The following is a 115,176-nucleotide window of genomic DNA, read 5'->3' on the forward strand; positions in this document are numbered from 1 at the left end:
TGGCAGATAGTGATGAGTGTTGTGAAGAAAGAGAGTGATGGGAATTCAGGAGACTGTAGAGGGTCAGAGAAACACTCTGGAATAAGGAGACCTTGAGCAGAGGCTGCCAAAAATGAGACTGATGTGTTTGAGCAGCAGCCAGGACCAGGGTGGCTGCAGCTGAGCGGGTAAAGGGAGGGGAGTGGAAGGGGATGAGGCAGAGAGGCCACGGGGGTAGGTCATGAGGAGCTTTGTAGGACTTTATAAGAATCCAAATTTGACTCTGAGAGAGCTGAGGAGTCACTGAGGGATTGGTCATGGGAGCCATGCAATAGGATTCAAGTTTTAAGAGGATCCCTGAGTCTGCAGAGTGGAGAGTGGCTCCTCGGAAATAAGAACAGAGACAAAGGCCCCTGGGCAGGCTGCCGCAGTGGTCCAGTGAGCCATGGTGGAGTGTGTACCTGTGTTGTTCCTTGAGTAGATCTCAGTTTTTTAGATCATAAATGACTTGCTTTGTTGAGGTTTCTGTGGAGACTTCATCACAAATCATTCAATCTTTAGGCATTTGTGATGGATTCGCCCTCCACCTCTCACCCCTCCCTGAGGTGTGGGGGCAGGGAAAGAGGAAAGGTGGAAATGAGAATTCCCACTCCCCCAATCAAGTGTTGATTACCCTGATAACACACTCCATCCTTGGTTTAGACTGAGTGTTTACTAGCCCCTTCCCTCACATGACAAAAGTCTCCTTGTTTCTCTCATCTCTCAGGAAACTCCAGCAGTGTTAGGAGCTCTGTGCCAAGAATAGGAATTGATATTTCTTTATAGTGACAGCATCAGTATTCCCTCAATATTCCATGATTCCAGTACTCATGCTGTAACCAGAGTGAACACACTGGAGGGTCACAGCCCAGGAGGACATCAGCTTCCCCAGCTAAGTTCCTGCCTGGACCAGTGTCTGATAGACAGTAAGTGTCCATCCAGTGCAGAAGCTGTGACAGTGGTTGCAGGAAGGTGGCCTGTGTCACACCTGTCATCTGTGCTAGGTGAGGGGGTCAGGGCATTGAGGTCCAGGTGAGATGACACCTGCAGGAGGCTGAAAGAAGGACCTGAGCTCACACACTGCTGTTCACTTATAGGTCCTGTGATTTGTCTCATCCACTCACTATCTATCACATGCCATGCACTGCTCTAGGTCCTGGGATGCTCCCTGAGTCAACATATTAGAATCACTATCTGTGTTTACAGGAGACCCACAGGTAGAGTCAAATCTGAGAAGTACTTTTACTGGACTTTAGGCCCCTGTAGAGAGAAGCCAGAGGCATAGTTTTGTAGGGAGATTACGCAATAAACAGGACTGACCCAGCTCCTCCCCTTGCCCACTCCCTTCCTCATCACCTGATCCCACCCCCCAGCCAGGATATTAAAGCTCAGTGCATCCCCAGCATCCTCAGGAGCCCTCCTGCAAGGCCACGAAGATGAACCGGCTCTGCCTCTCCGCAGCCCTTCTCTTCCTCCTGGTTATCCTGGTGGACAGCACCCTGGTGAACATACACCATATCCAGCATGAAGGTAGGTCCAGCCTCACCTCTCCTCTACAGACTGGAGGGAAATGATGGAAGTCTATGGAAGGGGGCAGGGCAGGTGTGGGGTGAGTACTGCCAACCCTTTCTGGATTTCTCCTGTCATGCTGGGCAGGATTTTTGTTTGGGTTTGCTGTGTTGGACTTACTGGCTATGCGATGACATTGTCTAGTAACCAGGGCTACTCTGGTTGCAGTGTATGGGCTTCTCATTGTGGCTTCTCTCATTGCAGAGCAGGGGCTTGAGGTATCTGGGCTCAGTAATTGTGGTTCACCTGCTTAGTTGCAATGAGGCACGTGGAATCTTCCCAAACCAGGGATCAATCCCTGTTCTCTGCATTGGCAGGTGGATTCTTAACTACTGGACCACCAGGGAAGGCTGAAGTTGTAAGCTTTCAACTCCACTGACATTATGACTCTCATGAGGAAATATATTAAATATATATATGTATATATGTGTGTATATATGTATATATGGGATATATATATCCCACCTAAATCTACCAGATTAGGAACCCCATTTGTGAGACTCTCTATTCCTGGTCCCTGCCTTGTCCCTGAACCTCACTATAGTGTAGTAATAAAAAGATCTATATTTGATCCTTCTCATGACATGGCCAAGGCCTCCTAAAACTCTTGGAATTTGCTGACTTTACAGGTTATGAGATGAGTCACTAAAGGTGACTCAAGGCACCTTCAAGATGAGGCTGGTCTCCAAGAAACCTCAAACACCCATTTAAAGGGTATAGTTTTCACCACCTCTCACTCCAGCACCCCTGAGGACAGGGGAGGGAACTGAGAGCGAGATCAATTACCAAAGGCAGATGATCCAACCAATATGCCTGTTTAGTGAGCTCTGGAAAGAAGTACTTAACTACTGGGCTCAGAGAGCTTGCAGGATGGTGGACACAGGGAGGTGCTGTGAGAGTGCTGTGCTCACTAGAGCACGGGGGCTGGGCACACGCCCACCCCCCTTCGCCCTGCACATCGCCTCCCTTGTGCTGCCTTGAGTTTTATTTTGTATATTAATCCGGGTATAGCAAGCAAGGGTTTTCCTAGGGTCAGCTGCCAGCTCTATTCAGTAGTTGAATTTGAAGGTGGGGTCATAGGGGCCCTGATTTTAGCCATTTGGTCACAAGCATGAGTGAGTGACTCAGGACCTCATGGCTGGCATCTGAACTGAGGAGAGTCTTGAGCACTCAACCTGAAGAATCTGCAGTAATTCCATGGATTTGAAACAGAAGTGAATTTCTTGGTGGGCACCCAGTGGCTGTTTGGGAATTGCTTGCTATTGGTAGAGGCACCACATATTTGGTGTCAGGGAAACCTAGACTCACTCTCCTCTATGATTTCGGGGCTCAAGCGATGCTCCAAAAGTGGGGAGTAACGAAAGTACACGTGGCACCCAGAAACTGTTCTCAGTTATCTTTATTTTCAGAGTTCCTGGCAGAATCAGGCAGTGTATCCAATGCGTTGTACATGATAGTATCTAGTCCTGGCCCTGCCGCCCACGTGCCATGTTTCCTGGGCAACTCATCTGCAATTTTCTCATCTGAACAGGGAACACAGGTTACATGGGTTTTTGAACAGATTTGTTGTTTTCCTTCAGTTGCTCAGTCATGTCCAACTCTTTGCAACCCCATGGACACCAGGTTTCCCTGTGCTTCACCATCTCCCGGAGCTTGCTCAAACTCATGTCCACTGAGTCAGTGATGCCATCCAACCATCTCATCTTCTGTCATCCCCTTCTCCTCCTGCCTTCAATCAATCTTTCCCAGCATCAGGGTCTTTTCCTGTGAATCAGTTCTTTGTATCAGGTGGCCACAGTATTGGAGCTTCAGCTTCAGCATTAGCCTTTTCTATGAATATTTAGGGTTGATTTCCTTTAGGATTGACTAGTTTGAACAGATTACCAGTCATGAATATAAACAGGTGAAACACATTTCAACTCTTTGCAAGTAGTGAACTTTGTGCATTTTTAACCAAGATATGTTAATTAATCTGAAAATAACTTGTCTACCTACTGGTCCTGGGCAAGAAAGAATATTTGGGTGTCAAATAATGAGTATTCTTTTATTTATGAAAAATAACCAGAAAGACCTGGGATGAATGAGCAGAGCCACTGCAGAGAAAACAAGAAACACAGCCCTGTGTGGTTGCCTTCTGGGACCAAGGTTGATACAGTATTAGTAAAGTCTCCAGGCCCTTTCCCTTGTCCCCTTTTGACTATTATTTTATTTTACATATTTGCTTCCTGCCTTGTCCACTGTTGACTATTCTTTTATTCTCCATATCTGATCCTTGCCTTGGTTCATGGCCCAGGTCTCCTGAAACTCTCTGAATTTACTGTCTTTCATAGGTCTGGAGACAAGTCATAGACGGGGACCTAAGAAGCATTCAACAAAAGATATGATTAAAAATATCATCCGTGGTGTGGCTACAGGTGCGAACTTTCTGCAACTCCGGGGAGAGGAGAGGGCACTGAGATTGAGAACAGGTGCCACTGGCCAATGATTCAATCAATACGCCTGTTTAGTGAAACCTCAATAAGAGTCCATAAATGTGGGCATTCAGAGAGTGTTTGGGGTGGTAACACACGGCGGTGATGTGAGGGTCCCCACACCTCCACTTCCACTTTTCCCTGCACCTCTCACTCACATTGCTGTGCCAAGATTTATCCTTTATGATAACATGAGATCTCTATGAGAGTGGTCTTCCTGAGTCTGGTCGTCAGATCTATTGCATTATTGAACACCAAGGTGGGGTAAGGGAACTTCCCAGTTTTAGACCCTTTGTCAAATCATGAGTGAATCGGGACAACACGCCTATCATCTGAGCTGAGAACAGTTTGAGCCCTCAACATGCAGAATCTGTACTAACTCCCCTCATTTCTTATCAGAATTAAATTGCCCTGTTGGACACCCAGTGGGTGTTTGGAGGAATTGCATGTTGTTTCTAGAGACACCACAGATGTGGTCTCAGGGAAAACCAGACTCAGTCTCCCTGTGCTTTGGGAGCTCGGGTGAGTCCTGGGGACAGGGGAGTAATGAAGGCAGGACACTGCACCCAGAAGCTGTTACCAGTTATCGGTACTCTCAGAGCTTCTGGGAGAATAGGATAGTACGTCAGATGGATTGTGACAGGGCAGTATCTTGTCCTGACCCTGCCACCCACATGCCATGTGTCCTGGGGGAAATCATCTGAACAGCAGACACCTGTTACATGGGTTCTTTGAACATATTACCAGTCATAAATACAAAGAGTTTATTCACACTTCGTGGCCAATTTTGCTCATTTTCCACCAGGATATGTTCATTTGAAAAGATATTTCTACCTACTGCTTTGGGGTGAGAAAGAATATTTATGTGTCAAATAATGATTATCCCTCTACTATAATAATAAATCCCAAAGACCTGGGACCACTGAGCAGAGCAATTGCAGGGAAAGCATGAAACACAGCCCTTGTGTGGCTGGCTCCTGGGACAAGGCTGATATAACATTAGCAAAGTCTCCAGGCCTTTTCCCTTGTCCACTTTGGACTATCATTTTATTATCCATATTTGAACCTTGTCCGGGTTCATGGTCTCAGACTCCTGAAAACTGTGGCATTTTTGTCTTTCCTAGGTGCCAAGATTGCCAACGCGGGATCCGGTTTCATACGTGAAGTGGTTAAAGCAATGCGTGAAGGGAATAAAGGTTTGAACTTTCTGCTCCTGTGGGGAAAGGGGAGGGCACTGAGATTGAGGTCAGTCACCACTGGCCAATGATTCCATCAGTGTGCCTATTTAGTGAAACCTCATTAAAAATCCAGAATACTGGCATTCAGAGAGCGTTTGGGACGGTGACAAAAGGAGGTTATATGAGGGTGCTCATCTAACCAGGGCATGGAGGCTTTGCACATCTCCACTCCCCTTCGCCCTACAGATCTCCTGCATTTCATTCCTTCTGAGTTTTATCCTGTACATCGATTGAGAACAGTAAGAGTGTTCCCGGGATCAGTACAGATCTCCTGCATTTCATTCTTTCTGAGTTTTACCCTGTACATCGATTGAGAACAGTAAGAGTGTTCCCGGGATCAGTACAGATCTCCTGCATTTCATTCTTTCTGAGTTTTACCCTGTACATTGATTGAGAACAGTAAGAGTATTCCCGAGATCAGTCACCAGTTCCCCTGATTATTGTGCGTGGAGGTGGGGTCACAGAAACTCTCATTTTTAGTCATTTGGTCAGAAGCATGAGTGACTTGAGACCACATGGCTGGCTTCTGAAGAGAGGACAATCTAGATCCCCCAACCTGTGGCATCGGCCCAAACTCCACAGATTTTGTGTCAGAAGTCAATTAACTGGTTCTCCCATCGGATCTTGGGAACCGGATGGTGTTAGTGCAGAAACCACGTATTTCGCTTCAGGAAAAAACACGGACTCACCTTCCCTTGTGATTTGAGGGCTCACATGAGGCTTGGGGAGAGGTGAGTAGGGAAAGTAGGACCCGGCTCCCAGAAACACTTACCAGTTATCGGTATTTTCAAGCTCCTAGCAGGATCAGGTAGTGTATCGATGGGTTGCGACCTCACGGTATCTTTTCCTGACCCTACTACCCACATGATTGTGTCCTGGGGCAAGCCATCTGCAGTTTCCTCATCTGAACAGGGGAAACACGTTACATGAGTTCTTTGAACAGATGACAAATCATGTAAATAAATAGTTTATTCACATTTCATGGCCAGATTTGTCCATTTTCCACTATGGTGTATTAAATCTGAAAAAAAATTCTCTGCCTACTTGCTTTGGACAAGTAAAAATATTTCTTTATCAAATAATGGTTATTCCTCTATTATTAAAACTAATCAAAAGATGTGGAACCACAGAGGAGAGCAAAGGCAGGGAGAGCAAGTAACAGCCCTCGTGTGGTAGGCTGTGGGACCAATGCTGATATGGTTGTTAAAGTCTCCAGGCCCTTTCCCTTGTCTTTTTTTTTGACTGTTATTATCTTATCCATGTTTGATCCTTATCCTGTTTCATGGACCAGGCCTCCTGAAACTCTTGAAATTTACTTTCCTTCATAGGTCATGTGAAGACTTCCGGAGCACAACTCAAGAACCACACAGTAGAGGAGTCCCCAACATTCAATACTCAGCAATTAATACTCAGTGAGAAGAATAAAGGTTTGTACTTTCTGTGCCTCTGGGGAGAGGAAAGGGCACTGAGACTGAGATCAGTCACCACCGGCCAATGGCCAGTGGCCAATGATTCAATCAATAAGCCTACTTCTTGAAACCTCAAAAAAATGTAAAAATATTAAAGTTCAGAGAGTTTCCTGGGTGGTGAACACAAGTACGTGATGTGAGGGTGCTGTGTTCACTGAGACATGGAGGCTCCACACACCTCCACTCCCCCTTTGCTCTACACGTCCCCTCCATTTCACTATTTGTGAACTTTTCATGTATATTCATCTGAGAACAGTAAGGGTTTTCCTAAGTTTTATCATCAGTTCCATTCAGTTGTTAAACTTGGAAGTGATGTCATGGAACCTCCACATTTTAACCGTTTGGTCACAAGTGTAAGTAACAAGGGAACACGTGACTGGCTCTATAAAGTGAGGACAGTCTTGAGCCCTCGTCCCGTGAGATCTGCATTAACTGCACAGATTTCACATCAGGCGTCAGTTGACTGGGGGATGCCCAGCAGGTATCTGGGGAATTGGTTGATGTTGGTAGAGACGCCACATATTCGCTGTCAGGGTTTAACCCAAGCTCACTCTGCCCTGTGAGGTGGGGGCTTAGATGAAGCTTGGGATGGGGAAGTAATAAAAGTAGGACACTGCATCCAGAAACTCTTACAAGTAAGCTGTATTTTCCGAACTCCTGGTGGAATCAGGTATTGTAATCGATGGGTTGTGACATCATAAGTTACCTGTCCTGACCCTACCACCCACATGCTTGTGTCCTGGGGCAAGTCATCTGCAGTTTCCTCAACAGGGGAAAATGTTACATGAGTTCTCTGAACAGTTTACCAGTCGTGAATATAAAGAATCTGTTCACATTTCATGACCAATTTTGCCCATTTTCCACCAACGCGTTAATCTGAAGAAGTTTATCCTTGCAAGAAAACATCCTGAGGGCTCAAATAATGATTATACCTCTATTATTAAAAATAAGCAGAAAGAGTGGGACCACTGAGCAGATCAACTTCAAGAGCGCAAAAACACAGCCCTTGTGTAGTTTGTCTCGTGGGACCTAGGCTGAGAAAATATGAGTAAAGTCTCCAGGCCCTTTCATTTGTCCTCTTTTGACTATTATTTTATTGTTCATATATTTGATCTATATTTGATCCTTGTCCTGGTTCATGGTCCAGGCATCCTGAAACTCTTGGAACTTACTTTCTTTGATAGACCATGAGACCACTCAGGGAAAGCAACCCAGGAAACTTCAGGTTCTGGGTTGTCTGCCAAAAAACTCAAACACCCATTCAGAGGTTGGAAATTTCACCAATTTCTTGCCAGCCCCTCTGGGGAGAGGGGCAGGCTCTGAGATCGAGATCAATGAGCAATGGCCACTAATTTAATCAAAGTGGCTCTCTATTGAAAACCTCCTTAAAAATCCATAAATATCTGGGTTCAGAGGCTTCAGGGTTAACGATTACCAGGACAGACTCTTTTATTATCCTCTCAGGAGACTGAATGTTAGAGGGAGATTGACCTTTGTGTTGATGTGCCCCATTATCAAGGTGATTTTGTACTAAAAGGAAATCAATTATACCCATTCTATTTGATGACCTTGCACTTGTGGAGAGAATGAAAATGGGAGTGAGTAAGTCCCTTTAAAGCACTGTTCTTGGGGATGGGGACACAGCTATCAAAAAAACATGGCAAAGTAATTTGCCTTCTTGGAGGATGACATAAAAATAGCAAAGGGGAGAAATCCTATGGTAGGTTATCAGTTTCTTGAAGATAGAGAGCAAGGCAGAGAAACAATGCTGTCCTTTTTCTCTACAGGGTCAAGGAAACCCTTTGTGATAAGGAGGCACTGAGCAGAGCTGCAGAAATAACGTGCCTGGTTGTGTCTGAGCAACAGAAGGGACCAGGGTAGCTGGATATGAGAGGGTTTATATGAGGGGAAACGAGTAGAAGGGGATGAGGCATCGAGGCCATGGGAGCAGGTAGAGAGAACGCTTGTAGGACTTTTTAAGAATCAGAATTTGACTCTCAGAGAAAAAGGGACTCACTGAGGGATTGGTCGTGATGGAGCCATGCGGAAGGACAGAATAATAACAGAATCCTTCAGGCTGCAGTTCAGAGAGTGGCCTCGAGGGGGTAAAGAGCAGAGACAAAGCCCCAGTGAGCAGTGTTATTCCCTGAGTGGATCCCAGGTCTCTTGAATAACATGAATGTCTTGCTCTGTTGAAGTTTCTATGGAGGCGTCATTACCTAGTCATGATGCATTAAATCATTAGCCATTGGAGGTCATTCAACAGACAGCTCCATTACCCTCCCTGAGGTTGAGCGAAGGAGAGGAGCAGTGGATAGAAGACCAGGGGAAGGGTGGAATGAAAGTGCCCACCCCCCCGGTAGGCAGACCTTTCCTGTGCAATCAGAGCCCATTCTGGGCTCATTAGAGTCTTTCCAAACTCAACCACTTCACATATCAAAGGACACTGTTATTGCTCTCATCACAAAAGAAATACCAAGATTTTTAGGATCAGCATCAGGAAAACAATGAAAAAACAAATATGTATATTTCTCCTTATATACACAATATATAGTATCAATATTCATTCATAGAATCCCCATGAAATAACTGAAGCAAACACAGTGTTATGTTTTCTTCATGCCTTTTTCCATTATAGCACGATTCCTTCACAATTTTTATTAATGATGGAAAGCTTTTACCACACACATAACACAGAGGATATTAATAGTATTATAAAACTCAGGTATCCAGACCCAGTAATTATTGACATATAGGGAATATTTTTTACCTTTGTCCTGTTGTTGTTGTACACTTGTGGAGGTTTTTGTTTTTTTGTTTTTCTTTTTTGAGCATTTATGTATTTATTTGGGTGGGCTGGTTATTAGTTGCGGGTCCCAGGCTCAGTAGTTATAGTCTGTCGACTTAGTGTCTACAGCATTTGGGACTTTAGTTCCCTGACAAGGGATTGAACCTTGGCCTCAGGCATTGCACGGTAGAGTCTTAACCACGGGATCACCAGGGAAGTCCTACAGAAGTTTTAAGGCTTTTCAAAGGCATTATGCCAGATTTTCTTAAAAGGCTTCATGAAGACACATATGTTTGCACATGATTACTACATCATGTCACCCCCAGTAACATTCATAATTCATCCAAAAAAGGAGGTTTTCAAATAGGCTTTTCAATTTGACCTCCACAACCCTAATATTCTCTATTCCAAACAAACTGATGGTTCTAGTTGTTGGCCTTGTACGGAGCAGTGATGACCGTCCACATAACTGACAACTGCCCTCTCATTCCAGCAGATTCTAGGCCTGCCTTCTGCCTGGAGCCCAAAGTGGTAGGTCACGGCACTACTAAGATGCCCAGGTACTTCTACAATGCCAAGACCGGTCACTGTGAGCCGTTCACATATGGCAGCCTCGGAGGGAACAAAAACAACTTCCTAACATTAGAGGACTGCATGGAGACCTGTGGTCAAGGGGCTGGTTCCCTGTGGTAAGACAGGGGCCAGGGCACAGGGGGAGGGAAGGGCTGGGGAAAGGGGCGGAGCTCAGGGGGCCACACACCATTCACCCTGCACAGTGTCTTCCTCCTCGCTGCTGCCAGGAGGAGAGGCTGCAGAGTCCTGTGAAACCACACTGAGCGAGTTCTCCAGGGAGAGGATGGCAGGAGGTCAACCCCGGAGGCCTCTTTGTGGTCATCTCAGCCTGATCACATGCTCTTCTTTCTTAGATGGGAACACTGCTTCAGCCACCCTCCAGGGCAGGTCTGCAGTGCTCCTGAGTGCCCCACCTAGGCTTGGAAAGTTCACTTCTTTCTTGTAGGCCATTTGGGTCATGAGGACTCTGCTTCTATATTTTTGGAAAATCTAGGATCTGTCAAGATGACCAGTGTCCAGGTCTGGGGCTGCAAATGATGGCACTTAGCAAGTTCCTTTCTTTTTGCAGAGGACACGCGAAGAGTGTCTCCCAGAAAATGTGAAGTCCGAGGAGGACCCCTGCAGAGCTAGGCCATGGCTGCTTCTAAACCATTAGGTCTCCTCGCAGTTCTTCTCTCCCCTACCCTCCACAGCAGAGCCAGCCTATTTCCTCTCTTCCACGGTCTACATGCCTTTTCTGTCTCATCCAGTTAGCTCTCAGCACCATGAGAACATGTCCTCCCTTTATCCCAAACACTTAGCACAGTTCCTGACACCAAAGAGACAGTTCTACTTGAGGAAGGAAGGAAGGGATGTAGGAGCACACTCCCCATGACCAGAGTGACTGCAGAGCCTGCGCTTTATCACAGGATTTTCATTTTCACCCCCATCCTCACGGCATCCTCACCTTCATCCCCCTGCCCACCATCACTGCTCTCCTCGTGGGTGGCCAAGGTGGTATTTCCAGCATCCAGTTCTCAGCATCCATACTGAGAGAAGAGTTTGGGATAAAGAAGCCCCTAAACCCCAGAATGATGCTGCATTTTCCTTTCTGTAACTTCAAACACTGTGGGTTATATTTAAATAAATGCATATTAAAATTAAACTGACTGGAGTGGAGCCTGTTGTTTGCAACTACAAACCTTAACCAATAAGGTCCATGGAAATAGTGGTCCTCCTCACTGTTCTGCAGAGCAGTGGGCACCTCCAAATTCCCTGTCCAGAGACTGTGCCCTACCAGGTACAAGAAGCAAACCTGTTATAGCCTCACTGACCTCTTAGTAGCCACACCAAGCTACACAGAAGCGTGCTAGACACACACCTCAACATGACAGCTTTTATTTCATGCTTCTAAGTTCAGTCAAGTTTGGGAGCAGGTTGTCCTCCTGAACTCGCAGAAGGAGAATGGGCATGAGGCTCAGTTGTCCACTTTTCTAAGAAATCCGATTCCCTGATGTCGCATGTGGGGAGGGGGCTTCTTAGTTCAGTTACAGAAAGACAACTACCTTTTAGTGCCTCAGGCTCTGTGTTAGCATTTTCCCTGCATTTTTCTATAATCTTCCTAAGAATCCTTCAAGGGAGGAAATGGAGGCATGGAGATGACACTTGGCTGCTGCATTCATTTCCTAACACAGCAACTTCCCAGCCTCCCAAGTAGATCCACTTTGACGGTGTTTTCCAGCTCTGCCTCTAAGATGTAGAATGGAGGCACTTTGGGAAAACAGAGTATCTGTTTCACGATGGATCAGTAAAGTGAGGCATGGGGACCACAGCAAGCACCGTAATGAAATAAATGAGAACACAGATGGTGCTGGTGCTGTTACTCACTTCCTCAGAGTCTTGGACAAATTTCTCAGCATCTCTGAGTTTTCCTTTATTCAGTTATAAAATAAGGATAACAATCTTACTTGTTAATACTTCTAGCCAGAGACCAGTAGAAACACCCCTGTTCCTAGATGAACTTCCATTCCTAGTTGAACTCATTGGGTTTATTGCTCACTGGAGCAAGGAATGGGAATCATCTTGGAAAACAATATGCTGTCTTATTAAGAAAATGTTAGAAAGAATTTATAGGATGTGGGTGGTATTAGGTGATTTGGTGGAGGGTTTCAGGAAGCTGCCTTTGCTCTGGATGAAGGCTGTGAAGCAGTGGGGTAGTTTTCTGATTGAGTATCGTAATCTTAAATCTAAGAAGGGAAGGCTTGATCGAGGCTCTGAGAGCAGTACTTGGTCAAGAAGTAGCAGCCATTCAAGATAGGAAGGTGCTTTGATCATATTGGTGCTTTCTGTAATTTAGCTCCTTTTGTCAATGCTCAAATATAATTATCCAGTGTATTATTTTTTTCTAGATCTTTCACAAACACAGAATGGCCTCATTTGATGTTGAAGTTCTGTAAAATGTTTATGTTGAGCAGAAAAACAGAAGGACCATTGTGTACCAGCTCAGGTCTTGGAACTCAGAAGTTGCTTTTCTTTTTCTCTATCAATCTCATAGAGTCATGATGAGAATAAAAGAGTTGTATTCGTTAAATGCTTGGTCTGTCCAAGTACTGACAGAGTAACCTTTTAATGAATGTTAGATAGATAAGAGTAATAGTAATACTGCAAATATAAAAGTTCTTTAACTTCTATCAATAATTATTAACTTATGGCAGTATTAAGTTAGAGATACCAAGGAAATATTTCATGCAATGATGGGTACAATAAAGGACAGAAATGGTATGGACCTAACAGAAGCAGAAGATATTAAGAAGAGGTGGCAAGAATACACAGAAGAACTATACAAAAAAAGATATTAATGATCAGATAATCACGATAGTGTGATCACTCACCTAGAGCCAGATATCCTGGAGCGTGAAGTCAGTATTGGCCCTTAGGAAGCATCACTACGAACAAAGCTAGTGGAGGTAATGGAATTCCAGGTGAGCTTTTTCAAATCCTAAAAGATGATGCTGTTAAAGTGTTGCACTCAATATGTTCCACAAATTTGGAAAATTCCAAATTTCAGCAATGGCCATAGGACTGGAAAAGGTCAGTTTTCATTCCAGTCCCAAAGAAGGGCAATACCAAAGAACATTCAAACTTTGCAGCCAACTTCATTCATTTCACATACTAGCAAGCTAATGCTCAAAATCCTTCAAGCCAGGCTTCAACAGTACATGAACCGAGAACTTCCAGATGTTCAAGCTGGATTTAGAAAGGCAGAGGAACCAGGGATCAAATTGCTAACATTCACTGGATCATAGAAAAAGCAAGAGAATTCCAGAGAAACATTTACTTCTGCTCCATTGATTACACTAAACCCTTTGACTATGTGGATTACAACAAACTGGAAAATTCTTAAAGAGATGGGAATACCAGACCACCTGACCTGCCTCCTGCAAAACCTATATGGAGGTCAAGAAGCAACAGTTAGAAGCAGACATGGAACAACAGACTGGTTCTGAATTGGGAAAGGAATACGTCAAGGCTGTATATTGTCACTCTGCTTATTTAACTTATATGCAGAGTTCATCATGAGAAATGCTGGGCTGGATGGAGCTCAAGCTGGAATCAAGATTGTTGGAAGAAATATCAATACCTCAGATATGCAGATGACACCACACTTATGGCAGAAAGTGAAGAGGAACTAAGGAGCCTCTTGATAAAAGTGAAAGAGGAGAGTGAAAAAGTTGGTTTAAAACTCAACATTCAGAAAACGAAGATCATCGCATCCAGTCCCATCACTTCATGGCAAATAGATGGGGAAACAATGGAAACAGTGACAGACTTTATTTTCTTGGGCTTCAAAATCACTGCAGATGGTGACTGCAGCCATGAAACTGAAAAACACTTGCTCCTTAGAAGAAAAACTACAACAAACCTAGACATCACGTTAAAAAGCAGAGACATTACTTTGCCAACAAAGGTCCAGCTAGTGAAAGCTATGGTTTTTCCAGTAGTCATGTATGGATGTGAGAGTTGGACGGTAAAGAAGGCTGGGTGCCAACAAATTGATGCTTTCAGACTGTGGTGTTGGAGAGGGTTCTTGAGAGGCCCTTGGACAGCAAGGAGATCAAATCAGTCAATCCTAAAGGAAATCAACCCTGAATATTCATTGGAAGGACTGATACTAAAGCTGAAGTTCCAATACTTTGGCCATTTGATGCAAAGAGCCAACTCACTGGAAAAGACCCTGATGCTGGGAAAGACTGAAGGCAGGAGGAAAAGAGGACGACAGAGGAAGAGATGGTTGGATGACATCACCGACTCTATGGATATGAGTTTGAGCAAGCTCCGGGAGCTGGTGATGGACAGGGAAACCTGGCTGCACTCCATGGGGTCGCAAAGAGTCCGACACGACTGAGCGACTCAACAACAGCAACCCAGCTGCCAACTGAACCTTCAGCCTCGTGCACTGCAGTTCACAGCTTTCTTCTGGCACACAGACAGCCCCCAAGCCAGAAGCTAGCAACAACAACTACAAACTTTAAAGACAGCTACCAAAAGACTTCAATGCTCCGGCCGAACACAACAACAACTACAAACTTTAAAGACAGCTACCAAAAGACTTCAATGCTCCGGCCGAACAGGGAGGAAGTGTGCGCAGCTTCAGGCGGAGATCGCACTTCCTCAGGCGGCCACCAGAGGGCCGTATAGAGCGGTTTCTGACGGCTGAGGAACAGGTTTGGGTGTTCGTGTTCAGTCGTGTCGGACTCTGCCACCCCTATAGACTATAGCCCTCCAGGCTCCTCTGTCCGTGGGATTCTCTAGGCAAGAATACTGGAGTGGGTTGTCATTTTCTTCTCCAGGGGATCTTCCCGACCCAGGAATTGACCCTAATCTGCATCTCGTGCACTGGCACACGGATTCATTACAACTGAGCCACATTGAAAGCCCCAAGGAACAGGCGACTTGATCCCAAAGAGAACCAAGAGAAATCCCCAAACCCACCTACATTTTTGAGACACCAGCAGATCAAATAAAGGGCAGCATGGAGTGGGCAAGGGACTCAAACTGAGGCCTGTCACGGAAGGAAAGGTGCTTTAGGTTACCTCTGAGGAAGAAAGGGACCATTTCATGAAACAGTGACACTTTGGATCGCGGGGAACTTTCTGAAGGGGATATGAAACATGACATCCCCCCCAAAATGCTTATTTGTCCCTTTTTAAAATGCATTGGACCACACATTTAAAAAACTGGGAACGAAGGAAACTAATACTCCATGTTCTTTTAAAAGTGTGTTGGTCTGAGGAGTTCGAAGAACTTTACACCAAAATCAATGTAACTCTCAAAAGAGCAGAGTCCTTGTTTTTCTTAAAACAGATACCAGCACCTTATTTTGCAAAAAAAGAAACTTTGGCTCAGAGAGGTGAAAGGACTTGCCCAAGATCACACAGCAACATCCAAACCTACTGAAAGCCAAACTCTTCTAATTAGTAATGAATCTGTAACATTAAACTGTTATAAATAATAGTTAGTATTTTTAATTATTACATATTAATTAATTAAACAAATTATTAGTAATAATTTGTACTTTATTTGCTCCGATTAATGTTATCCATGGAGAAGGCAATGGCACCCCACTCCAGTACTCTTGCCTGGGAAATCCCATGGACGGAGGAGCCTGGTAGGCTACAGTCCATGGGGTTGCTAAGAGTCGGATACGACTGAGCGACTTCACTTTCACTTTCATGCACTGGAGAAGAAAATGGCAACCCACTCCAGTATTGTTGCCTGAAGAATCCCAGGGACAGGAGCCTGGTGGGCTGCCGTCTATGGGGTCACACAGAGTCGGACACAACTGAAGTGACTTAGCAGCAATGTTATCAGACCAGTCTTTCATTGAGGGCTTAGTTTCAACACTTGTGCAAAGCATTTTACAAATATCATCATATCCTCTTACTTCTCATGATAATGCTCTGAGTTTCACAGAGAAAGAGAAACGCAACCTCTGATTCCAGGAGCAGCCCTGGCACCACCGCTGGCCTTTAGTTCTCCTGCTGAATGTAAATATTTCACAAAACATCAACATCAAATAAGGGTATTCTGTGATCATGATATGTCGTGACAAAAATAGGGTACTCTACACTCATGTTTAAACACAAATGGCTAAATTATAAAAGCCACCAAAAATGACCAAAAGTCCCCCTCTCCTGCTCCATGTGAATGACAGATGCTGACTTACCAAGTACAACTCTAAACTCCATCTAGTCTTCCCTTCTTAAGATTAAGATACCCAATCAGAGAACTGCCCTGTTCCTAACACCATCCATCCAGAGCAGAGCTAGCTTCCGGGAACTCTCCCCAAAATCACCTAACACAAGCCCACATCCTGTAAGTTCTAACATTCTCTTAATGAGAGATCATATTGCTTTCCAAGATGACTCCTGTTCCTTCCTGCTGTGAATAATAAACCCAACTAGTTCAACTAGGAATAGAAGTGGTTCTAGTGGTCTCTGGCTAGAAACATTAACAAGCAGAAGCATTGTCCTTACTTTATAACTAAAGACATTAATGCTCTGAGATGTTGAGAAATTTGCCCAAGTCTACAAGGAAGTGAGTACCAGTACCGGCATCATCAGTGCTCTTGTCTATTGAAATACTGTGCTTGCTGTGGTCCCCAGGCCTCACTTTACTCATCTGTCATGAAACAGATACTCTCTGACCTCCAAAGTTGTCTCCATCCTACATCTTCCCAGAGGCAGGAGCAAAAAGCATCATCAAAGTCCCTCTGCTTGGGGCAGTGGAGACTGGCGATGTTAGGAAGCAAATACAGCAGCTAAGAGCCATCTCCCTGCCTCCATTTCCTCCCTTGAAGGATTCCTAGGATGATGAAAACAATAATGCAGGCAAAATGCTAGGGCAGAGCCTGGGACACAAAAAAGGTAATTGCCTTTCTTTACCTGAAGTAAGAATCCCCATCCCCACGCATGCCCTCTGGAGAGGGAGTCCTCAGAAAAGTGGACAACTGAGCCTCATGTCTTTACTCCTTCTGAGAGTCCAGGAGGACACCTTGCACCCAAATGTGACCTAGCCCAAGAAGTGAAGAATGAAAGCCTTCATGTAGATTTGTCTGTCTCCCGAGTTTTTGTGTAGTGTGCATGGTGCTATGATGGATTGCCTTTCTGTACCTGGCAGGGTCTTGCCTGAGGACAAGAAAACGGGGGAGGTGCGCGCTGCTCTGCAGAACAGTGAGAAGGACCACCATTTCCATGGAACCTGTTGGTTACGGTTTTTGGTTGCAAACAACCAGACTCCACTCCAGTTAGTTTAATTTGCATATGAATTTATTAAAATATGTTAGTTTGAAAATACAGAAAAGAAAATGCAACATCATTGTGGGGGATGATGGCTTCTTTTCTGAAAAGGTCTATCCCAACACTTACGCCAAGAACCAGATACCAGAGATTCTACCCTGGCCATCCACAGGGAGAGAAGTGACGGTGGGGAGGGGGATGAGGTGAGGATGGAGTGAGAATGGGGGTAAAGACAAAAATCCTGGCAAAAACCGTAGGCTCTACAGTTCTCAGGTTTGAATGATGTGTTCCTGCATTCATCCCTTCCTTCCTCAAATAATTATGAACAGTCTTCTTTGTGCCAGGAACTGTGCTAAGGGCTAGGATAAAGTGAAGACTTGCTCTCATGGAGCTTGGAGCAAAGTGAATGAGAAAGAACCAAGGTATATAGTCCCACAGGTGGAAGGAAAGAGGCAAAGTTCTGCTGAGGAGTGTAGCCTTGAGTTCGTTAGACTTGGAGGAGACTGACTGTTTCAGAAGCAGCCACAGTCCAGCTCTGCATGGATCCTTGTCAGAGAGAGCACAGATCACACGTCCTCTGCCAAAAGAATGGAACTTGTTGATGGACACCACTGAAGCCCCAGACCTGGACACCTGTCATCGTGACCGATCCTAAACTTTCCCGGAAATGTGCATGTGCAGTCTTCCTGGGGCCGGGATGACCAACAAGAAGGAAGTGAGTTTTCCAAGCCTAGGTTGGGTGCACAGAAGCACTACAGACAGGCTTCCTAGAGTAGCTGACTCAGTGTTCCCATCTTAGAAAGGGGGAGCATGTGAGAAGGCTCCAGTTATCATGATGGACAGTCCAGCGGATAACCTTCTGCCAGGCTGGCCCCTGAAGGACACGCTCAGTGTGTGGTTTCACAGGACAATTCAGCCACTTCTCCTGGGACACAGCAAGGAGGAAAGACACCATGTAGGTGTGAATGGTGTGTGGTGCCCTGAGCTCCGCCTGCTTCCCCAGCCCTTCCCCTCAAACTGCCCTGTCGTTTCCCTCACCTCTGGGACCCGGACACATGTCAGCGGGACTTCACACAGTCCTGTGATGTGTGGAAGTTGTTCTGATTCCCCAAACAGCCACCATATATAAAGGTCTCCAGTGTCCAGCCTTGGCATTGCAGAAATACCCAATCTTCCAGTCCTTGCAGGGACTCGTGACAGAAGACCACCCGAGAAGCCTCTGGAATGGCAGAGGCAGTGGGTCAGATACGAGGATGGTCATCACATCTCGGTCTACAAGGTCAACTGAAACCACCAGTTGGTTTGCAGTAGAGAATGTTAGGGTGGTGGGGCTGGTCAAATTAAAAAGCCACTTGACAATCTGCCTCCTGGGACCTTATTTTCATATTGCTAGTTGTGACCATGATATGGCAATCATGTACAAATTTACATCTCCTTCACGAAGTATTTTAAGATTAATTGGTATGATTCCTTTGATTAGTTTCAAAACACTCTGCCTAAAAACACACAATACGACACAGGTAAAAAACATTCACCATGTGTCAGTAGTTATTCAGCTGGGTACACTATATTGATACTGTGATTTATAATAAGAAATACTGTATTTGTTTTTCATCCTTTTCCTGGAAGAGTTCCTAAACCTTGGTACTTCTTTCATATACATATTTTTTTTCTGGTAAAATCCCAATAGTGAGATATTTAAAAAATAAAAGTACACAGCACAATAAAATTTTCATCTTGCTAATGAAACCTTTTGACTCTGTAGATTGAACAATCACCAATAGCTAATGATTGAATGCATTGTTAGTGGGTAAAGACACTTCCATAAAAACCTCAAAGAGAAGACATTCATGTCTCCAAAGAACTGACATCGATCCAGAAAACAACATAGGGTCAGGCTCCATCACAACTCACCTGGACCACAGCAGCCTGCTCACTGGACGTCTGTCTCTCTCCTTCGCCCTCTAGAGGGCAGTCTCTGAACTCCAGTCTCGAAGATCCCAGTTGTATCCCATGGCTCCCTTTACCAAATCCTCATGAATCCCCATCGTTCTGAGTCAAATTCTGACTCATAAAGTCTCACAAGCATAACTTATTACCATGGCCTCTCTGCCTCATTCCCTTCCACTCCCCTCCATTCCACTCACTCAGCTTCAACAGCCATGATCCTGGCTGCTATTCAAACACACCAGGCACTTGGACCAAAGCCTCTACTCAAACCTCTCCTTATCACAAAGAGTTTCTCTGACCCTTACAGAAAGAGCACAACATCCTTTCTCCCCATCACTCTCTACCTTAAAAAAACTCATAACTTACCATAGGGTTTCCGCCCTTCTTTGCTATTATCTGTCTCCCTCAAAGAAGGCGAGATTTTTGCCATATTTTGGCTACTGAGAACACTGTTTTGCAGGGATTTAATAAATGCAAATAGATTAAGGGATTAAATAAACACAATAAATGCAAATAGATTCAAGGGATTAGATCTGATAGAGTACCTGAAGAAATATGGACAGAGGTTTGTGATATTATACAGGAGGCAGTGATCAAGACCATCCCCAAGAAAAAGAAATGCAAAAAGGCAAAATGGTTGTCTGAGGAGACCTTACAAATAGCTGAGAAAAGAAGAGAAGCTAAAGGCAAAGGAGAAAAGGAAAGCTATAATCATTTGAATGCAGGGTTTCAAAGAATAGCAAAGAGAGATAAGAAAGCCTTCCTCAGTGATCAATGCAAAGAAATAGAGGAAAACAATAGAATGGAAAAGACTAGAGGTCTCTTCAAGAAAATTAGAGATACCAAGGGAACATTTCATGCAAAGATGGGCACAATAAAGGACAGAAATGGTATTAACCTGACAGAAGCAGAAGATATTAAGAAGAGGTGGCAAGAATATACAGAAGAACTGTACAAAAAAGATCTTCATGACCCAGATTACAATAATGGGGTGATCACTCACCTAGAGCCAGACATTCTGGAGTGTGAAGTCAAGTGGGCCTTAGGAAGCATCACTATGAACAAAGCTAGTGGAGGTGATGGAATTCTAGTTGAGCTATTTCAAATCCTAAATGGTGATGCTGTTAAAGTGCTGCACGCAATATGCCAGCAAATTTGGAAAACTCAGCAGTGGCCGCAGGACTGGAAAAGGTCAGTTTTCATTCCAATACAAAAGAAAGGTAATACAAAAGAATGTTCAAACTACCACACAATTGCACTCATCTCACATGCTAGCAAAGTAATGCTCAAAATCATAGACTTCAACAGTACATGAACTGTGAACTTCCAGATGTTCAAGTTGGATTTTAAAAAGGCAGAGAAACCAGAGATCAAATTGCTAACATCTGTTGGATCATCAAAAAATCAAGAGAGCTCCAGAAAAACATCTATTTCTGCTTTATTGACTATGCCAAATCCTTTGACTGTGTGGATCACAACAGACTGGAAAATTCTGAAAGAGATGGGAATACCAGAGCACCTCACCTGCCTCTTTAGAGATCTGTATGCAGGTCAAGAAGCAACAGTTAGAACTGGACATGGAACAACAGACTGGTTCCAAATTGGGAAAGGAATAAGTCAAGGCTATATATTGTCACCCTGCTTATTTAACTTATATGCAGAGTACCTCATGTGAAATGCTGGGCTGGATGAAGTACAAACTGGAATCAAGATTGCCGGGAGAAATATCAATAACCTCAGATATGCAGATCACACCACCCTTATGGCAGAAAGTGAAGAAGAACTAAAGAACCTCTTGATGAAAGTGAAAGAGGAGAGTGAAAAACTGGCTTAAAGCTCAACATTCAGAAAATGAAGATGATGGCATCTGGTCCCATCACTTCATGGGAAATAGATATGGCAACAGTGACAGACTTTATTTTGGGGGCCTCCAAAATCACTGCAGATGATGACTGCAGCCATGAAGTTAAGAGACATTTGCTCCTTGAAAGAAAAGCTATGACCAACCTAGACAGCATATTAAAATAGTAAAAAATAGTCAAAGTAATAGAGACATTACTTTGCCAACAAAGGTCCATTTAGTGAAAGCTATGATTTTTCAAGTAGTCACATATGAATGTGAGAGTTGGACTATAAAGAAAGCTGAGCGCCAAAGAAGTGATGCTTTTGAACTGTGGTGTTGGAGAAGACTCTTGAGAATCCCTTGGACAGCAAGGAGATCTAACCAGTTCATCCTAAAGGAAATCAGTCCTGGATATTCATTGGAAGGACTGATGCTGAAGCTGAAACTCCAATACTTTGGCCACCTAATGTGAAGAACTGACTCACTGGAAAAGACCTTGATGCTGGGAGGGATTGGGGGCAGGAGAAGAAGGGGATGACAGAGGAAGAGATGGTTGGATGGCATCACCAACTCAATGGACATGAGTTTGAGTAAACTCCGGGAGTTGGTGATGGACAGGGAAGCCTGGCATGCTGCAGTCTATGGATAGCAAAGAGTCAGACACAACTGAGCAACTGAACTGAAAATTCCCAAAAGTATCCCAACACCCACAAGAAGGAAAGTTATGGTGGGGAGGAGGGTGAAGGTAAGGATGCAGTGAGGATGAGGGGTAGGAGTAGATACTTGCTTCTATCTCATCAGCATTTCTCTTTCGTGCCTCAGATATTGATGGACTGCCTGCTTCGTGCCAGGAACTATGCTAAGTGCTAGGCACACAATGAAGACTAGCTCTCCTGGTCCTTAGAGCTGCTGGAGGAGACAGAACCAAAGCAAGTAGAGCTATGGGAGGAAGCAAAGAGATGGATTTCTGCTGAGGAGGGCAGGGTTGAGAAGGAAGAGGAGAAGGCCGAATTGCTTCAGAAGCAGCCAGAACCCAGCCCTGTGTGGGTCCTCCTTGGACGTCAGCATCTCAGCAGAGCACAGTTCACAGGTTCTCTGCAAAAAAGAAAGGAACTTGCTGATTGACAATTCTGAAGCCCCAGACCTGGACACCGTTCATCTCGACATGTCCTCGACCACCCCAGAGATGAGCAATCCCTAGGACCGGGGTGACCAACAAGAAGAAAGTGAGTTTTCCAAGCCTAGCTGGAAAAGCCTAGCACTGCAGACCTGCTCCATGAGGTGCTGACTCAGTGTTCCTATCTGAGAAAGGGGAGCATGTGAGTAGGCTCAGATTATCATGATGGGGTTTGTAGCAGTGACCCTCTGCCAAGCTGGCCCCTGGAAGTCGTGCTCAGTATACGGTTTCACCAGACACTGCAGCCACTTCTCCTGGGTGGCGGCGAGGGAAAAAGTCACTGTGAGGTTCTGAGGTTCTGTGTTCACCCCCGAGCCCTTACCCCAGCCCTTCCCTCCCCCTGCCTGCCCCTGTCTTACCTCAGTGGCCAAGAGAGCCACCGCAGGTCCTCCTGAGGTCCGCTGCCCTCAGGAGGTTGTTCTCTTTGGCGTCACACCCACCATATACAAAGGGCTCCCAGAACGTGGAGCTGGCGTTGAAGAAGTACCTGACGTTCACACTCTTGCAGGGACCCCTGTATGGAGGCTCCAGGCCGAAGTGAGGCTGCAGGACTGCAAGGATGGCACGGGCCCCGGGTCCATTATGCAGATACTCATTATAGCTTGAATACAAGGTCAACTGCAACAATCAGCTTGTCTGCAGTACAGTGGTGGGGCGTGGGTGGTAAAGAATTAAAAGGCCATTCACGTTACTGTTAATGTTGTGTCGTGACCGTGATATGGTAATCTGTAAAAAATTATATCTCCTTCATGAAGTATATATGGATCGATGGGCATGATGCCTCAGATTAGTTTCAAAACAATTCATGAAAAATAAGAGGACCTACATCAATAATATTCTCCTCATGTCAGTAACTGTTTAAGCTGAATGATGAACAAATGGATTTTATAATACTATTCTCTGTACTTAAGTGAAAGGTTGAAAGTTTCCACTGTTAAAAAAAAAATGTGTGAAGGGGCTTCCCTGATGGCCCCCTGGTTAGGGGGGCACAGGTTCAATCCCTGATTGGGGAACTAAAATCACACACATACACACACACACTCACAAAAGCATGTATGTGTCATGTATTTGTACTTGTACATCTCTGTGTGTGCAGCCAAAAAAGAAGGTGTGAAGGCACCAGTCAGAATGGCCATCATCAAAAAGTCTACAAACAATAAATGCTGGAGGAGATGTGGAGAGAAGGGAATGCTCTTGCACCGTTGGTGGGGATGTGAATTGATACAGCCACTACAGAGGACAATATCCAGATTCCTTAAAAAACGAAGAATAAAACCATATGACCCAGCAATCCCACTCCTAGGCATATACTCTGAGAAAACCAAAACTGGAAAAGATGCATGTATCCCATTGCTCATTGCAGCACTATTTACAGTAGCTAGAACATGGAAGCAACCTAGACGTCCATTGACAGACGCATGGATGAAGAAGTTGTGGTACAGATACACAATGGAATATTACTCAGCCATAAAAAGGAATGCATTTGAGTCTGTTCTAATGAGGGAGATGAACCTAGAGCCTATTATACAGAGTGAAGTAAGTCAAAAAGAGAAAGATAAATATCATGTACTAAACATATATATGGAATCTATAAAAATGGTACTGAAGAATTTATTTGCAGGGCAGCAGTGGAGAAACAGACATAGAGACTAGACTTATGGACACGGGGAGAGGGGAGGAGAGGGTGAGATGTACGGAAAGAGTAACATGGAAACTTACATTACCATATGTAAAATAGATAGCCAACGGGAATTTGCTCTATGGCTCAGGAAACTCAAACAGGGGCTCTGATTCAACCCAGAGGGGTAGGATGGGGAGGAAAATGGGATGGAGGTTCAAGAGGGAGGGGATATTTGTATCCCTATGGCTGATTCATGTTGAGGTTTGACAGAAAACAACAAAATTATGCACAGCAATTATCCTTCAACTAAAAAATAAATAAATTAAAAAGAAAAAATAAATGGAAAGAAATAATGCAGAAGTAACCAAAAAAAGAAGAAGAAGGTGTGAAGGAATCATGCTGCGAAATCATGGAAGAAAATAAACCAGTGTATTAACAGGGATCACCTCCTAGAGACTGGAATAATGGAATATTGGCATTGCAGTTTATGATAAAGAAATATTTGTTCTTTGTGCCATTCCTGGCAAAGAGCTCCTAAAACCCTGAAATTCTAAAGCTGTCTTTTGTTATGGGAAGGGGAGTAACTACTGGAGAACCCCTAGGTGACCCAGGATTGGGTACTGCCTGACCAAAGAGAGGGTTGAACTTTCATTGCTCCCCTCCTCCTTGACCTCCCCCGGCCCAGCTTAGGGAGGGGAGAGGAGCTGTCTGTTGAACAATCTCCAATGGCTAATGATTCAATGCATCATGACTAGGTAATGAAGCTTCCATCAAACCCTCAACAGAGCAAGTCATTCATGTCCTTCGAGAGAACTGAGATGGACCCAGCAAACAATACAGGTACCTGCTCCATCACTGCTCACCTGGGCCACTACAGCATCTTGCTCCCCAGACCTCTGTCTCTGCCCTTCATCTCCTAGAGGCACTCTCTGCTCTGCAGCCTCAGGGATCCTCTTAAAACTTGAGTCCTATTGCATGGCTCCCATGACCAATCCCTCAGTGACTCCTCAGCTCTTTCAGAGTCAAATTTGGATTCTTATAAAGTCCTACAAGGCTCCTCACGACCTGCCCCCGTGGCCTCTCTGCCTCATCCCCTTCCACTCCCCTCCCCTCACCCCCTCAGCTCCAGTCACCCTGGTCCTGGCTGCTGCGCAAACACACCAAGCTCATTTTTGGCAGCCTCTGCCTCCTTATAACAGAGGGCTTCCCTGACCCTCTATAGAATTAGTACAGCCTCCTTTATCCCCTTCACTCTTTTTCTTCACATCACTCATTGCCACCTGGCAGAGGACTTTTCCCTTTCTCTATGATCTGTCTCCCTCCAAGGAGGCAAGTTGGGCTTCCCTTGTGGCTTAGCTGGTAAAGAATCTGCCTGCAATGCAGGAGACCTGGGTTGGGAAGATGCCCTGGAGAAGGGAAAAGGTACCCATTCCAGTATTCTGGCCTGGAGAATTCCATGGACTGTATAGTCCATGGGGTTACAAATAGTCTGACATGACTGAGCAACTTTCACTTTCAAGAAGGGAAGTTATTTTGCTATTTTGTGTACAGCTGTTTCCCTACATCAAGAACAATGCTTTTAGGGACTTAAGAGGTATTTATTAAAGGAATCAACTTCCCACTCCATGTTCAAGCCAAGAACACAGCTGTTGAATAGAATGGATATCATTCAATCGCTGTTTGATGATGAGGCAAGTCAACATAACTATGAATCCAGCACTACCATTCTATATCTTGAGAAGATAATAAAATAATAGACATAGGGGACAAAAGGAAGGGCCTTGAGTTTTGACTAACATTGCTCCAGTCTGGAAAAAATAGCCTTGGCCCCACGAGCGAACCTGGCTCTCCCTGCAGTTGTCTCAGGCAGAGCAGAAACTCAGCTGCCTGCCTCCACCCCTGCCTTTCTAATTAATTTTAATGATATAGAAATAATCATTATTTGATACCAAGATATTTGGAGCAGGGAAGGGAAAGGTAGGCAGAGTAAGTCTTCCAGATCTTCCAGATGAAGACATGTTGATGGAAAATGTACCTCACTGGTTATGAAATGTAATTGTGCGTGCTAAGTCGCTTCAGTCATGTCCGACTCTTGACAAACCCATGGACTGTAGCCTGGCAGGCTCCTCTGTCCATAGGTTTCTCCAGACAAGAATACTGGAGTGGGTTGCTGTACCCTCCTCCAAGGGATCTTCCTAACCCAGGGATCAAACCCACATCTCCAATGTTTCCTGGATTGGCAGGTGGGTTCTTTACCACTCACACTACTTGGAAAGCCCATGAAATGTGATTAAACTCTCAATATTCATGACTGGTCATCCCTTAAAAGAACCTGTGTAACAGGTAATCCCGCCCCTCATTCAAGTGAGGAAACCGGAGATGACTTGCCCCGGGACACACAGCATGTAACTACTAAAGTCACTACAATATAATCATGTCACATCCCATTTGATAGAGGACCTGATTCTGCTGAGGAATTCTTATAAAGTAGATAATTGATAATCACTGCTGGGAGCACAGACCCACACTAATTACACCCCTGGCTCCTGAGCCACAGTCATCCAATCACAGGGAAGAGCAAGTCTGGGTTATGTCCCTGACAGCAAATACTTGCTGTCCCTATCTATACCAACCAGTTCTGAAATGCCCACCAGGCATCCCACAAGTCAGTTCACTTGAATTGCGGTGTTAGGCAATTGTACTGAGGCTTCAATAGGTAGGCAAATTGATTGAATCATTGATCATTGGTGATTGAACTCAGTCTCAGTACCTCCCCTCCCCTCTCCCCAGAAGTACTAGGGGCTTAGAGTTCTAATTCTCTGATCACCTGATGAGATTTTTTTGGAGACAAGCCCCATCCTGAAACTACTCTGGGTCCCTTTCTTTGACTCATCACATTACCTTACAAAAGACGGTCAATCCCAAACAGGATGTCTGCACCAGGAACCAGAACAAGGATCAAGTACTGATCTTTTCATTACACTACAGTGAGATTTGAGGACAAGGCAGAGACTAGGAACAGAGAGTCTCAGAGATCAGGTCCCTGATGTCATATAGTTGGGCAGGAAACTTTTTTTATGCTGGAAACATGATGATTTCTTTCTGAGAGTCAGCAAACATCCCTGGAGTTAAAACTGCCCAATTTCTCAGGAGAAATCCGGAGAGGGTTGGCAGTGTCCACCCCACCCCTGTTCCCCAGCCCCTTTCATGGACTCCCCTTATCATCCCACTCCCAATCTGTAGAGGAGAGGTGAGCCAGGACTTACCATTGTCCTTGCAGCTGGTGTCACCACTGGGATGCTGGTCATCAGGGTGCCCAGGAGAAGGAGAAGGGCTGCAGAGAGGCAGAGCCGGCTCATCTTCGTGGCCTTCAGGAGGGCTCCTGAGGATGCTGGGGATGGACTGGGCTTTCTATATCCTGGCTGAGGGGTGGGATCAGGTGATGAGGAAGGGAAGTGGGCAAGGGGAGGAGTTGGGTCAGTCCTGTTTATTGCTTAATCTCCCCACCTAACCAGGGTTCCCATTTCTGCATGCAGGGGCCAAATGCCCAACAACAGCACTTCTCAGACATGATGATACCTGTGGGTCTCATGGAAACAAGGATTGTGATCAGACAGGTGGAACTGTGTCCAATATGGTCACTCAAGAAGCACCCCAGCACCTAGAGCAGTGCCTGGCATTGATGGATGTCTGTGAGTGGATGAGAGCCAATCAAAGGACAGATAAGTGATCAGCAGTGTGTGAGCTCCAGTCCTCCATTTCAGCCTGCTGCAGGTGTTATCACATCTGGGCATCAATGCCCTTCCCCCGCCCTCCCACCTCACCTACCTCAGGAGGCAGCTGTGACAAAGGCACCTTCCTGCAACCATTGTGGTAACATCTCAAGCTAATGGAAATTGCAGTTTACCTGCAGAGGCCCAGGCAGTAGCTGAGCTGGGGGAAGGCAATGTTTTCCTAGGGGGCCTGGTGCGGGGGGCAAAGATCCTCATTTTCTGGGGACAGAAAAGAGTAAGGGGAGGGGGCAGAGGGGAAGAGGGAGCCGAACATGTCTCTGCAGCATGATCACCTGCCATCCCTCACCTGGTTTTAGCCACAGGAAATCTGTCTGTCTGAGTGGACCTCAGGACAGGCTGGAGTGGATTTGTGGGGGGCTTGGAAGACTGCCTGCAGCCATCTCTTCTCTCTACTCTCTCCTCAGTGGTTTTGCAATCAGAGCACCTCAGTCTGAATCCTGGCTCTGCCTCCTTCTTACTTTGTGACCTGGGGCCAGAAATCTCCCAGAGCCCCGTGTCTTCAGGTGTCAGAAGAGTCATGCCCTCATCACGAGGTTGCTGTGGAAGCAATGGGGGCAACAGACAGACATTCCTTCTCCCAGAAAAGTCAAAGTCCTTTGTAATAATAACTATAATGAGTAATGACAGCAATTAACATTTAGCTCCTTCTGTGTGCAGTCATCATTCTATGCATTTGATGTACATTATCTCATCTAATCCTCAGGATAATCCTAAAAGAAACAGTGAGGAAATCTTCATATTTTCTAACAATACAGATGAGAAATTTGAGGCAATAAGAAATTTGTCATTTGACTAAGGTCATACTGGGTAGACAGGATTTGAACCCAAGAAACTGGCTGCATCCAGTCTGTGCACCATGCACTCTGCTGCTTTGTAAGGAATGAAGTGTGGTGCACAGGTGAGGGTTTACACACCCTCCCCCTCCACTCCTCCCATCTATTCACTCCCCATTATAGCTGTGTGCAACAAGGCTCTCCCATACACGCTTACTCATCCACACACAGACAAGCATCTTCCCACTGACACACACATACACACTAACAGCGACCAGTGCCAAGATGTTACACAATTCCCTTTGTGGAAAACTTTATCCCCTTTAATGCTCACATCAAATCTCTCCTCTCTAGGGGATATTTCCACCTTGCCACCTATCACAGAGGCAGAAAAAATGAAGCACAGAGAGGTGAAGGCATCACCCAACACCAAACTGCTGATCAGCAGTAAAAACAAGACCACGGTAAAAATAAAACAAAGATAGAGCCCAATCTTCTAGGCAATTACACACACACACACACACACACACACTCACACACCATGCTCCACTTTCAGGGTCAAGGAGAAGGAAGCCAGGCTCACTGTCTAGAAGCTCCAAGAACATGCCCAGACAAATGTCAGGCAGGCTCAGAGCAGGGAGATGAGCTGAGAGGACAGGGAGGGTTGGTGGCCGGCCTTTGAAGTGGGGCAGTCTTGTGGGACCTCATCTTCCACCTGTGAGGTCTGCTCTAACTCTGGAGATTTTGTCAGAATGGAACTGACTGGGAGATGGCCAGTTGGTGTCGGAGAATTGGCTGGTGTTGGTAGGAACACCAAGAATTTGGTGTCTGGGAAAAACCCAGGGCCACTCATCTCTGGGCTTCAGTGGCTGAGATGAGGCTTAGGAACAGGAGAGTGATGAGTGTGGGGCCGTGCATCCAGAAACTATTACCCAATATCTGCATTTAAACAGTTCTTGCAGATGTCAGGCACTCTATCCAGTGGATTTTGACAGAATAATATCTTAACTTGAACTTACCACTCACTACTAAGTGACTGAGGGCCACTCACTAATCTGCAGTTTTCCCGTGTGGAAACAGGTGACGTCTACCATGCAGGTTCTGGGAAGGGATTACCTATCATCATAGAAAGAGTTTATTTACACATTTTATGGCCAAGATATCCGTTTCCACCAAGATATTGTTACCAAGTCTGCTGCTGCTGCTGCTAAGTCACTTCAGTCTTGTTTGACTCTGTGTGACCCCATAGACGGCAGCCCACCAGGCTCCCATGTCCCCGGGATTCTCCAGGCAAGAACACTGGAGTGGGTTGCCATTTCCTTCTCCAATGCATGAAAGTGAAAGTGAAGTAGCTCAGTTGTGTCCGAACTCTTCATGACCCCATAGACTGCAGCCTACCAGGCTCCTCCGCCCATGGGATTTTCCAGGCAAGAGTACTGGAGTGGGGTGCCATTGCCATCTTTGTTACCAAGTCTAAGCTCGCTCTATTCGCTGCACAACAGGTCAATAAATCAGAAGATGAGGTGTGGAGAAATCGGGCAGACCAAGAAGAAGACGGCAGGCTATTGTCTCAAATTAACCATCTTATGGCATCTGGATGCCAGGATCTTTATTACAAAGGAGAATGGGAGGTGGTAAGGAAGTAAAGTAAAAAGACCGTAAGTCTTACAAGTATCTCCTGGAGTGACCAGCCTCAGGGAGGGAATGTGTTCATTACTTTTTTCTTGGGGCTATTCATAGGTGGACAGGGTCAGGTGTTCAGTGCCCCAAACAAAGGCACTTTGGTTTAACGTTCAGACAGAGGGGCAGGGTTCCCCAAGGCAGGCCATTATGTACAGACAGTATCCTTTTAGTGAACAGAAGCAATGAGAAACAAGGGTGAAAGTAAAAGAAACAGACCCAGCATGTAGTCAGGGGTTCTATTCTACCCTGTAACAATCATTCTCCTAGTAAAAATATTTGTCTGTCAAAGACTGATGTTATTTCTACATCATTAAAGTTAATCAGAAAGTCCTGGAACAGCTGAGCAGAGCTTCTGCTCTGCCTAACGGAGCTACAGCCAGAGACCAAGACATGCACAGACAGCTTCACGGGAGAAGGGCGGAAAAGCAAGTCCCAGGGAAGGGAGGATGAGTTCAGTTTGGTCAAAGTTGAGTCCAAGGTGCCTGGAGAGCATTTATGGGAAGATGTTGAGGAGACATTGATTCATCCATTCACACGTTTAGGAAACGCTGATCACAGATAGAATGAGGGCTTCCCTAGTAGTTCAGACTGTAAAGAATCCCCCTGCCAATGCAAGAGACCTGGATTCAAAGCCTGGATTGGGAAGATCCCCTGGAGAAGGAAATGGCAATATACTCCAGTATTCTTGCCTAGAGAACTCCATGGACAGACCAAGGGGTCTCAAAGAGTGAGACACAGCTGAGCGACTAACAATGGAGGAGATGTGTAGAGTGAGGGGCTTTTCGGGGTACAGAGTACCATCCCCTCTCAGGAAATGCCACCCTTACAGCACCTCAATGTGTTCACTTCCCCGGAAGCTCTCCAAAACCCCAGTATTTAGGGGCTTTTATTGGCGATGGCACCCCACTCCAGTACTCTTGCCTGGAAAATCCCATGGACGGAGGAGCCTGGAGGGCTGCGGTCCATGGGGTCGCTAAGAGTCAGACACTACTGAGCGACTTCACTTTCACTTTCATTCATTGGAGAAGGAAATGGCAACCCACTCCAGTGTTCTTGCCTGGAGAATCCCAGGGATGGGGGAGCCTGGTGGGCTGCCGTCTATGGGGTCGCATAGAGTTGGACACGACTGAAGCGACTTAGCAGCAGCAGCAGCAGCATTGAGGTTTCACTGGGTCCTGAAATTGAATTATCAGTCATGGTGACTGAATTCCATCTCAGCGCCTTTCCCTCTCCCCAGAGGTCGGCAGAGTTGAATATTCTAAACTTATAATCAACTGATTTCAGTGTGATCCTGAAGCTATGTACAGACTTCTCTTATAGTCATCTCATTGCCATGTAAAAGTAAATTTCAAGAGCTTCCAGAAGCTGTTCCATGAATCAGGACAACAGTCAAAAACTGATCTTTTGATTCCACTATAGTGCAGTTCAAGAATAAGGCAGTGACCAAGAACAGTCTCAAAAATGGGATCCCTGGTCTGGTAGAATGAGATGGGATTTTTTTTAATATAAATTTATTTATTTTAATTGGAGGCTAATTACAATATTGTATTGGCTAAACACATAATGACCCACTCCAGTGTTCTTGCCTGGAGAATCCCATGGACAGAGAAGCCTGGTAGGCTGCAGTCCATGGGGTCGCACAGAGTCGGACATGACTGAAGCGACTTGGCAGGCAGGCAGCAAACATATAATGATTCCTTTTGAAAGTTAAGAAACATCCCTGAGTTAAAACTGCCCAACTATCCAAAAAATCCAGAGATGGTTAGTAGCACCCAACCCATCCCTACTCCCCAGTCCCTTCCATGATGAGAAATGGAATCAATTCAGTCTCTCAGTTGTGTCTGACTCTTTGTGACCCCATGGACTGCAGCATGCCAGGATTCCCTGTCTATCACCAATTCCCAGAGTTTACTCAAACGCATGTCCATCAAGTCAGTGATGCCATCCAACCATCTCATCCTCTGTCTCCCCTGTCTCCTCCTGCCTTCACTCTTTCCCAGTATCATGGACTATTTCCAGCCAGATCAGTAAACAAAGGGTATCGCAGTCATCAGCAATTGGAGCCATCAGGTAATGTGAGCTGGTGAGCCCTGAGCAAACTCAGAACGTGAAAATGGCCCAGACAGCTGAGGTGCATACCACAGGAATGATTTCAATGAGCCCAGACTCTTCCATCTCCCCATAAATAGAAAAGTGCTAAATTCTTTAATTTGGGATATCTGGTTTTCTTCAATTTTCAATAATCTTTTGACATTCAGATTACCTGCCATTTGTTGCCAAACTTCTGTATAACCTGGCTCCCTCTCCCCAACCCACTTGCCTCCTCAGAGCAGTTCTCTCGGGGTTAACTGAGATGGTGTCTCCCAGGCTTGAAGTCCTAAAAATTTCCGCCAAATGAAACAAGTCTCAACTTCGAGGTTGCATCTTTTTTTCCCCAGCAGACAAGTGATCCCTTCATTTCCCCCACCCACCAACACCCCCCCCCCCGCCCCTGCCTGTAGAGGAGAGGTGAACTGGGACTTATCCTGGGCCTGGTTGCTGGTTGCACCCCCCTGGGTGTGGGCCACTGGGGTACCCATGATGACAACGAGAAGGGCTGCAGAAAGGCAGAGCTGGTTCATCCCTGTGGTCGCAGGAGGGCTTCTGCAGATGCGGGGGGCTGACAGAGCTTCTCACACCCCTACTGAGAGGTGGGTACAGGTGACAGGGATGGGAGTAAGGAAGGGGAGGATCTGGGGTCAGGCTTGTCCAGTGGGAAATCTTCCCACACAACCAGAATTCCTGCTTATGTCCGCTGGGGAAAATGCCCAGTAACAGCGCTTCTCAAACTTGACTCCGCCTGTCGGTCTTGTGGAAATAAAAACACATTCTGACTCCCCAGGTCTGGGTGAGGCCTGAGAAGCAACATTCCTAACAGACTCCCTGTTACAGGTGTGTCCCAGTCCATTTCCTCTCCTATTAAATGATCCATAAAACCATGCTTTGAAAGCAAGCCTGGAGGAGCCCTCACTGGGCTGGAGGAGAAACCGTCATCTGTAATCACTTTTAATGTGGGTATTGCCTCTTCACCTCTGGGGTCTAAGGCAGAGAAAAGCTGCCTCCCCCACACACCTTGGGAAAGTGAAAGAGGAGCCAAGATCAGGAAGAGCTGACTCAGGAAACCCCACATTCTCTCCCACTAACTTGCACCTCTTCCTAATTCTCCACCTTTACCTTACTTCTTTGGAATGGTCACATGCTATATGATAAGTGCATATCACAAGTACAAGTCACTGAACTTCCTTTGCAAAAATAAAGGGTCTTCTTCCATCCCTCAAGGATGAAATGACTGATGAGACCCCCATTCTCTTCTCCTTCACTCAGGATGGCATATAAGCCTCAATTGCCAGACAGTTTCCAGGTCTCATGTCTTTGGTGACGCTGTACAGATGAAACTTGTTTTTCTCCTGTTTATCTGTCTTATGCTGATTTTATTACCAAATCAGCCAAGGAATCTAGAAGGGAAATAGGGAAATATTTCCTCCCCTACAACAGTAGGAGGACCTGGGTTTGCAAATTACTTAGTGTTCCGGGGCCTCAGTGCCTTCATCTGTAAAGTGAGACTGTTTATAAAAATCAACCTCATTTATTCAGGATGCTGTGAACACATGTGACCAATGAAGAGAGAATGCTCAGCTCTGTGCCCCTGGGTGGTAAATGCTCCAAGATTTCAGGGCTCCTCTTAAAATCATCAGTGTGACACCCAACTCCCAGTAAGAATGTCTGGATCAGATCCCAGGCCTGTGTTGAAATACATATCCAAACCCAAGATGTCTGGGGGGCTGTGTTAGCAACCTTAAACTTTATTCTGTGTTCTTATAAATGGTCCACAGTCCTTTGGAGCCTTGGGGGTGGACACTGCCCACTTCATGGAGTGTTAAGTAAAGTTTGTGTCCCCTAAATTGTCATCTTTAGTCATTTTTAATGTGGGTATTGCCTCTTTACCTCTGGGGTCTAAGGCATCTCTAACTGAGGTCAGCAGTGCAGAAAGTATATGCCCACGTGCCTGACCACAGTAAAAACCCAAGACTCCCAGACAGGGGTGAGCTTCCCTAGTTGGCAACACCCTGGACATGTTGGGTTGAGGGAACCAAGCAGAGGCTTGTGCCTGTGTTTCTCCAGCTTGATCACATGCATTTCCTCCCTCTGTTGGTTCTACTCTGCATGTATTTGCTATAAACTTAAGTATAACTTTGTGTCCCATGAGTCCTTTTATGAATTAAACCTGAATGTTGAGTAATGGAATATTTTCTGCCATATCAGTTAAAAACAGATAGGACAGTCACAATTGCAGCCACCATGGAATGTAAGCTGGTGAGCCCTGAGGGAACTCAGATAGGAAAGAACACCTGTTATCTAGCAGCCATCAGACTGCAGCCACTCCCCACGATGAGCCCCAAGGGAACTCAGGTGTGAAAATACAGGACACTGGTCCCAGACAGCTGAGGTGCGTATCATAGGAATGATTTCAGCAAGCTGCTGACTTAAAAACAACACACAATGTGAGCGCTGCCAGTTAAGTTTTACTGGGGGCAAAATGAGGATCACAGCCCAGAAGACGCATCTCGCATAACTCTGAGGAACTCCTCCAAAGACATAGGGCAGGACAGTATATATGTGATTTTGGTAAAGGGAGAGCACATGCAATCAAGCACATATTTTTTGTAGAAAGTTTCTTCTAGTCTCATGAAGCTTCTGCTGGTCTTGAGAAACAGTTGTCACCATGAAGGTTTTAATGCTTTTCTAGATATGAGGAGATACAGAATTGGACTCATAAAATCAGCTCCTGAAATATCTAACCTGGATACCTGCTCTGCCACCTTTTTCCTGAGCACAGAGTGCCTCATTTCTGCTCTCCATTCACTGAACATTCAATGAACTCCTTCAGGGAATGTTGAACGTCAGCAGCTACCACAGCACATGATTTAATCCTTATAGAGGTAGTTCGCAAGCCCCCATGGCAACTGCCAATTTGTAGCTGACAACGCCCCCTCATGGTCATGCTGTTCAGTGGTTAAGTGACATCTGACTCTGTGACCCTGTGGACTGCAGCACACCAGGCTTCCCTGTCCTTCCCCGTCTCCTGGAGTTGGCTCAAACTCATGTCCATTGAGTCAGTGATGCCATCCAACCATCTCATCCTCTGTCGCCCCCTTCTCTTCCTGCCCTCAATCTTTCCCAGCGTCAGGGTCTTTCCCAATGAGTCAGCTCTTCGCATCAGGTGGCCAAAATGTTGGAGCTTCAGCTTCAGCATCAGTCCTTCCAATGGACATTCAGGACTGATTTTCTTTGGGATTGACTGGTTTGAACTCCTTGCAGTCCAAGGGACTCTCGAGAGTCTTCTCAAGCACCACAATCCAAAATCATCAGTTCTTCAGCATTCAGCTTTTTTTATGGTCCAACTCTCACATCCATACCAGACTACTGGAAAAACCATAGCTTTGACTATATCGACCTTTGTCGGCAAAGTGATATCTCTGCTTTTTAATATTTTGTTGGGGCTTCCCCTATAGCTCAGTCTGTAAAGAATCTGCCTGCAGTGCAGGAAACCGGGGTTTGATCCCTGGATCAGGAAGATCCCCTGGAAAAGGAAATGGCAACCCACTCCAGTATCCTTGCCTGGAAAATCTCATGGACAGAGGAGCCTGGTGGGCTGCAGTCCATGGGGTTGCAAAGAGCTGGGCAAGACTGTGCAACTAACACTTACACTAGGTTTGTCATAGCTTTTCTTCCAAGGAGCAAGCATCTTTTAATTTCATCTCATGATGATCATAAGTTCAGCCATAATTTGGGAGCCATTTCATGACCATTTTGTCCCACATTGCTAGAAAGGCTCATTCCTAGTTCTCGTGAAGATTTCTGATAGGCCACTCAGTGTGCTATTACTGGACTAGGTCTTATCAACATTGAAAGGGCTCTGGACTAACCTGTCTTACTTAAACTATTATAGTCCAGGAAAAATTCCCTCTTGTTGTATCTTCCCATATCTAGAGTTATACTATTATAATCATTGACCACAAAGAGAATTATATATTTGCTCAACTGATTCAAGTCCCCTAGTCATCATTTTCATTGGAGATTCAGTCACACATTTGGTAATGCAAGAAACAGCAATCTTGTAAAACAAAGTACCAATAACATAACTAGTAGCATTATTAAAGTCATAAGTAAGAATTAAGCCAAGAACTTCTGTTAGGTATAGCCCTGTATATTCTTAGGCTGTCTGACTTAGTCTATTCTATACCAATCTTTATTGTTGGGGTGGGAGAAAAATTATATATTGGCACTGCCGTAAAGGCTCCCAGCCCAATTTCCTAGTGTTACTAGGCTGGTTATCCTTAGTATAACTTAATTGTTCCCAAGATAAAGGGGGGCCTTAAATCTTAAATGACCATAGTCTGGTGTTAACCATATAACCCATAATCCATGTGAGAGGTCTTATTGCTTGGTTGAATTTTTGCTTGTTGCTCTGATTGAGCTTGAGTAGTTTAGAGGAAAATTCATATTATGGCCACAGTCAGAGGTATTATTAATTGGTCAGGTGAGAAGATTCCACCTAGTAATGTCAAGTGTAACCTGGACAGGACTGAACTTTCTTTCTTCTAAAATAAAACTATTTAAAGATCACCCAATTAGAGCCTTGAAGTAGAGAAATCCACCAAGGCAATCTAGAAGTACTTGACACAGATAATTACCACAACCCAACTGGATTGATTTTTAAAACTAGCATAGGTTCGTGTCCATGATAGAAAAACAATTGATTTAATTGCAAAGGTCTAATAAGTCAAGAAAACATTGTAAGTGGTCATATGAATCAGGTCCAGCATCTTGGATACGCTGTCTACTTATATCATCTTCTTCTCATCCTGGTGGGGTGTAGTTTCCTCTGTTTGATCATCATTTCAAGGTGAGTTTGAGGTCAGCAGTCTTCTCTATAGACCAGTCCAGCAGAGGGGCCTTTAGAAGTGGGAATTAATCCAAGAGCTAATTTTCCTTCACTGTGCATGAGCTAATTAAGAGTACCTGATAAAAAGTCCTTCCATCCAGACTGGAGATAGCCCTTTAAACTATGTCTTTTCCAATACACATAATACCATTTTCAGGTCATGGGGCATCTGATCTTCATCCAAAGATTACTGAGATAAGCTTCAGAAACAAAACTTAGAGTGTTCTTTTAATAATTCAATTAACTTTAATATAGCATAACAGCAAGGAACTATCTGGGAAGTGAGTCATGGAGAATTCCATGGAGAGAGGAGCCTGGCGGGCTACAGTCCATGGGTTCACAAAGAGTCGGACACAACTGAGCGACTAACACGGTAAATACAGACCTCCATTAACATAACTGTGAATCAACATACTCTTTTTCTCTCCAAAATTTCCCTCATTTCTACCAAATGTATCCAAATTAAGACTAATTTGTTGCAAAACATGTCTGATCTCAAAAAAACCCTGGTCTGGTAATTTATATAACAATAATTGATCATATAGGCTTTTGCTTTTCTGAAATTTTTTATAAGAAGTCTCAGACTGAACGTTAAAAAAGAGAAAAGAAAAACTCTCAGGATTAGAAAGGTCACACCAAGGGCTTATCACATGTTTCACTTACAGATCTAGGTGAATTTCTCCCTTTACAAAGTCCCCAAAATACCTTGAAATTTCTGTATCTGCTGGTGAGGTTGCTTTCCTAATGTATCTGATAAAGCTTCTGAAAACCTAAGAGTTCACAATCTCTCAAGGAAGATTTATACAAAAGTATCATTTACCAAATTACTGTAAATCATAATTAGACTGAGAATCTGTGTTTTACACCTGTAAAACATAGATCCAACCAGTAACTTTTCAGACAGAAACCATAAAAATTATAACCATTTTAACCAGTTTACTCAGTCTTTTTGTTAATTAATTCTTTTGTTAACAGTGTATGAAGCCATCAGTTTTCTCACTGTGTGCTTGCTCAGTTGCTTCAGTCGTGTCCAACTCTTTATGACCCCATGGACTGGAGCCTACTAGGCTCCTCTGTCCATGGATTCTCCAGGCAAGAATATTGCAGTGGGTTGCCATGTCCTCCTCCAGGGGATCTTCCTGACCCAGGGATCGAATCCACAACTCCTGCATCCCCTCCCTGCATTGCAGGTGGATTCTTTGCCACTGATTCACCGGGAAAGCCCCTAGGTTTCTCATTAGGATTCTTTCATTTCTTACCCAGCTTGGCATTAATGACCTGAAAGTCAGAAACATATTTATACAAAAGTTCTTTCTGTTAATCTTTTTGAAGAGGAAGCATTTTTGCAAAGTCATCAGAAGAAAACCATAACTGTTTATAATGACAAAAGAAGTCACGTTTAAAATCTGATAATCCAATTGATAAAGTAACTTGGCTATGCTGTGACATACAATACTTGCAGATAATAAGTATAATTACGACTGACAACATTTGACTGGGACATGTCAGAATTTTAGGAACTCCATATAAATTTTAGAATGTCTATATTAGTAATAATTATCATACAGTATAACCTGAAAAGATTAATTACTCATTTGACAATACTTCCCATGTACTTTAACATACAAAATGAACCTAATTAGTTTAATATTAGTGATGTTTCAGGGGCCCTTTGAAGCATCCCAAATAGATAAAGGTCAAAAGGACTTCCTTAGAATTTCATTTAGGAAGTTTTGTCAAAGAATATCAAAAGGGTTTAGAACACTCAGATAGGATCATAGATCACTGTGAAACAATAGTTATTCACTTAACCAAAATAACCATAAAAGAATTCAAAAGGGAGGGGAAATATGCATACCTATGGCTGACTCACGTTAAGGTTTGACAGAAAACAACAAAAGTCTGTAAAGCAATTATCCTCCAATTGAAAAATAAATAATTTGGGGGAAAATAAAAGATTTCAAAGGCAAATACAGAGCAGATCACTTAAAAGTAAAGAACTCAAAATCTGTTATCAAAGGCAGTTCAACATTTTAAAAAAACTTGTACAATGCACAGAATTCTTTCCTCAAGGCCTGTTTCCCACAAAGCTTTCTGTAGCCATCACTTAATTTGCCCATCCAAAAAGAGTTACCCGTAAGTCAAGACCTACTTTTTCTTTTTTTTTATTATTTATATTTATTTATTTTTTGTTCTGCTGGGTCTTCACTGCTGCGCCAGCTTTTCTCTAGTTGTGGCGGCGGCGGCGGCTCTCCAGCTGCGGTGCACAGGTTTCTCACTGTGGCGGCTTCTCTTGTGGAGCACGGCCGTAGGGCACGCAGGCCTCAGTAGGTGCGGTTTCTGGGCTCTAGAGCACAGGCTGAATGGTTGTGGCCCGTGAGCTTAGCCGCTCCTCAGCAAGTGGGATCTTCCCAGATCAGGGATAGAACCCATGTCTCCTGCACTGGAAGGTGGATTCTTTACCACTGAGCCACCAAAGAAGCCCCACTTTTTGTTAATAAGTTCAATTCCATTCCTCATGCTTTCTTTACTGAATACACACACCCTACTTTCCTTAAGCAACCATGAATCGACTTTTATATTAGCAATCTGTAGATTGGTGAGCATAAATACCAGGGATAATTTCTAAAAACATTTCCTTTCTCACAGAGAACATCTCAGGATGGCACCAAACATACTCATTAGTAGTCCAAAATATCATGAGTTTCTCTGTAAGAGGAAGCCAGTGTTCCATAATTAATGTTTCAGTGTTTGATTTTATTTGAGAGTGACCTAGCTAGCTGTTCAATAAACTTAAATCATTTAATTTAGCACCACCCTAGAAATTCAATTCACCAAAATCTAGAGAGACTAAAACAGACATTTCCAAAGCATAATCATTCTTAAAAGAGTTTATCTAAAGTTCTTATCTCACTTAAATTTTCTCTCCTTAAAAGCTTCTTCACATTGAGTCACTTTCCTTGCTGAAAAATCCGCAACAGATATAATAAGATCTTAAAATTCTGAAAGAGATGGGAATACCAGACCACCTGACCTGCCTCTTGAGAAACATGCAGGTCAGGAAGCAATAGTTAGAACTGGACATGGAACAACAGACTGGTTCCAAACAGGAAAAGGAGTATGTCAAGGCTGTATATTGTCACCCTGCTTATTTAACTTTTATGCAGAGTACATCATGAGAAACGCTGGGCTAGAAGAAGCACAAGCTGGAATCAAGATTGCCGGGAGAAATATCAATAACCTCAGATATGCAGATGACACCACCCTTATGGCAGAAAGTGAAGAGGAACTAAAAAGCCTCTTGATGAAAGTGAAAGAGGAGAGTGAAAAAGTTGGCTTAAAGCTCAACATTCAGAAAACGAAGATCATGGTATCCGGGCCCATCACTTCATGAGAAATAGATGGGGAAACAGTGGAAACAGTGTCAGACTTTATTTTTTTGGGCTCCTAAATTACTGCAGATGATGATTGCAGCCATGAAATTAAAAGACGCTTACTCCTTGGAAGGAAAGTTATGACCAACCTAGATAGCATATTAAAAAGCAGAGATATTACCTTGCCAACATAGGTCCGTCTAGTCAAGGCTATGGTTTTTCCAGTAGTCATGTATGGATGTGAGAGTTGGACTGTGAAGAAAGCTGAGCACTGAAGAATTGATGCTTTTGAACTGTGGTGTTGGAGAAAACTCTTGAGAGTCCCTTGGACTGCAAGGAGATCCAACCAATTCATCCTAAAGGAGATGGGTCCTGGGTGTTCTTTGGAAGGACTGATGCTAAAGCTGAAGCTCCAATACTTTGGCCACCTCATGTGAAGAGCTGACTCATTGGATAAGACCCTGATGCTGGGAGGGATTGGGAGCAGGAGGAGAAGGGGACAACAGAGGATGAGATGACTGGATGGCATCACCGACTCAATGGACATGAGTTTGAGTGAACTCTGGGAGTTGGTGATGGACAGGGAGGCCTGGCATGCTGCGCAATTCATGGGGTTGCAAAGAGTCGGACATGACTGAGCGACTAAACTGAACTGAAACCTAGGCACAAAGAAAGCATTATACTGATTGTTCTACTGATGACTCTAAGACATATCTATATTAATTAGATCGACAAATTTAAACATTAATACCAGGTATTAATTTAATATTGAATATTTCCCAATTCATATGAACTTGAAATCCATCTAGTTTAGTGTCTCATATTTGGAGTTGTTTGGTTTGTAAGTGCTTGCTTTTGTTTGCTGCTAAGTCACTTCAGTCATGTCCGACTCTGTGTGACCCCATAGACGGCAGCCCACCAGGCCCCCCCGTCCCTGGGATTCTCCAGGCAAGAACACTGGAGTGGGTTGCCATTTCCTTCTCCAATCCATGAAAGTGAAAAGTGAAAGTGAAGTCGCTCAGTCGTGTCCGACTCTTAGCGACCCCATGGACTGCAGCCTACCAGGCTCCTGTCCATGGGATTTTCCAGGCAAGAGTCCTGGAGTGGGGTGCGACTGCCTTCTCCGTTGCTTTTGTTTAGGCCAACTAAATTAGAGCTCATTTATAAGCTAACCTCAGCAATACTATCCAAAGACAGAGAAAGACACAAACTGAGACGTACATATACTCAGACATGACAAGAGATCTAGCTTCATTTTCTAAACGTAGTCATGAATTAGATATCTCAATATAAAACTCACTATTTGATACGAAAGATGTCAAAAGGTTTCAGAACCCAAACTTTGCATCTTCTCATACATAGAAAAGTACTCAACTCTTTAACTTGGAATATCTGGCTTTCTTTTTTTTTAATTCATAAAACCTTTATATTTTAAGAAATATCTTTTTTTTTTCTGTGTACTGCTTGAAACAATAATTGAATAACTCCTCACCGTGATCCTGAGATGCTCATAAAAAATGAGGGGTGGTATAATCATTTTATAATACATACCTATGTCAAATCATTACATACACCTTAAACTAATACAATGTTGACAGCAACTGTATCTCAATAAGTGGATAAAAATGAGGGTAGAGTGATTAGTTGCTTGACCCTGTTTCTCTGTCAACTTCAGAGAATGATAGGCCCACCACTAAACCAGAATTTTTGAATATGCTCCTCTAAGGGATCATTCGGAGAAGGCAATGGCACCCCACTCCAGCACTCTTGCCTGGAAAATCCCATGGACGGAGGAGCCTGGTAGGCTGCAGTCCATGGGGTCGCTAGGAGTTGGACACAACTGAGTGACTTCACTTTCACTTTTTACCTTCATGGATTGGAGAAGGAAATGGCAACCCACTCCAGTGTTGTTGCCTGGAGAATCCCAGGAACGGTGGAGCCTGGTGGGCTGCCGTCTCTAGGGTCGCACATGACTGAAGCGACTTAGCAGCAGCAGCAGCAACAAGGGATCATTGTCACAGGCCTCTTGAATGTTTCTATTTTTTTAATTTTTAATTGGAGGGTGATTGCTTTACAATATTGTGTTGATTTTTATCATATATTAACATGAATCCGCCATATCTGACTTTCTTTAATTAACAATAATCTTTTGACATTCAGACTGCATGCATGTATGCATGCGTGCTCAGTTGCTTCAGTCGTGTCCATCTCTTTGCAACCCTATGGACTATACAGCCCACCAGGCTCTTCTGTTCAAGGGATTCTCCGGGCAAAAATCCTGGAGTGGGTTGCCATGCCCTACTCCAGGGGATCTTCTCAACCCAAGGATCACACCCAGGTCTCCTGCACTGCAGGCAGATTCTTTACCACTGAGCCACCAGGGAAGCCCAACGTTCATACTACCTGCCCTTTGTTGCAGGAAAATTATACTTCTATATAACCTGGCTGCGCCCTTGCCTCCTCGCAGCAGTTATCTCAGGGTTACTTGAGAGGCTGCCTTGGGATTGAGTCCTAAAAATTCCCACTGAAGAACTTAACTCTCAACTCTTAGACTGTGAATATTTTTTAAGCCTACAGTGTGGCCTTCAGGACTCCAAACACAAGTAGCTGTGCTGCAGCAGAAACTAATCGACGTCCCCACATTGTGTTAGCCCCTATTCAGTCGTTACTCCTTCCACTCATTCAACAGGGCTCCTACAGATGGCTTTTACCTCCCGCCCTCTCTTTCTTGCTTAATTGCATGCTGAAAATGACTGCCTTCTAGCTAAGGTTATACTAGGCACCTGATGTTTACTTCTCCAGGACAACACCCCCTAGCACTCCTCCCCTTTGTGAGCATTCTCCATCCAGAAAGAAGGTCTCAGAGTGATAACCTTGAGCACAACCAGAACCTGTTTCAGAACCACCTGAGGCCAGCCTTAACAATCTCCATGTCTCCAGGAGGGAGGAAGAACGCAAGACTACCTCAGCTCCATCCTTATCTACAGCCCCATTTTCTAGCCTGAAACTGTATGACCCCTTCCTAACTTCCAGGAAGTGAGGCACAATCTTGCAAGCGTTAACCTACTGTGGTACCCTTTGCCTGGCAAGGTAATAAAGCCACTCCTTTCTACTCTTGCAAAGCTCTGCATTTTCTGTTTGGTACAGGTGAACAGAAGCCGGGTTTTCAGCAACAGTATCTATATTATTATCCCCAAGTAGAAAGTACATCCACAGAAGGTAGATAACTTGTCTGAGGTCACACAGATAGGGAATAGCAAAAGGAAAGTGAAGTCACTCAGTCGTGTCCAACTCTGCAACCCCATGGACTGTAGCATACAAGGCTCCTCCATCCATGGGATTTTCCAGGCAAGGGTACAGGAGTGGGTTGCCATTTCCTTCTCCAGTAAGCTGGAATTTAAATTCCTCTATCTCCAGTGATGAGGCTTTTAACAACTACTGAAGCACAAGTAAAGATAATCTAACACCACTGATGTCTCCCACAGAAAACTCAACAAATGGAAAAGAAAATTTATTTCATCATAATATTGGATTGGCCAGAAAGTTCATTCGGGTTTTTCCACATTATGTTATGGAGAAAGCCGAACAAACTTTCAGGCCAATCCACTTCAAGAAAATTTCCCTTTAAAAATATGTAAATTAAAAAGCATTTCATGTTCCATCTAAAGGATAAACAAAGAGGTCTTCAGGCTTTCAGGTAGGAAGTAAAGTCATCTCTAAGGCAGGAAAACATTCAGGACACTTAAACGGGGACACTCCATGGCAGAATTCCGTGGAACCAGCTCTACAGTTGTTCTTGGGAGAGAAAGTCTGATCCAGAGTTTTTTATCCCATGAAATTGTCCTTGAAGTTAAAGGCAATACGCAAGAACTCCAGGGAAATAAAACGTGTAAGCCCCTTATTTTTGTAGAATTATCTATCCAACAAAATGTTTATGAGGATACCTTGTAAAGACATTTACTTCACATGGTGGAATTTCAGTGTCCACTACGCTAGCCATCAGCCACGTCCGACTACCGAGCACAGGAAGTACGACTCTGCCTTAAGTGAGATCCCAAAGACAGTACGAAGAAAAGTAAACTATCATATTACTCTTTACTACCTGTTGATTATATGTTGAAATTATACTATTTTGGATCTATTGAGTCAAATAAACTATTAATAAAACTAGTTTTACTTCTTTTTCCTCTTTAAAAAATGCTGCTACTAAAAAAAAAAAAAAATTCTGGGAATTTCCTGGCAGTCCAATGATTAAGACTCTTGGTGCTTTCACTGCTAGGAGGGACCCAGTTTCCATCACTGGATGAGGAACTAAGATTTCATGTGCCCCATAGCAAAAAAAAAAAAAAAATGCAATTACTAGAAAATTTTTAAAGTCTCTTTGTGGTTTGCATTATATTTCTACTTCATAACACTAGGGTAGAATTTGGGGGAAGTGATTTTGCCTTTTGTTTATGCTATTAACTATAGCTTGATCTTTAAAAAGAAGTATGATGATTTATATGAAACAATAAACTCATTATCCCAAAACTCAATAAAAGAGCTAATGAACAAAGAGCTGTGTTCTCTCTCCTGGAATGCTGAGACACTAGCTGGGAGGCTCTGGATGGGAACCAATAATAATAGAATGGAGAAGAGCTGTGCTGGGCTTTCAGAGACCACATGGTCCAGCCCACCTGTTTTACAGATAGGGAAATGGAGGTCCCCAGAGGTTCCTTCTCAGTCCAAGGTCACAGGAACTCAAGTCTGCAGTAGTTGGGGCTGAGACTACAATCCAGACGCTAGAGAAGCACCATCTTAGGGGACTTGCCCAAAGGCCTTGAAGAACTCATCCAAGGCCAATTGGCAGGGCCTCCAGTTCTTGCAGCCCACACCCCTGGCCCAAGGTGCTTCCTATTCCAAGTAACGAGAATCAGGATACTTCCTTCAGCCCTGGGGAATAGGACCCCTTCTCCCTCAGGTGCAGCTGTAAGTTCCAGCCTCCCGACCTCAGCTCAGAACTCACAGCTCCTCACACCATGAAGCTCAGCTGCCTACTTGCCCTCTGCCTCACCCCCTGCCTGGTGGGCTTGGCGAGCTCAGGAGAGACCTCAGGTGAGCTCAGGGGCTGGGAACAGGGGCCCTGAGATCGTCACCTATGGGGAGGGGGGATGATGGATCCAGCACGCCATCTGGTCACTTCCACCTCAGGAGGAAACAAGGACCTAGGCACAGGAAGAGGTTCCCTGTGGTAAGCATCCAGGCTCAGGAAAATCTGGGGCCAGAACTCCCAAGTGTCTCTTTGATATCGTCATCAAATTTTAATTTTTCTTAAAAAGTAATACATATATTTGTTTTAAAAAGACAAACTATATGTAAACCTGTGAAGTTTAAAAAACTGGCCCCCTATTTCACACAGCCCCAATAATCCGGCTCTCCAGATTCCCACTGCCTAGAATTCTTAAGCAAGAAAAGAAACGTTGACAGTACTTTGAACAGGAGGCCAGATTTTCAAACTTGGCTGCACACGGAATTCCTGAGGTCACTCTGGTTCTCACACTCAGAAATTCTGATTTAATGGATCTGGGACGAAGCCTGGGCATCGGGACTTTTTTTTTTTCTAAGTTCCCCAAGAGGTTCTAATATTCTAACCAAGATTGAGAATTTGCTGCCCAAATAGAAGGTCTCAAATTTCTTCCTAGAATGGCCTCTTTCCTATTCTCGGTTTAAGCTTCTCCCAGTAAATCCAACAGTCAAGGTCACACACATTGAGGATTTACATAAGGGTTCCGTGGAGCTGAGTTGACTCATGTGCTTATTTGTTTGAGGGATGCTGTCCTTATTAGGGAAAGTGTCATTCTCAAAGTGCTGCTGCTGCTGCTAAGTCGCTTCAGTCGTGTCCGGCTCTGTGCGACCCGAGACGGCAGGCCACCAGGCTCCCCCGTCCCTGGGATTCTCCAGGCAAGAACAATGGAGTAGGTCTCAAAGTGCTACATCCCATAAAAAGAGACACTGAGGTCCTGAATGTCCGAGGCAAACGGCTGAGGGAGGGTGTGTGTGTGTGAGTGTGTGTGTGTGCATGTTTGATAAATTATTTTGTGTGATATCCAGAGCCAGATGCGAAAGGAGGTAAAATAACAAGTGTTTCAGTAAAAGAGGCCAGTTTCTTTATTTGCTGATTACCCATGGATATTAAACATTACTCAATGTAAATATCTAAATATCTTTTTCCTAGATATAAAAAATATGATACTTGTTCATTGGCACTCAAATGATACTAAAAAGGATTTTCAGGAAAAAAATCACCTGAAATTCCACCACCCAGAGATAACTGCTCAAACATACGGAAGAATAACCTTCATGTCATCATTCTATGGGCTTATATGTATATATAATATCCACAGAATCACACCAGACCTCCTATTTTGGAATTTCATTTTATATTCAGCACAAGTTATGAGCCTCTCTTCATGTTGATATATATCATCAACACTCTGCTGTAGTGTTGGCCCACTGACCCCCTGCTGATGAACGTTTACATTTTTTCCAAATTATACTTTTTTGCCTTCATAAACAAAGCTCCAGCCAACATCTTCATGTCAAGTTATGAGAGGCTGTAAGATTCAGCACTTGGGATTTGAAATTGGATTTGGGTTTAAATCCCAAGCCTCTCTCAACTTACAGGCTTTAAGATTTTGAGAAAATTAGCACTCTTCTCCAAGCCTCAGTTTCTCCATTTGTGAAGTGGGCACAGTTACACTCTTCCCATTTGATTGATTTAAGTAACGGCAAGAACAGTGAACACCTAGGAGGGCGCTTGGTGTAGAGAGGTGCTGGGAAAAAATCAGTTCATTAAGAGGACACATCAGTGACCATTCTGTTCTTTCTTCCTTTGCAGACAATCTCAAACAAGAGGCTTCCCAGGACTTGTTCCAAACGCCCCCTGACCTGTGCCAGCTCCCCCAAGCAAGGGGCCCCTGCAAAGCTGCTTTGCTCCGATACTTCTATAACTCTACATCCAATGCTTGTGAGCCCTTTACCTATGGCGGTTGTCAGGGCAATGACAACAATTTTGAAACCACAGAGATGTGTTTGAGGATCTGCCAACCCCCTGGTGAGTCCTCTGATAGACCCAGGAAGAGGAACGGAGGTGACAGGATGCTGGGTGTGAAGGGACAGGGTGTTGGTGAGGATGCTGGCGGTGATGCAGGTGACGATGTTAATATGGAAGTTAGTGATGATGAGAATAAGGGGAATGAGATACCTGGTCACTGATGCCTGGGAGGGGCGGCAATGAGGGCACTGGCAGTGTAGACAGCAAGGCAGCGGTGGATGGTGGCACTGATAATAAAGATGAAAGGTGGGCTGATCACTGTAGCAAGCCCTTGTAAAATACCTGATGGTTGCAGGGGGCGAGGTGTCTTCCCTGGTGGTCCAGTGGCTAAGACTCCACCCTCCCAATTCAGGGGCCTGGAGTGTGATCCCTGGTCAGGGAACTAGATCCCACATGCCACAAGTGAAAGCTCTCCTGGGGCACACCTAAGATCCAGTGCCGTCAAATAAATAAATAAAGCACACGGTAGCGCTGGCAGAGGTGAAGACAGCACTGTGACCTTGCAGGGTGATCCTGCTGACAGAGCTGAGGAACGCGGTTGTGGCAGTGATCTTGGTGGGAGGTGGTAGATATGAGGAGGTCCCCGGGCTGGTGGATGCTGAAGGGGTTGGGTAAGGAGTCCAGTTTGATGGCTCTGGCTCTAGGGTGCCAACGGGCCAGCCAAGGAGGGAGCTGACCGTCATCTCCATCACAGAGACCGAGGACAAGAGCTGACAGTGACACCTGCACGTTCCCAGGCTCTGACCAAAAGCTACCTCGGCTGCCCTTCCCGCTTGGAGGCCCTGTTCTGAGCCCATCCTGTATCCCTCCAGGACTGGGTCAATAAAGTGTTCAAAGTTGACGTGGCCTGAAGCCTTCCTACAAGGGCCCTGGGCTTGTCCTCAAAAATTGCTCACAGTCACAGGAGTGATCAAACCTGCATCGCCCCACGCCCAGCCGTCCTGGCCCTCACTGTCCTGTGTTCCCAGAATGAAGACAGGACAAAGGACAAAAGTTCCCCTTTCACCAGGGAGTCCTCAAGGAAGCCAGACTGAATGGAAATTTGGGGACCTTGGATGTCTGTCCCTGGATCCTGGCCTGCTGCTCTTTCTTACCCAGGGCTGCATGATGAGCCAGAATGTTCTTCCTGTCCAGCAGGAACCATGGCCTGGAGGAGTATGAAGGGGGTAGAAATTCAGGGAATCTTGGCCAACTAGGGTGACTGCCCTCTCTCTCCACCAGGAGGAATACTGGAAAAAGATTTTTACAAATTTTTTTAATTGTGGTAAAATATATACAACATGCAATTTACCATTTTAACCATTTCTAAATGTGCTATTTAGTGGTATTACATATACATACGTTGTTGTATGTATACATACAGCATGATCACCTCCCACCTCCTGAACTTTTCCATCTTCCCAAACTGAAACTTTGTACCATTAAAAATTAACTCCTTTTTCTCCCTGCCCTGGGCACCACTACTCTAACTTCTGTCTCTAAGAATTTAACTACTTCAGGAACCTCATAAGAGTAGAATCATACAGTATTTTTCCTTTCATAACTGGTTTGTTTCACTTAGTGCCACGTCCTCAAGGTTTATCCATGTTGTAGCCTGTATTTCCATCCGTTTTGTTTGTTTGTTTTGGCTGCTCTGGGATCTTAGTTCCCTGACCAGGGATCAAACCTGTGCCCCCGTGCAAAGGAAGCTCGGGGTCCTAGCCACTGGACCACCAGGGAAGTCCCAAAATCTCCTTCCTTTTAAAGACTAAATAATACACCTGCCTGCCACTCCCAATAACTCTCTCCTCATGTCCTGCATCTGATCTAACCACTTCCTCTTGCTGGAAGGGAAACTGCTGGCCCAAAGTCAAGCAGCAATACTAGAAGCCAGAACCTGGGGTTCCCAAACCAGGTCCCTGTCCTGGCGATGTCATGGGGACAACGGTGTGCCCTTCCCACCCCACCCCTTTCACATGTCCTATTGCCTGGGAGCCAACCTAGGCCGTGTGATATCACATCAGCAAGGACACACTGGGAAGCCAGCCTGGCCTGAGGCTCCAGGTGGGGACCCAAAGCCGAATGGACCCTTGGGCTTTATCCAAGGCCAAAAATGCTTCATCATACATGAATAAGTATGTGTTTGAGAGAAAGAGCATTTTTTTCTTTTTTTTTTTTGGCCCACCACATGGCATGGAATGGAACCTGCGCCCCCTGCAGGGGAATCACAGAGTCTTAACCACACAGCGGGGAAGTCTCTACTCCCTTTCGTGTTCTGAACAGCTACTCGGAGACTGAGCTCTGGAAGACAGTGAGGGTCGCCTTAACCGGGCACTGTTCCAGACACTGCAGCTACAAAATTCTGGTCCATATGGATCTTAATTATTAATGAGCAGGATATGGAAGCTACACAGTACATTACATGGTGGTGAGGGCTACCAAGAAAAACAAGGCAGGCAAGTGGTGAGCTGGAAGCTGGAGAAGCAATTTATAACCAGGGTAGCCAGGGAGACCTCTTGATAACTTGATGGTGAAGGTGGTGAAGAAGAGTTGGATTCTTCAGTTAGGTTGAAGGTAGAACAAACAGCTTTTCTGACAGAACATACTAGAGAATAAGGAGAAGGATCAAAATTGAGTCCAAGGTTTTGGGCCTGGGCAGCTGGGGAGATGAGAGCCGTCATTTGCAGAGATGAGCTGATGATGGGTGAGTATGTTTAGGGTCAGGGTGGAGATGATCAGAAGTTTGGGAGATAACTGAATTTGAGATGCCTTTAACATCAAAGTGGAGATGGCAAGTATGCAGCTGGGTAAATGACTATGGAATTCAGGGAGGAGGAGACCTAAGATATGGGGTGTCATCTTTATGTAAATTATACAAGACACGGCCGTAGACGGCATTCTAGGTGCTGACTTGGCTGCAGGTATAAACTCTACTGTTCTGACTTGGCAAACACCCCACTACATGCAGGCTGCCAGGACCACTTAGCTTCAGATAAGCTACCCACCTTTTTTTAATATTTATTTTTATTTATTTGACTGCACAAGGCCTTAGGTGCAGTACATGGGATCGTCATTCTTCACTGCAGCCTGCAGGACCGCTGGTTCCAGCATGCGGGGTCTAGTTGCCTAACCAGGGATCGTATCTGAGCCCCCTGCATTGAGAGCCTGGAGTCTTAGCCACTGGACCACCAGGGAAATCCCATACTCAGCTGCACTCTTATGTCACACCCGGTGTGTTTACTGCTTGAAGTAAACTTGAGTAAAAGCATCTTGACCCAGTTGCTTTTGCCCATGGTCTGGACTAGCTCATTCACGCCACCTCTTGTCCTACACACGCAGACACATTGCTTATACATTCTAGAAGCTCTGGGAAAACCTTCAGAGGGAACCTAAACAGCCCCGTCTCTGTTAGCTGTACACCTGTCACATGTACTACATTAAAGACCCTGCACTCACACTGGTGGGGTTTCTAGAGAGCCCCTCACCTTACCCATCCCTACCTCTAGCCTCCAGACCCCAAGCCACAGTAGCCCACACCCATTCATACAATCCCGTTTGTCGACTGAGCACTGACAACTTGTCCTGAGTGCAGACGCATTCAAGTGGAGGACAGCCCTGTGCCTCTAAGCTCCTAGTCTACTGGAAGTTAAAGGACAGTAACAACCAGGGAGATAAGGAATATGAAAGCTGTCCAGGGAGGGCACCCACAGCAGCTCAGTGTGTCAGGGAAGACTTCCTGGAGGAAACAACATCTCACCTGGTTTTGTCAGAGTGAACCTGGCAATTGAGGGGGACACAGTGGTTAGCAGAGCAGGGTATTCTGTTTGACGGGCAATCGACCAAAAGACGGATGGGAGAACTGGGAGAGGGAGGGGCAGACCAGTAATGTATACACTTGACAAATGCGTCAGAGGAAGAGAACGAAGGTGGGGGCAGGGCAGACACTTGCCAGAGGACTTGTTTCACAGGAATCTGGGGTTACACAGCCAGGACGTGGGCAGGGGCAGGCTTCAACCCAAGGGCTTCAAAGCCTGTGGGTGGTCTGAGGACCACCCAGAACACAAACTCCTGAGGAGCCAGATAAAAACTGAAAGGCTGGGCTCCACCCAAACTGACTGAATTCACGGGTCTGGATCCCAGGAACCTGCATTATTTCACAAGAGCCCCAAGTGGCTGCAACACACAGTCTGGTTGGAAAATGGGCACCCAAAGCTCTTGTGTGTCTCCAGCGGCTCTCCAGCGCGATCCCTGGTGGTAGGGGGCTGGCTCTCAGGGCTCCTAAAAGGCACAGGATGATTCACTTTCATGGCTGTGGAGATGCTGACATAAACACTCCCCGTCAAACCCAGGGAGTTCTGGGAACCAGTCAGAAGAGGATGCCAGGGGCGGAGGGAAGCAGGAGATGAGAAGGAATTTCTGGCAGGGGTGGGAGGAGGCAGGGGCCTTTGGTTGGTTGGTTGGTTGGTTGTTTTTTTGGCTGGGGAGGGGATCGGACAGGAGATCCAGTTCCGGTACCTGCCAAACACTCTCTGGCCCCAGCTGTCCCCAGGCCTCAAGGACAGGAGATAACCAACCAAGGAACCAGACACTTTTTATTCCACAACCAGTAATCTCCACCTACCACACAGTGGTACGAATATTTGAGCACATCCTATTATCCAGGCGGGCACCATCCAACAGAACTTTCTGCAGTGGCGGGAACATTTGTCCCCATGATGTCCGGTACAGCAGCCACTAATCACCTCTGGTTACTGAGCACTTGAAATGCACTCAGTATGGATAAGGAAATGCATTTTCAATTTAAATTAAATTCAAAAGCCACATTTAACTCATGGCTACTGTCCTAAACATTGAAGCTCTAGGCCCTGGCCCAATCCAAGAGACAGTTTGGTTCAAAAGCCTCCTCGGGGGAGGGCAAGTGGCAGGAAGAGCCTTGGGGGCATGGGGAGGGGGGGGGTCAGCCACCACACCCCTCTCAAGAGAAACTGCAGCCCAACTGTGAGCGGGACTCGCCTCAGAGTGGGGGGACACCTCGGGCACGCCGGATGAGGTTGGCCAGCCGCTTCACCAGGCCGCCCTTCCTGGGCTCCTCGATCTGGAAGGTGCGGGTGAGGAGGTTGTAGAAGGAGCCGTAGCACACGGCCACCACGGTGCACGTGAGGCAGACGACGTTGTAGGGCATACTGAAGTCCGGCGTGGGGAGGCTCACCAGCAGTGGCTCCGTGTAGAGCCGCACAAAGTAGCTAGAGCTGTCAGAGACTGGGAAGCTGGGGGTCGGGAGCGAGCAGTGAGGCAGGGCTGGCTGCTTCCCCACGTCTCACCCCACCCAACCCATCCCCTCTCTCTGGCCACTTGGGCCAACGTCAGTGCGAAGCATTTTCAAAGCTTTCTTAGCCTCATAGCCTTTTAAAGCTCAATACAGATTATCTGATCAAAGGAGAGCTACGATGAGGGAGAGGAAAGGGACCCTGCCTTCACTGGGCTGCCTCTTCCTGAGCCATCTGGTCTCGGCCTACAGGTCATCTCCCCCAGGCAGCCTTCCTGGATTACCCAACACATTACTCCCCAGCAGTTCCTCTCTAGACTGTGCCCATGAGCAGGGAGGGGCAAGTCCATTTTGTCCAGTGCTGTCCACGTGGAGCTCTCTGAAGTACCCAGCATCTGATAAGTGCTCAGTTCCATATTTGTAAGAGAACCGATGAGTAAACGTCCTGCACTTCTCACCTTCTGATCTCCTAGCAGCTCTCTAGGATCATTTCATAAAGACTATACTAACAGTACAGACCACTGGGGTTTGAATTAGGACAGGGCCAATCTACTTATTACTTTGCAAACACAACCTCTAGCCCCAGGCCAGCCCGCAGGAGCCTGAACCCTGTGCAGGTGCCACCTGGACGCCAGCGGCCGGGCTCACACTTACAGGCTGTTGAAGAGGGGGCTCTCTTCCCAGTCCCCGGGTTTGGCTGCCACCACACTGGGCACGAGGGCGCTGAGGACAGATGGGCTGCAGAGAAGCAGACAGATACTCCGTGAGCTGTGTTCCTCACACTCCTCCACCAGGGAGAGTGGTGGAAAGGGTGGGCCAGGAGGGCGGGGGCGGCAGGTGAGGGGAGCCCACCTGACATAGAAGCCATGGTTGGGGTCTGGGGTGTACTCGGTCCACTTAAGCAGTGCCCGCTCAAACTGGATGGAGACCTTGGTGATGGAGCTGGCCGGCAGCTGAATCAGCATCTCCAGGAGGTGGGGCTGCATCCGGTCCTGGGCAGGCTGATAGTGGATGTAACCTGGGGACCGACAGGGCACCCAGAGCTCTCTCCAGGGCTCAGCCCGCCTGCACCACTTGTCCCTACCTGTCCAGGCCTTGGGGCTGGGACTGGGGAGCCGAGGAGGGGGAATCTGGATCACAAAGTCAGCCAGGCCCCCGGAAGGGAGGAGGAGGGCAGGGAAGGGAAAAGGTGTTTCCAGGGCAGCTGTTCCAGGATATGCTCAACCTCTTCCATCTTCACATCATGAAAACTGGGCCACCAGACGTCCAGTGCCTCCCATGATGCAACAGAGAGTCCACAGAACCACCTGGGAAGGTTTCTTGCCAAAAATATGAGACCTGAATCTAATCAAGTTTCTAAAACTAACCACTGATACTCAAGAATACACAGAGGATCGAGGAACATGTTAAACATGGGCCAACCAGAATGTAGAACATCCTATCCAACAAATGACCCAGTTTTGCCAACAAGTCAATTTTTAAAAAACCACTGGGAACTGTTTTACAGATTAAAAGAGATGTAAGAGGACCACACCAATCAAGGCGGGAATAACGGGAAATGGGGGTGAAGGGAAGTGTATATGGGAACCCCGTACTTTCTGCTCAACTTTTCTGTAAACTTAAAACTGCTCTTTAAAAAGTAAGTCTATTAATCTAAAAAGAGAAAGAGAGAAATTTAGGAGCTTATCAAGCAAATATAATGTGAGCACCTTATTTTTACCCAATTCAAATCAATTATAAAGTTATTTTCAAGACCACTGGGGGAAATAGGAGTGATAAGAATAGGTTATACATATTTTTAAGCCCCTTACCTGTTAGAGATGTTTAAAGGTGAATCGATATGATATGTAGGATTTGTTTTAAGATACTCCAGCAAAAAAAGTAACCAAACCAAATAAATAAAGGGAAAGATGAAACAAAAATGATGGGAAGCTGTGGAATAGAACAGAGCCTAGAAATGAACCCATACTTATATGGGCAATTAATCTATATCAAAGGAGACAAGAATACACAATGAGGAAAAGAGAGCCCTTTCAATAAATGGTGTTACAAGACAGCTATATGCAAAAGAATCAAATTGGATTATTTTCTTATACCAAATACAAAAATAAACTCAAAACGGATTAAAGACTTAAATGTAAAACCTGAAATGATGAAACTTCCAGGAGAAAATACAGGCAGTGTGCCTTTTGACCTAGCAATGTTTTGTTGCATATGTCTCCTCGGGCAAGAAAAACAAAAGTAAAAATAAACAAATGGGGTTACATCAAACTAAAAAGCTTTTGCACAGTGAAAGAAACGACCAGAAAAATGAAAAGACAGACTACTGAAAGGGAGAAGGTACTTGCAAATGATATCAATAAGGGGTTAATACGCAAAATATACATAATATTTATACAACTCAATGTCAAAAAAGAAAGAATTGTTTAAAAAAATGGGCAGAGGATCTGAATAGACATTTTTCTAGAGAAGACATACAGATTGGCCAACAGGCAGATGAAAAAATAGTTCAACATCACTAATCGTCACAAAGGCAAATCAAAACCACAATAAGATATCACCTCACACGTCTCGGGATCATCAAAAAGACAACAAATAACAAGTGTTGGTGAGTACATGGAGAGAAGGGAGCCCTTGTGCACTGCGTTGGGAGTGTAAATTGGCGCAGCCACTATCAACACCTGCAGGGAGATTCCTCAGAATTTAAAAGCAGAACTACCATTCAATCCAGCAATTCCACTCCTGGGTATTTATTCAAAGAAAACAAAAACATTAATTTGAAAAGATACTGGCACCCCAATGTTCACTGAAGCATTGTTTACAACAGCTAAGAAAACGACCTAAGCGCCCATCGATGGATGAGCAGATAAAGAAGACGTGGAATATCACTCAGCTACAAAAAAGAAGGAAATTTTGACATCTGCAACAACATGGATGAGCTAGAAAATATTAGGCTAACTGAGATAAGTCAAAGACAAATACTGTATGATATCACTTATACTGGGAATCAAAAAAAAAAAAAAAAGAATGAACATAACCAAACAGAAGTAGTCATAGACATAAAGAATAAGCAGGTGACTGCCCGAGGAGAGAGGGGTGGAAGGAGGAGAGAAATAGATGAGGGAGGGCAAGAGGAACAAACTTTCAGTTGCAAAATAAATGAGTCACAGGTACGAAATGTACAGTGTGGGGAATACAGTCAACAGCTATGCCTTATATTTGCATGGTGACAGATGGTAACTAGACTTATCATGATGATCATTTTGGAAAGTACAGAAACACTGAATCACTTTGCTATTACCAGGAACTAGCATAGTGTTACAGGTCAATTATACTTCAAAAATAAACAAACTCTTAGAAAAAGAGATCACATTTGTTGTTACTAGAGGTAAGGGGTAGGGGAAAGGGAATTGGATGAAGGCAGTCAAAAGGTACAATCTTCCAATTCTAAGACAAGATTCGGAAATGTAATGTAGAACATGATAAATATGTTAATGTTGTACATTACACATGAAAGCTGTTAAGAGAGTAAATCCTTAAGAGTTCTCATCACAAGGGAAAAAACTTTTTACTATTTCTTTAACTTTGTATCTGTATGAGATGATGGATGTTCATTAAACTTACTGCAGTCATTTCATGATAGATGTAAGTCAAATGAGCATGCTGAACACCTTGAACTTATCTTGTGCTGTATGTCAATTGTATCTCAACGAAACTAGAAAAAAAATCAACAACAAACAAAAAACGGAATATGAAGCTGGAGACTGCTGAGGCTGGGTAATGCATACACGGGAGTTCATTACTCTGTTCCATTTGGGTATGTATTTCAAATCTGCCAAAGCAAAGATAAAACAGGAACTTCCCTGGTGGTCCAGTGGTTAAGAATCCACCTGGCAATATAGGGGACACAGGTTCAATCTGGCCTGGGAAGATCCCACATGCTACAGAACAACTAAGCCTGTGTGCCAGAACTACTTAGCCTGAGCGCTCGAGAGCCCATGCCCCACAGCCGCTGAAGCCCACACGCTGCAACCACTGAGCCCTCGCGCCTAGCGCTTGTGCTCTGCGCCAGGGAAGCCACAACACGGAGCCCAAGCACCTCAAGATGAGCCCCCGTTCACCACACTAAAGAAAGCCTGGGCTCAGCAACGATGACTCAGTGCAGCCAAAAATAAAAATAAATAAAAAACAAAACAAAAACACCATGAAATATACAGGTGGGAGGTTTGAAATAGAGATTTTCAAGGGGGTACAGATAGTGGGGCTGAAAATAAGTAAAACTAGTAACCATAGGCTAGAAAATATGGGAAACCACAAAGAGCTTTAGAGAAGATTGTAAGTCTACCTGTTGGGGTTGTGCTGTAACGTCTTCCTAAGGAGTCTCCTGTGTTCCTTAGTCTCCCTCCACTCCGAAGGAAAACAAGTGCTTTTGTGCTATGCCTGGCATCTCATAGAAAGCACTCAGAAAATATTAACTCCTCCTCAGAAAAATAATAGAAAAAACAAACAAATTTTTAAAACTGCACCTCTTTACCCACCTAAGGAAGCAAAAACACCTACTCCAGCACCTTCTTTGTATCCAATACTCAGTTTTTCTGGCTAGCCCTTTCTCCACCTGAGTCTATGAATCATCCGAAACAAAATAGAGCTCCAGGAAAGAGGAGGAAGCAAGTGAGAAAGATAAGGAAATTCCTGCCTTGATCACGTCCTAGGAAGAGTCACCAGGATTATGTGGTTTAACTGCTTTGACTTTATAAACACTTGCAGATCTGGCATTGTTGAGGTCACTCTATGTCTCAAACTACTCCTGATGCCTGTGCAGACTGCAAGGTATTTCTGGAATTATCCTGAGAACTGAGGGGTTAGAGGACGTGGAGGGAGAGGGGGAGGGGTGGGGGGAGGGGCTGGCTGGGGACTCGGTGCTCACTTGGTTTGTTCTCCTTGCCCTTGGACGTGATGGTGAGCGTGTGCACGTACAGCCGCAGGTACCAGGGCACAGTGTCCAGCAGCAGCACAGGGAAGGCCCGGTATGGGTGGGTGTTGTACAGCAGCGTGCTCAGCTGCCCGCTCTGCAGCCCGTAGCCGCTCACATACCGCTGGGCGTACAGGAAGGGCACCGGGGGGGCCTCTGCTGAGAAAAGCCAACAGTTAACCACTCCTTTAAAGAAAAACAAAAAGGGGGGAGGGGTCACTCCCCAAATCCACTCCCTGGGCCAGGTTCAGAGTCTCAAAGCCAGAAGGCGATGTGGAGATGCTTTGCCAGAACTGGGAAATCTGCATTCTGGAACCATCCCTGTCTTCCCCAACTCACAGCAATGACAACAGAACTACTGTTATTTAGTGAGTACTAACAAGGCCTGAGCTTTCTGCCAGTTCCAACCCAAACCAAGTGCTCTCACAATATTTCACACTTTTCCTTGGTAACACTGAACATGATTGTAACTAATTGTTTGAGGCCTGCTTCAACTATTGTATGTTAATGTTTCTCGAAATCGGGGTATTTGTGTCTTCAAAAAAAAATTTTTGTTAATTAAATGAACAAATGCACGAATGACTTCCATGTTTTCTGTTAATTATCTCATCTAACCTGTTAGGTGTACTATCCCTGTTTTCAGCATGAGACAGTGAAGTTAGGAACGTTCAAGGTCATAGAGCTTAGAAGAGATGGTGTTAGAACCAGGACGTCTGACTCCAGTTATCTGGATCTAAACACAAGCCTGTTGTCTCCTGAAGAGATGGGGCTGTGAGTCTTCCCTACAAGATGAACCTGCTGTAGCCCGTGGTGGCCGTGGCAGCCCACCCTCCACCCACCATTCTCTGGGGGCCTCTTCCACTTCAGCTGGATGTTGAGGCTGCGTGAGTTGCTGACCACAGCTGCATCCAGCAGGTCGTAGACCGCATAGGTCTTCCGGGTGCCCAGGATGACGTCTTGGTATGTGGTAAGGGGGGGCGGGTACACCTCCAATGTCTCGTTGTCCTGGGGACACAAGGACAGGGCTGAGAAGCGAGCAGAGGGGCAGGCTGGCCTTGGAGGGAAGGGGCTGACATGTGTGGCTGGAGACCTCAGTACCTGGCCGTAGCTGGTAACGTCCACATAGACTCGGCTCTCCGAAGCCAAGGGGCAGGGCTCGGTGAGAGTTCGGGAGAACATCCGGAAGAGGGACCAGTCTGGGGAGGAGAGGGTGGGGATGAGCTGGGGCAGGACTAGGCCTGCTCCACACAGACGGGGCGGGGCTGGCGATGGGTGGGTGGAGATGCCAGAGCAAGGGAGCTTACCCTTCTTCCCCTGTCCAGTGACGAAGGCATCAAATACAACAGAAAGGGTCTGCCTCAGCTCCCAGGAGACGCTGGTACAGCGTGCATTCTACAAGGGCCAGACAGCAGCAGTGACGACCTACCTCCCCGCCAACCTCACAGCTCCAGGGACTGCAACCTGGACGCAATCCCTCCTCTATTCCGTATCTCCCTGTCCATCAATTTGCTACCACTCCATACTGAGCACTTGACCCTGTGCCAGCAGCATCCTGCGCATCAGTGGGATGAACCGTTGCCAACAACTGGATGAACTGATACTACAATTATTCTCATTTAACGGATGAGAAAACCAGGGAGATAAAGTGACCCACTCAAGGTCAAGTCAGCTAGAAAGTGGCTGAGCTAGCAGATGTACCCACACAGCTATGGCTCATAACCACCAGGCTCCACGACAAAGATTAAGTGACAGCTTGACAGGCAACCACTAGGTTTCCTCGGTGTGTGACCAAATCCCTGGACTGTCATCATCACATCTCCCACTGACCACTGGCTCAGCCCTCGACAGACACTGGGCGATGTGCTTTACCTGCACCTTCTCTCACAGCCCCGGGATGGCCCCTGTCTCCTGTTCCCCAAGACTTACTCTGCAAACAGGGCGGATATGCACTGCCTGGGAGTGGTAGCTCGTGTGGAACAGGCGATCAGCCTTCAGCAGCACCGAGAGGCCTGCCTGGAAGAGGTGGCGTGAGAGGAAAGGTCAGTGCCCTGCACAGTGATGCGCCTGGGTGTGGGGCCGAGGTTATCTGTCGAGCAGGGAGGGGGCATCAGCCCACGCCATCCACTCTCTGGGGCTCCCACCCACATTCAGGTCCCTTGGGCCTCACCTTGGAGCTGCAGGGCAAGAGCTTCTTCCATGGGGTGAGGTTCTCGGTGCAGACGACCTCTCGTGGCAGCACCGCGTAGCGCAGGAAGGAGTGGTCCGTGCCTGAGGGAGACAGGAGCCTGGCTGGGGGGAGCCTTGGGGCCCTGCTCCTCAGGACCTGCACACACTCTCCAGCACCACCGCTCTCACAGTCTATGCTGGGGGAGGAGTGTGGAACAGCCTCGTCCCTTCGTCCCTTGTCCCTTCGGGAGAAAGCAACGCAGAGACGTCTTCCTGGGGGGTGGGGGGAGGGCCTGCCCACCCTGGAGATTTATGACCTGGCCCCGCAGAGGGAGGAGCAAGCAGAGAGGAAAGGAGGCAAAGGAGTGAGAGGGCACAGGAAGAAGGAGGGGGCCGTGGGGCAGTCTCACCATTGGCCAGCCCCAGGGGTTTGAAGGAGGCGGTGGGCGTGACCGTGTTGGTGGAGTCGATGAAGTTGAGAGAGGCGCAGAAGATCCCCGATAGGACGTTACTGAGCTCCTTCCAGGACTCATCCACACTGGATGGAGACACAAACCCGCTCACTGTCCCGGGGCTGCGCCTGCCCCCTCGCTCAGAGCCTGCAGCTGGCTGCCAAACCGTGAGGCCGGCCAGCTGCTGGAGCCGCAACCGCCCCCGCTGGGCCTGCAGCCCAGGTCTCCCCTATCAGCCCCTTCCTCCTCCCTCTCCTCTGAACATCCCTGCATCCCCGCCGGCCCCTGCTTAGGTGGCTCCTCTTCGCACCTCGTAGTGCCTTATGCTCCCCTTCCAGGGTGTTCCCTCCTCCAGGCAGCGTTCCCGCCCTCCTCAACCACAGCTTCCTGCCGCACTGTTGCCATTCTGACCGTCCCTGCCTTTCACGGGCCCTTCAGGGAAATGGCTGGGTGGCAACAGAACCTTGTCGTAAGCATCTTTTCTCCTCGACTAGGCTGAGAGCAACCTGAGGGCAGGGAGCAAGGCTGGGTCACCCACGTACACCCCACGCTATACAAAGTGCCCCACACCCCGGGGGCCGAGATCAGCTCACTGATCCACCCTGAGTTGTGCTCCACTGGGCAAAACAACCTACTTTCCTGTGAACACCCTGGTGAGTCCTGGTTCTACCCTCAGGATGGGAAGTCTTACATCTACAAAGGCTCATGGAACAAGAGAAAATAAGCATCCTAGGACCCCAGAGAAACATCGAATTAAATTAGGTGTTTTTTTTTTCTTTAAAGAAACAGCAAAACAGATTTGCTCTTTATAGAAATAATAGAATAAAAGTAGATTTGTGAACATCACCTCCACACTACAGGCAATTATGAGGGGAGACAGTGACAGCAGAGCAGTTGGGATAAAAGGCAAGGAAGCCTGAGTTCAGGCAAGAGAGGAAGCCCTGGCCAGTGTAGGGGTTTGCTCTTCATTTGATACCACTGTAGAGCTAGCCTGGGGTTTTTCAACAGTCCTGGATTCAGAGCTTTCCAACTGCTCCAATCCTTATGCCTCAAATAAAGACTGCAAACTGGAAGCCTGAAAATGCTATGCAAACCATAGCCATGTTCCATTTGCTGTGCACAACATTAACCCATAGGCATTTCTTAAATTTTTAAGTCACTTGCTGATACTTAAGCTTACCAATTTTCACATTAAAATCCAGATTTCTGGAAAAAATGAGAGTATTTGACAACAGTAAGTCTCTGTTCCCACATGACAACAATCCATCGAGGCTGAGTGGCAGCTGTCCTCCCAAGCTCTCCAGCCTGCCACAGTCCCCACCACTCTCAGGTAAGGCCCTAAATTTTTTTTTTAAGTTTTGTTTGTTTTTTTTTAATATGGACCACTTTTAAAGTCTTTATTGAATTTGTTACAGTATTGCTTCTCTTTTATGTTTTGGTTTTTTTTAGCCATGAGGCATGTGGGTTCTTAGCTCCCCGACTAGGGATGGAACCCATACCCCTTGCATTGGAAGATGAAGTCTTACCCACTGGACCACCAGGGAAGTCCCCCCCAAATTTTTTAAATTATACATACGTGCTGATTTCCCATAGTGAGATTAAGAGAATTTGGGCTTCCCAGGTGGGGCAATGGTAAAGAATCCACCTGCCAATTCAGGAGATGCAAGAGATGCAGGTTCCATCCCTGGGTCAGGAAGATCTCCTGCAGTAGGAAATGATAACCCATTCCAGTATTCTTGCCTGGAAAATCCCTTGGGCAGAGGAGCCTGGCAGGCTACAGTCCATGGGGTTGCAAAGAGTCCGATACAACTGAGTGACTGAGCACACAGGCACCTGGTCCAGTCACAGTACCTAACCCGTCCATCCCCTGCTGCTGCTGCTGCTGCTGCTGCTAAGTCACTTCAGTCGTGTCTGACTCTGTGTGACCCCATAGACGGCAGCCCACCAGGCTCCCTGTCCCTGGGATTCTCCAGGCAAGAACACTGGAGTGGGTTGCCATTTCCTTCTCCAATGCATGAAAGTGAAAAGTGAAAGTGAAGTCGCTCAGTCGTGTCCAACTCTTCGAGACCCCATGGACTGCAGCCTACCAGGCTCCTCCGTCCATGGGATTTTTCAGGCAAGAGTACTGGAGTGGGGTGCCATTGCCTTCTCCTAAAAAACAGTAATTTCTCGAATACAGAGATATGATGTCTTGCAGGCCAATTCTAGCCCACATATATTTTATTTGGCTCTTGTGGCATTTTATCATTATGTGAATGAATGTCTTTAAAAGGTTGTCTGGTTTGCCACAGCTTTCCAGTGCCTTACATCCAAGTAGGCTGCAGATAACTGTTATCTATCTCCGTAGATACATGCAACCACAGGTCTGGATGTATCAGGGGAAGGAAACATATTAAGCAAAGTGAAGAATGCCACTAGGCCATAATACTTCTTACTTCCAGTGCAGCTTTACCCCCATGGAACTGCTTCCCCCAAAGGGCAGTGGTAAGATGACAACACTTGCCATGCCACGTTCCCGCCACAGCCTGCCACAGGCCTCAAGGTGGGCACTCACTCGGTGACGGTGTCTTGGAACCAAGCCCACAGCTCTGCCCCTGATGGGGCCTGCAAGAAGGGTGTCCCCCAGTATCGAGTCCTCCAGAAGCCTTGGGTTAAGGACAGGTGTAGTTCCCGGAGAGAATACTTGGAGATCAACTGCCCCAAGGCTTTGGGGAAGAGCCTATAGTGAGACACTGGAGAAGAGACAGCAGGTGAGTGACGATCCTGGAGGGAGGGCTCTCAGCCACCCCAAAGAAACAATAAATACACCCCAGCTCTGGGGTCAGAGGAATCTAAATTCCTGACCAGTCAGTCACTGACTAAGCAATGTGATCTTGGACCGGTGCCTTTATCTCTCTATATCTCCAATTTCTTCCCTGTAACCGTTCACTCAACTCAGCACCATGCCCAGCACGCAGGATAAACGGTAATTGTCAACAGCATCCTTATCAATGCTGTCCACGGAAGGTGCTAACTAAAGGTTTAGAGCGGTAGCATGGCGCTGCGGAGAGACCACCGCAAAGTCAGCCCTCCCGGGGCCCCAGTTTCATCACTGGTACAATGTGATTCCTCAAAAACTGCCCCACCCTTCCACCAAGGACCCACGCCCCGGGATCAGAACTTCACCGTGGGGTCAGTGCCTGGCCCCAAGGCTGGCCTCCACCCCACTCCCAGCAGGTGCCACAGGGTTCTACCGTCAGTATCCTCTCCTCACCTCCTTCCCGCTGCAGCTCCGAATCCCAGCGCGTGCGGAACTGGAATGTGGCGGCTACGTCCCCTGAAGGCAGCGGGGTGATGACTAGCTCCTCTCGCAGGCTGTCGCGTGGGGGCTCCGCCCGGCCCCAGCCGCCCGGTCCCAGAAGCAGCAGCACCAGCAGGAAAATCCTCACGGGCGCCGCCATGCCTGCGGCTGCTTCCACCTCCCAGTGGCCCCACCCCTGCGAAAGGGCGGCCTCCAATAGGAAGAGCGGAAGATAAGTGACTTCCGGTGCTATCCCGGAAGTCGGGGTGCAGCTATCACAACGACAACCTGGATATGCCCTTCAAGACAGTGTGTGTGTAAAGCGGAGCTGACGGGGCACAACCGATTGGGGTCTGGATTGTGGACCCCTTTCCCTACGATAAAGTGCTTAGCCACGGCTGCTATTGTGCCTCCGTGAGAGTTGAAGAAGCAGACTGAAAATGGTTATTTCTTCTGCGAGGTCCCACAGCCGGGCCCCTGCCTCCAGTAGCTTCTTGTCTCTATTTGCTCGGTCCTAAGCCTAGCCAGCCCTTATGGTGCAAAACTTCCCCGCAAAACCCTCAAATAACCCTCCCGTTTATTATGAAAAATTTCAAACACACAACAAAGATGAAAGGATGAATACCTGTTAACAATGAACACCTGTTTCCCCATCACCTAGAAGCCACCATTATCATTTTACTATACTTCTCTTATTATCAGTCTAACTCCCACAATTCATCCTATGTTTTGATGCATTTCAAAGAGATTTCAGACATAAGGACACTTCTCTTTAAATAGTTTAGCATGCACATGATTAACTAGAGTTCAATACCTGTTAACATTTTTCTTTTGATGTAAAATTTACAAACACGAATGTTCAACTCCGAAGTGCACATCCATTGAATCCAATGGATACACATATCCTATCCAGATACGCTCGTAAAACCCCTGAAAGTTGGCTAATGCCCCTTGCTAGTCGACCCCTGTGCCCCTGACTTCCAGGTGCAACCACTGTTTTGATTTTTCTCCACAAAATGGATTAATCTGTTCTAGAGCTCTGTATAAATGAAATCATCATATACTATGTACAGTTTTTTGTAAAAGACTTCTTTCATGGGAATAATGTTCTGTCGAATCATTCATAGTCTTGCATGTATCAGCAGTTTGTTTCTTTCATTGCTGTATATCATTCATACATTGACTGAATATACCATAGTTTATCTGTTCTGTCCATGTACACCTGAGCTCTTTCAAGTTTTTAGTTCTTATGAGCTAGGCTGCTATACACGTTACTTTGTAGAAATAAGCTTAACATTTCTTTTGGATAAATATTTACGAATGGTGAAAGAGAACATATGTTTAATTTTATAAGAAACTGCTAGATCTTTCTCCAGAAGGTATCATTTCATACTTGTATCAACAATGTATGAGAATTCCTATTGCTCCACATCCCAGTGAACATTTAACTTGGGGGTCTTTTTAGTTTTTACCACGAAGGTGTGTGTGTAGTGGTATCTCACTGTGGTTTTAATTTGCATTTCCTTAGTACTTAGTAATGTTGAACATCTTTTCATGTATTTGTTGGTCATTTGTATATTTTCTTTTGCAAAGGATCTGTTAAAATCTTTTTCTACCTCTCCCCTTCTGTGCTGGCTTAAGTTGGAGGAGTTCCAAACAATTCTTGCTTTGGTTTTTCCACCTGCCTAATCAGGTGCACATTCATGATGGGCTTTGTAGTCTCTTGGTAAAACTCACAACCATTTTGGATCTGAAGAGCCAAATTTGGTGTCCACCAGGTCTAGATATACCCTTGAGCAACCAGAGAGGAAGAGTCAAAAAGATGTCTTCATCTCAGTATACCCTCATTCTACCTACATCCAGTGCTCCTGACCCACTAGACATGGAACAGAAGGAAGACTTTGAGCTTAGATGTGGTACAGACATGGGTTCAAATCCCCACCCCCAGCCTTTAGTCCATATGAGCATGAGCAATCTGAGTGCCACACTTCCTGCTCTGTAAATGGATGAACCTACTTTCAGGGTTATTGTAAGGATCAGAAATTAGGTGCATGTAGAATCTGGAATGGAGTAAGTGCTTAGTAACTTCTGCAAACCTTTACTCAAAGAAACTCTATGAGGTGCATACCTCTGAGTGCGTGCTAAGTCACTTCAGTCATGTCTGACTCTTTGCAACCCTATGGACTATAACCTGCCAGGCTCCTCTGTCCATGGGATTCTCCAGGCAAAAACACTGGAGTGGGTTGCCATGCCCTCCTCCAGGGGATCTTCCTGACCCAGGGACTGAACCTGCATCTCCTGCAGTTCCTGCATTGTAGGCAGATTCTCTACCCCTGAGCTACCGAGGAAGCCCACTCTATGAAGAAGGTACTATTATCTCCATGTTACAGATGAGTAAACTGAGGTACATAAACCGAGATAACTGCCTAAGATCACAATGAATCAGAACTCGAGTCCACACCACCAACTTCAAAGAAAATGTTAAGGTAGTTGCAATTATGATAATGATTACTTTGTACTTCTATGCTTTGTTTTCTTTTGAAATTGCCTGTCCCCATCACTCAAGATCCAGCCACCCCCAGAGAAGGCTTACCTTCTCCCTCTGGTGCTTTATATTTCCATTATCTGTGACATTGTCCCTTCCTGGAAGAACTCTTGGCCACATTAGTATTTCTGTCGCCTAAGCAAGGAAGCTAGCACAGAGTAGGGGCTCAGTAATGTCCAGATGAACAAACAAACTTGACAACATCATAACATCATTCCACGTTGTCCCCATACTGCTGTGCTGTTCACAGTATCAAGTCTTGTGCACTCCTGGGGACGGCTGCAGTGTGAGCCGTCCAGGGAATCTTCCACTGAGATGTGGCCCCTCCACAGCACAGGATTCTATAGGAGGAGGCTGTCTTCTTCCCTCTGCTTCAGGGTCTATGACAAGCCTGTGCCACAGACAGAAGATGCCACACTGTGGTTTAGAGGCTGAAAGCTGGGCTGCTTGCCTCGGAGTTGGCACCAAGTCATCACCCCCATCTCTAAGGGCCTTCTGTGGCCACAAAAAAACAGTCGGCTGGAGATGCTGGCTCTGAGGGCCAGCCAAGGCCCTGTGGTTTGGCAGAAGAAGAGATCATTGTCCAAACAGGAAGTGGTCCTGGGGTCTCAGCTGACCCTAGATTTTCCCAGGCAGGGCTGGGGCTCATAGCAGCTGAACCGAAGGCTCCCCGTAGGCTCACTAACAATTCCACCTCTCCAGAATGCTGTAGCTCTCTCTCCCCAGCCAGGCTCCCTGCCCCCATTAGCACCGTATGCCCAGGGTTGTTGACATGTTGACAGCAAACAGGCCAGGCTAGCTTCCCACCATTCACCCTGGATGGGGAGTTGGGGGATCCCAGGAACTGAAAACCCTGCAGAGCTGAGCTGCAGATATCATGCAGTACAGCCCAGGAGAAGGCTCAGCCGCTGAAGTCAGGAGGTTGAGAAGACCGTGTCTTCTGTGTACAGTGAAGTCATTGGCAACACAGAAAAACCACAAAATTTAACATGAGGCTCGGCCCTGGCCCAGCTTAGTGGATGATCTCAACTTGGACACAGACTTTTAGACAAAAGAGGCACAGAACTCCCACCAGTTTTTCAGCAGTGCTAGGAAAAGCACTTAAGAACTGTCACTTACAACGGCCCCCTGCAGGGATGGAAGCAAAATGGAGCTATTGGGAAGCCTGCAGCCCTGTCACTCAGCCTGAACTGCACAGAGAGCTTTGAGATTTAGGCTGAAGGTCACTGATCCCATGGGTGGTTTGATGTATGAAGGGAGGTGGGATGATTTATTTTTCCTAATATGAAAAATGACTTAATGTTCCTTAAGGCTAGGTCCTATAACCCTCCTTTCATCCATCTTTCCCTGGGTAAGTTCCCTGGCACCCATAGCATGCTCATCACCTATACACTGATAACTCATGTACTGATCTTCCAATCTAATCGTTTCTTCTAAATCCCACACTCACAGGTCCAAATGCTTACTCAAAATGTCCTCTTGGTCTTCAAAGCACCTCAAACTCAACATGTCCAAAACCCAATTTATGACCAACTTCCCAAATCTGGCCCTCTCCTAAATTCTCCATGTGGATGAAGAACCCTCCGAAGCATCCTGCTGCACAAGGCAGAAGCAATGGTGACGCCTTTCAGCCAGTCTTCTCTCACACCCGCCTATCTATAAATATTTTGAATTTTGCCTCCCCAACATCTCTTCATTCCTTCCACTTTTCTACACCCCCCACCTCCACCCTATCCCATTTTTATCTGGATAGTTGCAACCATCTCCTGGTTTCCAGACATCCACTCCAGTCCCCTCCAATCAATGCATCTCTACAAGGAGTCCTTCCAGCCATTCTTCCCCTAAACTACTCCTACTCCGCCTTCAGATCTCAGCTCAGAACCACTTCCTCCAGGCAAATACCTTGTGACCTTTCTTAACAGGATATTAACTCCTTCCTCAAGTCCTAGTTGCAGTCTTACCTTTGGGCCCCAGGAGAGCCCGAACTCCCTAAGAGCAAGACTGGGTCTTTTGTGTGTGTGTCTGTGTGTGCTACTACCGCACCCCCAAGACCAAACTCTGTGTCTTACACATGTTAAACGCTGACATTTAATACTTATTGAATGAATGTCACTTGTTTATACTCAGCCTCAACCCAGTGAAACTAATCATTACCACTATCTTTTGGGCCACTGTTATCGCTTGCATGGATTATTGTGTTATGTCTGTCTGTCTGTCTGGAGCACACCCTCTTCCAGTGTGTTTTCTACACTGCAGCCAGAATTATCTTTTTAACAGGAAATTTCAATCATTTGTAATCCTTCATTACTCCCAGTAAAGTTCAAATTTGTAACGTGTAAACTACTAGTTATCTACCCAATGACTGTAGTCCTCTTGTTTCTTAGTAACATAACCCTGATTTTATGAAGACAGCAGAGGGCCCTACTAAAGGGGGCTTCTGAGAGGTTTGACAGGAAGGACAGAAATCAGACACATTGGTAATTAAAACTTGAAGGGTTATTATCTTTCCAAAGGCCAGGATTTCCTTTCTTCTAATGCTGTGTCCCTATAAAATACCTGTAAATGAAATATTACTCATGTTACCAAGTTCTGCCAATGAGATGAAAATGGACACTACTGGTTAGAACTTCCAAAAAAGGTTCTCAAAGTGGGAACAGACAGCGACCCATGCCTCTTTTGCCCATTCCTAATTCCTTCTCCTGCTCTCCACCAGTTTCAAGGACCAGAGACTCAACAGCCATTCTAGACAGGAGGTATCAGTGAGAATTCCAGCCATGCGCCTTAGATGGCTGAGTAAAAAGAGCCAAAAAGGATCTTGGTGTCCAATAACTGTAGAACTTTGGACTTCTTTTATGTGAGGAAACAAATTTATATCTTAAGTCACTGATATTTTACAAGCAATTAAACTGAAGCTTGATACAGGCTTTAAAGTATTTCCTCATCGGACCTTTGTCGATCTTAATCCTCCCTAATCTCCTGCTCAAATTCAACAATTCAGCTATGCTGAATGGTTTTCAGTTCCTCAAGACTATTTCTCTCCATTTAAAGTTCTTCCAAGCTGCTCTTTCTGCCTGGAGTACAGCGCCCCCCCCCCCCCGCCCCCGCACCACACACCCCCCCTCCAGCTAACTCCTTCTTATCCTTTGGATCCCAGCCTGAAAACCAGCTCTCCAGTGACCACATGAGCTAGACTAAGATGCCCCTCTTTTCTGGTAACAGAAGAGCTCCTCATCATGCTACTCATTACGCTCAGAACTGTGGTATTTTCTTGATTTTCTCCTCCCTGAAGGCAGGAAGCCTATCGTGTTTGAAACTGTATTCCAAATGTCCAGCTAATTCCAAATAACTCCTGGAATAAACAAAGCAAGTGAATGATGGGAATATGGGCTTCCCTGGTGGCTCAGTCGGTAAAGAATCTGCCTGCCAGTGCAGGGGACCCAGTTCAATCCCTGGGTGGGGAAGGTCCTCTGGAGAAGGGAATGGCAACCCACTCCTGTATTCTGGCCTGGAAAGTCCCATGGACAGGGGAGCCTGGTGGGCTACAGTCCATGGGGTCACAAAGAGTCAGACAAGACTTAGCGACTACACCACTACCAGAGAGCTAAAGAAATATATTGGTTTGGTATCTGTCCGATGTGAAAGATGAATGGGAATGATTGGTATGTCGTTATCTGTTTATTATTCACGCCGTGCCCTGTTCCAGAAAGGACGGAAGGAAGCAGGATGGCTGCAGGGCCATCTCCCTGGGAGGGTTAAGGAGTTTAGGAGACTCAGGAAGTCTGGAGGAGGGAAGCGCGCTAAGAAAAGCAGTGGCGTCTCGTCCTAGCTCATCTTCCATCTCCTCACTCGTGGGCCCCACTTCAGCAGTAAGCCAAAACCATGGTATTTTCTTGATTTTTTCTCCCCCTTGAAAGCAGGGCACCTATCTTGTTCAAAACTATATTCCAAATGCCCAGCTAATTCCAAATATTCTAACGAATAGCAGAAGGATGCAGCAGGGGAAGGTTAGCAGTAAAGCAGGAGCAGGTTAATTCCCAGGAAGGCACACCATCCCACCCTCCTTTCCTCCCCTTGGTGCCTACTGCACTAAAGAGTCTGGTCTTCTCCAAAGGGCTCTGGCCAGGCCTGGGGTCTCCAGTGGAGACGAGGCAGCTCACACAGTCTGTAGGTGGGGGCCCGCTGCTAGCTGCAGGCTCCGGGCTCTGCCCCGCCATCATGGCCTCCATCCTCCTCCTCGTCAGACTGTGCCAGGGGCGTGTCTGCTCCGCCGTCACTGGCATCGGCGCTGTGTGGGTTGGTGGAGGAGTTGGAGGACAAGGAGGAAGTACGAGACGTCGTCCTGTCTGGCGTGGGCACTGGCAGGCTCGGCTCCTCGGGACGCTCGTCCACCCCTGCCCAGAGAGAAGAGCCGGTCATGGCCACACACAGGGGTTCAGAGGACTCTTGGAGAGGATGTGGCTGGGAGACACTGAGGCCCAGGGACTTGGCCAGTCACCCTGCCAGTCTCCTGGCTCCCAGTACCCCTCACTTCACTAAGCTCTAGAGTCGAATCAATCAAGTTGCAAGTTCAAGTTCTAGCTACGTCACTTCACTTCCTTGCTACTGAGGAGCTTTGGGCAAGTCACCTCCCCCTCTCAAGGACTCTGCTCCTCTTCTGTAAAAAGGGGGTACTGACATTCCAGAGGGGTTCTCAAGACAAAATCTGAGAATGTTTATAAAATGTCTGGCACATAATATGCCATCAATAATAGCAGCACTTTTAAAGTAAGATAGTATCCATTAATCAGAGAAGGCAATGGCACCCCACTCCAGTACTCTTGCCTGGAAAATCCCATGGACGGAGGAGCCTGGTGGGCTGCAGTCCATGGGGTCACCAGGAGTCGGACCCGACTGAGCGACTTCACTTTCACTTCTCACTTTCATGCATTGGAGAAGGAAATGGCAACCCACTCCAGTGTTCTTGCCTGGAGAATCCCAGGGACGGGGGAGCCTGGTGGGCTGCCGGCTATGGGGTCGCACACAGTCAGACACGACTAAAGCGACTTAGCAGCAGCAGTATCCATTAATATCTTATAGGTTAAGCATGTGGACTTTGGAGTCAAGACAGCCATGGTTTGAATTCAGCTTTTCCACTTTTCGTCTCTGTGACTATATATATATATATATGTATATATATAGTATGACATGCGAGATCTTAGTTCCCCAACCAGGGTTCAAACCCATTCCCCCTGCAGTGGAACACACAGAATCTTAACCACTGGATCACCAGGGAAGTCCCTCTAATGTCTTTCCTTATAAGGTGGGAATAACCCCACCTGCCCTAATAGGACATAGTAAGGATTGAGATAATACATGTAGAATTCTTAAGCATGGTATTAGAAACCTAATAAAGTGCTAAATAAATATTAAATGACTAAAACTGCTTCAGTTGTCTAATCTAAAGATCATATTTTTACATTATTTATTATGTTAACTAATTACATTGATTTCAAAAATAAAAAATTGAAGAAGACTAAGGCAGTTGGGCCTTCTGAGAGGTTTGGATTAGGAATCCGTAACCCAGCTTCCCCCAAGGTCAACTTCCCTAAAATCAGGACAAGCAGGTGCTTCGTGGGTGGAAAAGCTCATGCCCAGCCCCTCCGTGCAGACTTCCCCAGCCCAGCTTTGACATCCAGCTCTGACCGACCAGTGCCCATGGGCCCAAAGCAGAGGGACATACCAGACGTCTGGGGAGTTGGTGGAGGGTCTTCACAAGGCAAGAACACATCTGCTCCATCTTGATCCCCCAGGTCGATAAGCTCCACTTGCTCAAGTGTGTCCACATTCACCTCCATGGATGAGATACTACCTATGGGGGCTGCATATCAAGAAGGGGGCAAGTCGGGAGGAGCCAGGCCAGCACTGATTGGATGGTCAGAGACATCTGTCAGGTAAGGAGATAGATGTTTAAAGGGCCAAGAAAACCAGCGGGGAGGGACCAAGGTCCAGGACTATGGGACTTCTTCCTCCCTGCCCTGCCCCAGTGCCTCTTCCCAGGACTCAGAACTCACGTCTGTGCGACTCAGGATGCAGGTGGGACAGGGGGAAGACAAACTCCGTCTCAGGCTGTAAAATGTCCTCGAAGAATTTCTGCCGCTCCCGAAGCCGGAGCTGCTGGCGCTCCAAGGCTGCCCGAGGATTTGGGTCCATATCAGCTCCTGGAAGAGCAAGGAGAGCTGTGAATTGGAGAGGGGACTGTTGGGGGCCTGGTCTTGGGGAGCCCCCCTGCAGCCAGGATCCCAGCAGTGGGGCCTCTGGCTGCAGCCTGGACACTCCTGGACTCGACTCCCTCTTTCCCTTCCCTGAAACAAAGTCCCACTACCACAAAGTTCAAGTCTCACGCAGAGGCAGGGCTGACCCTAGCTCCACAAAGGGGATGTTAGTTCCAGGCACAGCAAGAGAGGCTCCTCTGTATTCAGGGAACACAGCCAATGGCCACATCTCAGGATCATGCCCTTCAGAGAGGGGCTGGAGAGGCTGGCTCAGCTCAAATGGGGGAGGTATTTTTTCCACTTAATGAACCCAGCCTCTCCTCCAAAGGCGGGGGAAGAGGACAGAATAGAGATCTCAGAAGGAAGGTCCCTTCCTCCACTGCTGCAACTCCGGTCCCCGCCCCGGCCATCCTTTAAAACCCAGACAAAAGCTAAAGCACCCGCCTCCTACTCTCTCTCTATACATACACACACTATCACCGGCATCCCCTCCAAACCCTGCTCTTAAGTCACAGACTTGACTTCTAGACTTGGCTCTGTCCCTAAGGAAGACATCTTTCTAGCCTCAGTCTCCGCATGTGAAAATGGCATCGTCTTCCTACCTGCCTCTAAACACAAGGCACAGCTCCTGAGGGTGTTCTGTAAAAAAGGAAGGCTGCGGTCCCCGAGCTATTTAGAGGACATCATCTCTTCTCTGCCTCCCACAGCTCTTTATTTGAGCTCCTCTCCTTTGACACATCTCACTGGCCGATCTCCCCACTAGTCAGCAAGTAGCAACTGGAAGCGTGCGATTCAGCCCAGGCCCTCTGGCCCCCCGTGCTGAGAGCTTTCCAGAACCCCCTTCACTCCGATTCGCTCCGCATCCCTTCCTGAGCCCATCACCGGAGGCAAGGCAGTATCTAGCTGGAGGACCAGTTCGTCATCCTCCGCAGATTGCCTTCCCCGCCTCATCTGGACTCGGCATATCCGAGACCCTGGCCAGTCCACCGGGCGCTGAGGGTGGGCCACGAGCGATCCTAATCCCCAGAGGAGCCAGGCAGGGCCAAGGAAGTGTGGGGAGACCATGTGGCCAGAGGGGGCAGCGGAGGAGGGAGACGCTGACGTTGATTCCTGGGAAAGGCTCTTAGTGCTGCCGCCCAGGTCACAGCGCTAAAAATACCCAGGGCCCCTGGGGCTGTCTGCTCCCGCGAGGTGGGGGGTGGGGGGTGGGGGGCGGCGAGGGCGGGGAAGGGCCAGCAAGAGGGTTGGGGAGCTGGAGGGGACCACAGGCTCCGGGGCGCCCCCTCTGTTTCCCCCTAGCCCCCTCAATCTCCGGAGACTGGCGGGGGCTGCCCGCCCGGGGCGCAGTGGAGCTAAGCGCCGGAGTAGGAAAGGGGGTTGTTTACGTAACTGAAGGTGCAGGGAAGAGGGGTGGAGGGAGCTGAAAAGGTTTGGGCTGCGGGGGGGGGGGGGGTCGGAGGCGGCCAGGGGCCCGGCCCGTGGTGCAGAGAGCTCCCTCTCGGTCCTGCCCCACCCGCAGTGGAGTCAGTGCGAGCGAAAGAATTCCCTAAAAGGGGACACGCCGCGACCCTGGAGCAAGCGGGGAAGACGGAGGGGGGCTCCGGGGGCTGCACTCGCGCTCGCCTCCCTCTACCCGGCCCCCCGGCCTCTCGCGGCACCTGCGCCCGCCCCGCGGAGCCCCTACCTGCCGCGCCCGGCGCCCCCGCTGACTCAGGCTGTCCGCTCCGGCGCGGCGGCGGGGGCGTGGGAGCGGGCCGCGCCGACCGGGGTGGGGCTGCGCCGCCGGGTCTCCCCCGGGACGGACGGGCCCCGGGAGCCGGGAACGAGGAAGCGCCGGCGGGCGGAAGTGGGGGAAGGGCGGCGGCGGGCACACGCGCTCCTTGCTGGGCGCCGGGCGGCCGCCGGGAACCCCCGCGGGCGCGGGCGCTTGTAGTTCCAGCGCGGACAAAAAGTTCCCGGCACGCGTCCCGCCGCCCCGCCACCCGCCGGACCCCCTGGACGCTCCGCCCGACTCCGCGCGATCCCGGACACTTGCTGCGCCCCGCCGGTCCGCGGGGACACGGCCCCCCACAACCCCTGCTCCCCGACTCCCCCGGGAGTCCCCGACGCAACCTCCGCGCGCGGCACCCGGACTGACTCCCCGGCACCCTCGGCCACGCTCCGCACTTTGAGGCGCGCACCTCTCGAGAAGGCGCTCACGCGGGAAAAGGGTCTGGCGACCCGCGGCCGCGCATCAAGGCAGGTGCACAGCGGCGGGGGCTCCCTGCCCCTGGGACTCACCCCTGCAGCCCACGGTTCCTGGCTCCGGGACGATCAGAGCCGCCGCCCAGCTTTCCAGAGCACTGGGCGGGGTGGGCGCCGGGACAGGGCGGGTCGGGGGTGGAGGGGTGGGCCGCTGCGCCGCGCCCCCAGACGCCGGCGGGGAGCCAAGTCCTCCAGAGTGCCGAGAGGGGCGCTGCGCGTCCCGCCCGGCGCGGGTGGAGGAGTGAGGCGGAAACCGTGGGCCCAGAAGGGAAAGGCTTGCCCCTCTCGCGGTGCCTCCTGGCTCACACCAGGGCCAGAAGCTCCTCCTGGACCGAGGCTCTGTGCTCATTCTCATTCTCCTCCTCCCTTCCACCCGGCGCCGGCATGTAGATCCAGAAACCTCCCGGTTCGGGGCGGGGTGGGGGGCGTCGGTCAGAGATGCTTCTGCCGTGGGGTTACTCGATCCTTCATTCAACAAACATCCACGAGCAGACCAGAAACTAGGAGTCATCCCTGCCTTCTCCCTGTCCTTCGCTGCCCACATTAAAATACATCTCCATTAACTGTTGATTCTCTCTCCCAAATAATCTTTGCAATCCACCTTTCGTCTCCGTTTCCACCACCGACCCTCGCTCGGCTCCATTCTCTCTGGTTTTCTGGTCCTCTGGTCCTGCTACGCTCCATCCCCCACACCAGTCAGTCATCACTGTAGAGTCCAGAGCGCTAATCAATGACCCACATGGTCATTTCAACATGCAGGTCTGAGAGAGGTGGAATGGGGAGGGAAGAGGGAGGGGGGAGTCAAGCGGGAGGGGATACATGTATACCTATGGCTGATCATGTTAAAGTGTTTGACGGAAACCAACACAATATTGTAAAGCAATTATCCTTCAATTTAAAATAAATAAATGTTTAAGAAACACACAGGTCTGCTGTGCCACCCTTTGTTAGAATGAAATCCCGGTGCTGATATCTAAGCTTAAATCCCTCCTTTGTTAGAACGAAATGCAGGTGCTGGTATCTGAGCTGAGTCTTAAATGAGTTCAACAGGCGGAGAAGAGGGGGAAGGGCATACAGGAGGCAGAAGTGGGGCGGTGGGGGTGGTGGGGGTTGTGAAGAGTTGTGACCCATTCAGGCTTCTCTGTCAGGGGACCAGCACTCTGTACAAATACCTAAAGTTCTGCCTCTCCTATTGTACTGAGATATCCAAACCATCCTGAGAAATAAGTACAGCAAGCAACTTTCCCATTATTTTACAAGCAAGGAAACTAGTTTGTGGCCAGCAACAAGTGCAGTAGTTAGGAGCACAGGCCTGGGAACCAGGCCCTCTTGGGTTGTAAACCTAGCTCTGGTGTCTAGCCAGCTGTGTAAACAATTTCTCTGATCCTTGCTTTCTTTGCCTATTAGGTAGGAATAATTAATCCCTACCTCCTGTGAGATAATACATAAAAAATGCTAAGTGCAGGGCTCGGGCACTCTGGAGATGCTCAGCAAACATTAGCTGTTTAGATTGCAATTGCTCCTGAGAAACACAGGCAACTGCTTTCTTCCACAAATTTCTAAAATTATAGAAGTACGCTCTAATCTTCCATAGAGCTTATTATGTGCCTGTCACTGTTCTAAGTGCTTTGCATGTATTAACTCTTTTAATCCTCGAAATAATCCTGTGAAGAAATGCTGTTTTCACATCCATTTTACAGGTACAGAAACTGAGACATAGAAAGGTGAAGGGACTTGTCCAACTAAGTGATGGAGCAAGAATTTAAAGCCAGGGTGGCTCAGCAGTAAAGAATCCGTCTGCAGTGAAGGAGACCCAAGAGACATGAGTTCTAAATCCCTGGGGGAAGATCCCATGGAGCAGGAAATGGTCACCTGCTCCAGTATCCTTGCCTGGGAAATCCCATGGACAGAGGAGCCTGGTGGGCTACAGTACAAGGGGTCGCAACGAGTCAGACACGACTGAGCACAGCACAGGGCTCCATAGCCTGTGCTTAAAACCACAACTCCCAGTCTGTTCCCCTTTTATCCTGTTGCAGTTTTCATCTTCCTAGAAATATTTTGGTCAGTTTCATTCTTATTCCTCATTAATGGATGGAGTAGATACTTGGTCCCAGTTTCGAGCACAGAGGAATGAGGCCAATCTGAAGTACAGTGGCTAAGAGATCAGCTCCCCCTTTTCAGGCCTATCCTTGGGAACAGGAATGCACGGATTATTTTGAGCTGTCCGAAGCATGGTAACAGATCAGGAACCTCTCTTGTCACTTCTCTTTGTCAGGTATCTGCCACATAAAAGGGTGGGGGGGAGGGTGGGAACATCCAGGTTAGAAATAATTCAGGAGCTAAGCTGGAACGGCCTTTGCCAACAAAGGTCCGTCAGGTCCGACTAGTCAAAGCTATGGTTTTACCAGTAGTCATGTATGGATGTGAGAGTTGGACTATAAAGAAAGCTGAGCACCGAAGAATTGATGCTTTTGAACTGTGGTGTTAGAGAAGACTCTTGAGAGTCCCTTGGACTGCAAGGAGATCCAACCAGTCCATCCCAAAGGAAATCAGTCCTGAATATTCATTGGAAGGACTGATGCTGAAGCTGAAACTCCAATACTTTGGCCACCTGATGTGAAGAATTGACTCATTTGAAAAGACCCTGATGCTGGGAAAGATTGAAGGCGGGAGGAGAAGGGGACAACAGAGGATGAGATGGTTGGATGGCATCACCAGCTCAATGGACATGAGTTTGAGTAAACTCTGGGAGTTGGTGATGGACAAAGAGGCCTGGCATGCTGCAGTTCATGGGGTTGCAAAGAGTCAGACACGACTGAGCAACTGAACTGAAGCTGGAAGGGTTTCAGCCGAGAGGAAGGCCCAGGCAGCAGACCTAAGGGTGGACAGCAGGAGTTGAAAGGAGCAGTGAGAGAGTAGATGGCTTAGACTTCTGGCTTCCATCTAGGATGCTGAAAGCTGGGAAGAGCATCCTACCACACTAAAAACAATTTTTTTAACTGTTAAGTAATTTGTAAAATTGTTGATTTTGTTGACCCCATCAGTGAGCTGAGGTTGCCCAGCAACTGATTAACCTGCATTCCAAAGAAGGGCAGTCGCCTCCAAGAAGCAGGATATAGGCACTGGCACACCCATGAAGTTGGAGAAAGGCAATGTCTCCATGCAAACAGGTAAGATGAGTTCAGCTACAAGTTTTATTGCTAAAGGCCCGGCGTGGCTACGAGAGGATATGAGAGGATAGAATCCGTGGGAGTCACAAACACTAAAAGTAATCAGAAACAAAACAAACCAAAACCAAAGTTTGTTCAACTCCTGACAAGATTGACTCAATTCTCTACACTAACAGCCTAAGAAGAAGAGAGAGAGATTTCCAAGCAAAAATATTACTGAGCTCAGTCTTTACTGTTCTACACATTATGTCCAGAAATTTAAAAAGTTACAACACACACATAAAAAGGAACATAACAAAAACAAAAAAAAACCTATTTGTCAAGAGACAAAGCAATCAACAGAACCAGATTCCAGACTTGATAACTCTCTGGAGTTATCTGCCAGAACATTTAAAACAACCATAACAGTATGTGAAAGACTGTGTTGAAAAATATGGACAGCGTACAAAAAACAGAAAGGGACTGTTAGCAGAGAGAAGAGGACTATAAAAAGGAGTCATATGGAAAAGTCTAGAAATTTTTAAAACATGTAAGAGAGACGAAGAATGCCTTGGCAGCCTTATCAGTAAAATCAACACAGCTGAGGAAAGAATCAGTACACTTTACGATCGGTCAAGGGAGACTACCCAAATGGAAACAGAAAAAAGTGAAACCAAACAAAGAAACCCAAGAGGGACGTCCCATGTGGCCCAGTGGCTAAGGCCCTGCACTCCCAATGTAGGGGGCCTGGATTCAGTGCCTGGTCTGGGAACTAGACCCCACTTGCTGCAACTAAGAGTTTGAATGCTGCAACTAAAGATCTCGAGTGCCACAGTGAAGATCAAAGATCCTGAGTGCCACAAGTAAGACTGGTGCAGGCAAATAAACATTTTTAAAAGCCTAAAAGATCCAAAGCTAACATCTGCATAATTTGACTCCGAGATAGAGATACACACACACACACACACACTATTAGTAGAAATAATGGTCAATAATTTTCCAAAAATAATGAAAGGACCACAGAGCCAAGAAATGTACAGAATCCAAAAAAACATTAAATACCAGTGGCTAGGACTTCCCTGGTGGTGCAGTGGGTAGGAATCCACCTGCTAATGCAGGGGACACTAAAAGTGTCGATCCCTGGTCTGGGAAGATTGCGCATGCTGCAGAGCACCTAAGTCCATGTGCCAGAACTGCTGAGCCACGTGTTGCAACTACTGAAGCCCACGTGCCTAGAGCCTGTGCTCCGAAGCAAGAGAAACCGCTGCAATGAGAAGCCTGCACACTGCAACTAGAGAAAGCCCGCTTGCAGCAACTAAAACCCAGCACAGCCCAAAATAGTACATAAATAAATAACAATTCTTAAAAGTAGACTTCAAAAGAAGGATTGTCACCAGGGATGAAGAGGAACATTTCCTAATGATAAAAGGTTGTTCATTTCAGCAAGAAGACTTGGCAATCATAAATGTGTATGTGTACATCTAGTAACAGAGCTTCAAAAACATGAGCTAAAAATAGACCTAAAATAAAAAAGGCAAATCCATAATACTGTTAGCGGATTCAAAGCTTCTCTCTCAGTAATCAATGAAACAAGTAGACAGAAAGAAAAAGTAAAAATACAGAAATCCAGAACCCTATTAACTAGCTGTTCTGATTGACATTTTTATAGCACTTTACCAGCAGAGTAAACATTCTTTTCAACTGCGCAAAAACATTCACCAAGATACATCATCTTCTGGGCCATAAAACAAACCTCAATTTAAAAGAATTTAAATCATAAAAAACATATTTTGTGACTATAAAAGAATGAAAATATAAATAACAACAGAAAGAGATCTGGGAAACACCCCAATACTTGAAATAAAACACAAGACTTCCAAATAACCCACGAGTCAAAGATAAAGTCCAAAAGGAAATTAGAAAAATATCTTGACTGAATAAAATTGAAATGTTGCAACCAGCCACCAAAAAAGCTCCCACTGTTCCTTGCCTCTGTTATTCATACTTTCGTATAGTTTTCTTCTGCACTCTATCAAAGTTATTCTGTGTGACCAATAAAACATGGCAGATGGTACATCATGTCCATAAAAATTTTAAAAGACCACAACTTCCATCACGGGTGTGTATTCTCCCTGTTGTTTGGATCACTCACTCTGGGGGAAGCCAACTATTATGTTTTCAACAGCCCTATAGAGAGGCCCACATGGCAAGGAACTGAAGTTCCAGCCAACAGCCAATGAACAACAGAGGCCAGCCAGCAATCCCATGAGTGATCATGGAAACTGACTTACTGGCCCCAGTAGAGCCTTAAGATGACTGGAACCTTGGCCAGTAGCTTGGCTGCAGCTTCAGCAGTGACTGAGGCAGAACCACCCAGCTGGAACAGTCCTGGATTCCTGATGCCAGAACCTTTGAGATGGTAAACATTTCTCGTTTTAAACTGCTAAATTAGCACGTGTAGGGGTTTGAGTGTGGGTAGGCTGCAGTGTAACAGCACTTTGAAGTGTGGGAGTGGCAGTGGACTGACCTAGACTGGGAAGTGCACCAGAAGCTCAAAATGCTTTGAAAAAGCTGTGAATAGAAGCCTCGAACCTGGGCCTCCTGCACTGGGAGGGCGAAGTCTTACCCACTGGACCATCAGGGAAGTCCCTGCCCAGCATTTTTTTTAATTAATTTATTTTAATTGGAGGCTAATTACTTTACAATATTGTCGTGGTTTTTGCCATACGTTGACGTAAATCAGCCATGGGTGTACATGTGTCCTCCATCCTGAACCCCCCTCCCACCTCCCTCCCCACCCCATCCCTCAGGGTCATCCCAGTGCACCAGCCTTGATCACCCTGTCTCATGCATCGAACCTGGACTGGCGATCTGTTTCAGATATGATAATACACGTTTCAATGCTATTCTGTCAAATCATCCCACTCTCGCCTTCTCCCACAGAGTCCAAAAGACTGTTCTTTACATCTGTGTCTCTTTTGCTGTCTCACATATAGCCTGCCCAGCATTTTAAACTGCATTTAGTAAGAGAGGTGGGGCTTCCCTAGTGGCTCAGTAGTAAAGAATCCACCTGCCAATGCAGGAGACCTGGGTTCCATCCCTGGGTCAGGAAGATCCCCTGGAGTAGGAAATGGCAACCCACTCCTGGATGCTTGCCTGGAGAATCCAAGGACACAGGAGCCTGGCAGGCTACAGTCCATGGGGTTTCACGACAGCATGCGCACACTCAATGAGGGGGTGGGGTAGAGAGGAATGCATCTACTCCATCTTGTTCAGAACCAGAAATCCTTATTTTATGTTCTCTTTAACCCTGTGAGTCCAAGTGGGAATACTTCTGGATATAGAATCCTTTTAAGATCTTGTGGGTCACTCTGAGTCTTATTCAGGTCCACGCTATTAGACAAAAGCTATTGCCGGGAGAAATATCAATAACCTCGGATATGCAGATGACACCACCCTTATGGCAGAAAGTGAAGAGGAACTAAAGAGCCTCTTGATGAAAGTGAAAGAGAAGAGTGAAAAAGTTGGCTTAAAGCTCAACATTCAGAAAACGAAGATCATGGCATCTGGTCCCATCACTTCATGAGAAATAGATGGGGAAACAGTGGAAACAGTGTCAGACTTTATTTTTGGGGGCTCCAAAATCACTGCAGATGGTGATTGCAGCCATGAAATTAAAAGACGCTTACTCCTTGGAAGGAAAGTTATGACCAACCTAGATAGCATATTCAAAAGCAGAGACATTACCTTGCCAACAAAGGTCCGTCTAGTCAAGGCTATGGTTTCTCCTGTGGTCATGTATGGATGTGAGAGTTGGACTGTGAAGAAGGCTGAGCACTGAAGAATTGATGCTTTTGAACTGTGGTGTTGGAGAAGACTCTTGAGAGTCCCTTGGACTGCAAGGAAATCCAACCAGTCCATTCTGAAGGAGATCAGCCCTGGGTGTTCTTCAGAAAGAATGATGCTAAAGCTGAAACTCCAGTACTTTGGCCACCTCATGCGAAAAGTTGACTCACTGACCCTGATTCTGGGAGGGATTGGGGGCAGGAGGAGAAGGGGACAACAGAGGATGAGATGGCATCACCGACTGGATGGACATGAGTTTGAGTGAACTCCTGGGAGTTGGTGATGGACAGGGAGGCCTGGCGTGCAATTCATGGGGTCGCAAAGAGTCAGACACGACTGATTGACTGAACTGAACTGAACTGAAGCCTTTCTCTTAAGCTTCTGCTGAACTGGCTAACAGTCAACACCCTTGAGCTTTCTGGGATTCCTCTTGCTTGATTCAGAGGATCTGTGAGGCACACCCATCATTTCTTTTGAGGTCTTTTATCTGACTGAAGACTACTCTGCTGCATTGTCTGAAATCTTCCTGAGATGCACACAAAAGATTTGATAGTTACATTCTCACTTTCCTTTGGACCATGTTTTTCTGGTGCTGCTCTAGATTTGAGCTTTGCTGGGAAACCACTCTTTAACTTTACTATCATTTGCCAGGTAGAGGGGCTGAGAATTTTCAACCACAAAGTCCTGGCTCCTTCATATTTAACAGTTCTCCCTTTTAGCTCAGGATTTCTCAACCTCAGCACTATTGACATCTCAAGCAGGATAATTCTTTTTATTTATTTATTGGTTGCATGGGGTCTTCATTGCTTCATGCAGGCTTTCTCTAATTGCAGTGAGTAGGGGATACTCTCTAGTTACAGTGCACGAGCTTCTCCTTGCCATGGCTTCTCTTGTTTTGGAGCATGAACTCTAGACGTGTGGGCTTCGGTAGCTGCAGCACACTGGCTCAGTAGCTGCGGCTCCCTGGCTCTAGAATTCGGGCTCAGTAGTTGTGGTCCATGGGCTTAGTTGCTTCATGCAGAATCTTCCCAGACCAGGGATGGAACTCATGTCCCCTGCATTGGTGGTGCAGTCTTGTCCCTTGTACCACTAGGGAAGTCCCAGGAGGGAGGAGGTGGTGTTGAGAGGGGTTTTTCCATTACAGAACATTCAGCAGCCTCCCCAGCCCCTACTAACTAGATGCCAGTGGCAACCTCTCCAGGTCTGACAACCAGAAATGTCTCCAGACATTGGCAAAGGTCTCTCCAGGAGGCAACATCACGTGCTCACTTGAGAACTGCTGCCATTTCCCTACCACCTCGTGTGTTTAAATAGCAAGAAGACACCGAGTTGCACCTTTAACACATGATTTGGAAATATCCTTAGCCAGATCCCAGCTCATTAAGCACATTTTCTGCCTTCCACTTTACCCTGCATGCGGCCAATAAAAGACCCCCTGTGCCTCAATGGAGAGCCAGCACAGTCAAATAAATACAAGAAAGCAGATCAATCTTAAGAGTTCTCATCACAAGGGGAAAAAAGGTTTTTTTTTTTTTTTTTTTTTTAAGGTAAACAGATGTGGGAAGAAAATATCTGCAAATCACACATCTTACAAAGGGACTCATCTAGTCTGTATAAGAATGCTCAAAACTCAACAGTGAAAAAACAAACAATCCAGTTGAAAATGAGCAGATGTGAACATACATTTCACCACAGAGCATACAGAGATGGCAAATAAACACATTAAAGTATGCTCCTCATCAATAGCCAGTAGGGAAATGTAAGTTAAAAGCACCGTGCATCCATTTTATGCCAGCTAATTAAAAGTTAGTGACCATACTAGAAGCAGGTCAGGATGCAGAGAAGCTAGACCCTTCAAACCTTGCTGATGGGAATGTAAAATGATACAGTCCCTCTGGAAAATAGATTGGCGGTTCCTTAGAAAAACTAAACACATACTTACCATATGATCTAGCAATCATCCTCCTTGACATTTATTACAGAGACATTAAACTATGTCCCTGTAAAACCTGTACATGAGTGCTCCTGCCAGCCTTATTTGTAACAGCCCTACATGAGAAACAACCCAAATGTTCTTCAGTGGGTGAATGGTTAAACAAATCACGGCACATCCATACCATGGAATAATACTCAGCCAAAAAGGAACAAATTATTGATACCCACAACAACTGGATGGGTATCAAAGCATTCTTTTGAGTGAGTGGGGGGAAGCACCAGGTTTGAAATGGTACATATTGTATGATTCCATTTATACAGTATAACACTGTTGAAATAACAAAAATATATAAATGGAGATGGGTTGCCAGGGGTTAGGGGTCAGAGGAAAGAGGGTGTGGGCATGGCTATAAACAGCATTTGCGAGCCTGGGATGATGGAACACTTCTGTATCTTGATCGTGGTTACATGGATCTACAAGTGGTTCTGACATTGGAATATAGTTATGCAAGATGTTACCCTTCGGGGGCAGGGACTGAGAGAACGAGATACAGGACCTCTATTACATTTTTTTGGAATTTTCTGTGAATCTGTAATAATTTTTAATTTATAAAAGGAACTGTTACACCTGCAACAACTTGGATGGATCTCCACAGCATTATCCTGAATGAAAAAAAGTCCATCTCGAAAGGTTACATACTGTGGGGTCCTTACTCACATAACATTCTTGAAACAATAAAACTGCAGAAGTGGAGAATGATCTGTGATTTTCTAGGGATTAGGGATGGGACTGTGGGGAGAGGGGCAGATAACACGAGAGATGATCACGGTGATGGAACACACAAACACAAATGAGTGCAGGAAGAGCTGAGCAAGCCTGGGTTAGGTCTGTCTACTGCATTTACATCAATTTCCTGGCTGTGATAGTGCACTGATATACCCAACATGTGTCAATCGCAAATGCATTGTGTTAAGTGAATGAATTCTATTCAAAAGTCTATAAGCTATAGGACTCCATTTATATAATGTTCTGGAAAAGGTAAAGCTATAGGGACTGAAAATACATCCGCTGCTTCCAGGGTTGTGGGTGGGACAAGGAGTTAACTACAAATAGATTACACGAGAGAACTTAGGGAGGTTATGAAACCATTCTACACGTTGACTGTGGTGTTTGTACAATAACATGCACTTACCATAGAACTGCACACTAAAAAGGGTGCATTTCACCATATATAGGTACTTCCCTGGTGTCTCAGACAGTAAAGAATCTGCCTGCAATGCAGGAGATCTGGGTGGGGAAGATTCCCTGGAGAAGGGAATGGCTACCCACTCCAGTATTCTTGCCTGGAAGATTCCATGGACAGAGGAGCCTGGCAGGTTACAGTCCGTGAGGTCACAAAGAGTCGGATACAACTGAGTGACTCACACACATTGTGAAACAAAACCACCACAAAAGAGAGGAGATCCACAACCACTGGTACAGCTATTGTAGAAAGAAAGGAGGAGAGAAGGAAAGAGAGGGAGGGAGGGAGGGAGGAAGAAAAGGAAGGAAGAATGAAAAATAACAACTGTGGGTGAGGATGTGGTGAGACTGAAATGTCGGTGGGAATGTAAAATAGCGCAGCCACGATAGAAAACGGTATGGTGGGGCCTCAAGAAATTAAAATTAGAATTACCATATGGTCCATCAATTCTACTTGTGAGTTTATACTCGTTCATAGCAGCATTATTCACGGAAGCCGAAAAGGTGGACGCAACCCACGTGCCCACCAATGGGTGAGCAGATAAAATACGGTCGATACTTACAAGAGGACAGTGTCCAGCCCTAAGGGAAGGGAATTCTGGCACAAGCTGAACCTTGAGGACATTGTGCTGAATGCAATAAACCATCACAGCAAGACACAGAGTGTGTGATTCCATTCACATGAGGTACCTGGAGCAGTCAAATTCACAGAGACAGAAAGTAGAATGGTGGTTGCTGGGGTTGAGGGGGCTGGGGAATGGGGAGCTGTCGTTTAACGGGTATTGAGTTTCCATTTGGGAGGATGAAAAGAGTTTGGGAGACGGATGGTGGTGATGTTGCATAATAATGTGAAAGTACGGGACACTACTGAACTGCCCACTTAAAATGATCAATGGTCAATGTTATGTGTATTTTACCACAACTAAGAGAAAAAAGAGAGTGGTGGTTTCTCACTCAAGTGCCTTGGATGTGATCCAGAAGGCTGACCAGCTGCGTGTCCTTGGGTATCGCTCTGCCCATAAATGGTTTTTACCGTGCTAATGGAAGAGATGAACAAGACTGAATAGGGGGTTGCTGCTTTAGGAGCCGTTGTTGGGGTACGACGTCTGGTCACAGAGAAAAACTCCTGCCCCCCTGGGGATGCATCCAAGCTTCTGAAGGGAGGAAAGGGAGTGACGGTGTGAAAAGAACCGGCTGGAACAGAATGCGGAGGCGGCCGGGCCAGCCGCCAGGGCCCACTCAAGCCCCGTCGCCTGGGAACACTCCCAAGGCCCTGACCCTCAGGACCAGCTCCAAGCCTCTCAGCCTGTGATGGAGCCTGTCTGGCTCACTCCCCCGGGTTTGGCCACCGTCACTCTGGGTTCCTACCTTCTATTCCAGCACATACCCCACTTCATAGTTCTCTCCCACACCTGTAATTTGAAAATCCAGGAGCCCCACAGCCTTTTGCCTGGCAACCCTATTCTTCCTTTGTCATCTGTCACCATCTCTACGAAGACTTCCCTGCCCTCCCCACGCTGCTCCTTAGGGTTCCAGCAGTCTGCTCACCATCACCCTTATCATAGAGAACGCTGTTTATTTTCATTTTTTCACAAAATACTTAGTGGGTACCTCTTGTCAGCCAGGCACTCTTCTAAGGCTCTGGGGGGTTAGCAATAGAGAACAGCCCCAAATCCCTACCCTTGAGGAGCCCATGTTCTGGAGGGACCACACCCCGGGCTCAGAGGACAGTGCACAGCAGGGCCCCAGCTGTTGTGCCGAGGTGGCAGGTGCAGATGATCCTGATGCAGCCCAGCAGAGCCCAGCAGAGTCCAGGAAGAGCTGAGATCATGCTGACAGGGAGAGGGAAGCCCGAGCAGGCGGAGGAGCCGGGAGAGGACTGAGGCAGACAGAGGGAGAGGTGGGGTGTTCGCCTTGCCTTCTCTCCAAAGTCACCTCCTTGTGTCTTTTCTGGCCCACAGCACCCTTTTTTGTTTTTACCACCCACTCATCTCCGCTCTAATGAGAAAGGGCATGGACATATACGAAGCTGTGCAGCTTTCAGCTCAGAGGAGGCAAAGGCGCAACTTTCTTCAATCGTCCCAAATCCGGGTTCACCAGCTGCCTTCACCATGCCGCCAACGTTTGACCTCAACGAGATCAAAGTCGTGTACCTTTTGCACTGGTGCACCAGTGGGAAAGTCAGTGCCGTGTCTGCCCTGGCCCCCAAGATTGGCTCCCTGGGTCTGTCTCCAAAAACGGTGATGTCATCACCAAGGCAACTGGTGATTGGAAGGGTCCGAGTATTACAGTGAAACTGACCATTCAGAACAGACAGGCCCAGATTAAGGTGGTACCTTCTGCTTCTGTCCTGATCATCAAAGCCCTCAAGGAACCACCAAGAGACAGAAAGAAGCAGCAAAACATTAAGCACAGTGGAACCATCACTTTTGATGAGATCGTCAACACTGCCCAGCAGATGCAGCATCAGTCTCTAGCTAGAGAACTCTCTGGAACCATTAAAGAGATCACCCAGCCTGTGGGCTGCAATGTTGATGGCCGCCACCCTCATGACATCATAGATGGCATCAACAGTGGTGCTGTGGAGTGCCCAGCTAGTTAAGAACTGCAAAGAAAAAGAAAAATAAAAGATTATTTGACAACCAAAAAAAAAAAAACAAGAAGCTGTGCAGTAGTGTGGTCTTGATCCACCTCCCCTAAAAGGCAGAGGTGAGCACCCCACATGAATGCACACCCCTCCATCTGGGTGTGGTGTGGATTTGGTTCCCACACTTGCTGGGTATCAAACTGGCCGACTAAGTGGGTGGTGAGGGAGAAGCTGTACGTCACAAGCTTTTCCGATTATTCAGACACAGCCAGGTGGGCAGATTACTCAGAGCAGCCTGAGTTGTTCCAATCTCCCACGATCTGGCCCAGCCCCTCACCAGGACTTTCTCTGTCCTCACCTTCTGCCACTACCTCTCCCCACTTCCCTCACCTCCTCCGGGTCTCTCCTCACATCTCATCTTGTCAGTGAAAGGGTCCTATTCCATTCTTCTTTAAAAGGCTTTTTATTTTATATTGCAGTATAGACGATTAACAATGCTGTGATAGTTTCAGGTGGACAGCGAAGGGACTCAGCCATACATACACATGTACCCATTCTCCTCCGAACTTCCTCCCATCCAGGCTGCCACGGAACACTGAGCAGAGTTCCCTGGGCTGTGCAGCACTGTTGGTCATCCATTTCAAATACAGCAGTGTTCATCCTTTCCGTTGCTTTGGGTCTTCGTTGCTGCACCGGCATTTCTCTAGTGGCGGTGAGTTTTCTACTTGCGGTGCGCAAGCTTCTCATTGCAGTGGCTTCTCTTGGGAAGCATGGGCTCCAGGGCACGCAGGCTTCAGTAGTTGTGGCTCACAGGCTCTAGAGCACAGGCAAAGTAGTTGCGCTGCATGGGCTTAAATACTCTGAGGCACGTGGGATCTTCCCAGGTCAGGGATCGAACCCATGTCGCCTGCATTGGCTGGCAGATGCTTCACCACTGAGCCACCAGCGAAGCCCCATCCCTTTTAATACAGCAAACTTTCCACCTTTGTTCTCCATTTCCCGTCCACCTTGTTTACTTCTCTCCACACACTTCTTTCCATCTAACGTTAACAGGAGCAGGCTGTTAACAGAGGCATATGACATTTTGAGGAACTCAACTGGCTGGTCGTTATGCAACATGATCATTAAAACTTAAACCATACCAACTTCATTGAGTTAATGATATTAAAAACAAAGGTGGAAAGTGCTCAAACTCAACACTTCCTAATTTCTTACTACCTTTTGCTACTATCTATGATCTTGGGAATCTTTACAACTGTAGAAATACGGTAGAAATATGTAATATATAACAGAGGTGACTGCCTTTCTGTTCAAATCTGCATTCAGTGACATCATGCTGGCAGGCTGAAGTATTTACACCACAGAAATAAGGAAATGTGACAAGTCAGGCTTTGGTTTATTGTCCTGCTGATTGTCTAGGCCAGGAGATGGTCCTGGACCAAATCCAGCCCACTATTGTTGTAAATAAATTTTACTGCAACACAGTCAGGCCCACTCTTTTCCTTATCTGTGGCTGCTTTCACATTCCAAGAGCAGTTGAGCACTTGCAACTACATGGCCTGCAAAATTTAACGTATTCACTATCTTGCTTCTTAAAGAAGAAATTGCCAACCTCTGGTCTAGCCTTAACAACACCATCAAGGAAATGTTCATTGGTGGCATTCAGTCACTAAGTTATGTCAGACTCTTTGCGACCCCATGGACTGCAGCACGCCAGGCTTCCCTGTCCTTCGCTATCTCCCTGAGTTTGCTCAAACTCATGTCCACTGAGTTGGTGATGCCACCCAACCATCTCTTTCTCTGTCACCTCCTTCTCCTCCTGCCTTCAATCTTTTCCCAGCATCAGGGTCATTTCCAATGAGTTGACTTTGTACATCAGGTGGCCAAAGCACATGGAGGAAATGTTAATAATGTAAATGTGTCCTGTCTATAGCTGTTACAGACAGATCTCATGTTATTTCACTTTACTGCACTTCACAGAGAGTGAGGTTTTTACAAACTGAAGGTTTGTGGAAACCCTGTGTTCAGCAAGTCTGTCAGCGCCATTTTTCCAACGGCATTTGCTCACTTCATGTCTCTGTGTCTCATTTTGGTAATTTTTGCAATATTCCAAACCTTTTCACTACCCTACTTGTTATGATGACTTGCGATCTTTGATGTTACTCTTACAACTCACTGAAGGCTCAGATGATGATAAGGGTTTTTTATGAATTAAGTATTTTTAAATTAAGGTATGCACATTTTTTAGACATAATGCTATTATTGCACATTTAATAGACTACAGTATAGTGTAACTTTTATATACACTGGGAAACCAAAAGACTCTGGTAATTCACTTTATTGCAGTGGTCTGGAATTGAACCCTCCGTATCTCTGAGGTACGCCTATACATTGTAAATAGCCACACACACCCAAAAAATGCTGAACAAATATACTCTCAGTATTTGAAAACAGTGACAGTAAGTAAGTCGATCAGATCACTGAGAAATGAATTCCAACATCTTTGTTCCTCCACTTTTTCACTTTCTTCTTACTCTTTAATATGAATGAAAACATCAACATTCATGTTGGAATGACACCTGTTCATCAATTACAACCATAGGTTGACTATGGATGCAAGAGTTAGGCAAAATTTGAGAAAAGTATACTGCAAGAGCAAACCGGCCCTACGGGATTCACAACAGAGTATTTGTAGAATTTTATTATTTTAGATTTCTTTCAGTAAAATTCATGATAAACACACATTCACACACACATATACATACTTTGTTTCAGACAGCCCATTACTGAATCTTTACAAGAACACATATTGTCTCTTCTCCACTAGAATGTAAGTTCCTTGATGGCAGAATTTTTTTTTTTTATTCCAGCACTTAGAACACACCAGACACACAGCAGATGCACACGAACAAACATGTATGACGTGAATGAACAGATGAGCACAGTTGGGAACCAGGTTTCATGGGCTGATTGTCAGACCTTATGTTTCCAGCTCTACCATTCTCCAGCTATGTTGGCCTTGAGTAAATTATTTATTTGAACCCTGGTTTTTTCATTAAAAAATGTGTGTGGGGGACTCTTCCTACCTTGCAGGGAAATAGTGACAGTGTAGTCTCTGCCTGGCGCCTCCTAGGCACCTGCACAGCAGGAGTCACCTTCTCACCCTCCACCCCTGCCACACGCACACTCCTTGGAGACCTGCCACTGTCACACATTTCAGTGATGTCACAGCCCCCCTCCCTGGGAGCACCAGCACAAGCATCCTGATGCCCAGCCTGAGTGTGGGGGCGGACAGGGCGCAGGCAGGGCCAGGTACCAGTCTTGCGCCATCTGTCCAATATGTGCCACAGCTCCAGCGTGCGTCCACCGACAAAGAAGAGGCCCAAGAATAAGGTGGTTTCCAAGGTTGGATTTAGGACTGGATCTAGTGGAGGTCTCAACAAAGCATCCAACCACGCCCAGGGTGGGGGTCTTTCCATCTAGGGGGAGGGAGAGAGGTAAAGGGGGGTCAAGAGAGTTAGAACAGACTCCCCATTTCCACCCCCAAACCAAGGTGACAAAAATCACAGTCTGGGGTTTATCAACCCAAGCCCAGTGGAGAGGCATTACCGGGCGTTCAGGGGGCTCATCCTGTGTTAGCATTTCCCCCCACCCTGCTCCTTCCCTCTCTCTGTCAGATGCAAGCTAAGGAACCAGAGGACAAGATACATCAGCCTGTCAGCAAAGTAATCGCGCGGAACCGACTTAAAATGGTGAGATGCCACATTTGGGTGCCCACTAAAGAGAGCCTGAGCCCCCACACTGTGCTGCTCGGGGCTGTCACGGGTGACCCGGAAGGAGTCAACCGGCCTCACCATGAGCTGAGCTGAGCCAAACTCCAGGTGGGGGTTGGGAGGCTATCCCAAGAAAGCTGAAGCTTCCTTTTTTTTTTTTTTTTTTCCTGTCTCTTCATCCCTGGCAGGTATTAAAACACTTGTCACTCTTGAAGCTGCTCAAAAGCTCAAACCCTCGGATCCAAGAACTGTATAACCTGGCCAGAAGGTGTTGGAATTCACTGCTCAGGGTTCCAAAGATCCTGGGGATCTCCTCTGGGTGAGCTTGGCCCACCCATGGCCCCCATCATGGGCCCAATAGCTGTCTTTACTAGGAACAGGCGCTGTGCTAAAGAGTTTAGAAACCCGCATTTTGACAAGGCTCTGGGAGAAAGGGAGCCATTTAGTAGCCCTATTTTAGTGATGGAGAGTTGGGGCTCAAGATATGCTGTAACTTGTTCCATTAACTGAACTGCTAAGTGGCAGAGCTAGGATTTGAAGCTGTTCCCAGCTGAAATCAGAGCTGTTGTCATAAGCATGGTCATAATCATCCAGTCATGGGACTAACTACCATCTGGGGCTCTGAGCAAGCGGGCCCCCTTCCCGCCCCTCCCAATTCATCACCACCCACAGATTCACCCACAGACTAGTCATCCTGCTGAGGCCAAGCTCTCTCCCACTTGACAGCGATGCTAAGAAAGCTGACATTTTTAAGGCACCTGCTAAGGGCTCCCCTGATAGCTCAGTTGGTAAAGAATCTGCCTGCAAGCAGGAGACCTGGGTTCAATCCCTGGGTTGGGAAGATCCCCTGGAGAAGGGAAAGGCTACTCACTCCAGTATTCTGGCCTGGAGAATTCCATGGACTGAATAGACCATGGGGTCACAAAGAGTCGGACATGACTGAGCGACTTTCACTTTCACTCTTCAAGGGCCAGGTACCCTGCCGAGCATTTTCCCACCTAATCTTCCCCATAAAAACCCTATTAGGTAGACAGAATTATCTCAGTTTTCAGATGAGGGAACTAAGGCTCTGACAGGACACCTTTCTTGCCCCAAATGACACAGACGGTAAGAGGCAGAAGCAAGCCTGAACCCCAGTGTCTCCCCAAAGCCTGTGTTCTCCAAGCCGCCTTCGGCCTTGCAGGACTGTGCTGAGGGTCCTGGGCCTGACACCTGGTGGCCCCCGGCCAGCGGGAGCCGTGACTATCTTCAGTGTTGTCTAACCCTGAGCGTGAGGCCTCTCCCTCCCCACACGTGCTCAGCTAGGACGGGGTGGCCACGTTGCAGGGGACTTCAGTCTGTGACAGATACCCTTTTGGAAAATCTAACACCTCTGGCAAACTCCACCCCTCTGGTTCCCTCCCTCTAAGTTGACCTCCTCGATACAGGAGATCAGGAAACACTGAGCCCAAAGGGTCAGGACCATCTAGTCCCAGAGTTTTCCAATCCTTTTTAAAGCAGCCAGCCCTAACTGGCCCCAAGCCCCAACTGTGTTGTTGAGAGGAAGCCATGCTGCCCCTTCAGAAGTGAGGTGGGATCGGGGCGGAGGGGGGTCATTGGAGCTACTTTCTAAGATGTCTTGGAACAAGAAAACAATTAAAAAGAAAAAAAAAAAACTGGACCAGTCCACTCTGTCAACTGAAATCCAGAGAGACAGAGCCCTAACCTAGTGGCCGATGCAGGTAATACACGTTTCTAGTGTCCTAACTACTAGCCATTGCCATAGCTTTTCTAGCCTCTCACATCCCTTTTGCCAGTGCTTGTCACCGCATCCCCTGCCCCCAGGCGCAAGGTCTCTGAGTGGTGGAGAAGCTTCTTTCCGGGCTCTCTGTGGCTTTCCTGACTGGCCCCCTGAGCCAGTGGCAGCGCAGCTGTCTCGGAACTAGTGGAGGATCAGAGCCTCGGTCCTATGCTGCTGACCACTGTTCGTCTCCCTGCCAGGCACGATAACGTCTGGGATGAAGTGGAACAAAATAACAAAGAGCTCCAGGAGGAGGCTGGGTGTTCCTACCAGAAACTGGACTCCGAGAAATTAAAGCCCACAGGGGAGCCTGAGGAGTGTGAGGAGTCGGGGCCCAGGGCACAGGAGGCTATGCCACTGAAAGAGGAGCAGATGGAGCCTGAGGCCCCGACGACATCGAGGGTTCACAGCCTGACCACCAGTCCCAGAGCCCAAGCACAGGAGCCACCCACTGGGGACCCCCGAGTCGTCTTCCGGAAGACCCACCAGGACAGAACTCCCATGAAGGATGTGAAGCAGCCGGAAAGAGCGAACCAGCGGGTCTGGTTTGAAGGGCTGCCCACACGAGTCCACCTCCCAGGGCCCCGGGTGATGTGCAGATCCTCCGCCTTGCGCTGGGTCAAGCGCTGCTGCACCCGCTTCTGCTCGGCGTCCCTGGAGACGCCGATGGTCCATCTGTACAAGGTGTGACACCACCGCCACCAGGCCAGGGTGAGACGCGGGCCCCGAGCTGGGCCCAGAGCCAGGGGACGTAGGGTCCAGAGTCTTGGGGGCTATGGCTGGCGGTGCTGGGAGGCCCGACCTTCCGCCCAGAGAGGGAAGCCCAGAGAGGCAGAAGCCATTGACCAAGGCCATGCAGCAGGTCAGTGGACCTCTCAGGACCCAAGTAGGGGCTCTGGGGAATGAGGACACTGGGAAACGTGGTCCTGAGGCAGGGCATCCATTGCCTAGAGGCCTAGGAGGGACCAAACTGCTGCGGTTCAGAATCTCATTGGGAAATGAGTCCTGGGATTTCCAAATGTCGGGGGAAGAGGGGAGAGGTCAAGTAGGGCTCTGCTGAATCCCATCCCCTCTTCGATCTACACTCTATTTTATTTACTCATGCCTTGAGTAAGACTTGGACTTCCCTGGTGGCTCGACAGTAAAGAATCCCCTGCCAATGCAGGAGACCTGGGTTCGATCCCTGGGTCGGGAGGATCCCCTGGAGGAGGAAATGGCAACCCACTCCAGTATTCTTGCCTGGGAAACACACATAGACAGAGGAGCCTGGTGGGCTATGGTCCATGAGGTCGTAAAGAGTCAGACACCACGTAGGGACTAAACTACCACCAGCACCACCACCAGCCACAAAGAGGATTTACTCTGAACAAAAAGTTCCTTAACAAAAGAAATACTTCAGCCCCTTTGCTGAGTTTCCAAGAAAGGAAGAGGGTGAGGGGCCTGGGGGTCCAGCTGAAACGAGGCTGCCCCATCAGCAAAGCCGGCATCTCCAATGGGCCGGGCGGCACAGCGCCCCGGGTCCCCGAGCCCTCTCCCTGGCCTGCAGCGCCCCCTGGGGGTGGTCTTAACTGCCGACTGATGCTGAGGTCTCCGTTCGCAGGTGTGACCTTGGATGGGAGCCCGAGGTGTGCAGAGCGCGAGCGGGAGATGGCACGATCATGGACCGGGAGGGAAGGGCGGGAGAATTCCTAAGTCTACAAATAAAATCTCCCATATGCCACTGGCTCTGCCTGTCTTCCTGGGGCTGGACAGGATGGAGGAAAGAGTCTCTCCAACAAGGTAAGGACTGGGGGTGGGGGCGTGAATCACTACTTCAGGGTCATTTCAGTCTGTCCCCAGGTCCCTGACGTCAGTGTAGAACCCGGAACAAAGAAGCCAGTGGGCTGTTCCCCTCCCCCACTCTGCAAGCTGGCCTCCTGAGAGGGGCACTTCATGAAGTCACAGAAGGGGAACGTTTGTTGTGTGCTTCCTGGCTGCCGGGTGCCTCACAATGGCCCTGTGAGGCTAGGAGAGGAGGAAACCACTGCGGCTCCGAGATGGGATGGTCCTGGGAAGTGGCACGGTAAGAGCTCTAAACCAGGTCTTCTGGCTGTTCCTCATTCCACCTCCCGAAGGGGAAAAGGTGCAATACCGCCTCCAGCCCATCAAACACGTGCACGGCGCCTGATGTCAGTCGATGTCAGCTGGAAATGTGAACCGTGACCCAGGAGGCCGGGAATTGGTTTTTTGTCTCACTGCTCACATGTGACAGACACAGAACGTCCATCCTCCAACCCCACATCCGGTCGGGTCACCCCCGCTGTTGGTAGGAGCCACAGGGCCGTTAGGGAGAGGAAAACCAAGGGGGCCCAGGCTTTCTCTGAACGAAGACTGTCATCCTCTATCTTCCCCTGGATGCAAGCAGGCGCCCTCTGGGAAGCAGCAGGGCCACGGAGGGGCACAGAGCCTCCAACCCCACCCCCAGGGAGTCAGGGCAGTGATGGAGACCCTCAGATTGGGAGGGAGGAGGAAGGACAGGAGAGGCTCCCGCTGAATCCACAGGTTTACATCCCTCCTCCCCACTGGGGCCCAGCACTGTGACTGAGTATCCCTGGGGTGGGCATCAGCGGAAACCAGGCTGCCACAGACAGCCTGGCATGGGACCACTCTGTACCTCACTGTTCCCCACCTGTGGTCACAGGTGCAGAGTTCCCGTCCCGGGCATCCCGCCCCTATCCCTCCACACAACTTCCATTCCTGCAACCCCCACCTCAAGCTATATGCCTGCTCCAGCCTGACTCCTGGGTACTCCCCATTTTGACTCCCTTGCCCAGCATCATCAATCCCATCAACCTCCTACTCAACCTTTCCTCCCAAGTGCCTTCATTCTGTCAAACTTCAAGTAACCTTCTGTCCAGTGAGCTATCAGCGAGCAATCAGTGCAACTCGCTCCCAAATCATACAGCCAACCCCAGGGGCAAGGGGGGATGCACTAATCTTCATTTGAACCCTCCTCCGGGGAGCCCCAAATAGGGGATGAAAAGCCCTGAGCCTAGGGGAGATTGGCAACTTCTGCTTTGCCCAACTGGGAACCAGAGCTGGGCCTGAGCAGCCCATGGGGAGGCCATCGAGTGAGCAGACAGGAGCCTATGTGCCTAGGCTGGTTGGGACCCAGCGTGGCCAGTGTGCTACAGGGGGAGGCAGGATGCAGGGCTCGTGCATGTGAATAACTCCTAGCAGTTCACTCCTTGGAGCCTTATCCCTTCTACCTGCTGGTATTTAGGCTCAGGCAATCTGCCTCCCATGATCCCAGAACCAGGGTCTCTCCACTACCACTCTCCCTTTGTTTAACGACCTCAACCTGAGACTCCTCTTCAGGGTTCAGTTAGATCCTGCTTTGGGCAGGATGCTGCAGATGATCTCCAAGATAAAGAAACTGACTATAGGAGAAATGGCCAACCAACAGTTAACTAGGGGAAAATGTTAAGTGTTTGAATTTTTAACAAGTCACATGATCTCTCAGAGCCTATTTCATCTGTTTATAAAAAGAGGGATACTAAGAGCCATTCCAGAGGGCTCTGAGCAAATCAGGCTTGATGTAGCTGAAATTAGCTTGCGGGATGTTGAACGTTTGGCCTTTTTTTCCATGCCTCCTTCCATAATAAAGCCCCAAGGCCAGTACTGGCCCTGTTTCTCACTTATGGGCAGTTGGCTAACTGCCCACCTTTAGGGAACCAGCTGCTTGTTTAAAAAGCCAACCTTATGTTCAAGTTCACAACCTTTTGCTAAAATAGCATCTGGATCCTGGAGGCTGCCCCTCTCCCAGTGTGGGCCATGAACTATTTAAACATAATTGGAATATGAAATGCGGACGAGGTTGCTGAGGCAGACAGGCCTGGCTTCCTATCAGCTGTTTGATGCTGAGGAAAGCTGTTTATTCCTAAACCTCAGTTTCATTGTCTGCATAATGGGGAAAACAATGGTGCCGACGTCACTGGATTAAGTTAGAAACGTGTCACTTTATAGCACGTGGCACATAGGAGCTCAATACTTTGTTGCTGTACTTACGTTATGGGCACAGGCCTGTCCCCCGTCTACAGCCAAGGCTCCAAATAAAGGGGTCTCCTCTGTAAAATGGGGATGGGGTCGTGGTGTCTTAATCCTAACTGCTTAGATTCATGAATCACTTCTTACATATCAGACACAGTGCTTTACATATGACATCTCACTGAACCCTCACAAAAAGCCAGGGAAGTTCAACCCAGGGAAGGTTAAGTAGCTTGTCCAAGGTCTCACAGCTAGCAATGGAACTCCAGGACTTAACTGGGCATTCCATGGCCGCTCTCTAGAGCCTTCTAACATCGGGCCCCCTAGAATTGTCCCTGGCTTGGCCAGGTAGGCAGGATGAGGATTAAAGCTCTCAGCTCTCTATACCCCCTTGTCTCAGTACTGTTTCATCACCCTTTGCTACTTTCCTACAGAAAACCTCAAACAAGACAGCAGCTTTTTTAAAAAACTACATATGTGCTTTTAATTTGGCTGAGCCAGGGCTGTTACAGCATGTGGGATCTAGTTCCTCCACCGAGGACCAAACCTGTGCCCCCTGCCTTTGCAGCATGGAGTCTTAGCCACTGAACCACCAGGGAAGTCCTCCAAGGCAGCAGCGTTTAATTCCCCCTCCACAAGGCCGCTCTCTTTCGGGCCCAAAATTGGCCCCTAAGGCTCTGTGGTCCCTGGGCTAAGTGCTAACTGCCCTCTGGGAATGCCAGGAGGAAGCTACCCTGATCTGGGGAGTCACTGAAGAGAGTGTTAAGACTCACCTTCCAGGGGAAGTTAACCTGCTTTAATTGTCCCTCCCATAAGACTCAAGGGGACCTGGAGCTTCCCACCACCCCCACGCCCGGTGCCATTCTGGCCCCCGTTTGGCTCTGATTTGGACAGGCCCGCCTAGAACTAGGGGTTAGAGGCATTCTCTGAGTTAGACATCCCTTTCTCCCTTACCATCCTCCCTTCAGGTCATAAATTAGTCTGAGTACCAGCTATGTTCTAGTTCCCACTTCTCTCTCCAAATAGCTGGAGTTGAGTAGTGAACGGGAAGAATAGGGTGTCTAGCCATCACACTCCTACAAAGTCAAGAGCTACACCAACTCAGTGCGGGGGTGGAGGTAACTTTCTGATCTCGGTATTCTTCTTTATCCTTTGGAAATAAAATCATTGCAGACATCCTCATGTTCACTTGAAAATCTGTGGCCATGTTTAATGTACTGCCTATTAGTTTTTCTTGGAAAACAAGTAATATTTACAATGCTTTTTACATCCTTAGTATTTACAACAATACAGTAGGATGAGAAAGTACGATTACAAAGTACAGATGGTTTAACCAATAAGAATGTAACCATTCTTGACTATTAATGTCTTCAAAATGAGTTTACTAATTTCATTACTGAAACCCAAATCCTGGCCTGCCAGCTCCTAATGTAACCTTGGGCAAGTTCCTTACAGTTTCCTCACCTGTAAGACACAGATGGTTTTCCTACTTCTTTTTTTCGGTTGCACCAAGCAGCATATGGGACCCTAGTTCCCCAACCAGGGATCAAACCCGTGCCCTCTGCACTGAGACTGTGGAGTCTTAACCACTGGACCACCAGGGAAAGTCCCAATACTTCCTGCTTGTGAAGACTGTTAGGAAGATTAAGTGAGCAAGGAGACGTACAGCACTTAGTCTACTGTTGGACATCTCTTGTACTCAGTGGATGCTATTTCTTCCTCTCTGGAATTTGCCTCTAGACACTGCTTTGTCACTTTAGAATTCACCAACATCTCAGTAAAGTAGCAGCTTAATCATTATATTATTAAAAAAAAAAAAAAAAAAACACGTTGGCTCCCCTGACTTTTGGCAGTTTCCAAAAAAGATCCAACTGACACTCTGGGGGCAGAGGCCCGTCATCAGAGAAGACATGCAGCAGGGTGTCACGAGCCCTTGTGGGAAAGTCCCAAAGAGGTGCGCCACCACAGCTGGAGCAACCACCACAGCTGGCCATGTGACGGGAGGGCTCTGAGGCTTTTCTCAAAATAAAGGGAGTCACCTGCCTGTGGTGTCTCTGGTGTCTGGAGGAAACCCACTGACACAGGGGAAGCCATCTCAGCCCGGTCTCACCTCCTGGACTCTGCAGCCAGGATTAGCGGCCCATTAACAACCCGCTCCCTCCCTGCTTGGCCAGGGTGCCCTGTTTCTGAGGCACCTCACCCGAGCCTTTTCCCAGCTTCTGCCCGGGCACGTTCACTCTTCAGCTTTCATCCTGTCAGCCTCCACTACCTATCCCGCGGGGCTGGGAGCCAGGAGGCTGGAAAGGCTTCCGGGGGAGACGGCACAAGTTCCCATCTGCGTAGCCCTAACTCTGAAAGAGGAACTCCGTCAACTCGCTCAGGGAGGCTGCGGAGGGCCCGAGGGGAGCAGCAGTGGTTTCTATGAGGAAGTGGGTCTAGACCGGTGTGTTTCACTGGGCACAGTCAGAAATCACTGGCAAGTGGGAAAGGCATCCTGAGTCATGGTAGTTTGCCCAAGGCAAAGCGGAGAAGGCTGCAGGTCGGGGTGGGACACAGGAGTTCCCTGCACTCCATGTTTTAACCAACTGGAGGAACACCTGGGCTCAAGAAGAGGAAAAAAAAAAAAGGTGGCCTAATAATTCTTTATAGCTCCTGGCTCTAATGAATGTCTGACTGTGCTGACCCCTCCCAGTCCCAAGCATGGCATTATAAAATAAAGCGCAGGCAGAACCGTGGAAAATACTGTATTTATGTACACAGGAAGGGCAACTGCAAGCCCCCTCACAGAGGACACTCCACCTCAAAGAAAAACCTTGGTAGCAAATTCCTATCTCCTTCGGTACAATCAAGTACACCTCAAGCTGGAAGGCTGGGCTCCCTGGGTCTGGGGCGCTCACAGTTCCCTCCCACTGTGGGATTCCAAATAAGGCAGGAAAAGGGAACTACCACCAGAACGGAGGTCCTGTGGGAGCTGGAGTGCCTGGTCATTCCTAGAGAACAGGTCGTGACTCCAGGTCAAACACGAGATGGGCAGCAATGCTGGGATTCTTCTCTGGGTCCTCTGGCCCGCTATGTGGAAAGCTGGCAGCAGGGTGGGGACCCAGTAGAGAGAACCGGAAGACAGTCACGGGGTTCAGGGGGGTGTGTGCGCATGCGTGCAGCAGAACACAGGTTGTGCGTTTTTTGGGTTTTCTTTTTTTTGCTTGATGCCTCCACCTGCCATTCTCTGCCTGACAGCAGCCTGCTACTTACTGGGCACCTAGATCTCTTTCTGTGGCTTTGGATCCAGAAACCAAGGGTTGTTCCAACTGAACAGCCGCAGTCAGGGCAACGTGGAAACGGTATGTAACTGCTGTCCCAGGAGGTAAGACAGATGGCTAGAAGAGTGGTTCACTCCGATCAGGTATCTTTGATTTTTTTTTTTTTCCTTTTTAAAATAACAGGCTGGTGACAGGTATGGTGGCTCAAGAGTGACATGGTTCCGATTCTGCTATGACCCTGAAAGAGGTGCCCACGCCGACCTCCCAGACACCAAGGCTTCCGCGGACAGAGGTGGTTCTTGCAGCTCTGATCCTGCCCCGCTACCCACCTTCTTGACGGGGACCTCACTGTCTCCCCGACACCAACCAAGACTTCACATTTCCCGGGTTCCTCTCAGGCCTGGGCTGGACCTCATCTGGCGGTCCGAGCAGCCCAAGGGGTTGGAGGGGTGGTCAAGTGCCCAGCAGGGTATCCAAAGGACCCAACACTACACACTGGACTTCGGGGCTGAGTTGAGGGGGATCTCCTTGAGCTCCGACCGCATGCATAGGTACTCCCCGATGACAGCCATGAGTGCAATGCACACGGCCTGGACCAGCCACCAGGTCAGCGCCGAGGGGAAACGGGAGCTGTAGAGCCAGCAGCCCAGGAGGTGAAAGAAATGGACAGTGACCGTGAAATCCAGACACTGCTTCCCTCGCCGGATGAAGTACAGCAAGCCCAGGGCACTGTGGGGAGAGGACGGCAGTGAGCTGTCACTGGGTTGTCCTGGCCTTCGATTAGCATATCTGGGGGAGTGTGGGGACACAGGATGACAGCACAGGGGTCAGAAGCAAGCGAGAGAAGTGGGAGGCAGGGGTTACATGTCAGATGCCCAGAGGAGCCCGGCGGGTAGTGCTGAGAGTAAGTCAGGCGGGTAAGGAGGAAAATGTATGAGCATGACGATCAGGGCAGCTGCCACTCAAGGGGCTCCGAGAGACTGGGGAGGACTGTGGCACCACGAAGCAGACATGTTCCATTTAAAGTGGGGCCTAAAGCGAGACAAACCACCAGGCTAGAAGGCTGGCCTGGAATCGGATGATCATCCCATTTTCTTAAGAGACGCCTGAAATCTAGATTTTTAATATAAAATATCCTGATTTTCAATTAAGTGGGAAAAAAAAATCTTAAACCCCCTGCATGGGTTGACAACTGGGTAAGTCAAACAGAACCTATCTGGGAGCCAAATCCAGGTTACAGTCACCCCACCAATGTTCAACCTCCAGTGAAAGGTCAAGAATAGCAACGTGCAAGGCACTGTTCAAAGTACCTCCTGTGAATGAACTCGTGAAACCCTTACCATTATGAGGTGGGTAATATTATTAGCCTCATTTTACTGGTGAAGAAACTGGGGCTTAGACAGATTAACTTGTCCACAGTCACTAGACTAGTGGTAGAGCTGAGAGTCAAAGCCAAGTGAGTCAGCCTCTAGAGCCTAAGCTCTTAATCACTTCACTTAAACTGCCTCTCAGTCCAAGTCCTCAGCGTACAAGTGAGGACCTGACGCCCAGAGAGAAGGGAAGGAACTTGGCTGATGGCACATGGGCCAAGAATAGAATCCAGTTCTCCTGACTCCCAGTCCAATCCTTCCCTCACCTCATTCCACATCAGGGAAGTGATCTGAGAGGGAAGCGGTCCCCGGGCAGCATGCTCAGAGTGACATAAGAGCTTTCCAGCCAAGTCAAAACAGTGGTGGAAGAAATCCTAAGACGGAGCCAGTCCCAGAACTGGTCTCCGCCACCCACGTTAGTCCACCTCTACCCAGGAACAAGTGCCAGCCTGTGTCAGGTCCAAATCAGAAAGTTAGTTCCAGCGCTAAGACCCCAAAAGCTGGACAGGAAAACTGGTGATACTCACCAGGTGAGGGCGTTGAGGACGAAGGACATCGTGGAGAGCCGGCCTGGAGGGGTGGAAAAGCCCAGGATCTGAGGGGGAAATCACAAATGGAAATACGTTGGAGGAGAAAATTGGCAGAGCCCCTAGGCTCCAGGACCCCCCTCCAAGGAACAAACATCCTGCTGGGACCACAAGAAGCCAATACGCCCCTTCGTCTGTATGGCGGCCTATTTCTTAGCCTATTTCTAAGCTGCTTTTACAGACATCCAACACTGTATCTCACCCGACCCCTCAGAGTAGCCAGGAAAGGATCACTATCCTCATTTTACAAAGAAGGAATAAAAACCCAAAGAAGTTAAGTAACTTGCCCAAAGTGATACAGTAAGTAAGCAGCATAAAAATTGGAACAGTATTCAGCAAACTATGGCCCCAGGGGCCAGGCACTTGTTTTTGTAAATAAAGTTTTATTGAAACACAGTCACACCTATTCACTTAGTATTGTCCATGGCTGCTTTTGTGCTATGATGGCAGAATTGAGTAGCTGTGACCTAAAATCTTGCCCTTTACAAAAAGGTCTGTCAACTACTGGTCTAGAATTCAGGTGGTGTGCATGAGATAGCTCTTCAACAAACCCTCAGATTTCCACATGTCCTTCTCAGGAGGACAGAGCCTCCTAAGAGGATACTACTAGGCACCTGGTAGGTATGCAGCTTCCATCACTATTGTTACAGTACTATCAATACTGAACACCTACACTCTTTCAGCATGCAACACTAACATTCATTACTCCATAGTATCCTCACAATAACCTCATAATATTATTTTTAGTGTTGTCGTTACCTTTTTTGGATAATAACTTGCTTACTATTATCTCTTTTGGGATAGTAACTTGCCCAATGGCTACACAGAAGATAAGCAGGAGAAAAGATTCCATCCCAAATCTCCTGGCTCCAAGAACTGTTATTATTATTACATACCACATCTGCCTCTGTGAAGCTAACACTTCTCTGCCCTCCGTTACACTTTTACAAAGCACTTTCTTATTCCCAGGCCCCTCTGGGTCTCATAACATTTGCTGACGATTATTTTATTCCGGAAGAGGAAACAGGCTCAGAAAGATGAAGCAACTTGCCCAAAGTCCCACAGCTGGTATGTTTCAGCCTGGGCTGGACACTAAGCATTCTGAATCCAAAGCCAGGCTCTGTGTACTGCAGTCCACGGCCTCCGCGCTAGCGGTCTCAAGATTTTGCAGACAGGAAAAATGATGGTTCAGAGAGAGGACAACACTTGCCCCAGGTTACACAGCTAGTACGTATAACTTAAACAGAGGCCTGACTCCAAAGTCTAGGCAGTTCCCACTATACCTCCAAGAACGCTCTTTTACCCATTCCCCCCGCCGCAATTTGGCACCCGACATCCTTGGGCTTAGAGAAGTGAAGTCACTTCCTCAGTGTCAGGTGGTCCAGCCAGGTCTGGAGCCTGGTAGTGTCAGACCACCAGGTGAGGCCGAAACGCCGCCCGCGCCAGCCCGGGATCCTACCTCGGCGTCGAACACCTGGTCCAGCGAGGGGCTGCTGTGCACCAGCCCGTCCACCAGCGCCAGCCACAGGCCCAGCGAGCCGTAATAGACGGTCTGCATCAGGACGATCTGAGACAGGATCAGCAACGGGTCCCACACGTAGCTGCGGAACTGGCCCGCCATGCCGGCCCCTGGGGCCCGGCCGCCGCCCGGGCCCGGGTCAGCGCCGCCGCCGCGCCATGGGCCCGGGGCCGCCCCTGCACCTGCGAGGACACACGCCTGCCCTCAGACAGCCCGCCGTCACCATGACAACGTCGCCCCGCCCGGGAGGAGGGACTGGGATGGAGGCGGCGAGCCCATTCCGGGAGAGGGAGGGAGGACGAGGCGGACAGACCCATTCCCAGCGTGAGGGGAAACCCTGCCCGTTCCAGCTTGCTCGGGCCCCGCTCGTCCTCGAGCTCCTGTGGGGTTCACTCACCGGTTACGGTCTCGAGGATCCGAAGCGTCCGAGCGCGGCCCAGCCGCACCGACTAGCTACCGAAACGGTGCTGACAGTCAGGACCATGGAGGAGAGGCCCTACTGGCCTAGAGAGGCAAAGGTCCACCGGCTGCAGCGGGTGTAGCGGCTGCGTAGGAAGGAAGCGTTTCCGGGGTGGAGGGGGCGGGGCTGAGATTGCGCAGGCGTGGTGCCAAACAAAGTAGGGCAGCCCGGAAATGAGATGTGCACATGCGCACAAGAAAAAATGAAGGCGAACGGAAGTATGGCAACAGAACGTAGAGCTTGCTTGCCCTCTAGAGGAGAATGTTGAGGAAAAAAAAAAGGGGGGGCGGCGAGAGCAGACGGTTGACGAGTGGCAAAGGGCGAGGGAAAGATGTTTGGGAGTTAACGAAATGATAACGTCCATTCCGTTTTCAGCCTAAACTCCCAACATCTTTCTCCTAGTTATAGGCTAGGATAGCTTGAAATGAACCAGCCAGCAAGTCCACACCTGATTTTGCCACTGTTTCTGGTTTATAGATAATTAAAACTAAGGGCCAGAGAAGGAAAGCAACATCACTGTCTCAAAGATATAGGGTTAGTGACAGAATTCAGGTGGGGATTTCCCTGGTCATCCAGTGGTTAAAACTCCCGGCCTCCAATGCAGGGGGCAGGAGTTCTGTCACTGGTCCAGAAGCTAAGATCCCATATGCAACATGAAACGGCCAAAATAAACAAACAAAAAGCCTATTTTAAAATTCAGGTGCTTCCAATACCGCAGCACTGATTTTATGCCCTACTGAGTGTCAGGAAGATGTGTACATGTTAAAATGAGACCGTCCTTGTCCTCAGACACAACTTAGCTATATTAGAAGACACGGTAGTGGGTGTTTTATAATGTAGATATTCAGTTATAGCTGTATATCCATTTATATTTATAATGGGTGAGGGTAGCGGGGAGGCCCAGGCTCTGAAGTCATACCTGGAAGCAGATCCTGACGCTGTTGGCCGCCATAACTCTTTCCTCTCTAACCTCTTCTGAGTCCAAACAGTGTGGACATTCAGTAAATATTTGCTGAATAAGTCAAGAATAGAGAAAGGGCAACAGCAAGTTGATGAGTCATTTTACTCCTGCCTCAGCCAGCCAAACCCCCTTGATTTTCTTGATCGTAGGTTCTCCTCTGGAATGGAAAGAAGGGAAGTAACTGGTTCCAGGAAAAGAATTCAAGTTTTTGACAGCTTGCCATACTAGCTGGGTGACTAGCAAGTCACTTCCTTCTTTAAACCTCAGCTTCCCTGTTTATGAAATGAGGAGTTGGACAAGATTAATGTTTTCCATCATTTAATCTACCCTCTGCTAATTATTTTCACATTAAAAAAAAAACTTTTCAAAGACCCATATAACTTGCCAACCAGAACTTCTGAACAGCATGTGATAACCATGTTATCACCTTGAGTTGATCCAATTCCAGACAAAGGTAAAGAAACTTGAGATTATATCAAAAGTAGATGTGTGACTTCCCTTATCATTTGGAAATATTGTAAACAGTTCCCTTGGACTCCGGTTTGGAAGTCATTAAGGCTCAAAGATTTCTGAGGTGCTTTCCAGCTCAACAGTTCTTTTAAGCACCTTGTTTCAGCTCAACAAATCTCTCTGGTCTATTAATGACTCACATGATCTAGTGCTTCTGAGAAAATATCTTCTGTTTATTAAGTATCTATGTGATCTTGTTTCATCCTCATAATTAGAGAAGATATGGGAATTCCCTGGCAGTCCAATGGTTACGACTCTGCACTTTGACTGCCAAGGGCCTGAGCTCAATCCCAGTTGGGGAACTCAGATCCCACAATGGCTAGAATAATAATAACAATAATAATATAATCAGAGAAGGTAATATTATCCCCCACTTTAAAGGTGAGGAAACTGAGGTTCCAAGATGGGGCATGACTCTACTCAGGTCAGAGCTCATAAGAGGTTGAGCTGGGATTCAAATCCAGGACATCAGACTCTGAATACCAAGATACCATTCCAGACTTTTAAAAAAGAGAAAGAAAAGGGACTTCCTTTTTATTGGCACAGTGGATAAGAACTGCCTGCCAATGCAGGGGACCCGGGTTTGATACCTGGTCAGGGAAGATTCCCCGTCTCTCAGAGCAACTAAGCCTGTGAACCACAAATACTGGCCACGACTAGTGAGCCTGTGAGCCGCAAGACTGAAGCCCGCTAGCCCTAGAGCCTTCACAAGAGAAGCCACCATAAAAAGAAGCTTGCGCGCCTCAACGAAGAGTAACCCGCACTCACTGCAAGGAGAGAAAGCCCATGCACAGCACCAAAGACCCAGTGCAAACAAAAATAAAATCAAACAAATGAATAGATAAAAAGAGAGGAAGGAAAGAGACAGTGAAATATGTGATGGGATGGTGGGAAGGAGGAAAAGGAGAAGTGAATCCCTAGGCTTAAGTGGTTCTGGGGGTGTGGGGTTAAGAAGAGATTGAGGCAGAGTTTCCAGAAAAATGCTTGAGAGATTCAACTTGGTTTTGGTAGGCAGCTTCCTCTTTCTTCCGAGTGCTGGATGGTGTGGCTCTTCCTGAGTCGGGCCCCCTCAACTGACAACTGGCCCTTCTCCACTCTGTCTCCTCCCTTGGAGGGAAGGCGTTCCCTCCCCTTTCTCCTGAAATGGAAAATGAAGTTGGTGTCTGAGTCATCTGGATCCTGGAGCTCGCCACTGGGAAACCCCCGTGGACCTGCTGAACAGCCTCTTGCAGTTTTCTTTTCCCTGTAGAATCTCAGCTCTTGAATCCCTCCCTCTCCAAGGCCCCGGAAACGGGCACCATTCCAAGTCATAATTTGAGTATGAGAAGGAAACCAAGTGCTGGGGAAAACCACAGTCATACTCTTGGCCAGGCTTCCTGGCCCATTTTGAGAATTTGACTATAGGTGGCTTGGAAAAGGAGAATGAGCTTTGGGTTCAGACCACAAAGCCGGTGCAAAGGCCCCACTCACTTGCCACGTGACGTTGGGCAAGTCCCATGTTGAGTCTTAGTATCGCAAACTGTCCAATCAAAGTGGGGCATTGGACTCCAACTTCCAAACACAGCCAATGGCCCTGTGCCATTTGAGTCACCTGAGGGACACATACAGTCAGATCCCCAAGCCTTGTTGCCAACTGAAGTCTGAATCTCCAGGAGTGTAGAAACTTCTAAGAGCTCCCCAGATGATTCAGAGGTACACCCACATTCGATCATTACACAATGAGATGATCTGTCATTGACCTCAAACTAATTCTCCTGCTAGTAGAAAATTACGCTGTGACCTTGCCTTATCCACGGCTCCCTTTGGGCCTCAGTGGGGGAGGTTTTGTACCCCCCTCCCTCCCCTGAGTCTGTAATATGGACTAAAATAGCTCATCTCCAAGGACCTTTCCCACAGTGCCAAGTTTGTAGTTTCCAAACTTATGAATGAAATGTTAAACTTTTAGGTCAGAGGCAGAATGACAAATAGCCATGCTGGAACAAACTGTCCTCTGCGCCCAGAGGAAGAGAGAGCCTCTGGTCACTTGGTCATTGATGTCACTCCCACACTGGGCTCCCACTGTGGGCACCCAAGCACAACTCCTGCTGGGATCCACTTTCCAGCTCCACCTCTGTCAATCCTTTGGGAAATGCCCTCCTAGAGGTCTGTGGACCTTGGAACTCTGGTAGTCTTTGAATACTAGGTCTCCTGCTGTCTAGCTGGGTGGCCTTGGGGAAGTTACTTTATCTCTCTGAGTCTCAGCGTCCTCCTCTGTGAAATGGGAGTCCGAATAGCGCTCACGTGCTGGGCCGTCCTGAGAATCAGATGTGTGCCAGGCAGTGTCCCACTGCCGGATACGTAGTCAGTGTTATGTAAACATCAGCGATATTAATTATTGTTATTATTTCTTCCCTTGGAATGTGGGAGTGGTAAAAGCTGTTCTCCCAGATTTATGGCAAAGATCTAAGTAGATAACAGACAGAGTGAGCCCTGAGGGAGCCCCAGTGCCTGGTATACAACAGGAGCTCAGTAAATGTGATACCTTCTCTTTCTAATCCCATCCCACCCCAGAGGTCTCCAAGCCCCTCCCTTTCTCCCTTCTTCCTCCCCAAGGTTGCCCTACAGCCCCCCGAGCATGTGATCTTTTTCAGGGAAGATTTGCGGGAAAACACTTCAGGGAGACAAGTGTCTCAGGTTTTGCAACTCTGCGCTTGCATATTTTGGAAACTCCATGTGGGAGGCTAGTGTTTGGCTGTCTGTCCTCTGCCTCGGTGATCAACCTGGACTCTGGCCAGTGAGTCACTCTCTTAGGAGAGAAACCGGAGAGGGCTCGTTCACCACCTGCTTGTTTTTTCTTCTGGATTGAGAACCCCTTGTTACCTCCAGGGTTTTAAGGGCTGTGTGTTCCTCTGTTGCTGGGGAAGGATGTTTGCTGAGCACCTACTGTGTGCCAGACACTTATATTATCTCATTTAATCTTTATTTGATTTCCAAAACTGGCCTGTGAACTGTAGAGACAATGAATAGTCCCGCTTAACAGACGAAGAGCCTGAGGCTGAGAAAAAGGACCCTGTTTACCCAAGACCACACTGCCAGTGACAGTAGAGCACGAACTCCAACCCAGCCAGCCTGACTCCACGCACACCTGTTCCCAGTGTACGATAGAAAGTGCACTGAATGTTGCAGTTTACACCAAGCTTTCATTTTTATTTATGTATTTATGGCCGCACCACACGGCACGTGGGATCTTAGTTCCCTGACCAGGGATCGAACCTGGGCCCCCTGCACTGGAAGTGCGTAGTCCTTACCACTAAAGACCATGAGTCTTAACTACTGGACCAATAGAGCTTTCACTTACTTGATCTCATTATCCCAACAGCCATGGGGAGGTAGGTATACACATTTTCTCCATTTTACAGATGAGGAAACCAAGGCTCGGAGAAGGAAGTGACACAACTGTATACACAGCTGGGAGGTGGTCGGTCTTGTCAGTTGGAATGATCAGAGTAAAGAACCCTCTGGAGTGCTCATCTTTCCTCTCCAGCCTCCCACTTCTGTACTTCAGAGGCAGTCAAGGAGCTGGTTTTCTGTGTTTTGTGCTCCGCGATCAGTGCTTTGTACAGATCACATCTCTGTGAAGGATGGACCATGTCAAGCATTCCAGCTGGGCCTCCAAGCAGAGAAGGTGTTGTTTCTCTTGAATCAAGAACTCTTCTCCAGGGCTTTCCCTGGTGGCTCAGTGTTAAAGAATCAGCCTGCCGATGCGGGAGACGTGGTTTCCATCCCTGGTCCAGGAAGATCCCACGCGCCACAGAGCAACTAAGTCCATATGCTGCCATTACTGTGGCCTGGAGCCATAACAGGAGAAGCTACCACAGTGAGAAGCTAGTGCATACAGAGAAACTAGAGAGTAGCCCACGCTCACCATAACTAGAGAAAAGCCTGTGCAACAATGAAGACCCAGTACAGCCAAAAATCAATCCATCAATAATTTTTTTTAAAAGAACTCTTTTCCAGGGATTGATTACCCAGGTCAAAGACACCCTGCAGAGAATTGAAATTTTCTGAAACAGTCGCCCCAGCCCTTCAGGTTTTCTGACCCCACCCTGTACTATATTCCCTGCCCCTCCCTAGAAATTGCTCCTTGCTCTGACCTTGAAGGATTCAGGGCTTTAGGGAGGAAAGATGTTTTTATTCATTAAAATTTCATTCAGCATTTACTATGTGCAAAAAAAAAAAAAAAAAACCTCGGAGTATACAGATAGAAATGATCAAAATGAGTAAGGAGAAGATCTGGGGGCTTCTGGGTGCCCCAGTGGTAAAGAATTCTCCTCCCAATGCAGGAGACACGGGTTCGATCCCTGATCCGGGAAGATCCCACATGCTGCGGAGAGACTAAACCTGAGCAGCACCACAGCTATTGAGCCTGTGCTCTAGAGCATGGGAGCCACAGCCATTGAGCCCACATGCTGCAACTCCCGCAGCCCGTGTGCCCTAGAGCCCGTGCCCTGCAAAAGAAGCCACCGCAGTGAGAAGCCCTTGCACTGCAATTGAAGAGTAGCTCCCAAGCACCGCAAAAAGCCCACCCAGCAACAAAGTCCCAGCACAGGTGAAAAGAAATAATTAAATTACTCGTTTAAAAAAAGAGAGATCTGTGACCTCCCAGACTTTATTTTCTCATGGAGGAGACAGACAATAAGCAAATCAACCAGCAATATAAAATTTAACATCAAGCGGTGAGAAGCACTTAGTAGAAAAACGGGGGTCAGGGGACAGATAGTCGAGGATGGAGGGTGAGAACAATCACTTCAGAAATGGCCGTCAGCAAAGCCCTCCTGGAAGAGGTGGCATTTATTTTTAAAATAAAAGAAAATTGAATAAGACATCACAATGAGTCAAGAATGGCAATGAGATGGGGAGGGGAGGAAGAAGGGGGAGGCAGGTCCAGGCGGGTCCTCAAGGCAGACTGGAAACGTCTCTCTCTGGAGGTGCCAGCGGGCTTGGGGCTTCTCTCATTGGCTTTTCCTTCAAACATCATGACAGTCTCATGTTCATAAAGTCTCGGCAAGAGATGGTGTGGCCGACCCTGCCTGTCACCTCTGAGATCATAGTCTTCATTTCCAGGTGGGTCTTGGGGACCCCAAGCTTCCATCCTCTTTAAAGACATCAGATGATCAGTCTCGCCCTCATTGTTGAGGTCAGGCTCCATGTACTTCTCTTTAAAGGCTGCAAGTTTTTCTGGCAGGTTGTCTTGATCACTGTACTTCTGGTCACAGAGGAACTCCTTTGAACCTGTTGCTGAACTCGACTGGCGTGGTGCGCACCAGGCTCCTGCCAGCTCCAAAGAGGTGCCGTTTAAGCAGAGATCTGATGGAAGCGAAGGAGGAAGCCAACTGGGGAGAATATTCCAGATAGAGGGAACTCAAGCGCAAAGCAGTGAAGCAGGAATGAGACTGGCATATTCACAGGAGAGCAGAGAAACCAGTGTAGCAGGACTGGAGTGGACAAAGGGAGGGACAGAGGTGACACTATCAGCCTCACCCAAGGATTGCCGGCTTACAGTTTATTTTCACTTTACAACCCTCCAGGAGGCAAACAGGTTTGCTTGGTGGAAGTAGGTGGGAAGAAGGGGGACAGGGGGCAGATTCACAAATATTGAGTGCTTGCTATGTTTCAGGCACTGTGCTAGCCTCTGGGTTTTTGTTTTGTTTTTTTTTTTGGCTGTGGCATGTGGGATCTTAGTTCCCCAACCAGGGATTAAACTTGCATCCTTCTGCTGTGGAAGTGCAAATTCTTGACCACTGGACCACCAAGGAAGTCCCAGTATCTAGGTATTTAAAACAGACATAGCTGGGTCTTCCCTGGTGGTCAAGTGGTTAAAATAGACAGTCCCTTTCTTCAGGGAGCTTCTAGCAGGAGAGATACACAATGAAGCAGGAAAATCGAGAAATAATTGAATAGGGCTTTCCTGGTGGCTCGTTGGTAAAGAATCTGCCTGCCAGTGCAGGAGAACAGAGTTCCATCCCTGATCAAGGAAGATCCCACATGCCTGCTGCAGAGCAAACCAAGCCTGTGTGCCACAACTATTGAGTTCTAGAGCCTGGGAGCCACAGCTACTGAAGTCCAAGTGCTCTAGAGCCCATTCTCCGCAACAAGAGAAGCTGCGGCAATAAGAAGCACACGCAGCACAACTAGAGAGTTGGCATCACCGACTCGGTGGACATGAGTCTGAGTAGGCTCCGGGAGTTGGTGATGGACAGGGAGGCCTGGCGTGCTGCAGTCCGTGGAGTCGCAGAGAGTCGGACACGACTGAGCGTCTGAACTGAACTGAACAATCAGAGAGTAGGCCCCCTGCTCTCTGAAACTAGAGAGAAGCCCACACAGCAACCAAGACCCAGCACAGCCACAAATAAAATTATTTTTAAAAAGATATAATTGAATAAATATAAACTGCAGTGAATGCAATGAAGGAAGCCACTTAAAGAATTTGGACAGGAACATAATTTGGCCTCGGGGGGAATGTCTGTTTGAGGAAGTAGCATGGAAGGAGTGGCCCTGAAAGATGAGTGGTGCCAGCCAGGACAAGGATGCATCAGCACATTTATTACAACCCCGTGTCATCACACGCTCGTTCTCATTCACTGAAGGAGAAAGCAGACCTGAGACATGGGATGTAAAAATCGCCCACGTAATAAATCAAATGGCCAAGCCAGGTTTCAACCGGAGGTTCTTTACCTCACTGCCCTGTTACCTTCTGTCGCACCAACAGCTTTGGCTGTTTGCAAAGAGCAGATTCTGACTGCTGTGGCATCTAGGAAATAATTGTGCTATCTCTGCCTTGACCAGATGTGGCTAGAGGCTGGGGAAAAGGATTGCATGGGAACAAGGAAAGCTGAACAAGCTGAGCTGAATGATAGGTGAAGGGAAGTGATGGGCTAAAGTTTGGAAGTGCCCTGCTCCACTGCACTCCAGCCCTCGGCGCTGTGGGGTGTGAATCACATGGCACTGTGCCGACTACATCTAAGTGCCCAGAGGATGCTCTCTACCAAGGACTCAGAAGCAATAGGGTGTGATGGAAAAGAGCCCAGGGCTAGAAACCAAAGGATCTGGGTTTAGATGAAGCTCTGCAACCTGGGCAACTCATCTCTTTGAGTTTTTGTTCTTATTTTAAATGATTGTAATAACACCAGCCATGGGTACCCTCTAGGACTGTTTGGGTGTACAGATGCTGTCAGTTGTGTGCAACTCTTTGAGACTCCATGGACTGTAGCCCACCAGGCTCCTCTGTCCATGGAGTTTTTCAGGCAAGAATACTAGAGTGTGTTGCCATTTCCTTCTCCAGTAGATCTTCCCCACCCAGGGATTGAACCCGTGTCTCCTGCAATGCAGGCAGATTCTCTACTGTCCAAGCCACCAGGGAAAGCCTATAGATGCATTGTGCTGTCCTGTGCTGTGCTTGCCTGCTCAGCCGTGTCTGACTCTTTTCGACCCCATGGACTATAGCCCACCACGGTCCTCTGTCCGTGGAATTCTCCAGGCAAGAATACTGCAATGGGTTGCCAGACCCTCCTCTGGGGGATCTTTCCAACCCAGGAATCGAGCGCAGGTCTCCTGCATTGCAGGTGGATTCTTTATCATCTGAGCCACCAAGGAAGCCCAAGAATGCTGAGTGGGTAGCCTATCCCTTCTCCAGGAGAAATTCCCAACCAGGGTCTCCTGCATTGTAGGTGAATTCTTTACCAGCTGAGCTACCAGGGAAGCCCATAGATCTCATTGAAGAACTACACAGCTTTCTGTGAATGTTGGAATTGTTCATATCTGTCCTTTTCTTCAGCTGTCAGAGTGGGAAACTGCAAGGAAAGCACAAATTGATTATGCAGGAAGTTCTCAGGGACCAATCTCTTTCCCAGCGTCTTCCCCTCTGCTCCTTTGAGGACAAGATACTTCAAAGATGATTTTATGGGGAGAACAGAAATGAGTGCTGAAAACTCAATGGGACAACACAGTGAGACGGAATCAAAGAAACCTGACCTCAATCCTGTATTAGTTAGCTGTTACTGCATAACAAACAACCACCAAATCTCAGGGGCTATCCACGATACCATGTATTTCTCAATGCTGGATTTGCAGGTCAGCCAGAGCAGCTTTGCGACAGCTTTGTTGTCATTTCTCCTCTCTAGGCCTGTTTTCTGTAAAATAGAAGTAATATTACTTTACAGAGTCAGAGTGAGGATGATGTTCCACCCTCCCTTTTAACTAAACATACCCTTTGCTTAGGATATGATAGACGCTAGATGGTGTTCACCCTCTAGGCCAGTTAGTAATCCAAGAAGTGGTCTGACCTGAAGGAGACAATGAAAGCTACTGGCCAAGCCAATCAGACTGGCTGTCCCCCAAATGCAGCGCAGAAGACAGAGCCAGTAAGTCTGTAAAAGAGACAGCGGCATACCTCCAGGAAGAAGAGATACCCTCAAATAAATACTGGGCAGGTTTCAAGAGCTGGAGATAAGTCTGCCAGCTCTTGGAGTCATCTCAGCTATTGATATCTTCCTTTCGGTTTTAGTCTTTAGCCCACCTATATCCTTCAGACAACCCCCAAGCCCTTTTTTTTCTTAAGGAGTCATAAGTAAAGCATTGCGCTTTGCACTTAGAAGCATTGTGCTAACGTGAAGAAGGTGCATATAAAGTTGCCAGCCTTGAACTTGGCATACAATAGGTTCTTAGCACCTGGTGGCTACTGTCCATTAATCAGGGAGCTGCTTAAGAGCAGGGATGGGATCTCTTGATTTTTCAAAAGGCCTTTCACATAGAAGATGTTTATTGGATAAATGACCAAATGAGTGAATTTCTATGCCTGAGCCCCTACAGAGAAACAGCCAAATGGCATTCATCATTTTATCCACACAGGGGCTCAGGATCTCTCTGTGGACAAGACAACTTCCCTGCTCTCGTGAAGGTTATGTCTGGTGTTGAAGTGGATGACAAACAAGAAAAAGGATCAATGTATGATGTCCGGTAAGGGAAGTGTTATGACAAAAAATAAAGGAAGGCAAGGAGAAAGAGGGACTGAAAGAGGGGAGGGCTGTTTTGAGAAGTCTTTAAAATACCTGTGGAAGCCGACTCACTGTTCCGGCCTTGGTTCACCTGTCTCACAATGGGGATGCTGTTGGATAGAACGGACTGGGAGGGTCCTTCTGAACCCAGTGTTCCCAGTTTCTGTGGTTATGCAAGGCAGTGGCTGGACATTCCATACAGCCTCTGGAAACCCCAGGCCGTCATTATCTGGAGCTAAAGAGAGATTTGCATGGAGCAAAGAGGACCAGGGAAGGTTGGTGCCATT

At 47.3% G+C, this 115,176-nt stretch overlaps 6 protein-coding genes, 3 long non-coding RNA genes and 1 pseudogene across 35 annotated transcripts; 3 read left to right on the forward strand and 7 right to left on the reverse strand.

The window, feature by feature from the left end:
* Positions 1-1,391: 1,391 nt before the first annotated feature.
* LOC147360149 (trophoblast Kunitz domain protein 1-like) lies at positions 1,392-11,270 on the forward strand. Its single transcript, XM_086331613.1, has 6 exons — positions 1,392-1,548; positions 3,918-4,001; positions 5,183-5,254; positions 6,625-6,723; positions 10,047-10,242; positions 10,695-11,270. Coding segments are annotated over exons 1-6 (546 nt in total). The 5' UTR covers positions 1,392-1,454; the 3' UTR covers positions 10,696-11,270.
* Positions 2,969-6,104, reverse strand: LOC147360150 (uncharacterized). Its single transcript, XR_015138957.1, has 2 exons — positions 6,069-6,104; positions 2,969-3,417 (listed from the first exon to the last, which is right to left on the reverse strand). It is a non-coding gene; the product is annotated as an uncharacterized LOC147360150 (long non-coding RNA).
* Positions 11,271-17,415: 6,145 nt separating the features above from the next.
* On the reverse strand, positions 17,416-19,140 carry LOC147360151 (uncharacterized). Its single transcript, XR_015138956.1, has 2 exons — positions 18,442-19,140; positions 17,416-17,980 (listed from the first exon to the last, which is right to left on the reverse strand). It is a non-coding gene; the product is annotated as an uncharacterized LOC147360151 (long non-coding RNA).
* Positions 19,141-22,630: 3,490 nt separating this feature from the next.
* Positions 22,631-27,476, reverse strand: LOC147360152 (spleen trypsin inhibitor I pseudogene; annotated as a pseudogene).
* A 15,167-nt stretch (positions 27,477-42,643) lies between these two features.
* LOC147360153 (colostrum trypsin inhibitor) lies at positions 42,644-48,537 on the forward strand. 2 transcript variants are annotated; one of them, XM_086331632.1, is made up of 3 exons: positions 42,644-45,697; positions 47,481-47,696; positions 48,341-48,537. In XM_086331632.1, exons 1-3 carry the CDS (start codon positions 45,622-45,624, stop codon positions 48,370-48,372), a joined length of 324 nt encoding a protein of 107 aa, XP_086187758.1. In that variant the 5' UTR covers positions 42,644-45,621; the 3' UTR covers positions 48,373-48,537. The 2 variants fall into 2 exon arrangements, with proteins under 2 accessions (XP_086187758.1, XP_086187759.1); XM_086331633.1 differs by having other exon boundaries at positions 48,391-48,537.
* A 3,712-nt stretch (positions 48,538-52,249) lies between these two features.
* Positions 52,250-63,997, reverse strand: PIGT (phosphatidylinositol glycan anchor biosynthesis class T). Of its 7 annotated transcripts, none has more exons than XM_086331616.1 (12): positions 63,785-63,997; positions 63,086-63,263; positions 60,490-60,617; positions 60,081-60,181; positions 59,840-59,926; positions 59,218-59,305; positions 59,012-59,109; positions 58,753-58,918; positions 57,869-58,069; positions 53,794-53,959; positions 53,596-53,679; positions 52,250-52,942 (listed from the first exon to the last, which is right to left on the reverse strand). In XM_086331616.1, exons 1-12 carry the CDS (start codon positions 63,969-63,971, stop codon positions 52,690-52,692), a joined length of 1,737 nt encoding a protein of 578 aa, XP_086187742.1. In that variant the 5' UTR covers positions 63,972-63,997; the 3' UTR covers positions 52,250-52,689. The 7 variants fall into 7 exon arrangements, with proteins under 7 accessions (XP_086187742.1, XP_086187741.1, XP_086187746.1 ...); XM_086331615.1 differs by having other exon boundaries at positions 57,869-58,072; XM_086331620.1 differs by having other exon boundaries at positions 60,081-60,321.
* LOC147360155 (uncharacterized) lies at positions 56,302-57,422 on the reverse strand. Its single transcript, XR_015138971.1, has 2 exons — positions 57,287-57,422; positions 56,302-56,656 (listed from the first exon to the last, which is right to left on the reverse strand). It is a non-coding gene; the product is annotated as an uncharacterized LOC147360155 (long non-coding RNA).
* A 6,015-nt stretch (positions 63,998-70,012) lies between the features above and the next one.
* Positions 70,013-75,771, reverse strand: DBNDD2 (dysbindin domain containing 2). 8 transcript variants are annotated; one of them, XR_015138958.1, is made up of 4 exons: positions 74,888-75,771; positions 72,407-72,553; positions 72,076-72,279; positions 70,013-70,747 (listed from the first exon to the last, which is right to left on the reverse strand). XR_015138958.1 is itself a non-coding variant. In XM_086331622.1 (4 exons), exons 1-4 carry the CDS (start codon positions 75,393-75,395, stop codon positions 70,539-70,541), a joined length of 1,002 nt encoding a protein of 333 aa, XP_086187748.1. In that variant the 5' UTR covers positions 75,396-75,771; the 3' UTR covers positions 70,013-70,538. The 8 variants fall into 8 exon arrangements, 5 of the variants coding, with proteins under 5 accessions (XP_086187748.1, XP_086187751.1, XP_086187750.1 ...); XR_015138959.1 differs by having other exon boundaries at positions 72,076-72,213; positions 74,788-75,771; XR_015138960.1 differs by having other exon boundaries at positions 74,788-75,771.
* Positions 75,772-86,580: 10,809 nt separating this feature from the next.
* Positions 86,581-104,440, reverse strand: SYS1 (SYS1 golgi trafficking protein). Of its 13 annotated transcripts, none has more exons than XR_015138965.1 (6): positions 104,324-104,440; positions 103,867-104,108; positions 102,348-102,415; positions 90,928-91,090; positions 88,155-88,427; positions 86,581-87,629 (listed from the first exon to the last, which is right to left on the reverse strand). XR_015138965.1 is itself a non-coding variant. In XM_086331629.1 (4 exons), the coding sequence occupies exons 2-4, from the start codon at positions 104,026-104,028 to the stop codon at positions 87,623-87,625; spliced, it is 237 nt and encodes a 78-aa protein (XP_086187755.1). In that variant the 5' UTR covers positions 104,029-104,108; positions 104,324-104,440; the 3' UTR covers positions 86,581-87,622. The 13 variants fall into 13 exon arrangements, 3 of the variants coding, with proteins under 3 accessions (XP_086187755.1, XP_086187756.1, XP_086187754.1); XR_015138964.1 differs by having other exon boundaries at positions 88,155-88,671; XR_015138966.1 differs by having other exon boundaries at positions 87,435-87,629; positions 88,163-88,671.
* TP53TG5 (TP53 target 5) lies at positions 90,951-93,958 on the forward strand. Its single transcript, XM_086331634.1, has 4 exons — positions 90,951-91,016; positions 91,289-91,363; positions 91,573-91,703; positions 93,365-93,958. The coding sequence occupies exons 1-4, from the start codon at positions 90,951-90,953 to the stop codon at positions 93,852-93,854; spliced, it is 762 nt and encodes a 253-aa protein (XP_086187760.1). The 3' UTR covers positions 93,855-93,958.
* Positions 104,441-115,176: the final 10,736 nt, after the last annotated feature.

Source organism: Bos grunniens, chromosome 13, assembly GCF_055505025.1.
Source record: "Bos grunniens cultivar Pamir isolate PY7600 chromosome 13, Bosgru_T2T1.0, whole genome shotgun sequence".
NCBI classification, from domain to species: domain Eukaryota; kingdom Metazoa; phylum Chordata; class Mammalia; order Artiodactyla; family Bovidae; genus Bos; species Bos grunniens.

Bases quoted from the DNA above. Each gene is read 5' to 3' on its own strand.
- SYS1 (XM_086331628.1), bottom strand. From the start codon at position 104,028: ATGGCGGGCCAGTTCCGCAGCTACGTGTGGGACCCGTTGCTGATCCTG. The intron at 102,416-103,866 runs GTAGGATCCCGG...TTTCCCCCTCAG, and splicing joins ACCAGGTGTTCGACGCCGAG to ATCCTGGGCTTTTCCACCCC. The intron at 101,180-102,347 runs GTGAGTATCACC...CTCTCCCCACAG, and splicing joins GTCCTCAACGCCCTCACCTG to TGCCCTGGGCTTGCTGTACT.
- LOC147360153 (XM_086331632.1), top strand. From the start codon at position 45,622: ATGAAGCTCAGCTGCCTACTTGCCCTCTGCCTCACCCCCTGCCTGGTG. The intron at 45,698-47,480 runs GTGAGCTCAGGG...CTTCCTTTGCAG, and splicing joins GAGCTCAGGAGAGACCTCAG to ACAATCTCAAACAAGAGGCT. The intron at 47,697-48,340 runs GTGAGTCCTCTG...CTCTGGCTCTAG, and splicing joins GAGGATCTGCCAACCCCCTG to GGTGCCAACGGGCCAGCCAA.
- LOC147360149 (XM_086331613.1), top strand. From the start codon at position 1,455: ATGAACCGGCTCTGCCTCTCCGCAGCCCTTCTCTTCCTCCTGGTTATC. The intron at 4,002-5,182 runs GTGCGAACTTTC...TGTCTTTCCTAG, and splicing joins CATCCGTGGTGTGGCTACAG to GTGCCAAGATTGCCAACGCG. The intron at 6,724-10,046 runs GTTTGTACTTTC...CTCTCATTCCAG, and splicing joins ACTCAGTGAGAAGAATAAAG to CAGATTCTAGGCCTGCCTTC.
- PIGT (XM_086331615.1), bottom strand. From the start codon at position 63,971: ATGGCGGCGCCCGTGAGGATTTTCCTGCTGGTGCTGCTGCTTCTGGGA. The intron at 60,182-60,489 runs GTGAGACTGCCC...TGTCTCCCTCAG, and splicing joins ACCCCTGGGGCTGGCCAATG to GCACGGACCACTCCTTCCTG. The intron at 52,943-53,595 runs GTAAGTGTGAGC...CCCGACCCCCAG, and splicing joins AGCCCCCTCTTCAACAGCCT to CTTCCCAGTCTCTGACAGCT.
- TP53TG5 (XM_086331634.1), top strand. From the start codon at position 90,951: ATGTGCCACAGCTCCAGCGTGCGTCCACCGACAAAGAAGAGGCCCAAG. The intron at 91,017-91,288 runs GTTGGATTTAGG...TCTCTCTGTCAG, and splicing joins AGAATAAGGTGGTTTCCAAG to ATGCAAGCTAAGGAACCAGA. The intron at 91,364-91,572 runs GTGAGATGCCAC...CATCCCTGGCAG, and splicing joins CGCGGAACCGACTTAAAATG to GTATTAAAACACTTGTCACT.
- DBNDD2 (XM_086331622.1), bottom strand. From the start codon at position 75,395: ATGTGGGCAGCGAAGGACAGGGAGAAGGCAGGGATGACTCCTAGTTTC. The intron at 72,214-72,406 runs GTGAGTTCTGAG...CTTGATATGCAG, and splicing joins GCATCCTGAGTCGCACAGAC to CCCCCATAGGTAGTATCTCA. The intron at 70,748-72,075 runs GTATGTCCCTCT...CTCTCTGGGCAG, and splicing joins ACCAACTCCCCAGACGTCTG to GGGTGGACGAGCGTCCCGAG.